Here is a 121896-nt window from a genome sequence, read left to right as displayed (position 1 = left end):
TCAGACAACAGTCAACTGGTTCACATGCAGTGAAGGCAAAGCACCTTGATGACATTATATAAAACACACATGTTTTGTGAAATTTTATTTTTTTATCCTTTTTGTTACATAACAGTGAGAGAAGAAAGTCGGATGCTTCAAAGTTAGACTGAAATTGCAATGAACAGAATATAAAATGTAGAAAATGTTTTATACTTTATAAAATACTGTATGAGCAATGAGGTCGTAAATAACCAAAGATGGCTGCAAGTGAATTATTTCTCGCGTAGGGGAAAGCAAGTCGAAATAAATCAGTGCATCTCACAGCGGGATCCAGTGTGGCATGACTAGTGACTGAATTATTATGGGATATTATTTAAGGAAAGCAATTTTTGTTACCTCATAAAACATCACCTTTCACAAGGCTTTATAAATATTTGATCATTTAAAAAAACTGCAGTAGCTCATTCAATTACTAATGGATGAACAGTTGACTTACCAGTGTGCAGTACTGGCTTGTGCCACACAGGGACATCAAAAATGCTGCTCCATCTGGATGCTGAGAATTAGCAGGGGATACAAAGTAATGATTGTACAAAACTGACATCATAAGCCTATAAAGAAAAAACGACATCACTTTCATAATCTGGTTTGTGATGGAATTTTCAATAACAATAAGTCAGTATGTAAATGTTTCAGGCAGTTATTAGAACAGAAGATAAAAAATGAAAGTGAAACCATAATTAAGATCATCTTGCTAAATGCCAAAGGGCTCGACAACCTGTATAAACAGTCCTCATTATGGAGAATACAAAATTATAGCGAGCGTTTTTATAAGTAGCGGCTAGAACACTAAAGGAATCACATAATCCTCATGTCAAAATACTAAATAAATAACAGTGCAGTGCTATCAGTCATATAAATTCAATAATGAAAGATACATATAATATATATCAAAAATCAGCGTCAGTGATAAATCAACAAGTGAGAAGATGTAAAAGTTCATATAACTCATCAAGTGTGCAGCACCAGAAAACACTTCCTCTGCTGTAATACGTATCACTAGTGAAAAAAAAGCAGAAATGCGCACTCACCGACCGCGCATAAGGAATGCGCATGTGAATAATATATCAGTGGTAGTGGATGGCACCGGATGGATAGCAGGACCCCCTCTAGGATACAGATCATCCAGCTTGGGTGAAGAGATATGCAGCAGGGCTCAGAGGTCTCCCTTAATGCCGGATGAACAGCCTGGATGGATGGATATGTCCTCTGGATGCAGATACTGCTGTAGATCTGGAACCCTCGCTATGGAGGGTTAGAACAAAGAGGGAGTGCCCATAGTGTAGTAGGTAACGTTTTATTCCAGGAAAATATAGCAGCAATTTGGGTACAAGTACAAGTGTATAAAAATACATGAATAGTGTACTAACCCTAGAGTAAAATGGCCGCCGGACCTCCTCGTGGTCTCGGCGGCATATGACGTCACACATGCTGTCGGCTCCTCCTAAATTATAGACTCACTTTTGCAAGAATAAACAGACAGTATGTAAACACTACAGCTTTACTCAATATTTTTCTTCTTGTTAATTCTATGAAACTCGCTTTTTTTTTTTTTTATTCTGGGAAAAGAGAAAAGGGAGGCTGATCATTATTAAAAACACAATAGTCTTCTAACTCCATAATGCATTCTCAGATCCTGATAGAAGGTACTTTATATAATTCTAATTGCTTCTCTCAACAACAACTTCATTACTATAGTAAATTTGTGCACCCATAATATACATCAGAAAAAAGTTATCAAAGGCCTGTTTGGAAAAATCAGTCAATATCGCCAAGTCACCTCATCATAAATGGATACCTTAATGAAATTTTTGATAATGATCTGGATATTTCTGTTAAATCTAGGAAATGCTCCTCAACCTTACCCTCATTACTTGATTAATAATATATGTCAAATTGCAAACTGATACACTTTCCCAATAATACGCCAAATTGTTTTTCGAGACTAAGTCGAATTTGTAGTGTACCACCAAGCCTCTGATGCCAACTTTTTTCTGATGTATATTATGGGTGCACAAATTTACTATAGTACCGAAGTTGTTGTTGTTGAGAGAAGCAATTAGAATGATATAAAGTACCTTCTATCAGGGTCTGAGAATGCATTATGGAGTTAGAAGACTATTGTGTTTTTAATAATGATCAGCCTCCCTTTTCACTTTTCCCAGTATAAAAAAAAGAAAGCGAGTATGGAGAATCAAATGGAGAATCAAATGGGCAGAATAATGTCAAATGCCTTAATGGCTCCTGTCCTTAGATGCAGAGAAGGCATTCAACAGGGCACACTGGGGCTACCGTAAGGAGGTCCTAACCAAATTTGGTCTTATTGGTTCCATTGAATCGGCTATTACAGCTTTCTTTACCTCTCCTGGTGCACAGGTTTGGAACCCTGGTATGCTTTCCAGCCCATTTAACATAACTAATGGAAAAAAACAATGATGCCCATTCTCCTGCTTTATACAGTATTTGCATTGTTTATCAAACCCCTGGCAGAATGTATACATTCTGATCTTTGTAGCTTGATGATGAGTGGCATAAAGCATAAAATAAGACTTTATGCCAATGACATAATAATTTCCATGACAAATCCTAGAAGCTCTCTCCCGGTCTTTCAAAATCTTCTCACAGAATTTGGGCAACTCACCCTACACAGAATTAAAAACTCTGAATCATTTATGCTTACTCAACAATTTTTATCTCAAATTAAATGAGATATTACTTGTGTATGGTCTTTTTCCTGGGCACCTTCCTTTCAACTTACCAACGTAGGTGTAAACCCTGGATGTGACCTTTTCAATGACAATTATCGTACATTAGTTGATAAAGTTTCCAAAATGTCTAAAGGTCTGTCAAAAACACTGTTCTCCTGGGCAGGGAGTATAGCCTCAGCTAATATATTTATACTATCTCATATACTAAAACTCTTTTACTCTCTTTCTGTACCAATTTTACCAATATACCTCAGGAACCTCAAGAAGACTGTCAAAAATATTATCTGGGGTAATAAAAAAGTATGTATCAGCAAACTATCTTTCTATGTCCTTACATCACAAGCCAGAATTGGGGCCCTATATATAACTAATCATTATTGAGCAGTCCTCCAGGATCACTTTAAAGACACTATCGTTCAAATCAGATCTCTGATAGTTTTAATTCACTGCTTTTAAAACAGCAAATTAATAGATCTCACTGAGATCCCCATTGCTCTGTGAGTATGCAACCCTTAACCTGGAGTTCTCTTTCAAAACAATAAGAAATTAAAACTGAATGTATCCCCCCAGCATCTGTGTATCTCACACTTGGACCTAAAACCTTGGGGAATAGCCAGAATCTACTCAACTAGACAGGTTTACTCGACCACGGTCATCAGAAGAATTGACCACCTACAACAGCTCCCTCCTAAAAATTCTTTTATCCTCCTATAACAATACCAGTCCTGGTCAACAGCCCATGAAAAAATCCAGATGGCAATCTCATTGGGAGTCAGTGCAAAAAATACTTCACAAGTGGTAGTAATGTACCTAATAGACTGGAAGCATGTTTCCTCCAACATTAATCTTTGCACTTCTAGAATTCTAGATTCGGTGGAGCTGTAAAAATCTTTTCCCCTTTTGGACAACATCTTCCATCTGCTTAAATTACCCATATTCCCTGCATCTCAGATCCAACCTTGACATTTTTTGGCATAGGAATCGATACATGGCTTCCAGACACATGGCATTTTGTCAAACAACGCAAATGGAGGCAAGATTAGTATTGGCAAGATCTTGAAAACAAAAAGACACTATTACTGTACATTACCTTGATTCTAAAAATCCTGAATGTCTGAACCAACCGACTGTACTCTATATGGTCTAAATGTTAAATGATTGAGCCTGTTGGCTATCTGATAATAGATGACACTGCTTCAAATGCACAATAATGTTTACTATTTCCTTTCTTTAATAATCTGATGTTGAGACCTACACTCAGATTCTTAGAACTTGTTTCCTCTACCCTGTTCTCCCCCCATAATGTCAATCTTCCCCTTTCTCCTATAACCTCAGGCATGCAGAGGTTAGCTCTGAATAGTATATACGTGTTTTCTGGTTAATTCTTTTTGTTATTATTTAAAAATAAATAAAAGATACTGTGCTGATACATCATGCTTGCGCCTTTGTGCTACCTGACTATGTTGTCTTTTTGTTCATACATTTGTGTACTGGACTGCAATAACGAACAGAAGTTAAAAAAATTAAAGCTTGTCCTAGTAGCCCCACAAAGGAAAACTACATTCTCATTTTAGTTGCTGCTTTTGTCTCTAGGAACTTTTTAAATCCTGAAAATTATACCATTACCACCCCTCCCCCAGCTCTTGAAGGATTTAATGCTTGTTTTGTCAAGGGGATGATCTAACATAATAAAATGACTCCACTGTCCCTTGATTCTTGAGCCACGTTGGACCTTAAAGCAAACCTGACAGCCTTTTTAAGACTAAAAGTCCTGTCACAAGACCTATATGAGCCAGACAACCATTTACAGCTTACCCTTCTTGTAGCACCCTATTGTAGCCCTTTCTGGTGACAGGGTTAGTTTCTACTTGGTACCCACTTCCTGCCCAGTTTAGAAATATTGAGCAAAGAGGGGTGGATCCAGGGGTGGACTGACAACTCATGGGGTCCCCGGGCAATAGGGGATCATGGGGCCCCTGTTTTCTTGCCCACACTCAAAAAAGCCTATGAAAAAGATACCAGGGGCATCTCATGGGGCCCCCTACTGACCCCGGGACCTCAGGCAGTGCCTGAGTTTCCAAATGGTCAGTCTGCCCCTGGGTGGATCTAGGTGGCAGAGTGTGTAGCAGAGAAGTTTGTGACAACTAGAGTGGTGATCTTAACCCCTGTGGGAGCCTTGGAACTTCTTCCTTCCTAAAATGTAGAGAACTTGTAATGGGCTTCACCTCTGGGAGAATGCCATCCTGGTAGTAACCTTTAGTAGGAATTGTGCCAAACTTTATGGAGTCAGAAAGTGATGGACTGTTGCAAGTTATGCTGCATTGAACTGCAACATACCACGTTGTACAGACTGTCATGTTTCCTGTTGCACAGAAAAAAGAAAAGTTCCATTGAGAAGCAGACTGAGTCTCATCATTATGTTGGTGAGCATGTTGGCATAAACCTGGGGAACAAGAAGAAAGTGTACAGACTGGCTTGGGATGATGGTGGTTCGGTAAAGGTAGGCCAGGTTATCTGGCAGTGGTGGCATGTCCTCTGTCTGCACCGCACGCTAGGAAACCCATTTGTGTGTCATATGTGTGTCACAGACCCTAACCTTACTGACCTGGAACCACAGGAATAAGGTCCCTTAACTTGAAGAAAAGTGTTAGCTCCCCAGAAAATCCCTAGTAGGTCATGGATTGTAAGCTGAAAAAAAGGGCAATAGTTTTTGTACCAGCTAAGCAACAATTATTTTCACAGAGGCTGTTAGAGCAAGAACTGGCTTATCAACTACCTGTATATTCTGAACCTACAGTAAATGCACACTTTTGCCCTGGGGTTGATTTATCTGGTTTTGGGGCTACACAAGTGTTCTGGAGCTAAACTGCATGTACTCACCACATCAATATCCAGAGAATGTCTTAGTGGCTAATCTGGGTATGTAAAAAATAAAAACAAATAAAAAAGTGTGCAGACCCCTGTGCTATCCAACAAATAACAAGGTGAAAATGAGATAAAATGAAATAAGATAGCTGCTGCTAACATCAAAATGTGGTCCCACAAAAATGACAAATAATGAACAAACAAGTGATGCTGCGCTGCTCACACATTGTACAAAAAAGTGTAACTAAATAAAATTCCCAAATTTAGATCATACACTGTGAGATCAAACAATCTTGATAAAATAGCAATTCTTCAATGAACCTTGTGGTTTCTTCTTATATTAATGTCACAAAGCTAATGAAAAATCACAAAATGGTTCCACCTGCGTGCTCACAGAACTCTCACCTTAGAGCACATGAAAATGCTCTTTGATAACGAATAGACAGGAAGATTTTCCATTTTCTTAATCCATAGCCATATGGTAATAATCAGACATTTTATATGTGCATTTGACTGTCAGATCAGAGCTAGGGATCGGTTCATGTATTCAAAGATAAAAACGCCTTAAAACATAAAATCATCAAATGCAGGCTGTGAATCCCATCAGCTGGTTTCAGTAATCTCGTCTGCTCAGAGCCACGCCCCTTATGTGTTACGTCACGCCCACGTGACTTCATCAGAGAGCACCGTTTTGTGATTTTGCATAATCTCAATTGATGGGCTTTGGGACTGTTAGGGCTCCGGGAATGACCAGAGGTGTGTGGACCGACACAGGGAAACACAGACTTCAGGTATAGTGTGTAAACAAGATAATTTATTAAGGACAACACAAACATAAACGTAGTGCAACAAACCAAACCCAAAACTAACACAAATATATACAACAAGGTGAAACAAACCCAAACCTAAACTGATATATATATATATATATATATATATATATATATATATGCATATATATAAGGAGCACAACGTAGTCAGGCGGGCCGGGTCGGTAGCTAACGGGCAAACAGGGTACCAGGAGCAAGCGGAAGAGTGGTCAGGAATAGCTGAGGTCAGGACAGGCGGAGTTTGTTCAGAGTCAGGTTCAGAGTCAGGATCAAAGCAGGATCAGGCAGGAAGCAGACAGGATGCAGGTACAGGGGCTCATGGGAAACATACACCAAGGCACTGATCACAGGCCTGGTCCTGCTTAAATACACCTCCTGCAATCAGCCTCAGGTGATGGCCTGATTGCAGGAGTGAGATTCTGGCTGCTGAGAGCACCCGCTGGCCAGCCTTGGTACTGCAGCCCACAAGGCAGGTGAGTCCCACCACCATTGGCGAGTCCATTCCTGACAGGGACATTAATATAAACAGAAACCACAATTGAAGAATTGTTATTTTATCAAGATTGTTTGATCAGAGTGTATGATCTAAATTTGCGAATTTTATTTAATCACGCTTTTTTTGTACAGTGTGTCAGCAGCACAGCATCACTTGTTTGTTTATAATCTGGGTATGGTCATTGGATATCTGGAACCTTTAATACACTTTACACTTTGAGCAAAACCCAAAAAGGCTTCCTGGTTTATACAAGCAAGCACCTTTTGAATTGTATTCACAGTTAGTTTTAAGAGTTCACCTGGAAGTGAAGCTGCTCTACACCCAGGAATGATCAACACTGGTAATTTGCTATGCCTGTATGAAGGCTTGTATGAAGGATAAGATGGGATAGCAATGATGGACCATTAATGTCTTTTGATATGTGATATAACCTTGGTGCAAGTAGGAAATACTGCAGTCTTTTGGTTTTTAATAAAATTAAATGGTTTTACACTATGACGGATTTCCTTTGTCTTCCATATGCCTTACCTGTGATTGCACTCCAACATTGCTGAGTTAAAAAGTGAATGTTCCAGGCTTACTGTGGATGGTGAATCGTCTGTTTAAAATCAAGCGCTATATGTCTTACCTGTAGTGGGTGGTCATATTTAGTGGTGGATCACTACAGCACTTAATTGAAGAGCACAGCTTAATTAGCACTTCTTTGCACAGTGGACTACATTGAGAACTATTTAACAGACTTTTCATTGGCATATGGACCATTTATTGGTGTTTTCAGTTATATATGCACAGTCTTACAAAATGTTTATTTAATTTATATTTATTTTTATTCACTTTAAATTTAACAGATTAACAGTGCATAGTAGAGAACATATAAAACACTGTAAAAGACTGACAGATTCACTAAATGAATTGCGGTGTTAAAAAGATATGACGTATTGCAATTTTGGTAGGAAATTTAGATATTTTGCGTGTTGTACTTTCTATATAAATGTGAATGTAAAAGTAACTTATTTTTATAAAACCCCTTCTTGCCAATTTAATATCTTTTTAAACTTGACTACATACTGAGTTATTAAAACCTAAATTACCTATTCATGTGGTAAGCTTGTCTCTATCTCTAGCCTCTGTAGCATTAGAAAAGGCTCTGCATTAGCTTATCAGTCCCCCTTTCCCTTCATTTCATCATACATAACCTAGAACAGAAGGTTAGAAATGGATCAATAAATGCTACAAATAAAGAAATTGTGTTTGTTATGACCATATTTGTGTTACATCACTGCAGCAAAGGCTTATGATAAAAATAGTTGAAGTAAATGCAAGGTCTGCTTTGAATTATATAATTTGCGATTTTAGGAAAGTACCTGCAAATGTTATCTATTCATATTTTATATATGTCCAATGCTCAGTCATAGTGGTCATTTTCATCATAGTCATTTTTTTCTGTGCAATAAAATATAATAAATATTTACATAGAAACGAAGGTATAGTACAAAGCAGTTTATTGTGTTATACGGTTATCGCCTTTCTTGTTAAAGGTGCCATATATCCTGTCTAGTCGAGGGGATCCAGTTTGCCTCTTTTACCTTTTAAAAGGATGCAGAGTGGAAACCCAGTCACTGTGAAATACACATGTAATTACAGCCCAAGCCATTTTTCATATGGCACTCTTTTCTTCCCAGGACTCTTATTCAGCTGCTTTCATCCCCTTTATTACATTTATTTATGTTTCTAAATAAAAATACACTGAGAATATGCTCAAACCTAAAATACACAAAAACAAAATAAATCAAGTTGCATAAAATGGACTTGTTTAATAAGGCAATGCGCACTGCAGATTTTGGACTGCATTGTTCCCTCGTTTGACTACTTTAGGTTGAAACCTGGCTGTTAAGTGTTACTGCATTTCACTCCTAATCATAACACTTCTATTGTTAATATTACTAATATCTTAGTATGAAGTGGTGGCGTTTTTTATTATATCACTGTATTTAATTATTTACTACAGCTGTTTCATGTACTTTCATATGTAGCTAGAAGGTGGAGCTATTTGCTCCTTTTATGTGTTTTCCAGGATTTCTTTTGCACCTCTCTTAAAAAAAAATCCCCCCCAAAAAAAAACAATAACTAATGTTAACAGAGCTCGCCAGCTCAAGATGAATTTTATACAAAAAAGTGAATCGGTGATATTAGTGGTTCATGTCCTACTTCTCTAACCTGGATGCCCAATCACAAGGCTCAATGTCTTGAGTTATATTAGTGACTTATGCCTGATAGGGGGATACAGGCCCCATTAAGTCAGCAGGGGGATCCAACAGGAGCTGTCTGTGGCTCTCTCCTCTCACCGGGGTGCAGTGTGTCCCCTCTATGTCCTGTATATCCTCACAAGTCACAAGTACTGCATGCAGAGCCCCTGGGGGCAGGCAGTTACTCTCTCAGGGTCAATAGCTTCTCCCTATGTAAGTAGAGGTGGTAAGCGAGGATGGCGGTGTGGCTGCCTCCTCCCCTCCTAACAGTGAAGGGTAGCTGCTTCACTCTGGCTTATCCAGCTGATAAAGATGGGGTGACACTCAAAAGCAGTAGAGATGGCTTCATATCAAGTCTCTAATCTTCAGCCATGCAGTAAGAGACTGACAGGGAGAGGCTTTCCCCTGCAGGAATTCTCTCCTTCTGACCCACACCAGGCCACGGGGCTCCTGCCTGTCTGATGCACTGCACACAAACAGATTGCCCTGACCTGCCTTTACATGTTCCTCACTGCCCTACCACTACATACCTCTCACCGCACTGCCCTGTCCTGCCATTACCACTACATATTGTTCAGTGCCTTGCCCTGTCACTCCACAGTGCTCACTGCCACTTCACACTGCTCAGCAATACCGATCCACACTGCATTATCTTCCATACACCAAGTGGCGGGAATGACACGGCCAAAATATCATACTCCTGTTGCATCAATGGGCACTCAGTTCTATGCATATTTCCCGCAGATAAAATAAAACGGAGTGGAACAAGCTTTCTTAACCTCCCTAGCGGTATGATTATTTCAGATTTTTGGTGCTGAAAGCGGTACCATTATTTTGCATGGAAATATGTAGTTTTTTTATTGTAGGCTGTAATTTTTAGGAATAACTCACTGAAATCTGTCCGAACAAGAGTCTATTAAACATCCCGGGTATGATAAAATTTGAAACACAAAATCATAAATTATAATTTAAGAAATAACCATAAAAAATAATAATATAATAATAATACATTTAATTCAATAATATAATCAAACCAAAAACACTGAAATTTGAAATATAGCGCCAAGTTTGCACATCACTGAGCAAAGTCGCAAAATCGTTTTCAGTGTCTGATGACAAATTTCCCCACGAATCATAATCACTCAATTCTGCAAGTGGTTCTGATTTACTATAGCTGTTCTCTAGCTGATCTAAACCCGCTTTTGACCTAAAGGGACGCCTTTTGGACGCCATGGACATTTCTCAGTTTCCAGGCAGAAAGAACAGACAAAATGCAGGCAGGGCACAGGATAAAGCACTAGGGACATTATGTATATGAAATGGGTTGAAACAGCAATGTTTTACTATGAAAAATGTGTTTTGAAAAAAATGACATTTTTTAAAATTTTCAAATTTCCCGTCGCCGGCGGCGCCTGTACGTCCCAACGTCACTGGGACCGGAACACTGAAGCCGGATGCCGGCATCGGCCGGAGGAGATGACCGGGGACGCTGCAGGGGACACATCCCGGGAGTGAAGGACAAGGTAAGCTCTGCAGGGACTCCCTATGCAGCGCCGCATGGTAAGCCCGAGTGTAGCTCGAGGTTACCGCTTTTGGTACTGACATTTTACCCCGAGCTACACTCAGGAATACCGCTAGGGAGGTTAAAGTTGTAACCAAGCCTGTAACTGAAAATGATTTAACTTGGAATTATTCTTGCTAGTTAAGTTATACAATTCCTCATATGTGTCGTTGTTCCACAGCAGCTTGTTTTGTTGAAACAGGTATCTCACACTCTGAATGACCTATAAACCTAGTGCAATTCCCATATACTGAGTTTGGTGGATGTGTGTGGGAAGTTAACATATACTACAGGTGGTTGCAGAGGTACACTAGAATAAAGTAGGAAGGACACTGACTTTTTCTTGTTGGATCGACTAACATTACTAAAATCTGCTTGCTGCTCAATTTTCCTTCAGTGTGACAGGTACCCCTAACATTGGCAGTGTTTTGTGTGATGCAGGTGAATGGATACAAATCCAACACTTGGAAATATTCAAATTCTTGGCAGCTTGGAGGTGCATTGAAACAAAAGCATTTTGAAACGGTTCAATAATATGAGTTTCAATCTCTCTTTTATCCTTCTCTTTGTCCACAGCTTGGAAGGCAATGTTCATGAATATGAAAGAAAACTACTGTTCTCCTACTTAAAAAAGCAGCAATATTCTATGATTCTATCTTGTAAAATAGGATTTTGCGGTCACAGGGGGTTCCACCAAAAGGTGCAACTGAATATTCAGCTTGCAGAACCACTTATTGGTAAAATCTTGTATCACAGCCTGCTGAATGTATAGGCCAGTGACCAACAGCCTGTGAGTAGGTCCATATTAGATAACCTTTCTTAAACTCATTCTGTAAAAATGTGTGTGGGGTCACTTTACAAGTCAAACAACCACCAAACCCCTCCTAGATTGTATAGATTGTTATAGATTCTGCATATTATGAGTAAGATCAAACTACAACTTTATAGGTCATTACTGCTGATTACGTTGTATCTATCCAATCATTAATGCATTACATCAATGTCCATGTTCATCAGATGTATCTTCCAAGATAAGAATAGGTAGGATGTTCATCCCTCTAATTTCTGATGTCTAGTGATGTCCTTGGCATTTTGCCTCTATGTCTCAATGCTGATCGCCTTTTGTATCCTTATTCATCCTTATCAGCTTGGCATAACACACATGAAATGATGCACAAGATGGTACACATCCCCGTCTCCTCTGAATGTCTATTACTTTGACTCAGCTTGTAGAAACACAGAGGGTATAGTGCACTGATTTTTAGCATCTTAGTTGCTGATACTCTTGGCAGGTGTAGTGCCCTTCATTTGATGCCATTCCTCTGTTTGTAGTGGGTAGAGTCTGTGCCCATTTTAGTACTCTGTGGGTGAGGCTTGGCAGTTGGAGTAAGAGAGAAGGTCACCCATGACCAACACCACATAGGTCTGTGGTCTGTGCACAAGTGAGAGAGAGCACCCCCTCCCTCTTTCACTGGTCTGAACTGCCAGGAGGACTAGAAATAGACACATATTGAAAAGTTGGAGGAACCTTGCCACTCTGACCTTTGCTTAGTGGGCCCATGGCTTGGTTCAGACTTTGTGGTTAAGGTTGAGAAAAACCCAATGTCTGCTGCCACCTGTGGGGACTGACTGGTAAAATCTGGGAAGTTGGCTGGCTGCAATAATACTGTGTATTATACTGAGTGTTCTGCACTATGACTGTGAACCATGTGGACCTGGGCCAGCTCGATGCAAGCAGATGCACAAACAATGGTCCCTTACTAACTTACATATTAAAAGAGAGTGTCCATTCCTTTTCCTTTGTTGGGACCCATAGGCAACATAAGCTCATTTTTGGATCTACAGCCAGGAGAAGGAATCAACAGGACAAAGTCACCAAGCAATAACTTTATTTTTGCAAACACATGAAAACTCACACTTCAGCAACATACAGGGTTAGAAAAACCAGTGCTTTCCCAGCCTTGGACAACTGGTGGAGTCTAGCCCCAAGCAGGTTTTTACAAGGAGACAAACATCCATTTAGGTTCCTCCTTCAAGAAGTCAGAGTCTATTTCTCAGCCAGAACAGCCTTAGCACAATTGTATAAACACAAGAATGCTCCAAGAATCACTCCAATGATTTTAAGCATTTCTATTAAAAATGTATTGAAAACGTCTCTAATACCTTAAAACCAAGACAATGGATTTAACCATGAGAGCAGATCACCTCCCCATTATGAGAGATCCAAGTTATGATTAGTGATATGCTTTCAGATGTTCATCCAAATATTAAGTGACATCTCCTATATAAGTGCAGCATGTTGTGTTCAATTACCTTGCACAGACCTTTTGCAGCAAACAGGATATCTAACTCCAAGGGATTTGCAATTGTCTGTTTTCAAATTACCTTTAAATCCTCTGCATCATCTTTTATTGCCCCATATACAGGCCCTAGCATTATTATTGGTTATATTTGCATAATCATTTACTCTATTCATTAGCTCATGGTCTCATTATAACAGATGATGTATAAGTCCAGGATTTGAATGTATCTGGATAAAGAATACATTTTACCTTTTTTATTAATCTTTCTGGGCAGCCAAATAGAGTACACCTTACTCTCAGCTGATCTCTTTTGTCCTTCCAGATAGTATAACTCAGAAAATTCTGTAGTGTTAGCAGTTGTAGTTTGCATATATTAATAGAGCAATAACACATATGCTATTATCCTTTATACATAGGCAGCTACTTGTAGGCCTTCGTCCTATTCACAAAGTAATACCCAAGAATAAGTATTAAGGCCAAGAATTCTCAGGCTTCAGGACTCCTTAATTCAAAGCCCATCAATTCTGATAAAGGCTAATTGTACAGGTTCAGTTCTATGAATCATCCGTACAATTGACTTCTAAATTTAGTACTTTAAGTGATTGTTTGGCAGTTTTATTTAGGTAATTAGAGCAGTCCTTAAGGCATTGGCACATAGTTTGATTGTCAATATCAAAGCATCAATTCAAAACAACTTGTGTCCTCTGCTTCAGTTTAATCCTCATTTCCCTTTTTAGCATCCCCTTGATTAATATAAAACCTGCATTCTCAGCTTTCTTTGCTAGTGTATTATTTACTGCTTTATGAACTAATAGTGTTTAAAATAAATTTTGTTAAATACTAATCATGTCACATAGCTGGATCATCCGATTTAGAAAGTTTTGACTTTGTACAGGCACAGTTCAGCACATTCTTGCCAACAGGATAACCCTTACAGTTTCATAATGCTGGTCATTTATCAAGGCACTCCCCACTGAAATGATTGAATTACTTCTTTAAAACGGGACCCCCTATCTGATCCATTATACTGTACAATCTGCAAATTACTTGTATAGGTTTCTTGTAAGTATGAGGTGCAGCGCTAGAACATATTATGCAGCATATCAAGCAATAAAACTTATAAAATCCAAAATACTGTGCAAAGTCATATGTCACCTAGTGGTGAACAAAGTGGATATAATGTGAATAAAATGTCCCAATTGAACACAGCCCACATGAGGATCTAATATGATCCCAATGATGTTGCGTGGAGAACTAATCCGGGGTGGCAGATGATAAATAAATAAATTGCGCACTCACCAGAAGTGCGTAAATACACGCATATGAGATTAGCCTGTCTCATCAGGTATAACACAGTTCATCTGCTTCCAAATAGGGTCAGGATCTTATACACCTTCTGGTCACGTCTGGATAGAGTGCTCAGAAAACCTTGATGCGCATCACCGTCAGGGGTCCCATATAAAATTCAGGATGGCCACCAGCGGTGGCTAGATGTCCAGTAACTGTAGCCCCCCTACACACAAGTAGTGACACAATCATATAGGCCTATTTTGGACAATCTTAGTTCTGTAGTTCTCTTGCATCCATTGAAAAGGGAATAATGCCCTTGGAATATGGCCTGAAGGAGTTTTTACTCTTTTTCCTATGTTAAGCTGTGCACAGAGTAGACATGCTTGGCAGTATTGCCTTGCTGTTGTCCTTATGCTTGGTGCATACCACAGTTTTAAAATTAAATCCACCAACCTCCCCCTTTGGCTACATGAGAGGGAAGGTGTGCCATCACACAAAACAAGAAGTACTTTGAAGATGGTCTTCCATATAAATGTTGCATCATCAATATTTTTCCTTATTACATTTTCCTATGACCTTTTAAGGTGTCATCAGAATATTTTTCTGCAAGAAGATATAACTTAGATTCATTCTCATCAACGGAGGCTGCTTTTGCTGCTAGATCCAACGTTACAGTTACCTATAGCAACAGGATCAGTATCTTTAGTATCTTAACCACAACCACCTCTGAAGGTAGTGTGATAGTCTTTAGCAGAGCTTACACTTGAATGAAATTTTTAATTGGCTGTCCACTAGATGTCAAAAAATTCTGTGCCCCAAAGTCATGTACTACCCTGTAGGCATAATGACAGTTAGTGAAAATATTTACTGATTGTTTCTCTGCCAACTGGCATGCTCTGATTAAAGCCTTCAGTTCAGCAGTTTAGGTGGGACAGCTGGAGGGAAGGAAGTGACAACTGCCAGGTCCAGGACAAATGGTGGGCAGGAGGGGCGGCTTCCCTGGGTGCAATGGTATCATGTGAGGTGGGGGCACTACGTAGAGAGTCTCTACCGACTAACTGGCAGTAGTAGTGACAGCAGTTTCAGAGTAACAAATATTTGTGCTGGGGATGAGAGTATTTGTACTAGGAGGGGGAGGGAGATGAGTATTAGTGCTAGGAAAGGGGTTTGAGGGGGATATGTGTAAGGAGGGGGTTGGGGTGGAGGATTTGTACTGGGAAGAGGAAATTCAGGGGTAGCAGTGGTTAAGGGGAGGCAAAATCTGGGGGGTGGAGAGGATTTGAACTGGGGGCAATTTTTGAGGGTTGTGTAATAGGAGGAGAGAGTTGGGGGGATTTGGGCTGTGGGGGAGAGATGGGGGAAAGGATTTGTGCTAGGATGGGGGATTTGTACTAGGAGGGGGGATTTGTGTTAGAAAGAGGGATCTGGGGGGGGGGGGGGGATTTGTGCTAGGAGGGGAAATTTGGGGGGGGAAAGATTTGTTTTTGGAGGGGGATTTGGAGGGGGAAAGGATTTATGCTCAGAAGGGGATATTTGCTGACACATAATGCTCATACATTTTGTGGGTGCCGTTTGGCATCTTCGCCCTGAGCACTATATGACATTGTCCCAGCACTGACCATTGCCAATCCAGTGACAGGTATAATTGTCACTGTGCTATAAAATAAAACAATTACTACAAAGGGACACCATCCCAAAATGTGTATATGAAAAAGGAAAAGCAGCTCTATATAGTGTAAATACACTCAATACCAAAATCAGTGAAAAATAAAGGCGCTAATCCCACTATTAAAACGAATACCCACAATATTCTGTGAACAATTATAACCAAAACATTTTTGTTCAATTCAAAGTCTCAATAAATGTCCATTCTTTCAAATTATCCATACAATGCTTTAGGTGATTTTCTCAATATTATAGTGCTTTTATTTCATTAATGTGCCCAAAACCAGTGATGTATCCAATCGATCACCTACATGTGGTGAAATAGGTGATCGATTGGATATATCACTGGTTTTGGAGGTGCACATTCTGCATAGAAAAATGCTCTCTTGCACAGGATGTGTGACAGGATAGCTACATTGGAATGGCACTTCTTCAAAGTATAAACTGCAAGTCAGATGCAAGGAGCCCCCTCTAACTGTCTCTTCAAATCTTTATATACCAAATGACTACAAAGTTGACAGTGAAGCAATTAATAATGTGTCAGTCAGAACTTCCAATTTTCTCCCAGCTGTTGTAAACCACAAGTGGATGACACAAGTCAATTTCTTTGTCTGGGTACATAAGCAAGAGTTACATGTTCCCCAGCACCTTGCAGACTTGTGTTATCAATTACCCCGGCTTGTCTGCTCGGTATCAGTTGATTGAGAAAAACTATTGCCAATACCACCCAGATAACAGTAGCTAAAATGACTGGGAATTTCTGAGTTATGAGAAGGGAAGCTGTACAATAGAGCCAGGTGATGGTGTTGTCCATTGAGTACAGACAATTGCTCCTTATGTTATGTGCCAAACATGTTATTATTATTAGAACTAAATAAACCAACCTATTGATTACTGCCTGCATTACTTTGTACATTTATCCCCTATATTGCCATACCTCAACGTCCGATATGCCCTAACTTTTATTGCACTATGCCAGTACCACAATCTATGACACCAAGCCAAGTCTTGGGAGAAGGGATTATAGATTATTGATAACAGCTTTTTAGAGTCTCCCACTTATGTGTAGTTTATGGATACTGCCATGGGGAAAAAGAAAAGACAGTTTGAAAATAGACTTATCTTCTGCAATTGACAGAGTTTCCGAGCAGTACTATGCAGCTTCTACATAGTCCATTGCCCTTAGCAATAGACCAGAGCCTCACCATTCTCAGTGCCATATCTATCAAATCTTATTGTCACCTGAGTCAGTAATGAACAATAGGTAGTTTAGAAAATAAAAACAGCTACAAGCTCCCAACTTGGCATACCGCCACACCACACAAATGAAGCTGTAATGTGCTGATAACAAAAGTAGTATTATATAACAAACAGGTTACTTTTGTTTTCGATGTGGCTCACTGACCACACGCTCAGCACCCACACTCAGTTCCACTGTCACTGGATATATGTTCCTTGTTGGGATAGCAAAATGACTTTTCTTTTTGAGGCTGATGCCTTAAAGCAAGTAGATCTATTAGGTATCGCTTTTGGAACCCGCTCAAACATTTCTAAGGCTCGATTATTTTTTTTTCTTTGAAATAATAAACACATCATGCTTACCTGCTCTGTGCAATGGTTTTGGACAGAGCAGCCCTGATGCTCCATTGCTTAGGTCCCCCACCAGTGCTTCTGGACCCTCCCCCTTGCCAAGTGCCCCATAGCAAGCTGTTTGCTCTGGGGGCACTCGTGCGTGCTCACCCCTGAGCCAGCTCTTTGTGCCTATGGGACACACAGAGTGTGCATCAGTCTTGCCCCCTTCTCCCTCCTCACTTGCTGTGATGGACAGCAGCGGGAGTCAATGGCCCCCACTTCTGTGTCTCAGCCAATGAGGAGAGATGACACTGCTGTGAATAAAGGGGGGTGATGCAAATGGGTGTTCAGAACATTATTGTGAAGTGAGCGGAGGGAGGGATAATTTGAAGGGGGTCTGAGAACACTACAGTGATGAGGGGCTGAAGACACTGCTGTGAAGGGGAACTGTGATGTGAAGTGGGGGACTGTGATGTAAATTGGGGGACTGTGATGTGAAGCGGGGGACTGTGATGTAAAGGGGGGGATTGTGATATGCAGAGGGAACTGAGGATACTGATGTAAGAACAGGATTGTGATACACGTAAGAGGAGGGGGGGTTTTGATGTGAAGGATGTGAGTCATTATACAAACATGCCATTCAGACATCTGCTGGAAGAAATTTTTATTGATCGGACCTCCGTGAATTTTAATTCAATACCACTGCTCTAGTAGCTTCTGATGTCTGGTGATGTCCATGGCATTTTGCTTCGATGCCTGTATGAATTTTCCCTCATAAACATATTTTCTAGGTTTTCAGACTTGTTCAGACATGTTCTCTATCTGGGCTTAAATTCATAAATTGCCTTAAAATGGAAACGATCCTAAAATGGCTGACAATGTTACAAAATGGTATGTGACCAGGTGATCATCTGAAATTCCCCATCACACATAAAAAGTAGTAAAATAAATCTGTTATGGTTATTCAATAAAGCAGAGCATTATACAATAATCAGTTTGTAAGATATTGTAACTAAAATGGGTGTGTATTTGTTTTTTTTTCCTCTCTGTATTTGCTCTCTTTGGTTATATTTCTAACCTGGTAAGTCTACAGCTTTAATATGTTGGCTGAAGCACATGTACGTCAACCAAATATAGATCAGTATAAATAGAACATGGATCATCATCATGACGAGACTTGCAAAACAACTGCTAGACTTCTGAACTGTAACCTAAGGTATGTGTTTGTAAATTACAATTCTAAGAGCTATCAACCGAGCAAAGAAAAGGGCATGTTATACTTGTGAAGTTATTGTTATATGTAGTCATCTTTATCAGCTTTATTTATAAATGTTTTCACACAGCTTTCACCCAAGAGTCACACATTTTTATGATAGAATCTGATTAGAAAAAAAAGTGTAAATCTTGGGTGAAAATACATAGACCCCTATTTGTTATTGTAATACATCAAGTTTGTACTTATTTGATTTTTAGATGTACTGCACCTTTTTATTTTTATTTGATTACTATTATTACATAGAAACAGCATTATTGTAGTAGTGCATTGCCACATTTTAAGTCGGTGTCAATTGCTTTGGACTTTAGAACCATTTCTCCCTCCATATACTGTAAGTCTATTGGAATGCAAAAGCAGCTTGAAACAGGTGAACTTAGGTCAAATACACCTGCCATGAATTCTGACTTATCTCAGAAGCACCTCAAATAGAAGTCAAAAGCACACTGCATTTGCCCATCCTCACAGACCCTTTTTCAACATGTCTTGAATATCACTGTTTTTGGAAACAATTCGATGGGTCTAAATTCTCAAAGTGTAACTAAGTCCATTGAGTTAATAGTTTCCCAAAACAGTTAATTGCGGATAAGGTGGGGATATAATTGGGCTCTTCTTGGCTATGCTAGGAACAGTGAGCAGGGTCAATCACCCTGCAAATGTGGTCCCTTTGCTGTGTCGTGCTCATCAATGAATTAGATGGAGCCCGCTTTATGGAAAAAGTCAATCTGGGATCTGCTCCCTTTGTTGTGGAAGACGGCCCCCAAATAAACACAGTTTACTAGGCTTCAGTTATGAATGAACATAGTGAGTGATTTCTACGGATCACCATTGTGTTCATTCAGGAAAGGAAGGGGCTGGCAAATGTGACATATTTACAGACCCTTCCTCCCACTCTCAATGCTATGGATCCTATTGTGTGCTTTCAGCTGCTGGTGGGAAGGAGAGGAAAACACTGGGGGGGTGGGGGCACACAGGGGGCCTAGGCAGCATGGGGAAATGTATGGTGCATCAGGAGGGTGCTACAGAGAGCCATACAGGGCATAAGTTCCAGTAATTGCACCCCCCCCCCCCCCCCGCTGTGCTGTTCACCCTCCCTGTCCACATCCGAAACACCTTGATGCCTGGGCCCCCCTGCTGGTCTGAGCCCCATACAGGGAGACCATTGGTACCCCCTTATCCGCAGCCCTGATTCCACCCCTTCAATCAGTAGCTCTTCAGCAAATGGTGACAACATTCCTTAGCCTTCAATGCATTCTAGAAGAAACCTGACTAGAACTGAAATAATAACTATTTCCATATCCAAAAACGGTAATCTCTCCTATAGAAGAATACAGCACAGTTTCACGACAGCTACGCTACCCTAATAAATTAGTTCAAAGTAACAATGTTACTTTTACATATTATGAGCATATCATTTATTTTGTGTTGCTGTTTGTGTTGCAGTTGCAGTTGCAGTTTTCTCTACCAGCTGTTTCCTTCTCATTTCCTGCCCTAGTGACATGACATCTAATTAATGGATACACCTTTGTTAGTAGAAACTGTGTCATGTTCAGATTGCTGTCTATGTCCCTATTGAAGGTATTTACCCTTGCTTTACGTCCTAGGTATGTCATACTTCGTGTCAGGATGTGACACATTTAAATAATTTATCACCAGTACAACAGGGATCTTCAGAATTACTTCCAAAAATGTATTAAAATTATTGCAATAAATTGAACAGCAATAAATTGCAACGTTTCGGGGCCATGATACCTGATGAAGGGGTCCTGTGTAGCCCTGAAAGGTCACAATTTAATGCAGTGATATGATAATTTTAATACATTTTTAGACATTATTTTGAAGATCAGTGGAGTGCTGGTAATAAATGCTTTGACTTCCCAGCTGGTAGTTGCCACAACATCCACTTACTTCAAGTTGCTCCAGGAATGTGTGATGGGAATATTCTACAGGATGTGAGAAAGGTCACTGGGTGATTGTTTCAGAATAGGCTTAGTGGAAGTCAAGACTGAATAAAGTTATAGCTTGCAAAATAAACCCTCCAGTACATGAATTTACTATACTTTTATTAACAAAAAAGTGAAAGTGCCAAAAAGTTGTCTCAGGTCACATGATACTGCTACCATGCATTCTATAGTAAAAATGCAGCCAAGAAGGAGGAATTGTTTTCCGTAGCTTGAGGAAGTATCATTTGATGTACTGTATTCATATTGCTCTGCTAAACACTCAACAGTCAAAAAACTAATGATGTGGGCAGAGGTAAAGGAGAAGAGCGGCTGATGGTTTCACTGAAGTATTCCTGCCACAGAAGTCCACAGGGATCATCACCCTTATCCTTCAGAAGATGGTATATGCATAGTTACTTTGGTTCACGCTGGACCAATGTTACTATATACATTCACCAGCCACTTTATTAGGTACACCTGTTCAATTGCTTGGTAAAGCAAATTGCTAATCAGCCAATCACATGGCAACAACGCACTGCATTTAGGCATCTAGAAGTGGTGATGATGTCTTGCTGAAGTTCAAACCAAGCATCAGAATGAGGAAGAAAGGGGCTTTAAGTGACTTTGAACGTGACATGGTTGTTGGTGCCAGATGGGCTGGTCTAAGTATTTCAAAAACTGATGATCTACTGGGATTTTCATGCACAACCATCTCTAGTGTTTACAGAGAATGGCCTGAAAAAGAGAAAATATCCAGAGAGCTGCAGTTGTGTGCATGAAAATGCCTTGTTGATGTCAAAGGAGAATGGGCAGACTGGTTCGAGATGATAGAAAGGCAACAGTAACTCACATCAATATGGACCAAAATCTCTGAGGAATATTTCCAATACCTCATTCAATCTATGCCATGAAGAATTATTGAAGTTCTGAAGGCAAAAGGAGTCCAACCCAATACTAGCAAGGTACACCTTATAAAGTGGCTGTGAATTTTTAAAATACCTGAAATTCTTTGAAAATATAGTACTTTATCTAGTTTGCATATAGCTGTTTCAAGCTTGTTAGACCATATCTGTACATGATAAGGAAATGATGGATTTATTGAATAAGCCTTGTAGATCAATGAGGTTTAAAATTGAATCTGTAGGTTGCCCATGCAGGGCAAAGCAACAAGTTTGCTTTAGAACCTGTTCTCCTAGAAGCACATACAGTACTTACCTCTTTTCACTCCTCTGCTGGTCCACTCAGTCACTTGGAATAAAGGATATAAGCACTGTGTGTGCTGTTGTCAGATCTCTGGTCAAAGCATAGGGTTGACTGTCCCATGTGACAGTGCTGCAATGTATAGCCAATCACTGATTACCAATCACTGATTACCAATGCTGTCACATGACAGTATAGGAGTAACTGCTATACTCCTCCATCCCCTGGAGTAATAGATATAATACTCTTGGTTTTTGAACAGAGTGGCAGAAAAGTGAAGAAAATGTGAGTATGTGTTGTTGGAGAAGAAGAGTTAAATAAAACCAGTTCCTTTGCCTGTAAGAACAAAGCACATATTTGCTTTAGGTATGCAATGCTGTACCTAATTGTCATTGTCTTTCCTAGTAAATCATCTGCCACGCACCTAAATAAAGCCCAATCTTCCCTAACTCCGAATACGACTATCCTACTGTACGTTTTTAAGTCCCAGTCTTTTCACAATCCAGCTATTCTGGTGAACTGAGTGATCAAAGTTGAAAATATTCTGCCTGACAGCTCTTTTGCAAGTCTTCGTTGTGTTGCATGATGCATGACAGAGCTAGTTACTTGCGTATGCTATGGTACCTGTGCTATAAATATTGCATCAGTGTGCTATGGTTGGTGACTGCTACATTTTTTATTTAATATGATAGGTACTCGGGTGTTTTACTGTACTGCTTTAAGCAAAAGATAGGCATATTTAGTTAGCAAGTTAGCTTCTACATTCTTATAAACTGTACGCATTTTAATTTAAACATTTTATTCAGATATAGGTTCATTGGTACAACATAAGAAGGTAATTTACATAGAAAGCAGTTCTGTTACATAAAGTACAGCATATGGGGGCACATTTGAATGCACAAGAAAGTGGAATCCAAAACACTGGTATCACAAAGCATTATGGGTTTTATTTTTAAAGCCCATTTCCAGGCAAAAAAAAAAGTTTTCCCATGCAGTGGGGCTGTGCCCACATTACAAAGGTCAGCTGTTCATTTTTGTCTAGGGATGAGGATAAAGCTTTCCCTCTGCATTGGAAAACTTTTTTTTTTGCCCAGAGATGAGCTTTACTCACCAAACACACTGCTGTGATTTAAAATTGTGTGATTTCTGAAGACTTCATTGTGACTTGTGAAGATTTTCAATGATTTTATGCAATTTGCTTTGTGATTTCCATTATATTCTCTTATAATCACAATAAACTGCAGAAAAAGTAATGCAAGAACTACTTTAGAAATCGCTCTACAGCAAATTGCACGTTAAGACTGACATTCACATTCATTCACATTCATTAGGTGAGATTTCAATTCACAAATTGCACAGGTATGACCAGCACTTAACCTCCCTGGAGGTATTCCCGAGTGTAGCTCGGGGTAAAGTTTCAGTACCGCAAGCGGTAACACTCGGGATTACCATGCAGCATTGTTCCGGAAACCCTCGATCACTTACCTTGTCCTTCGCTCCCGCGATGTCCCCCCTGCAGCGTCCCCAGACATCTCCTCCGGCCGATGCTGGCATCTGTCTTCCGGGTTCAGTTCCCTGCGACGTCAGGACGTACGGGGACGTAACCGGCGGGACATTTAAAAATTTTAAAAAGTGACATTCACTAATACACTAAAATCACATAGTAAAACGTTACTGTATCAAACCATTTCACATACATTTTGTCCCTAGTGCATTGTCCTGTGCCCTGCCTGCATATTTACCGTTCTTTCTGCCTGGAAACTGAGAAATGTCCATGGCGTCCAAAAAGCGTCCCTTTAGGTCAAAAGCGGTTTTAGACCAGCTAAAGAACAGCGATAGTAAATCAGAACCACTTGCAGAATTGAGTGATAATGATTCTTGGGGGAAATTCGTCATCAGACACTGAAAACGATTTTGCGACTTTGCTCAGTGATGTGCGAACTTGGCGCTATATTTCAAATTTCAGTGTTTTTGGTTTGATTACATTATTGAATTAAATTTATAACTATTGTATTAATATTTTTTATGGTTATTTCTTAAATTATAATTTATGATTTTGTGTTTCAAATTTTATCATATCCGGAATGTTTACTAGACCCTTGTTCGGACAAATTTCAGTGAGTTATTCCTAAGAATTACAGGCCTACAATAAAAAAACGACATATTTCCATGCAAAAAAATTTACCGCTTTGAGCACAGAAATACTAATGTAATCATACCGCTAGGGAGGTTAATAAAAGAGAACAGCAGTACAGTACATAGCTAATTGCTTTCAGATTGTCTGCTCAAATTGAAAGTCTGTATAGCATTGGGGGATGAGTTACTACTTTGATTCATCCAGCTGTGTGTTTAATTTGACCTTCAACTATTCGGTTCTGTAACCATGAAGCCTTCTTTAGCAATACAGGTTAAGTTAGCCTGGTAAAGCAGTGAAAATGTGCCTAGGCTATATTATCATTTAAAACATATTATTCATTCTGTTGACAGAGCCTCTGAGTAAGTCTGAGCCTCACACAGCAACTGCAGCTGCTCCTTCTCAGTGAACTGATATCCTTCATCCGTCGTACTGTATGATATGATATCATATCCTGTATATGTAGATGTATAAGCACTCTGCGATTCCAGTTCATGCTATTGCATGTAAAATGAGACCTTTGTAATGCAAATTGTAACAATTAATCTGCTAGATGATGCTCAATACTGCATACTTACCGTATTTCCTTCACTGTATACGGTCAATAATTTATCATTTTAACATTAAAACACAACTGACTAACACTGGTCATTAAATGAAGAGCTGAAAATGCAAATATTGTATGAAGAAAGCATATTGAAAGTTAAAGTGGTATTAAACCAAAAACAAAATTGCAGTATATTGCAGCTCACCAATTCTTAGATGTGGTGGCTGCATTTGTTTTCAGTTTTTTTTTTAAATATTTCCCTTGATTTTCACCTGGTAATCTGGCCAGTAGGTCTGTTATTTTTCAACTTCCTTTAACAGACTAAGTTGTGCAAACCCTAATCACAAATGGAAAAACAACTGTTGCTCTAACCGCTTATAAAGTGTTGGTGGTGGTTCGGCTTTGATTTGTTAGCCGCGTTTACCTAAATCTGATGATAATCGGCTAACACTACCCTTTCCCTAATTGACAATGCTGCTGTTCAAAAGTGTCTCTGTTGCGTCTCCAGTGGAATGGAGACACCTTAAGTCAGGAAGTTACTGGCCAAATTACCAGTTAAAAATATAAAACCCAATCTTGATCCACCGCTGTGCACTTGAACAGAATCTCTCTCTGCTCTCTCTCTCTCCTCATTGGCTCAGAGACAGCAGCGAGAGCCATTGCTTCCTGCTGCTGTCAATCACAGCCAGTGAGGAGGAGGCAGGGATGAGGCCGAGCCATGCTCTGCATGTCTATGGACACACAGAGCTGGCTCGGGAGCTAGCCTACATGAGTACCCCCATGGCAAACTGCTTCCTGAGAAGGCACTCAGCAGAGGGGAGGAGCCAGGAGCTCCAGTGGAGGACCTGAGAAGAGGAGGATCAGGGCTGCTGTGTGCAAAACCATTGCATAGAGCAGGTAAGTATAAGAAGGTATGTTATTTTTAATAATAAAAAGTGTGCCTTTACAATCACTATACATTACTTTACACTGTTTCCATCATAGATGTTTATTATTTCAGAGAGAACCAAACAAGAGACATCCATGGAGCAGTTTGAGTGTGATTTCTACCAAACAGACTACAGTTTTGAAGACGGTGCTCAAGGTCTTTCAAAAACTGGGGCAAGTAGCCAGTATGATGAGAATAAGTGAGTATCCCCTTCTAGAAATATGACTGTTAATGCATCAAACACTAACAACATATCTGTAATTCTCTATGCTGACTGTCATTTGTTTTTTTAGTACATACAGTACTTTTAGGATTTTCTATTCTAACATATAAAACAATATGTAAGCTTACTGAAAAACATAAGATAATAAGGCCTATTTCACCTGGATTGCTAAATCTGGCCTTTATTAGGGCTGTTGGTAAAGTGAAGGTGTTTTATTCTGTAGCACTACCCCCTCAGGGGCCACGGAGTAATTTTCAGTTTCCCTGTCTTTCTTCACCTCATTCTGGAAGCCCAACCCTGCTGACTCCACCTGGCCAGAAGAATCCTCTGGCTGCAACCATAAAATAGACTTATACACAGTTTAGAGTGAACTGATATTTCGCTTGTTTAGAGATCAAATGTAAGCACAGTAAAGCAACAGGAAAATAGGTGCATAAGATAACAGCTGTCACTCTAGGAACTTCAAATAAGGGTCACAACACAGCACAATCTTAATCAGTTCTAGAGGTCTTGCAATTCAGAATTTAAACAATAGTCCCAGTTATGAGATGTTTCTTCCCCAGTAAGACAAAAAAACTTCCAAAGAGACTAACTCACTTTGGACTCTCAGTGGCTAATTGCTGAGTCTAATTCTAAGGATCAGAAGAGCTCTTCAATTACCGTATTTTTCGCTCCATAAGACACACCTGACCATAAGACGCACCTAGGTTTTAGAGGAGAAAAACAAGAAAAAAAATATTCTGAACCAATGGACTGCAGACACTGTACAGGGGATGACCAGAGACTGCGGACACAGTACAGGAGATGACCAGAGACTGCGGACACAGTACAGGAGATGACCAGAGACTGCGGACACAGTACAGGAGATGACCAGAGACTGCGGACACAGTACAGGAGATGACCAGAGACTGCGGACACAGTACAGGAGATGACCAGAGACTGCGGACACAGTACAGGAGATTACCAGAGACTGCGGACACAGTACAGGAGATGACCAGAAACTGCAGACATAGTAAAGGAGATGACCAGAGACTGCAGACATAGTACAGGAGATGACCAGAGACTGCGGACACAGTACAGGAGATGACCAGAGACTGCGGACACAGTACAGGAGATTACCAGAGACTGCGGACACAGTACAGGGAATGACCAGAGACTGTGGACACAGTACGGGGAATGACCAGAGACTGTGGACATAGTCCAGAAGACCAGAGACTGCAGACAGTGCAGGGGATGACCAGAGACTGCAGACAGTAAAAGAGATTACCAGAGACTGCGGACCTTTGGGGAGGGAGGAGGAACGGGTACCTGAATTTGATAGGTACCCGCTCCCACTTCTGCGGAGTTGTCCTTCCTTCTTCCCGCGGCGGCTTCTGTGACAGCGGGGTGCCCACTGCACATGTGCGAGAAGCGCTGCGCTTTGTGAATGGCCTGGTGCCTTCTGGGACCTGTCGTGTCCCAGAAGACACTGGACCATTCACAAAGTGTGGCGCTTCTCGCGCATGCGCAGTGGGCACCCGGCTGTCACAGAAGCCGGCGCGGGAAGACTGCAGCGCTGGAGCGAGGAACTGGTAAGGTCATGCAGGAGAGAAGAGCTGAGCGGCCGGCCCGATATTCTGACATGGTGGCGGCAGAAATACCGGACCAGCCGCTTTACATTCACTCCATAAGATGCACTGACATTTTCCCCCCTTTTTTGGGGGGAAAAAAGTGCGTCTTATGGAGCGAAAAATACGGTAAATAGGCCAATCTCCCTTTAGTTGCATTGTCTGGTCTTCTGTCGATGGGGCCTACAAAGAAGGAAGCTACCCCTTTAAGTGATATTGAATTCGAAAAACAGAGTGTGGTGCAAAATTTGGCATATATTAAAAATAGGCCAAGCACACTTCTATAGAAATCGATTCTTCCTTGAGCCCCAGTAGCAAATTGCAGCAGTGGAGGAGCACTTTGGTGAATGAGCAGACTGTAATGGGGGGCAATAATACAGCTGGGACTGCGGAGTCCAGATAGTGCAGTAGACCCTTGTGCAGTAGACTTCCTTGTGGTTCCTCCTTCAGAAATCACTTTGGACAGCAGCACTCTAGCTCGCCTGCTCTCAGGGCTGTCCTCCAGACTTGTGAGTGGTGTCAGCAGTCAAAGCGGTCAGCAATTCCTCCTCTCTCCTCCACTCTTTGTGGTCTGGCCCAGCTTGGACCTCCAGTATTCTCCTTACACCTGCTCTCTAGCTATCTATGTACACTTTCTGTCCTTCAGTTCCTGGACTTCTGTACTCTTTTTATCTGCTCCCGCCCATCTGCCAGCTCCTTTGGGAAATGTAGTTTGTTAACTCCATGTTAGATAGTGAAGTCCTGCATTCAGCCTACAAATCCCGCAAAGCTTTTCAGCAGAGTCTGTACAACTGGGCTGCAGGACACCGCCATCTTGTGTACATTTAACATCCTGCAAACAGTATTATGGCAGGGTGTTACAATTCTATATGAAGGTACCAGTGGCAATGTTCAGATCAATGGTTGAGTGCATGGTATTTGATTACAGTAAAGGGTGCCTTCACTTAACAGGTCATCCTAACACAAGTACTTGTGCCTGCAATTCACTGATTGTTTTCATGCTGAAACTTTAACCAGGACTAACAGCTGTGACTGGCAGCCTTATAGACCAATGTGAGGTGCGGGAGGTGGGCTGCCTGGCTAAACCTCAGGAATTCTTCAACTGGCACTTTATGAAGGTTTTTAGAGTCTTTAAACTCTAACTATAATTACCTTTAGTATATATTTTAAAAAATACAATGAAAACTACTTGAAAGCTTGATTATTAAGGTTTTAAATAGTGTAGACTTTTATTTTTAGGGCTGGTTCCTGCCATAGAAACGCAGTCTGGATGCGCTTCTGTATGTGCATTTTTTTTATGTGTTTTTTATGCGTTCCAATGCGTTTTTGATGTTTTCTGATTCATTTTTCCCCCTCTCTTTTTCTGCAACTTAAATAAGGACATGTGCATTCCAGTGCTTTCTGGTGCATTTTGGTGCATTCCAGTGCGTTTTTGAAGCGTTTTACTGTGTTCCAGTACAGTTCAGTGTAATAAAAATGCAGTATGTTCTGCTTTTTTTCTGGAACTGGAACGTACTGGAACTGACTGCACTGGTGTGAACTATGCCATTGGAAAGCATGTGGCCTACTATCAATACATTTTTGATGCAGAAAAAAACACACTGGACTGAGTGTGGTGTGAACTGGTCCTTAAACTTTTACATAACCTTCAGTCAGTACATTGTGCTGGTCAGTTATTGAACTTTTTGAAAACATCAGCTGCTGCTTAGTGAAATGGATACTAGGGTAGCTCCAATACCGACTATTGTCTTGAGTACTTGTACTCATGAAAATGGTCCCGATACCTGAAACCGATACCTTGCGTTGCAACACAAAATGTATGGATTCAAATTGCACCGCAAAGAATAGCATGTGATTTGAACAGGAATGCGACTCCTGTCCAAATTGCATGCTGTTTCCCCACTGCTCCTGTGTGAACCCAGGCTTGTCATAGCCACAGGAGTTCACATAGGAGCTGTGCGAGAAACCTCCTTGCACCAAACCCATGCTGTCACAAAAGGAAAAGCTGGGGATTTGAATTCCCTGTAACTTTCTCTCCTCTCAGTGCAGGGATGACAGTACAGGCAAGACGGCTTTTGATTGGTTAGCAAATTCATGGTGCTGACCAATCAGAAGCTGTCTAGCCCATACTGTCATCCCTGCAAAAAGAGGAGAGAAAGCTGCGGGGATTTCAAATACCCAGACCTGTGAAGTGGTTTTCTCTCCTTTCCTTGTATTGATGACAGTTAGAGATGAGCGAAGAAATGAAAAATTCGATTCGACTGATTCGGCGAATTCGTGGACAATATTCGATTCGAGTCGAATAAATTCTCTGTGAATTTAACTTAAAAAAGGGTGTTTCTAGGCTTCAGAGAGACTTAATATTAGTGCAGAACACTGTACCTTTAATTTAAATGCCCTTGGAGTCTGCTGGGGAAGAGAAATAATACTGTCTGTCAGTATGACATGCAGATGAGTGCCGTCGATCTTAGAATCACTGCACACTTCACTCCTTTGGCCAGTCACGGGGCCAAAACCAGTGTTTGGAGCCACAGTGTGGCGGTGGAGGCAGCAGCAATGGGAGGCCATACAGCAACCTATGACAAAATGGAAACCAGCAGGAGCGTGAGGAGACCTGAAAGTGGCACATGGCAGAGTGGGAGCAATGGGAGGCGGTACAGGGACCCAGGTCACACTGTGGGCCCAGCAGCAGCGTGACCAGGCGGTACGGGGGCCCATGGCCGATATGGGGCCTGGCGGCACCTATGGGAGGCCGCTAATCTGCCAGCAACCTATGACAAAATGGACAACCGCAGGAGTGTGAGGAGATTTCAAAGAGGTACATGGCAGAGTGGAAGCAATGGGAGGCCGTACAGGGACCCAGGTCACACTGTGGGACCAGCATCAGCGTGAACAGGCGGTACGGGGGCCCATGGCCGATTTGACCTCATTCATCCCATAGTCCTGCCGACTCACGAATAGCGTGGCCTCCTCAAAGGGCCTGAGCAAGCGCAGGTGTCACACATGAGCTGACAATGGCTGACATCTAAGTTACACAGGGAGTACCTTTATCCGCTTTTAACATCAGGAAATCGGTGATGGCCTTTAGCTGTTCGTAAAGGCGGTCTAACATATGTAGGGTTGAATTACACCTTGTTGCAACGTCACAGCATGAGGAGTCGGTACGGGGGCCCATGGCAGATTACATGTCTGGCAGCAGCAATGGGAGGCCCGTAATCTGCCAGCACCCTATGTCAAAAAATTCAACACACCAGCAGTGTGAGGAGACCTGAAAGTGGCACATGGCAGAGTGTGGCGATGGAGACAGCAGCAATGGGAGGCCGTACAGGGACCCATGAGAGACTCTGGACCTAGCAGCAGCATGAGGAGGCGGTATATAGGGGCCTATGGCAGATTAGGGGCCTGGCAGCAGCTATGGGAGGCCCGTAATCTGCCAGCACCCTATGTCAAAAAATTAAACACACCAGCAGTGTGAGGAGACCTGAAAGTGGCACATGGCAGAGTGTGGCGATGAAGACAGCAGCAATGGGAGGCCGTACAGGGACCCATGAGAGACTCTGGACCTAGCAGCAGCATGAGGAGGCGGTATATAGGGGCCTATGGCAGATTAGGGGCCTGGCAGCAGCTATGGGAGGCCCGTAATCTGCCTGCACCCTATGTCAAAAAATTTAACACACCAGCAGTGTGAAGAGACCTGAAAGTGGCACATGGCAGCAGAGTGTGGCGATGGAGACAGCAGCAATGGGAGGCCGTACAGGGACCCATGAGAGACTCTGGACTTGGCAGCAGCATGAGGAGGCGGTATATAGGGGCCTATGGCAGATTAGGGGCCTGGCAGCAGCTATGGGAGGCCCGTAATCTGCCTGCACCCTATGTCAAAAAATTTAACACACCAGCAGTGTGAAGAGACCTGAAAGTGGCACATGGCAGCAGAGTGTGGCGATGGAGACAGCAGCAATGGGAGGCCGTACAGGGACCCATGAGAGACTCTGGACTTGGCAGCAGCATGAGGAGGCGGTATATAGGGGCCCATGGCAGATTAGGGGCCTGGCAGCAGCTATGTGAGGCCCGTTATCTTGCAGCACCCTATGTCAAAAAATTAAACACACCAGCAGTGTGAAGAGACCTGAAAGTGGCACATGGCAGCAGAGTGTGGCGATGGAGACAGCAGCAATGGGAGGCCGTACAGGGACCCATGAGAGACTCTAGACTTGGCAGCAGCATGAGGAGGCGGTATATAGGGGCCCATGGCAGATTAGGGGCCTGGCAGCAGCTATGTGAGGCCCGTAATCTGCCTGCACCCTATGTCAAAAAATTTAACACACCAGCAGTGTGAAGAGACCTGAAAGTGGCACATGGCAGCAGAGTGTGGCGATGGAGACAGCAGCAATGGGAGGCCGTACAGGGACCCATGAGAGACTCTGGACTTGGCAGCAGCATGAGGAGGCGGTATATAGGGGCCCATGGCAGATTAGGGGCCTGGCAGCAGCTATGTGAGGCCCGTAATCTGCCTGCACCCTATGTCAAAAAATTAAACACACCAGCAGTGTGAAGAGACCTGAAAGTGGCACATGGCAGCAGAGTGTGGCGATGGAGACAGCAGCAATGGGAGGCCGTACAGGGACCCATGAGAGACTCTGGACTTGGCAGCAGCATGAGGAGGCGGTATATAGGGGCCTATGGCAGATTAGGGGCCTGGCAGCAGCTATGTGAGGCCCGTTATCTTGCAGCACCCTATGTCAAAAAATTAAACACACCAGCAGTGTGAAGAGACCTGAAAGTGGCACATGGCAGCAGAGTGTGGCGATGGAGACAGCAGCAATGGGAGGCCGTACAGGGACCCATGAGAGACTCTAGACTTGGCAGCAGCATGAGGAGGCGGTATATAGGGGCCCATGGCAGATTAGGGGCCTGGCAGCAGCTATGTGAGGCCCGTAATCTGCCTGCACCCTATGTCAAAAAATTTAACACACCAGCAGTGTGAAGAGACCTGAAAGTGGCACATGGCAGCAGAGTGTGGCGATGGAGACAGCAGCAATGGGAGGCCGTACAGGGACCCATGAGAGACTCTGGACTTGGCAGCAGCATGAGGAGGCGGTATATAGGGGCCCATGGCAGATTAGGGGCCTGGCAGCAGCTATGTGAGGCCCGTAATCTGCCTGCACCCTATGTCAAAAAATTAAACACACCAGCAGTGTGAAGAGACCTGAAAGTGGCACATGGCAGCAGAGTGTGGCGATGGAGACAGCAGCAATGGGAGGCCGTACAGGGACCCATGAGAGACTCTGGACTTGGCAGCAGCATGAGGAGGCGGTATATAGGGGCCTATGGCAGATTAGGGGCCTGGCAGCAGCTATGTGAGGCCCGTAATCTGCCTGCACCCTATGTCAAAAAATTTAACACACCAGCAGTGTGAAGAGACCTGAAAGTGGCACATGGCAGCAGAGTGTGGCGATGGAGACAGCAGCAATGGGAGGCCGTACAGGGACCCATGAGAGACTCTAGACTTGGCAGCAGCATGAGGAGGCGGTATATAGGGGCCCATGGCAGATTAGGGGCCTGGCAGCAGCTATGTGAGGCCCGTAATCTGCCTGCACCCTATGTCAAAAAATTAAACACACCAGCAGTGTGAAGAGACCTGAAAGTGGCACATGGCAGCAGAGTGTGGCGATGGAGACAGCAGCAATGGGAGGCCGTACAGGGACCCATGAGAGACTCTAGACTTGGCAGCAGCATGAGGAGGCGGTATATAGGGGCCCATGGCAGATTAGGGGCCTGGCAGCAGCTATGTGAGGCCCGTAATCTGCCTGCACCCTATGTCAAAAAATTAAACACACCAGCAGTGTGAGGAGACCTGAAAGTGGCACATGTTTGAGGCATGATTCATGGCGGATTTAGTCAGTTGTGTCAGGAACTGGTGGTTTGAAATCCAGACTAATCCACGCCTGATTCATTTTCACAAACGTGAGTCTCTCCACACTTTGGGTGGACAGTCGTGTCCTCCGCGGAGTTACAATACCTCCTGCCGCACTAAACACGCGCTCCGATGCCACGCTACTGGCCGGGCATGACAGCCTTTCAAGGGCAAATTCAGCTAGTTGGGGCCAAAGGTCAAGTTTCGTTGCCCAGTAGTCAAGGGGATTGTCTACCTCGGTTGGCAGGGTGCTGTCCAAGTAGGCCCAAGCCTGTTGTTTGAGCTCCTGCTCCAGGTCCACCTGATGCTGCTGCTGCTGCTGCGGCTGGTTAGTAGTTTCCTCACTGCGCTGGTGAAGAAAGCTACTCATCATCGACTGCAGACTGAGGCAGCCGCTGCTGGTGGAGCTGCCACTGCTCCTACCACCCCACCCCTCCCCTGCTGCCATGCCAGCGGAACGCGAGCGCACAGGGCCCACAGTGTCTGAGGATGGACGTTGGCGCACAAAGGCAGAGACCAACTGACTACATAGGTGGTTTTTATAGTACGTAATTTTGGCCTCCCTCTCAGCAGGTGTGAAAAAGGCCACCATTTTGGACCGGTAGCGAGGGTCCAACAAGGTGGACAGCCAAAAGTCATCCCTCTGTCTGATGGTTATTATTCGGCTGTCGCTACGCAAGCAACCGAGCATGCTATGGGCCATTTGTGCCAAGGAATGCGAGGGACTCCCTGCCTCCATCTCCACAGCATACTGCCACGGTGCGTCTGGGTCCTCTGTCTCCTCCTCCTCCTCCTCTACCAGATGCTCCTGCTCCTCCACTCCTGTCCGCTGAGTGGAAAAACCACCCATTTCACTCAATAATTCCTGAGCACAAATGTCCTCCTCTACCTCCTCCTCTTCTTCCTGTCCTGCCCCCACAGGGGTCATGTGGCGTTGAGATCTGTGCGCCACGTCTACCGCACCCTGACCAGCCATTGTTAACAGCATTTGTTCCAGGACGTGCAACAGAGGAATGACGTCGTTCATCCCATAGTCCTGCCGACTCACGAATAGCGTGGCCTCCTCAAAGGGCCTGAGCAAGCGGCAGGTGTCACGCATGAGCTGCCAATGGCTGACATCTAAGTTACACAGGGGAGTACCTTTATCCGCTTGTAACATCAGGAAATCGGTGATGGCCTTTCGCTGCTCGTAAAGGCGGTCTAACATGTGTAGGGTTGAATTCCACCTTGTTGCAACGTCGCAGATCAGGCGATGCTGTGGAATTCCGTTCTGCCGCTGCAGCTCAATGAGGGTGTTCTTTGCGGTGTAGGAATGGCTGAAATGCATGCACAGTTTACGTGACATTTTAAGGATGTCTTGCAGTGGGATGGTGGATTTTAGGAACCGCTTGACAACCAGATTGAACACGTGAGCCATGCATGGCGCATGGCACAACCTTCCTTGACGCAGAGCAGACACCATGTTCTTTCCGTTGTCAGTCAACATGGTTCCGATTTTTAGTTTGCGCGGAGACAGCCATCTGTCGATTTCTCTGTTCATTACACTCAGCAGTTCCTCCCCTGTGTGACTACGTTCGCCAAGGCATACCAGGTGCAGCACAGCGTGACACCGTTGCGCCCTGCACATGTGATATGCCGGTCGGGTAATGGGACTTGGCACGGGGGTGGCGGCTGAGGACACGGCGGAAAAAGAGGTGGTAGAGGCGGACATGCTTGCTGGACCAAGGACGTGCAAACGTGGAGGCAAAAGCGTCGTGACCTGTCCAAGTTGCTGGTGCGGCTGTGCCGGCACCACGTTCACCCAGTGGGCCGTAAATGACATGTACTGTCCCTGACCGTAGTTACAGCTCCACACGTCGGCGCTGCCGTGCACTTTGGCAGAGACCGACATGCTCAAAGACTGGCCCACCATCTCTTCTACATGTGAATGCAGGGCTGGCACTGCCTTTTGGGCAAAGAAATGACGGCTTGGCACTCTCCACCGCGGCGCGGCACAAGCCATCATTTCTCGGAAAGGTGCTGAGTCCACCAGTTGGAAAGGGAGGGACTGCAGCACCAGCAACTTGGACAGGAGGACGTTCAGCTTTTGCACCGTCGGGTGCGTGCTCGCAAACTGTTGTCTCTTGGATACGGATTCCAAGAAAGACTGTTGACGGAATCCGAGAAGAGGAGTAGCAGGAGAAGGAGCATCTGAACGAGCGGAAGATGCCAACGAGCGACAACTCCCCTCAGCAGAGGTGTTGGAGCCTTGACTGGCTGATAGAGGGCGATTGACGACGTCGGGTGACGGAGCAAGTAACGGAGCGGGTGATGGAGCGGGGGCTGGGGCAGGCAGAACCGCCGTACGTTTATCACGGTTTTCCCAGGCCACCGAATGGTGACGCTGCATATGCTGACGCAACGCTGTAGTCCCAACATGGGCCCCCTGGCCACGCTTGCATTTCTGGCCACATAGTCGACATACGGCTACGTTTACTTCCTCGGGCGGCTTGAGGAAAAATTGCCACACCACCGAGTAGGAAACTTTGCCCCCGCTACTCTTCACTGGCTGACTGCTACTTCCTCCGTGCGCACCGGCACCACTACTGGCCGTGGTGGTAGGCTGCAGTGGAGCTGGTGCTCTACTCCGTGGACGTTTGGCTCCACTGACACTGATGCGACCCTGCTGCTGTCTCCTGGGCAACCCACCGACTGTTTTGCTCGCTGCCAAGCTGCCACCCTCTTCTCCTGATGATGCGGAAGAAATTGCCTGATGACGACGAGGCTGCCAAGTGCGATCAACCTCCTCATCATCAAGTAGGGTCTCCGCCTCACTACTAGCCCCCTCGGCTGCGTCTGGGTCAGGAGACAGACCTGTCTCTAGACCGGCTACCGAGCCACTCTCCTCGCCAGTACTTGTTCGCTTGGCTGCTGAAAAGGCCGATGTCTCCCCCTGTTCCTGACCGCCCTCTGTTAGCTCTTCCTCACTGTACAGTGGGGCTGAGCCCACAGCATGCGATACTTCGCTTGGTGAGGGAACAGCAAAGGACAGGGGCAGGTAGAGGACACGTGATTTCAGTGGGCTTGCTCCCGGGCCATGCCAACTAACGGTTGTGTCTGACGTACCCACCGACCGTTGGCTGTAGGTGTCAGAGGTGACCTGGGAAGAGGAAGACGACCGAGCCAACCAATCAATGACGGCAGGGTTGTCGGTGGAGACACGACCGCTGGATGACACCGGGAGCACTGGCCTCTGGCTGCGAATACTGCTGCCTCGACCCCTTCCTCTGCTGCCACGTCTGCTCGCTCCTAAAACATTGCCTCCTCTGCCACTCCTCTGCATGTTGTCTGACATACTATTTAATTCAACGATTAGGTGTCCCTGAGTAACAATTCTCTGGCACTCAGTAACAATTCTGTCTGTCCCTGAGTATGAATTCTGTGGCCCTGAGTAACAATTCTGTGTCTGTGCGAGTAACAATTCTGTGTCTGTGCGAGTAACAATTCTGTGTCTGTGCAAGTAACAATTCTCTGGCACTCAGTAACAATTCTGTCTGTCCCTGAGTAACAATTCTCTGGCACTCAGTAACAATTCTGTCTGTCCCTGAGTAACAATTCTCTGGCACTCAGTAACAATTCTGTCTGTCCCTGAGTATGAATTCTGTGGCCCTGAGTAACAATTCTGTGTCTGTGCGAGTAACAATTCTGTGTCTGTGCAAGTAACAATTTTGTGTCTGTGCGAGTAACAATTCTCTGGCACTCAGTAACAATTCTGTCTGTCCCTGAGTAACAATTCTCTGGCACTCAGTAACAATTCTGTCTGTCCCTGAGTATGAATTCTGTGGCCCTGAGTAACAATTCTGTGTCTGTGCGAGTAACAATTCTGTGTCTGTGCAAGTAACAATTTTGTGTCTGTGCGAGTAACAATTCTCTGGCACTCAGTAACAATTCTGTCTGTCCCTGAGTAACAATTCTCTGGCACTCAGTAACAATTCTGTCTGTCCCTGAGTAACAATTCTCTGGCACTCAGTAACAATTCTGTCTGTCCCTGAGTAACAATTCTCTGGCACTCAGTAACAATTCTGTGTCTGTGCGAGTAACAATTCTGTGTCTGTGCAAGTAACAATTTTGTGTCTGTGCGAGTAACAATTCTCTGGCACTCAGTAACAATTCTGTCTGTCCCTGAGTAACAATTCTCTGGCACTCAGTAACAATTCTGTCTGTCCCTGAGTAACAATTCTCTGGCACTCAGTAACAATTCTGTCTGTCCCTGAGTATGAATTCTGTGGCCCTGAGTAACAATTCTGTGTCTGTGCGAGTAACAATTCTGTGTCTGTGCAAGTAACAATTTTGTGTCTGTGCGAGTAACAATTCTCTGGCACTCAGTAACAATTCTGTCTGTCCCTGAGTAACAATTCTCTGGCACTCAGTAACAATTCTGTCTGTCCCTGAGTAACAATTCTCTGGCACTCAGTAACAATTCTGTCTGTCCCTGAGTATGAATTCTGTGGCCCTGAGTAACAATTCTGTGTCTGTGCGAGTAACAATTCTGTGTCTGTGCAAGTAACAATTTTGTGTCTGTGCGAGTAACAATTCTCTGGCACTCAGTAACAATTCTGTCTGTCCCTGAGTAACAATTCTCTGGCACTCAGTAACAATTCTGTCTGTCCCTGAGTAACAATTCTCTGGCACTCAGTAACAATTCTGTCTGTCCCTGAGTAACAATTCTCTGGCACTCAGTAACAATTCTGTCTGTCCCTGAGTAACAATTCTCTGGCACTCAGTAACAATTCTGTCTGTCCCTGAGTATGAATTCTGTGGCCCTGAGTAACAATTCTGTGTCTGTGCGAGTAACAATTCTGTGTCTGTGCAAGTAACAATTTTGTGTCTGTGCGAGTAACAATTCTCTGGCACTCAGTAACAATTCTGTCTGTCCCTGAGTAACAATTCTCTGGCACTCAGTAACAATTCTGTCTGTCCCTAAGTAACAATTCTCTGGCACTCAGTAACAATTCTGTCTGTCCCTGAGTATGAATTCTGTGGCCCTGAGTAACAATTCTGTGTCTGTGCGAGTAACAATTCTGTGTCTGTGCAAGTAACAATTTTGTGTCTGTGCGAGTAACAATTCTCTGGCACTCAGTAACAATTCTGTCTGTCCCTGAGTAACAATTCTCTGGCACTCAGTAACAATTCTGTCTGTCCCTGAGTAACAATTCTCTGGCACTCAGTAACAATTCTGTCTGTCCCTGAGTATGAATTCTGTGGCCCTGAGTAACAATTCTGTGTCTGTGCGAGTAACAATTCTGTGTCTGTGCAAGTAACAATTTTGTGTCTGTGCGAGTAACAATTCTCTGGCACTCAGTAACAATTCTGTCTGTCCCTGAGTAACAATTCTCTGGCACTCAGTAACAATTCTGTCTGTCCCTGAGTAACAATTCTCTGGCACTCAGTAACAATTCTGTCTGTCCCTGAGTAACAATTCTCTGGCACTCAGTAACAATTCTGTGTCTGTGCGAGTAACAATTCTGTGTCTGTGCAAGTAACAATTTTGTGTCTGTGCGAGTAACAATTCTCTGGCACTCAGTAACAATTCTGTCTGTCCCTGAGTAACAATTCTCTGGCACTCAGTAACAATTCTGTCTGTCCCTGAGAAACAATTCTCTGGCACTCAGTAACAATTCTGTCTGTCCCTGAGTATGAATTCTGTGGCCCTGAGTAACAATTCTGTGTCTGTGCGAGTAACAATTCTGTGTCTGTGCAAGTAACAATTTTGTGTCTGTGCAAGTAACAATTCTCTGGCACTCAGTAACAATTCTGTCTGTCCCTGAGTAACAATTCTCTGGCACTCAGTAACAATTCTGTCTGTCCCTGAGTAACAATTCTCTGGCACTCAGTAACAATTCTGTCTGTCCCTGAGTAACAATTCTCTGGCACTCAGTAACAATTCTGTCTGTCCCTGAGTATGAATTCTGTGGCCCTGAGTAACAATTCTGTCTGTGCGAGTAACAATTCTGTGTCTGTGCAAGTAACAATTTTGTGTCTGTGCGAGTAACAATTCTCTGGCACTCAGTAACAATTCTGTCTGTCCCTGAGTAACAATTCTCTGGCACTCAGTAACAATTCTGTCTGTCCCTGAGTAACAATTCTCTGGCACTCAGTAACAATTCTGTCTGTCCCTGAGTAACAATTCTCTGGCACTCAGTAACAATTCTGTCTGTCCCTGAGTAACAATTCTGTCTGTCCCTGAGTATGAATTCTGTGGCCCTGAGTAAGAATTCTCTGGCACTCAGTAACAATTCTGTCTGTCCCTGAGTAACAATTCTCTGGCACTCAGTAACAATTCTGTCTGTCCCTGAGTAAAAATTCTGTGGCCCTAATAACGTTTCTGTGGCCCTAAGTAACAATTCTCTGGCACTGAGTGAAAATTCTGTCTGTCCCTGAGTATGAATTCTGTGGCCCTAACTAGCGTTTCTTTGTCCCTAAATAACGATTCTGTGGCCCTCATTAACAAGTCTGTGTCCCTGAGTAATGGTTCTCTGTCCCTAAGTAACTTCTCTCTGTCCCCAATTCTCGTTTCTGTGGCCCTAACTCTGTCCCTGTCCCTAGTACAGAGCGGTCTGCCTCTGTTCAATGACTGCAGGCAAATGAAGATTTCCAAAATGGCCGCTATATATACCTCGACCATTACACAGTGCTGGCTGGCTGGCTGCTGATTGGCTGATGCGATCACATGTCGTTGAGGAATGCATTATGGGGCAGCGCGCCTTGTCTGCGCGCCTTCCCCGACATCCCCGCTCCGTCGCCGCACATGTCAGCCGCCATTTTCGGAAAAATTTCGATTCGCGCGTCCGAATTAGGCTGTTTTTCGGATTCGGCACGAATCGAAATTTTTCCGATATTCGACTCGAATTCCACTTCGGATACTTCGATTCGCTCATCTCTAATGACAGTACAGGCTAGATGGATTTTGATTGGTCAGCACAGTCACAGTGATGACCAATCAAAAGCTGTCTAGTCCATACTGTCATCTCTGTACTGAGAGGAAAGAAAGTCATGGGGATTTCAAATCCACAGCTTTTCCTTCTGTGACAGCATGGGTTTGGTGCAAGGAGGTTTCACGCATCGCTCCTGTATGACAAGTCTGGGTTCACACAGGAGCAGAGAGGAAATCACATTCAATTTGGACAGGAATCACATTCCTGTTAAAATTGCATGCTATTCTTTGCAATGCAATTTGCGTACATACATTTTGTATTGACACAAATGGTACCGCAAAGCATCGGTACTCAGCAAGTACTGGACTGAAAGTATCAGTACTTGTACTCACTGATCCAAAGAAAAAGGTATTGATGCATCCCTATTGGATACGATGGATTGTATTTATAATCCTAGCCCTAAGGTCATTATAGGAATAGGTTTTTTGCTTATGCAACACTTTCAACATGACCTCACAAAAAAAAGACTAATGTTGCTAAATTAGGTGATGAAGGCTGCTAAAGAAGTCATCCTCTACCAATCCAATGGTCTTAGAAAGTGGCATCTACAAACTGCCAGGCACACAGGGCATAATGACGGTGTGCCATCTTTTTCAAAGACGGTATTAGAAGACATGACTGGTTGTCGAGGAATGGAATAATCATGTTACCAAACTTCCTGAGGCTTTTCATGCCCTAAATGTAGGAAATTGTGATGATTGACATTGACACTTATGGTAGAAAGCTGCCAGAAAAGGCCATATTGTCAAGAATATAATTAGAATTGGCAGTTTTTGATATGACATACATTGACAGTTCGTAGGGTCAAAAAAAAAAGTAATTCCAAATGCACAATCATTTAAAACAATTCCCTTGTTTCTTTGGATCTCCATTGTTAATCCTAGTAAGTAACTTACTAAAAGCCACTTACAGTTATGTATACAGCGCTGTCAATTTACGCAGTGATTTACAGATATATATATTGTACATTCATATCAGTCCCTAACCCTCAAGGGGCGTACAATCTAAAGTCCCCAACTTATATTCATACATACATACAAATACTAGGGCTAATTTAGACAGGATCCGAATAACCTGCCAGCATGTCTTTGGAGTGTGGGAGAAAACCGGAGTACCCAGAGAAAACCCACACAGGCACAAGGAGAACATGCAAATTCCAGGCAGGTGGTGCCATGGTTGGAATTCGAACCAATGATCCTAGTACTGCCAGGCAGAAGTGCTAACCATTTGACTTGAGTTCTGGTCCAGTAGTGCAAGCTCTTTGTAGGCCTTTCCAGACCCATAGTGTACAGCACAGCATCCTATGTGAGAGGAGTAGTATTTCACAGTGCTGTTTTCTGCTGTCCACTCTAACAGCCAATCAGATGCCACCATTGCCTAATACCCCGATGCTGGCAATGATTCCCTGTCAGTCTGGTGGCAGAAACTCAAGAGGTGGACTCCAATACGATTAGCAGGGGATCTTTCCACTGACCCCTTTTTGATCTGAGCAGAGCAAGCTGATGACAGGTCCGTGTCCACTTAGTTTATGTAGAGCAGACATGGATAGAGCCCACTGTTCTCTATGGACTGCCATTTGTTTGTACTGTTCGTGAATTGGGTGCACTGGATACCTTTGCTGCCGTTGTGCTATTGCTTGGTGTCCAGCGCATCCCTATACCTTTAGGCAAGGGTTGGGCTCCCTCCAGGCATACCTGCCCTTAATCTATCCATTATTATATACAGTATGTGCTCCAACTTTGGAGACTCTCACAATTTATAGATTTATAAATCTATAAATTGTGGTCACGTCACAGCACTGGGGTGCTGTGACGTGGCCTCTGCAGCTTGCGCATATACTGTATTTGCAAATGTGTGCAAACTAAACCCCTTGTTTTAACATGGACTGTTAGACAGGGTAATTCACTTTGTTGCAGGCTGGCTGTTAAGTGAGCTCGGAATTTATGTTTGTTGATTTTTTACATGAATTGCCCTTTCATGTGCTCCTTGCTACAAAATGCTGTTATAAGTTGGGGTGGTTGCCATTTGTTTGTACAATTTCTCCACAATGCCTATATCTAAAAAGGCTAATGAGAATGTGTTTTAAAGATTTTAAATGCTTGTTCAGAATATGTAAATAGTTTATTGTGGATAGTCTTGGCACAGGTTTATATTAAGCACCAGCATGGCACAGAGAAACAATTATGTATGGTGCATTTTAGCACAGAAATCATCAAAGCAATTGCTACAAATTTTAAAATAATATTAAGGTGTTACTAAACCCACAACAGTAAAATCTGTCAGTATATGCAGTAAAGCATGCTTGTTATACTCACTGTGGAACCTAAGGGGATATTCCTCCGCATTGTGTAAAAAAATCTGTTTGATCCTGTCTTCTCTGATCCTCCCCTTCTTCTACAGTTCCCAATCCATCTGCTGATAGAACAGAGCCTTGGGGGAAGCTGCACATGCTCAGTTTGGTGTGTATTACTAGAGAGGTTTTTTTTCCTGGGAGAGTGCATGTGATCAGCACAGGGTCAATCAGCGCTGTCCAGATAGAGGATTAGGGGTTATGCAGCCTCATAGGACAATCAGGGGAGAATGAACACTCCTCCTACAAGCATTAACCAGTGCTCTGCAGGTGATTGATAGAAGTCACAAGACTGCTCTAACTGCTGATTAAAAATAGTATTTAGCGGTTTATATTTACTAAAATAATTGCATTTCTATGTTATGTGTACTGTGGGAGACCAGATATAGTAGATGCAGGGTCCTGGGTTTAGTAACACTTTAAAGCTGAATGGGGAAAATTCTAAACCTCTCATGCAGTTCACATATATGCAAAACTGGATGCGTTTTGAACCATACCGATTCGCATGACATGTGAACCAAGAAGCTTTTCTGTGGAGCCCATTCACATAAGTGTGGGCTGACCGCAGTGCGATTTGAAAAAGAGTCTTGTGCGATTCTCAGTCCGGTTCAGGTGCAATTTCTAATGTTACACACTTTAACAATTTGCATTGGAATCGCACCTGAACCACTGAACAAATTCGCACAGGACTGTGCTTTTAAATTGCACTTCAAACCGGCCTGCACATATGTGAACCCAGTCTAAAGGCGCAGTTGACCACTCTATCATTTGAGGGTGAACAGTAAGTAGATTTATTTCCACAACTGTGGTGCTGTGTAGGATCATATTCTATTCACTGAAGTTCATGTTGGGACTCTCCTTTGAATTTGGAATATATATATATATATATATATATTTATTTGCTTTTTATGGACACTTTATGTATATTTTTTTGGACAGTTATGAAAGTTCCCCAGAGTTCAGCTGTACTCAAAAGTTTATTTTTGTATTGTAGCTAATCGAGCTTTGTAATATAAAGATGACCACTAGAGGGTACTTTTGCAATTTGTATATGTTTCTATTAACAAAACATGCATTACCAAGCAAGTATAATGTGCAAGTCACATCAAAAAATTACCTTTAGCTAATTACTTTCGGTCATTTGAACCACTTTAGATCTCACATCTGCTGAATCATATGGACCAAAACAATTTTCACATGCTGCAGACCTTGATTTGGCTATAACTGTAATTACTTATAATAGCAAAGCAATGAATACAGACATACATATACAGTATACATAGGGGCAATGATTTTTTTTTGGTGGTTTTGTCATTTTTAAAAAGGAATTGAAAAGAGAGACTTTCAGATGTCAAGATTCATCCCGAGAAAAAGGTAAGTACACTGTGGATCAACTGTGGGTGTAGGATTATAACTTTTTTTTTTAAATAGTTGAGCTGGATGGACTTTTGTTTATTTTCAGCCAGACTATGTAACTATGTAACCTTCATAAAATCAGAAATTTGTTTTACAAATACCAATTGATTAAAAATATGCATCATAAAAACATTGATGAATACAGAGTGCTGGGATCACTATATCTATGGTCATTCAGAAGAGCGCCTAGCCTGTATTGCCAAACCTTCAACACATATAATACTCATACAGATATACAAATAACAACAATACGAGGACAACAATACAGGATGTAGTCATGGGTATTGACACGTTTCGCTGTCAATTAGCTTCATAAGGAGACCAAATCCATAACATATATAACATGTATAGCACTGCATCTGATCAACCAGAGTACTCCAAATAACCCAGAGAGTGGGGAGGCCCAGCTGGATGTACACAGCAATAAGGAGCTCTTGAGAAGCGCCCCAAGTCTAAAACTCAATGTGTGTGCAAGATCCTGTCATAGCAAAGGTACCCTGTCTGGATGATGCTCTTGTAAGTGACCATAGATAATGTGATCCCGGCACTTTGCATTCATCAATATTTTATGATACATATTTTTAATCATTGGTATTTGTTATACAAATTTCAGATTTTATCAAGGTTGTATACTTACCTTTTTTTGGGATGACTGTTGACACCTGAAAGTCCCTTTGTTTCAATTCATTTCATTTTTTTCTATGTTCATTTTGGACGTGCTGTCAATATATACAAACTATATCCCTGTACGTTCTATAGACTTTATATTTTAAAATTATTAACCGATAATAATTATGGTGCTACAACCCAGATGTCTGGGTTGATCTAAGTGCTTGATAGAGGGGTGAGTTACTATTTTCAATTCCCTATTGACCTTCATTAGACAACTGTATCATTCATTCACTCGGTTGGACCACTGAAGGGTCTGTTTGCATAGACAATGCCTGAAATTAACAAGCAAAGGATCCTTTGAATTTCTGTTTTTATGAATGGCGATAATACTGTTTATGGCATCTCACCTTTCCCCCTGAAGAAGATTCAAATTATAAATTCAATGAATTGAAACACGTTAGAGTTTTTCTCTTTGGTGATATATAGCCTAATCATCGCCATCCACATCAAAATGATGTTTTATGTATTTTGTCTATGTTTTTTTCATTGATCTACTATGTTCAATAAATTCGTATTTTTTATATAAGATCTGTTTTTCTTTTGTAGGTTTGGTGCTTAAAAAGTCCCTTTTTCTTCTCTGTATGTTTTATATGGCTCTAAGAGACAGTGTCTCTTAAAATTGTGTCATGACAGAAAATAAACTATAGGTATAGTATTTATAAAAAAAAATGCTTTATGACTCTGATAAGCTGTTCTAATGATACAATATAATCCTTTGAAGGGTCAAAATAACACACCATTCCCCAAAAGCCCCAACACATTCCAAATTAAGATCTTCCTCAGGGTGCGTGAAGCAAAGGGGATCTAAAACATCAATTAAACAGCAAATATTGTATAGTGAAGTGAGTAGTATGGTGGTGCACAGGTGGCCAAGTGGACATCTCAAAATAATGGCAGCAAAGGGAGAGACAAGCCCACCCTCATATATAATTTGTGCATGGGGTAAAACAGGGAAACCCAGATATTCCTCTTCCATGTTGGTAGGGGAAGGGATGGTATAATCTATAATCAGTTAGGGATACTCTCAACAGCTTTATCACTATCTCAGGAGGTATTCCAAGGATTCCTACCTCTATCAAAGCATTGGTTTGCGTTGATGGAGGTGGGAATTTTCTGATATTTGCCCAGGGGTTTGGGTTTGTGTTTTTCCCACCTCCTAAGATAGTGATGAAATGATTGAGGGTATCCCTAACTGATTGGAGATTATACCATCCCTTTTTAGATCCCCTTTGCTTCATGCATCGGGGCTTTTGGGGAATGGTGTGTTATTTCAACCCTTCAAGGGATTATGTAATTAGAACAGGTTATCAGAGTCCTCATATGATTTTAGTATGTAATTCATTTTTTTTAATGTATTTTTGTAGAATAAAGCATATCAATTTTTTTTATAAAAACTTGTGTGATGTTACATCAGCTGCATGAAGGTCCCAAGGGGTAATTTGCTCTTGAATTTAATATTGGGGACGGGCAGCCAGAAACTCCACCTTTCTCTATAGATTCCTCCTTAAAGTGTTACTAAACCCACAACAGTAAAATCAGTCTGTATGTGCAGTGAAGAGAAAAAGAGAGGAAGGCGCCTCTAAGTGCAGTATTAACAATTTATTAGTAGACAATGGAAAATTTGCACTTACAAGATAAACGGTTAAAAAGACTCATGGTGTGGTAATTGGATCCAGGTGGGACATCCAGCCGTCCAGCAGCAAGCTATGCCTATAGGATCAGAAAGTAGAGTCCAGGATGTGCCTGTGCATCAAAAATGAAGCTTGAAGAGCAGAGTCAGATGTAGCAGGTGAAAGGGGCGGTAATGCATTTCAGAGCATGCTCAATAGGCTCCTTCTTCAGACCTGAGCCCCAGTAGAACCCTGACATTTTTATAGTGTGGAGGAAATGGGAGGGAGGCAAGTAATTCTTGGGTCCTAAGGACCTACATGTTTTCCTGCATCGTGCAAGAATTAATACAATTATAAAAACAGAAATAAAAATAGAAATAAAAATAAAAACACAAGAGTATTTCTGTAAGTGCAAATTTTCCATTGCCTACTAATAAATTGTTAATACTGCACTTAGAGGCGCCTTCCTCTCTTTTTCTTGTTACTGCATTAGAGCCTTGCTTCCACTCTAAGAAGAGCTGCCTTAGTGTTACTGCTTCCATCCATCCATCCCTGATATCCATCTGGCACCTTTATCTTACAGCTACAGAGGTTGGGCTCCAACAAGAGCGCCCTATATAATATACATTTTCTGTATGTGCAGTGAAGCATGCTTGTTATACTCACTGTGGAACCTAAGGGGTTAATCCTCTGCATTGTGTAAAAACGCTGTTTGATCTTGACCACTCTGATCCTCCCCTTCTTCTAGTGTCCCCCTCTTATCTCCTGATAAGACATATTGTGTGGACTTACTCTGCACATGCTCAATTTGGTGTGTATTGCTAGAGAGGTTTTTTGTTTTCTTGGGAGAGTGCATGCACTTCCATGTTCTGTGTACTGTGGGAGACCAGATATAGTGAATGCAAGGTCCTGGTTTAGTAACACTTTAAATCTCTGTACATCATTTTAGAAACAAAGTCAAATTACATTTTTATGTAAATTAAATATGAACTCTGGGATAAGCAATTGTCATCTAAATCAGAGGTCCCAAACTTTCTAAACAAAGGGCCAGTTTATTGTCTTTCAGATTTTAGGGGGGCCAGACTGTGGCCATTTGGAGTAGAAAAGGTCCTAACGTCAATCGGAAAAAACATTGTCCAATCATTGGTGTCATTGGAAGGAATTGTTCCCCATCATTGGTGTCACTTGGAGGAATTGTGTCCTATCATTGGTGTCACTGGGGGAAATTATGCCCCATATTCTGTATCAGTGGATGAACTAGTGCCCCAATGGCCAGATAAAAGCAAGTGTAGCACCCTCTTAAGTAGCTAGGGGGAGCTAGATGATTATTTTTTTAGTTAGAGGCTGAGTGGCAGCCTGGAGGAATAGTCAGAAGGGGTAAAATTTCAGTCAGGGCTGAGAGTGTAAGGGACCACCAGGCAGTACCACTAGCACTCCACTGGCCAGGCGTCCCCAGCGCACGGTATCTAAGCCCCAGGGTACGTGTTCACCAGAGCCCCTGATGGTGGGGATGGACTTGAAGTACCCCGAGACCAGGTCGTGGCTACTGAGCACGCCTCTCAGTGGTAGCGGTATTCGCCAGGGGCTCCCGCAGGGAAGAGCCTGATGTGAGGAGGTCGGGTGATCCTGTCGGGATGGATGGATGGATGGCTGAGCAAGTGCAGGGTCAAACGGGCCGGGTCGGTAACAGTGGGGACGGAGCAGTACAAGGCAGCGGGCAGAGAGTAGTCGGGTCACACGCCAGGTCAGCAACGGAAGGTCAGATCCAAACGGGGGCATTCAGGAAAGAGGTCAGGCAAAGCAAGGGTCTGGGCAGGTACAATCCGGGTCAATAACTTACTTAGAACAGGTTCACAGATACAGGATACAAGGAAAGACCAGAAGGCACTGAATGACAGCTCAGGGCCGTTTAAATATCCCGCCCTGCGCTGCCATTGGTGCCATGCGCGCGCCCGCGGTCCCTACTGCGCATGCGCGAACTCCCTCGCCGCGGACGGCCAGGTCTCAGTGCCCACATTCTGACACGGGGCGGTGCACTGCGCCTGCGCCGAGCCCGTCGCAGCGGGGATTCCTGACATTGCCCCCCCCTACGGGCAACCTCTGGGTGCCCACCCGATCTCTCCACCACGGGTGATCACGAAGGAACCTCCGGACAAGTCGGGGTGCATGGACATTATGGGCTGGTTCCCATGAATTATCCTCAGGGCCATAGCCCTTCCATTTAATAAAAAATTGGGTTTGACCCCCCCTCCTTCGGCACTTCAGGATTGTTTCCACCTCAAATTCTTCTTCCCCTTCGACCGTTATGGCCTCCGGATTTCGAGATTCTCGTTCTGGGAAGGCATCGGGGATTGCTGGTTTCAGCAAAGACACATGGAAGACCGGGTGTATCTTGAGTGTGTCAGAGAGGACAAGTTCGTATGCCACCTCATTGACCGCCCGCTTTATGCAAAAGGGGCCTATGAACTTTGGTCCTAATTTCTTCGATGGACATAGCATTTTCAAGTTCGTTGTTGCCAACCACACTTTATCCCCGGGCTGCAGCACCAGGTCCCCTCTTCGTCTTTTGTTAAACGCCTTCTTGTAGTCCTCCTGGGCCCGAGCAATAGCCTCCTGTAGTATCTTATTGTTGGAGGAGAAGAAAGCTAGCGTGTCCTGTGTCGCCGGAACTGGGCATTCAGGAACCAAGTCAGGGAGAAAGACAGGGTGAAATCCGTAGTTTGAAAAAAACGGTGATTGCCATGTTGCGGAATGGTTGGCGTTGTTGTACGCGAACTCCGCCAGGGGTAAGAGTGGTAGCCAATTATCCTGTAGGAAGGATGTGTAGCAACGCAGGTACTGTTCTAGGGTCTGGTTGGTCCTCTCGGTCTGTCCATTGGTCTGGGGGTGGAACGCAGAGGAGAGGGATAATTTGATATCCAAGGCCTTGCACAGTGCCCTCCAAAATTTAGACGTGAATTGGACCCCTCGATCCGAGACGATGTCCTCCGGGATTCCATGTAGTCTTACAACTTCCTGGATAAAAATTTGCGCAGTCTCGGCTGCTGACGGAGTCTTTTGTAATGGTAAAAAGTGAGCCATTTTCGATAATCGATCAATGACTACAAGGATTGCGGTGTGGTCTTGAGACGGGGGGAGCTCGACTATAAAGTCCATTGCGATCCTTTGCCAAGGTCGTTCGGGGATCGGCAAGGGCCGCAGCAGCCCCCAGGCCTTGTTCCTCGATGGCTTGTTCTTCTGACAGATGGTGCAAGATTTTACGTAGAGCCTGCAATCCTTGGCCATGTTTGGCCACCAAAAGGAACGTTGGAGAAGTTCCAGGGTCTTCGCTGGGCCAAAGTGTCCCGCCATTGGGTGGTCATGACACTGTCCCAAGACAAGGGTTCGGACCTCTTTGGGTACCATGACCAATCCTTCCTTCCAGAGGAGTCCCCCCTTGTTTTGGAGGGGTACCCCAGCTGGGGTCACTGTGGTCGTGGATGCATCCATTAGTTTGGACCGAAGGTCAGTTTGGAGAGCCAAGAAATTCCCTGAGGACAGAATAGTATCAGGTACCGGTTCTTCTTTGGAGTCTTCGAACATGCGTGATAGCGCATCGGGTTTTGTATTTTTGGACCCAGGCCTGTAAGTGATATGGAATATGAATCTGGAGAAAAACAGTGCCCATCTTGCTTGCCGCGGACGTAACCGTTTGGCAGTCCTCAGGTACTCGAGATTTTTGTGATCAGTGAAGATCAAGATGGGGTGTGAGGCCCCTTCCAGCAAGTACCTCCATTCTTCCAGTGCAGTTTTGATGGCTAACAACTCCCGATCGCCAATATCGTAGTTCTTCTTGGCTGGGGTGAGCTTCCTTGAGAAGAACGCTATGGGGTGGAGTAATTCTTTGGTGCCTTTTCTCTGGGACAGGATGGAACCCACCGCATTCTCAGATGCGTCTACCTCCAGTACGTAGGGCAGGGAAGCGTCTGGATGGCCCAAAATGGGTGCCGTGGTAAATAGTTTTTTCAAGGCCTCAAAGGCTTCCTGAGCCTCCGGCGTCCATCTGAAGCGGGTTCCAAGTTTGGTTAGCTGAGTTATGGGGGAGACCAGACCCGAGAAGTTCCTAATGAATTTCCGATAGAAATTTGCAAAGCCTATAAAGCGCTGGATGCCCTTTTTGTCTGTGGGCACCGGCCAATCCAAAATTGCAGAGACCTTCTGAGGGTCCATTGCGATTCCCGTGGTGGAGATAATCAACCCCAGAAACGCAATGCTGGACTGCTCGAAACTGCACTTATCTGCTTTGGCGTATAACCCATGCTGGCGCAAACGACCCAATACCTTTGTCACGTGTATTCTGTGATCCTCCAGAGAGGATGAGAAGATCAGTATATCGTCTAGGTAAACAATTACAAAAACGTCAAGGTAATCCCGGAAAATGTTGTTTACAAAATGTTGGAATGTGGCTGGGGCATTGCACAGTCCAAATGGCATTACCAGATATTCGAAATGCCCAAACCGGGTACGAAATGCTGTCTTCCACTCATCCCCCTCCCTTATGCGAACCAAGTTGTAGGCCCCCCTGAGATCAAGTTTAGTAAATATTGCCGCAGCCTTCAGGCTCTGAAATAATTCGGGTACCAATGGCAGTGGGTAACGATTTTTAATCGTGACTCTGTTCAGTTCACGATAGTCAATGCAGGGTCGCAGAGATTTGTCTTTTTTCTCTACAAAGAAGATCCCCGCTCTGGCTGGTGAAGTAGAGGCATGGATGAACCCCTTCTGGAGACTGTCCTCTATGTATTCCTTCAGGGCGCCCAATTCTAGCTCAGACAGGGGAAAAATCCGTCCAAAAGGGATCTCGCAGCCGGGCAACAGATCAATTGGACAGTCATACGGGCGGTGGGGGGGCAAGGTGTCTGCCCCCCGCTTACTGAATACATCTAAGAAATCGTGGTATGCTGCGGGAATAACCTGTTTCAGGTCGGAGTCTCCCTCGGAGCACAGGAGGACCTGGGGGGCTGCTGAGCCCGCAGTGTGACAGTGTTCCTGACAATACGGGGACGGAAACAAGATAGACCCAGTTTCCCAGTCAATTTGGGGGTTATGGGCCCGCAACCAAGGGAGTCCCAAAATGACTGGAAAAAGAGGTGACGTAATGGCATCTAGGCGGAGGAATTCCTGATGCTGGTTAGCAATGGTAGTGGCGATAGGGGGAGTTTCCTGGTTAACTACTCCTGACTTTATCTGGGAGCCATCTGCCGGAAATATGTTAAAGCCCCGTTTTCTGGGCTGGAGGGGAATCCCCTGCTGATGAGCAAAATCTAAATCCAGGAAACAACTGCATGCCCCTGAATCAACTATGGCCGTCACCTCCACGGTCCTTTCTGGAAACTGAAAGGAGAGGGGCACCACTAAGTATTGGGACGGACTAACCTTGCCAATAGCCAGAGAAGAAAAAGAGGTGCACTTACTCATTTTCTGAGGGCAGGATCGTACCATATGATCGGCTTCACCGCAGTAGAAGCAGAGGTTCAGAGAGCGTCTCCGCTGGCGTTCTTCTGGCGATAATTTAGGCCGAGCCAGGCCTAGTTGCATTGGTTCCTGCGCATCTCCTGGAAGTGGGTTCTGGATATTTGTTATGGTTCGTTGGCTGGGGCCTGGAATTGGACCCCATGCATTTCCGTGACCCTGACCGGACCTCTCCAACCTGCGTTCCCGCAGTCTACGGTCTATTTGAATCGTCAGGGCTATTAGGTCTTCTAGTGACTCGGGAACCCCCACTCGGGCCAGCTCATCCTTCAAGGGCTCTGACAGACCCATACGGAACTGGTGTCGCAACGCGAACTCGTTCCAGCGTGTGTCCCCCATCCAACACCTAAATTCAGAGGCATATTCCTCTGCCGCCCGGCGGCCCTGTCGAAGCATGGATAACGTTGCTTCAGCAGAGGTTGCCCGCTGTGGATCATCATAAAGGATGGCCATAGCTTCAAAAAAATCGCTGACCGTTCCCAGGTGAGGGTCATGGTTTGCCCTTAACCGATGGGCCCAATCTTGGGGTTCACCCTGCAATAGTGAAATTAAAAATCCCACTTTCACTGATTCCGTTAGGAAGGTGCGGGGTTGCAATTCAAAAAACAGGAGGCAGGAATCCCGAAAAGACCTGAAGCGTGTTCGGTCCCCGTGAAAACGCTCAGGTAATGGTACTCGGGGTTCAACCCTTGGTAGAGGAGCAGAGGCCCCTGAAGCTGGCCCCAGAGCTTCTTCCACCGGGGGAGCGGAAACAGGGGCCTGTGGAGCAGGGCCAGATGCAGAGCGGGTCTGGAAACGGTTTTCCAGGTGCGTGCATTTGTCCTGCAAGGTTGCCACAGCCTGTGTCAGGGCTGATAGGTGCCTGCAAATATCTCCCAGCGGGGCTGACCCTCCTCCAGGCTCAGTCATGGCCTTCTGGTACTGTAAGGGACCACCAGGCGGTACCACTAGCACTCCACTGGCCAGGCGTCCCCAGCGCACGGTATCTAAGCCCCAGGGTACGTGTTCACCAGAGCCCCTGATGGTGGGGATGGACTTGAAGTACCCCGAGACCAGGTCGTGGCTACTGAGCACGCCTGTCAGTGGTAGCGGTATTCGCCAGAGGCTCCCGCAGGGAAGAGCCTGATGTGAGGAGGTCGGGTGATCCCGTCGGGATGGATGGCTGAGCAAGTGCAGGGTCAAACGGGCCGGGTCGGTAACAGTGGGGACGGAGCAGTACAAGGCAGTGGGCAGAGAGTAGTCGGGTCACACGCCAGGTCAGCAACGGAAGGTCAGATCCAAACGGGGGCATTCAGGAGAGAGGTCAGGCAAAGCAAGGGTCTGGGCAGGAGAAGGCAACAAGGTCAGGTACAATCCGGGTCAATAACTTACTTAGAACAGGTTCGCAGATACAGGATACAAGGAAAGACCAGAAGGCACTGAATGACAGTTCAGGGCCGTTTAAATATCCCACCCTGCGCTGCCATTGGTGCCACGCACGCGCCCGCGGTCCCTACTGCGCATGCGCGAACTCCCTCGCCGCGGACGGCCAGGTCTCAGTGCCCACATTCTGACAAGGGGCGGTGCACTGCGCCTGCGCCGAGCCCGTCGCAGTGGGGATTCCTGACAGAGAGGCTCTGCAGACCAGCTCTCTGGAACTTCCCCCTGACCTAGCGATTTGAAGAAGTCTCTATAATTCAGTGGGCAGGGGTGAGGAGTGGCTGGTCTGCACTCTCAAGGGATCCTGACCAAGCCCCAAGCAGAAGGCCTGGCATTGGGTCAGGACAGCCCTTAAGAGTGATCGAGCCTGCTCAGCAGCAGGAGAGTTCAGGTGGAAGATGGACTGAGCAGGATGGTGTGTGTGGAGCCTGGGAGGGTGTCCAGGATAGGGTCCTACCTGCAGGCAGAGAAGCTGGAAGGGAGGATTTCTCAGCCTTGCCATCTCCTGAGAGAGGGCAACCTGGAAAGCAGGGAATGAGCTATCCCAGCATAAGGCCTGAAGGCAGCCACCAACCCACAAGCTTGCAGGAGAGACTGAGTGAGTAATTACACCCCCCCGGGCAGGATAAGGGGAAAGGGCATTCGGGTGGGAAACCTGACTAGCCCCCAGCTGGGACTGCTTTATGGGTTGCAGCTTCTGGGACCTCTTGGCCAGGGATTCCCTTGGGCAGCTGGGTGAATGGGAAATTTCATCTGAGGTCTGAGGAGGTACACAAGGAGAGGCTGGCTAGCTCTCCAAGAAGAGAAGAGAAAAACCCTTCTGACTACTTGTACATAGTTCCGGGAAGTTGTCCTCAGTTTTGCAGTTCCTTGAGCATCCTATGTATCCCTCATCCCCATCCAGGTTATCATACCCAAATAAAATCCCCCCAAAAAACAAATTCAAGGACAGTTTACTGTCTCTGGAATGCAAGTCTGGAAGGAAATGCGTGTTGCCTGGATGTGCAAAACTATAGGGGGACCCACATCTCTAGTGACTTCCAAGGGGGTAGTGCTACACAAGTAAAGGGCTGTATCTGGCTACAGTTTGGAGACCACTGATCTAAATACACAAGGCATGTTTATTCTTTCTTGAATGTCAGTGTGATTTGTGTATTTTTTTTTTCAGAAACATACAATAATCCAGTGTGAAACTTTACCTCTGTGCAGGAGCTTCCTGAAATAAAGGCCAGTCACTGCTGCTCTCTGCTCTTGTAGAGTGACTGGTCCTATATCTGCCCCCTCCTGTAGTTTTCTGCAGGCAGCCTGTAGTGGGTGTGGCCTTCTGGGTCCCTCCCACTGCTCTGCTCCCTGCACAGCCTATGAACAGCACAGTGATAATGTCACTGATAGTTTTACAATTCCATGCACACAAAGTGGTTTTATATTATTGAGGCATACCGTATATTTAAAGAGAGATTTTGTGTATGGGGTTCAGCTTTATTGTGAAAGCCACTACCAGTCTATATACCCTGATCATTTTATTGCAGTTACAGAATGACAAAGCAAGAATATCTTCAGTCGGGAATGATGTCTTCTTCTTTCGATCAGCCAGGTTATGAAGAACCATCATATTCTGCATCAGAATCACCATATGGTCCACCATATATTTTTCAGCCTAGTGGCAACTTTGAAGATGAACCTCCTTTGTTAGAAGGTAATGGGAACGTGTCAATGAAAGGCAAAGTTATGCTCTTGCTAAGAAATTACCCCTGTATGGGTGTGAGATAATTTAGCCTGCAATTTCAAATAATACGTAATGTGACTGATTTACTAAATGAGTTAAGGTTGTTCACTTTACAAATTTTCACTTACCTTAGTGAATGTAGTGAAAATTCACTTTGCTAAACATGACTCAGTCATGTTCTAGGAAAGCTGAAAAATAGGATTTTTATTTGTACATGATTGGATGATTTAAGTCAATACATCTCCTCATAGACTAATCTAACTGCAAATTCTCTCATATGAACACAGGCTTTTACTAAACAATTTATATAGTGGGGGCATTTTTAGAAACAGTTAAATAAGAAGGCCCATCTTTCCCCACACCTGAGGCAGGAGTTTTTCAAGTCTGAATCTAATCATCGTACTTAAGATTTTGGACCGATTCTCATTCACTGATTAATTTATATTTACTCTGCAGATTGTATTGAGAGAGAGAGAGAGAGAGAGAGAGAGAGAGAGAGAGAGAGAGAGAGATTCACATAGCATGGAGCTACAACACTGACCCTGAAGAGCCTCCCAGGGCCAGGTGTGGGGGCAGACAAGTAGATTTGACTGATTGATGGAGGTCTACAATAGGGTTATATCCCCATCCAAACCAAGGAGGTCATTTAACACAAATATAGTAAAGAGGTACAGACATGGTAGCAGCAGTACAGACATGGTATATCTCATTTGTTGCATTATGGGTCAGTATCCAGACCTAAACATAGTAGCTCTTTCCTACTTTTTGTCTGTTTGCCCCATATTGGCATTGTGTCCACAGTAGCATTTGCATTGACATAGCAGACTAGGACTGGTCAAAAGGGATTACTTTGATGCAGCTGGCCAGCTTAAACGTGTATTGCAATATGTGTGAACTAAAAATCGCTATTTTTTATTGCAAGGTTTGCTGGAAAGGGTATATACTGTAGCATTGTGCAGAGGGGTCCTTCAGAATCTCTAGATAGGTCTGGAATATAGGATTGGATCACGGCAAATGAGCAGCATGAATTTATTTCTGTCAAAGCCAATCCCTGTGGGAAGATTGCACAGATGGTTGCTGGAAAAGTGTATAGTTTGAGACATGGAACACAATTGTCTTGTCCTTGAGGAGGAGATCACAGCCTGGGGGGTCTGTTATGCCCCCTAGGACCACCTGCCATGTGTTTTCTGATCATCTTGGTCCCAGCTGGGTGAGCTGGGGGGCCGGGTTTGCTTGAAGTTGCTGGAGCTGTTATCTGTGGATCTAATCTGATATGACAATGAGCAACTGTCTGGAAGGCATTGGAAGGAGGCAGCCAATCAACTGAAGATATATGTGAGTAGAGACAGTTGTGAGGGATCCTAGAGACTGTGTGCTGTTGCCACCCTCTTGGTGTTAGGGAGTCAGCTGTTTGTTTAAAGGGGACAAAGTGTCCAGTGTCCTGAAGAGCTCAGTCTATTAATTTCTTAGTGAAATTACTATGCTTGGACTGTACAGAGAAGAGGATGAATCTCGTCAAGTTTCTTAGTCCATCTCTTTACCTGTGAAAGGACTTGGTTCATAGAAGAGAAAGTGTCCACCTATTATAGTATGTATAGTTTTAGAGTATCCCACTCAATTCCCTAACCCCATCCAAGTTAACCAAAAATAAAAGCACCAAAAAGAATACCCCTGGACTGTTCATTGAGCCAATTAGTGACTTTGACCGTGTGCCTATCTGTGGGGCAGTTACTGGGAAAAGAACCTTGGGCATCTTTCTAGCGGCTCCTACAGGGGTAGCGCTACACTTCCATAGATCTGTGCTCCCTACACGGCATGTTTGCATTAGGGTGTGTGCAGGGGTGAGGGGGGTGCTTTTTAATTATTTAATTTATTTATTGTAACAATTTTTGACTTTTTTTTCATTTAACTTTATTGCTATCACAGAGTGGCTAACAAGCCCAACAAGGTGATTACATGGACAGGTGTCACCCCTAATGTCTCCCATGCCCTCCACTGCAACTAATGTAGCACACATCATGCTTGATTAGCTGCATCCTTGGCTACAGTAGCTGAGAAATGACAGCTGTGAACCCAGAAGTGATACATTAAATATCTTGCTTTCTTAGTTTTCCCCATTTACTTTGTTTCCAGTGGAAGGGGGTGCTCTTGGAGCCCTGTAAAAGTGACTGGGGGACTCTAGAGCTGCCTGGATCACTTTTGCTTAAAGTAGAAAGGCAAACTTTTTTTTCCATTTTGGATAGATTAAGGGAGGGTTATAACCCCTGTCAGTTTTTTTGCCATCTGTGTCCCATTGGGGAGATTTTCCTTTACTTCCTGTCTCATAGCCAAAACAGGAAGTGAGAGGAGATTCCTTCAAAGTCAGGGAATCCTGGGGTTTCACCCGTGTCACCAGAACTAGTGTCCCCATGCAAAGATTTCCACTCTATTACTGTTCGGGAACAATCCAAAATTTGGGATTTTATTTTACTTTCACTTTTGATCATAATGGTGAACAGGACAAATAGAGAGGTTGAATCTTCCTAGCAAGGACACAGACGACAATAATTGTGACAGGTGTTCTGACCCCTCTCCACTCTTTGCAAAACTAAAAAAAAAAATGTTTTCCTGTAGTTACACTTTAAAGCCCCTTGCTGACTGTAATGATCCATACCAAACTCACAACTGCAATAGCATGCCATGGCATTTATAAACTTACCTTGGTAAACAAGAGTTTTGCGGCATAGTTTCAAATGTTTTCAACATGCAGCCATGTAGTCTAGTGATGTCAGTGCTGAAAAAAAGGTGGCAACTCTGGGAGACTGAAAGGGCAAAATACAGTGTTGTCACCCCATACCAGGAAGTGGGTTCTAGAACTGCCAGGAATCAGCAGCTATGTTTGAGAGGAAAATAAGGTGAAGGTAGAGAATACTTGCTTTTAACTTTACGTAGTTCATATTTTGCCTTATCATAGCTTTTAAAAAAAGCTGTAATAAAATCCAAAGTCCAATTATTTATTTGCAAAAAAAATAAAATAAATGTAATTAAAAAGTAATTAACAGATATGTCTGAAAATAAACAGTAACAAGATAATTTTTTTTCACACAAATAGTGCTTAATATTTAAAATCTCTTTTTCCTGCAGAGCTGGGAATCAACTTTAATCACATTTGGCAGAAAACTTTAACAGTTCTCAACCCATGGAAGCCAGCAGATGGCAGCATAATGAATGAAACAGACCTGACAGGACCCTTGATGTTTTGTTTTGCGCTTGGCTCCACGCTTCTGTTGGTATAATTTTGAATTTATTATGGATAATTACTCTATACATCTACTAAAGCTGTTTATCATAGATAATAATTTCATGTTTGTCTAAGCATATTGTGATGCATTGTTTAAAATAATGTAACAGTATGTAACAGTAACAGTAGCAGCATACATCTTAAGATTCTACTCCTGTAAAACCATCATGCAACATGAAAATATTAAAAGGTCTTATGTTCTTTTGGAAAACACTTCAGGAGGCAAATAATTCACAAAACAATCTCAACTAAGAGAAAAAAATAGAATTATTAACCAATTTATTATGCAAGGATTTTACAAAGGCACATTTCTTGGGCTCTTGAGCAAATAAATATTTTCTAATTAGGAACAGCAAATTGTAATTAAAGATGATAGATGGCATTAGTCACCGTGAGCCTTAGACCTTGTTTGACATGACAAAGTGTAATAGAACTCATTCACGGGTCCTTATCTTGCAGACTTTTTCTTTCACAAACTGGCGGCTCATTGTGATAACAGTAATAATGCCATTGCTCAAGGTGGGCTTGTTTGTAAAAGTGATGCTAATTATATGAAACTGCAGCTCAGAATAAATAAGACTTGCATGGTGGGGAACACTTTATAGAGAAATAATGCGTGAACAGATAAGTGATGATCCAGGCATTAAGTACCAAATACAACTACACACTTCATTACATGTTGAATGGTTGAACCATAGGCTGTAAATGCGATGCCAAGATTAGATTTTTTTCTGCACACAAAGTGGAAGCTGGAGCAATCAAGCTGATCAAGCTAATAACATAGATGGGACTTGCCTCCATCAACATCTTCTAACCATTCTCTGCTAGAACAATTTTTGTGTATTTTTGCAAACATGTTAAAAAATTATTTTAGGCCTAAAAACCTTCAACCAATATATTTTCTAAAAAGCAGAGACACTGGAGAATAAAATATTGGTAACTCTATTTTTTATGTTATACAATATTAGTACCAAGGTTTAGCAATTGCAAATTTTCTGTAAAAAATATATTGAAGTTAATTTTATTGCACGCAAATGCAACATATTATCCAATTTTTTAGTAACAAAGATAAGGTTGTGCCAAATAAATAGATACCCAACATGTCAAGTTTTAAATTTGTGAAGTGCAGACAAACTTTGGTAACCAAACTTTTCTATAGTAAGCACTTCAAATTTCTTACACATCATCAGTTTAGAGTTACCCATGAACCACAGCACTAGAATTATTGCTCTGGTGTGTGTGGCAATATATGTAACATGTGTAGTGTAACATTTTTGTATGTGTGTGCCCCCAAATTGTGCTTTTTTTTGCTATCACATTAGGAACCAATAGTGATAGCTTATTTTTTTTATTCCAGATTCTCTTTAATGAAATGCTAGGGGTGTATTAGACCCCTGATGTCTCCCCTACACTCCACGGAAGTGTAGAAACTGAAAGTGACAAAACCTTTGCCGGTTCTGGGTTCTTGCTAGCTAGGGTAGAGAGTCAGCTTGTCAGATTTACATGCACTCCCAGCTGCTGTAGCATCCAGGAGTGTGTGTAAAATCCCCTGTTGCTGCTGATGTATACCATACCTCAGTGGCAGTAAAAGGGTTAATGCCTATGGCTTCTTGCAGTACCAAACAGACTTTAAGTAAACCTGACTTAGCCTGTTGATAGTAGAAGTGAAGACGCCATGTGCTGCTTGCATGTGTATGCTTCACATCAATCCCATAAAACCTTTTGACTAATTCTTCTCTGTATTGAACAATTCAAAGAACAGTTTGTCCATATACTTCCTCCTTTGTACATTTCTGAGCGTAGCACACACCAGACTCCATCAGCTCAGCTACCCATCAACTTGTCCCAGTGACACCAACACACATGTTTAACTCTTTGTCTCCATTCTCAGATTTTTTATAAAAGGAAGATTTATACAATTCTTTATTTGTGCCCTAATACTCCTAATCCTCACTACATCTTCTGTGACCCTGAGGCTGGGTTCCTAGGTGGCCTAGTATCGCAATCGGTCCCAAATTGGTGTACCAATTGCTAGGGAAGGAACCAAGCACACAGGCTCCTTCAATATCAGGGACCTCCATTATCTATGCCATGTCACCTTAGCTTCCCGAGTGGCTGACTGCTATAGTGCACCTAGACACTAGTACTGTGATCACAGGTAACAACAGCCCAACCCTCAAAGAGTTAGCTTGACTGCTTTGTAGAACACTAGTATTGCATCTTCTCTCTACACTGTCTTGGCCCCTGTGATGTGAAACACCATGCATGTACCCCTTTTCCTAGGTATTAGAAAAATGTCAGACCAAGCAGTTCTTATTGGTAATTAAACTTGTCTTTACTGTAGGAACCTTATCCATTACAGCTCACAGTACAAAACATCTTTTCAAGACCTGATTCAGCTCTTAGTAAGTTCCCTCAGCTTTTGGTGCATCTTGGTAATCCTTGCTCAAAGTATGTCATACCTCGTTAATGCACAGAATCCATAAAGTCCATGGTGTCCATATCCTGGAAACCCTAACCAGATTCCCGTCATGGGGAGAATGATTAGGCCCAAATCAATCACATAGCAGTATACTCTCCTCTCTAGTTCCCATACATGGTGTGGCCAATTGCATGAAGCTGCTCTTCTCTTGTATGTATCTGCCACTGATAGGGGGTGGCACCATGAAGACCCCAGAAAGGGGTAGCACAACTTAACCCTTCCTTCCCTGGAAGCAACAGTTAAAGACAAAGTATAGCAGTCAGTGCAGAATAAAGCATCGGAAGAATCAAGTACACGTAATGTAGTACAACAATTACAGAACTACAAACAGGCAATTGACAGCCTCAGCAGTGCATATTCCTTGTGAGACTGTGTAGAGAGGTGTGTGCCCTTTTACTCCTCTCAGTTCTCAGATTACACTCAGCGCACTGCTTTATCCACTGCCTGGAGCTCCGAAATACCCTTTGATCTGTGTGTTTTAGAAGACTGTAGAGGACAGAGTGCTACAGATAAACATGTACAGCTTTTGTAGGAGGATTTGTTTAATCTATGTGTATCACCTGAGGCTTGTCACTTCAATAGGTATATGTAAGGGTTTACAACCACTTTAAGGTTTTCAGCACTTCCAGTTCCTTCACCCAAAACTCATTAAACCTTGGGGTTGATTTACTAAAACTGGAGAGTGCAACATCTGGTATAAGTGTGCATGGTAGCCAATCAGCTTGTTCAGTTAAAGGATAAGTTAAAGGATAAATGCACATTTTTTTGCAGGTAAAAAATGTGCATTTACTATTTTTTGTTTTAGGAGCCTGGAAAGCATTGCATCAGCAATCAGCAGAGCACTGGTGCCATGCAGGTCCCCTGCAGACTGTCAGTGTAAGCTGCCTGCTCGTACCTCATACAGGCAGACAGTTTTACACTGACAGGAAGAATCAATAAGTGCCACAGCTCTCAACAGCGCCTTGGTAGTTCACAGAGAACTACAAGCTGACAGTCACAAAGACTGTTGGGACTTGTAGTTTCCCATTCACAGAACCCTGTGAATGAATGACGCAGCCAGGCGGGTGAGCCCAATGCTTTTTTAAAATTGTGACAGTTAGCGGGAGGGAGAAGATCCCCTGCTAGCTGTCACAATGGGGGATCGGGGGGGGGGGGTTGCCGGGGTCCAATCCTACAGAAACATGTTACATGTTACCACCTGAATATCGGTGTAACATGTAACTTTTTTTCGACAAAAAAAAAACTGGAAGCTGGTTTCTATTCAGAGCTGCACCAGATTTTGCACTCTCCCTCTTATTTCTTTATAGACCTTCCTGTTTGCACAATGATGCAGTCCTTCTGGAAAAAGAAACTGTTGTAAAAAGCAGTCTAAGATGGCTTTGTGTGCTGTATGTCACAAATCTGAGTACTGGAGACAAGATGTGAAGTATCACCTTCTGTCTGTTGTTGTTGGAAATGGGCCACCATGCTGGCAAATATCATACAAACGCAAAGTTTCCCAATGTGGACACAGGATGCAACTTAAAACAAAATGCACACACAAATATCCAAGCTGCCACCATTGACAACATACAGACTTGTGGGAAACCTTTCTCTTGACACCTCCGGCTGGTGTTCTCAGATTGGCACACAGACTTTCAATGACCACATGATCCAGACCTCCTCACTCTTGGATGGACCATGACACTATAACATTTATATAAGCCTTCACTGGAAGAACCCAAACTCACTTACTGAGAGGGTTGCTCACATACTTTTAGCCATATAATGTATGTTTATTCAAAAAGGCCCATAACTTTTGAATCGGTATAAATATGCTTTTTCAGAGAATATATTGGGATAGAAAAATGAAAGGATTCAGTGAACCAGTTCTGTTTTCTTGTCAAATACCTCTTTTCACACTCCCAGGAAATGAATGTTGAAGAGCTGTGCTGGAGATGGGAAAATAATATGAGATAACAGTGCTGTGAAGCTGTTATATGTCCCAAAGAAATCAATTATTCAATGGTCAGAATGCTGATAGAAATTCAGTATTCAGGTTAAGTAGTTGTTTCTTCAGTTAAGTTAAACTGACTTTTGCTTTGTATGTAAATAAAAAAATGTAGCTGACAAAAAAGGAAAAAGACCGCAGATGTTTTTCCTACAGTGTCTGAAAATGAAGGTTATTTGGAAATCCATGGTGCTGAATAACAGACCCTCCACACAGTGCATGCTATTAGAAATGTGCTCTTATTTTATTTGTCTTCCAGATCCTGCATAACCTCAGATGCAAAAGACAGTTTCATCTTATGGTGGAACTTTATTAAAGGAAACCTGTACAGAGAAATCTCAGCCTTCACTCTGACTTTCTAACCTGCATGATTGTTCTGTATCAGAGACTAAACCTAGAAACACCTGAGGAACAAGTAATAGTAGAAAGAAATCAGCAAAAGAAGAGTCTATCTTTTCTTTAGTACAGTTAACCTTACGTGGTTGTAAACCCTTACATATACCCCATGTAGTAACTGGCCTTAGGTGATGCACAGAGATGAAACAAATCCTCCTACATAAGTTGTACCTGTCTATTTGCAGTCTGCTCTTCTTTGCATTCATTCAAAGTACTGAATTTTTAAATATTGTCTGAGCTCAGAAAAATGGGGTGGAAAGCTGAGGTAACACTCTGCAGAGTTCAGTGACAAGTGCTCTGAGAGCTGATTGGAGCTTGGAAAACTTTTTAGAAATGATTCATGCTAGTAGCAGAGGAATGAAGCAGTAAACAGAAATGACACAAAGTGCTCTTAATTGAGACAAGTACACACTGTAGAGCGATGCGTTCTGTTCCTAATTCTTGTCTGAGATTTACAACCACTTTAAAGCATATATATGGTAGAAATGGAAATTCATATATTCATTTCCACATCGGATTTCAATTATTCCTATCCTACTCATCTTGAAATTTGTAAACTTACTATGTGAAGATTGCACACATTTATTTCTATGGATTCTGTGATACATATTCTATTCACTATGTCCTGTGGGTAGGCACTGCTGTGTCACAGAATTCACAGAGCCTGCCTTGTCAACTACAGAGGTGCTCAGAGGAGGAGCTTCATATGCCGTGACCATAGAACTCCTTTAAATCAGTAGTAAAGTCATTAAAAAAAAAGTCCCCTAGGAAGGTAATGGCACAATGTGGTAGTATGGTTCACATACTAGCACATAATGTGAAATGGATCCTGCTAGCTGTGCGAATTTACCACTCACAGGCTCCCACCTTCATCCGGTCTTCCTTCCAGATTTGCGGGCTCAAGCAGCTTGAATGGCGGAGCCGTGATGATGTCACTTCCGTGCATATGCATGGGAGTCACGGCTGTGACACAGTGCTCTGAATGGACTGAACCCTTGAGAGTCCCGTCCATTCAGAGCACAGTGAACATACGCCCTGTAACGCCACCAGGTTCTACAGATGTGAATATCTCCTAAATGGTGAACATTTAGAAGATATTCACTTATTTTAGGATTACCTGTAGGTACAACTGCAAATGCGGCAAATATAAAAACACCAATTATACAGCTATTTATTATTTTTTAAAAAGTCAATTTTAAGAACAACTGAATGTGTCTTGGCATGAGCCTTTTGTAGTCTTCTGTAAAGGAGCATTTAGACTGGGAATAAGAGGAACAGCAATAGTAGCCGGTCAGGCTCTGCTGTATGTACATGTGTTGACAAGGAACACACTAACAGGAGGAGAGAAATTATTCCATCTTTTTCCTCCACCATGCAATCACAGGTTGGGGGCAGGAAGGAGACCAAGTTATACTACTTAACTGCAGAAGAAAAACTTGAGGTCACCTACCTGGATGTGCTGTCTCACAGAGCTGTATAAATGGACAGGACTAGCTAGGCAGAAGGTAGGTAAAAGACTTGCCACACATGTGTTTTAACTTGATGAATCTTTTAAATTGTGTTAATGTTTTTTAATAGGGGTAAGCTATACAATTTTTCCTAATCACACAGGATTCCACTGTAGTTTTTCCAGAGAGACCTCTCTAATTTGAAACAATAGACTTCTTTGGAATCTCACCATCTAAAACACAAAAATACTCCTTCTAGCCAAATAAAATGGGATTTTACCTGGGTGTAAAGTCACAATAAATAGCATGAAGCAGTAATTGTTTTCTTTATTCACAGAAAGATAAAGGTTCTCTCTTAAGCCCCGAACACATTGGCTGAATATTGTCTGAAATCAGCCATTACAGTAGATACCGACCGACATTTGGCCTGTGTTTACAGGTCCTTGTTTAACAGAAGCCAATCTCACGTCCAGCTTCTTTCAAACAGTAATGCTGGAAAACCCCAGTCAGCTTTTACCGTGTGTACCAGGCTTTACTTGAAGTTGCAATTTAATAATAGGTGTACAGCTAAGATAGGGATTACATTGTGCCTATTGCCGTATAAAAAAAGAGAAAAATCTACATAGCAAGCATTGTAGACTCCAGCTTCATTTATACAGTAGATAAAAAGCTTAGGTCACAAAATGTACTTTTTTTTTACAGAACAAAATAAAATCATTTTAGGTTCACTTTTAATATTTAGGGAGGTTAGGAAAGAGAATTATAATATCACGACTCGACTACTGCAACTCCCTTCTCACTGGCCTGCCTCGCCGCTGGCTATCCCCGCTTCAGTCGATCCTGAATACGGCTACCAGACTCATTCACCTTTTCAACCGCTCCATCTCTGCCACCCCCCTCTGCCAATCCCTCCACTGGCTTCCAATTGCGCAACGGATCAAATTCAAAATCCTAATACTGACGTACAAAGCCGTCCACCATACTGACTGAACTACATCACTGACCTAATATCCAAGTACCGCCCAGCACGCACACTCCGCTCCTCACAAGACCTCCTTCTCTCTAGTTCCCTGGTCTCCTCCTCCCATGCCCGCCTCCAGGACTTCTCCAGGGTGTCACCCATCCTCTGGAACTCCCTGCCCCAACCCATCAGATTATCACCTACTCTCCTCTCCTTTAGGCGCACTCTGAAAACCCATCTCTTCAGGGAAGCCTACCCCACCCCCTGCTAACCTGCCGACCTCCTCCACTCTTCCTACCACTCCATCCCCCACAGCTATCTCCTCCTGTGCCACCATCCCCTCCCTCCTAGATTGTAAGCTTGAAAGAGCAGGGCCCTCAATCCCCTCATGTTTCGCATTGTATTGGTATTGTTCTGTCACATGTTCTGTCCCCCTTTGTAATGTACAGCGCTGAGGGAACCATTGGCGCTTTATAAATACTGTATAATAATAATAATAATAATAATATGCATAAATTGGTAGTGTTTTGGTTCTGGATCACATGGCCCAGTGCCTCTACAGCCTTTTGCTTTGACTTATGACTCTGCTGATATGGATATGAGAACCTATAATGCAGAGCTGCTGCAGGCCAAAGGGCCTAATACTGTTTTAAGTTACAGTGCCCAGAACCTAAGCACAGCAAAGTCTCTTTTTTACAACAGCCAGGGAAGTTCCTTTTAATACAGTGATGGCTAAAATTATTGGCACCCCTGTATTTTTTGTCAGATAATGAACCACTTCGCCCAGAAAAGTGTTGCAACTACAAATGTTTAGGCATTCTCATGGTATATGACACAAAAAAAGTGAAGAGACAAAAAGCCAAATCCAACACATTCCAAGAAAAATCCCAAATATGGACTGGACAAAATTATTGGCACCCTCAAATTAGTATCTGGCAGCACACCCCTTGGAAAAAATAACTGAAATCAATCACTTCCTGTAACCATCAATCAGTTTCTTACACCTCTCTAGTGGCAGTTTTGACCACTCTTCTTTCACCAACTCCTCCAGGCCTCTTAGATTGAAAAGGTTCCTTTTCCCAACTGCTCTTTTGAGATCTCTCCCCAGGTGTTTTATGGGATTGAGATCTGGACTCATTGCAGGCCAGTTCAGTACTCACCAGCATTTTGTCTGAAACCATTTCTGGATGCTTTTTGATGGATGCTTTGGGTCATTGTCCTGCTGTAAGACCCATGACCTCTGATGGAGACCCAACTTTCTGACACTGAACCCTACATTGCACCCCAGAATACACAACAATGAACTTAACATGAATGAATCATAAACCCATTGCCTTTTAAATAGGGAGCTTTCACCTGTGATATCACCATTCTCTGAGCTTATATACCTGCTGCAGATGCGCTAATTGTATACCTCATATTTGCTTTCCTTAAGTAACCTGTTAATCAAATATACCATGCTTGGACAGCATTCATTTTAAAGATAGTTGAAAATGGCAATATGCTACACTTAAGAAAAGCATATACAGTAAATGAAATGTATACTGTTTTGGTACAGGTTCAGAACTATTTTTTGTATGGCTTCAGAAATGTTTCATTCTTTTACTCTGGTAAACATGGCATATAAATAATTGAATGATTCATACCTACATTTACAGCCAGCACATGATGCTCCTTTTCACGTTTTGTTCTGTTGAATAAAACTGTTGTTTACAGAGCTCAAGTGTATACTCACACACACATTTAAAGCCCAACTCCAGGATATTAGCAAGCTCCCAACCCCCTCTAACTAACTGCTGGTATGGAAAGGAAAAAATATTATGCAAATGCCCATGCAGAGGGGTCCCCTTTAATAAGCTACAGAAACAGGAGAACTCAAGGCAGCGATGAGGGGAAGATAACAATTGGGGAAAAACGCCTGTTCCCCAGGGCAGGAAATTAGCTCGGCTAACAGAGGAAGCTGTGACTTCGATCCATTACACTGCAGGATAACTTAAAAAGAGGTATCTGAAACAAGACAGATGCGTAAAGTAATTGATGTACAATGCACTATATCAATTTGATTTTCATCTGGAGTTTAAAAAAATGTAATCAAATTGATTCAAATCCATTCTGGTTTCCTTTTAAAGTGAAATTAAAGACTTTTTTTTCCTTAAAATAAAAAAGATATTATACTTACCGGCTCTGTTCAGCCATTTTTTACCTCATCTTTGGCATTCCCCCTCCAATGCTGTCCACTTTCCCTCCTCTGAGTGCTTCTTCAGGAAGCTGGGTGCTAAGGGGGCACCCATGTGTATGCACTCCTAGGCTGGGCTGTGTCCTTATACACACACAGCACCAGCAAACCATGCCCCTGCTCCCTCCTCACAGGAGTTTGACTGACAGCAGCAAGAGCCTATGGGACAGGTGTTTAAAGCGGAGCTCCATCCAAAAGGGGAAGTTCTACTTTAAGCACTTGTTCCCCGCCATTAAGGATTGGAACCTTTGGGGAGTGGGTACCCAAATTTGACAAGTCCCCGCTCCCACTTTCACTGCAATCGCCTAGGTGATCGGACGTGGACGTTGTCCTCCCCCCTCCCAGTAGTCTTCTGGGACACGTGACAGGTTCCAGAAGACTACGGGGCCATTCACAAAGCGCAGCACTTTTCACGCATGCGCAGTGGGCACCCCGGCTGTGAAGCCGCAAACTGTCACAGCCAGGTGCCCACAATGAAGATGCTGGTGCCAGGGAGAAAAGACGGCCGGTGAAACCAGTAATGGTGATGACACCGGTGGATAGAGGGACAGGTAAGTGTCTGTATTTTAAAAGTCAGCAGCTACAGTTTTTTTAGCTGGTGACTTTAATTTTATTTTTTTTCAGGTGGAACTCCGCTTTAAGGACAGGAGTAGAACAGATAGTGGGGCATTTTTTATTTTAATGCATGGAATGCATTAAGATAAAAAACATTATGGGTTTAGAACCACTTTAACCCTTTGCCTGACACCGATGTATAGCACATGTCAGCAGCAGTGGATGACTGTACAGCCACCCAATGGCTTCCATGCACTGCTGATACATTCACATCCCCCTGGAGACCTGGGATCAGCATGATGGGTACCACCGAGTAGAGGGGAGGGAGACCAGTGAACTCCTCTACTAAAAAAAAGAAAATGGAAGTGGCGTGTATTACATAACTTCCGAGTTCAGCTGTCACTTGCCCAAGCCAGTGTGGCCGGGAAAGAAGCTAACAGAAGCATTAGCCTCAAAGAAGGAACCCATGATGTTTCAAGAGAACCTGTCACAACAAAATAATAAATAACAAAAATAAAGTTAACTGAAAAAATTGTAAAAAAAATAAAGTTACACCAAACCTCCATAAAACACTTGTGGGCCCCCTCCCCACAATCACACACATGCACATATGAGCATAAACACGCATTGGGGCACCTATGTATGAAAACTTTGATTGCGTTGAACATGCTACATGTTGTCATGCACATCAGATGGAGAGCAATGATTCTAGGGAAATTTGTCATAGTTTACTGTAAACTGATGACTTCTAGAGGCTTTTAAAGCATTGTCTACAGAAAATTTCGGGTACCAAAATCACTATTTTATGGGTGCTTGCAATTTTTAGACTTGACATGTTGGGTATCAATTTACTCAAGGCAGCCTTATTTATATTTTACAAAAAAATGGTTAATGCATTGTATTGTGTGCTCTACAAATATAATTGTATATTGAAATTTTGCATTTGATAAATCTTTTTGTTCTCCAGGGTCTCTGCTTTCATAAAATATATGATTTTTTTTGATGGGGAGGGGGGGGGGGTTAAGTAATCGTCAGCCCTAAAATTTTTTGAATGTGCAAAAAATATACCTTACCATCTCATCTTTTATGAAACAAGGTGATTTTATTTTAGTAATGATGTAGAACCATTTGCTAGCAGATGTGTTGGTAAAATCTATTACAATTAGATTTAAATATACCTGGGACAAAACTAATATTTATTTTTATATGTGCCATTTACACTAGCAGTGCTAGGAGGTCATGTCCGTATAGTGCAGTTCTAGCTAAGATTCATTTCTCAGATCAGGGTAGAGTGGGACAGAGTTTGGATGCCCATGACCTCTTCTGTTGTAGTGAAATCTTTCTACAATTCCATATTACCTGTGAGGGGTTCATCCTTGCAGCCAAGCTACTGTTCCAACTGACTTGAGGCCTCTATGTTTTCCTATGGCAATTTCTCCAAAGGAGCAGGACACAGAAATCTTGTCTCAGAAACCTCTATAGGATTCTCCACATGCAATTATAGAAAAGAAGCTGAAAGGATGAGCTCAACCTGTTAATTGCAGGGATTGATGGAAGGCATAGAAGACGATTCAGGTGTAGGTCCAGCCATTTTTTTTTTCTTATGGATTGGGTAGGGGAGGATCACAGTTGTTTTTTACTGGTATTCAGGGCTCTTTTCACAAGAACTTCCATCACTTGCTGTCCTGGTGAGAACCCTTTTAGCCCAAGTGGACATTCAGTTTAAATAAGCTGACTACATTTCATATGCATCAAAACAAACCTTGTTTGGTATTTTACAGTTCATTATCTTTCTAAAGCAGCCACGATCTGAGTAGAAAAAAAAACTGTCCACTTACAGCATGCTACAGAGAATGTCCACACCTCTCTGTCTGGAAGCAATGGTCTCTCTGCAGAGGTCCAACACACTCCCTACTGAGTCAGACGTATAGCGCTGCATTCCTCAAGGCTCATGTTCCATGCTGATTGGAAAGCTCTGACTCTGACTTAGCAGGGGCTATGTCAGAGCCTCAGTAATGAGACCACTGCTTCCCCAAAGAGGCAAAAATAAAATTAAATGTTTTGCTAAACATATTGTACATTTAAATCCTACTCCAGATGACCCAACATAAAGAAATCTGTTTTGTAGACACCCTATCATTCAATCATTTTGGGTTTCTTATTTATTGAACACCAGAAGAAAAACTCTCTTTAATCACATTACAGTTATAAATACAGAATGATTGTGAAAAAATCATGTAAACATCAAACAAATTACAGTTTCTTTCATCTTGTTTTATGAAATTCACTGTGATCTTTCTCTGTTTGCAGGCAGGAAAGATTCATTTTGGCTACATGTACACAATGAGTATATTTGGTTGCCTGGGAATTCATGCTTTATTAAACCTGATGAGTTTCACAGGTGTCTCACACGGATGTGTTGCCAGTGTCTTGGGTTATTGCCTTCTGCCTATGGTAATACTGTCTTGCTTTGCCATCATATTTTCTCTCCAGTAAGTACCAAGAATCTTAAAAATGTTAGTTTTTGAGTCTTTTGCTTTTATTTTGAATGACAACATTGCTGAGTTGGAAGTATCTTAACAATACTTTGAAAGATCTGGGGATGCTTTTCTGAATTGGATGAAATGCCTGGGAGGAGCTGATTTAAAGTAGAGTTCTGGCCCTCCCGCCATAAAAAATTAAAAGTCAGCAGCTACAAATACTTTAGCTGCTGACTTTTAATATTAGGGGACTTACCTGTCCAGGGATCCAGCGGTGTCCTCACCCTGAGTCGATTCTTTGATCAGCTGTCGGGTGCTGGCACCGTCATCTTGACTAAGGGAAACTGGCAGTGAAGCCTTATGGCTTCATAGCTGGTTTCCTACTGTACATGTGCGAGGCATGCTGAGCTTTGTGAATGGGCCGCAGTCCTCTGGAACCTGTGAAGTGACTCAGAGGGCTATGAGGGGAGCGAGAACTTCCTGCTCAGTTTGCCGTGGTGAACTGAGCCGGAAGTGGGAGCGGGTACCTGTCAAAACCAGGCCCTCCCCCCCAAAAAATGCCAAATGTGGCAGTGGAGTGGGGGGCAGATAAATGGAGCTTCCACTTTTGGGTGGAACTCCACTTTAACTTTTCCAAAGCAAAAAATATATTGTGATTGTTAACAAAGGAGTGGTTGATTTAGGAGGTGGATCTGGAAAATCTGCTGGGTTACAAATGGTTAAATCTATGGAGGTGTATGCCTTCTCCAAGGTGGATGCCTGTTATTCAGAATGTAATCTTCTACTAACTTAACTTAGAATACTATCCTTCTTTTAGAAGGTATGGGGCTCTTCTCACTTTAGCTTCCCCACAAGGAAAAAACAACCAAGGTGATTGGTTTTGTATCACCCCTTTGTCCAGTGCACTAGAAAAGGATTCCTTAAAGTGATAGTAAAGCTAAAAATGCTTTTTTATCTTAATGCATTCCTGCATTAAGGTACATTTTTTTTATATATTTCTGTCCTCCCTCTTCCCTGTGTGAGGAGGAAGAAAGGGGAGAAGAGATCCAGCAGTGTGCACAGCTTCACACAGGATCTTGAACAGCTGCAAGAGCCATTGGCTCCTGCTGAAGTCAATCAAGTGCAGTGAGGAGGAAGTGGGGCAGGGCTAAGCCCTGCTGTGCGTGTCTATAAAGTGCAACTCCATAGACACGCAGCTTGTGAACAAGCAAACACCACATGCCCCCATAGCAAGTGGCTTGCTATGGGGACAATCAAAGAAGAGAAGGAGCCAAGACCACCAGCAGAGGATGAGAGAAGAGGAGAATCGGGGCTACTCTGTGCAGTACCATTGCACAGAGCAGGTTAGTATAACATATTTATTATTTTAATAAAAAAAAAAACATTATTAACGCTTTAGGAATGTGTGTATTTCACTCATGTAAAAACAAAGCCACCCCCGTCTCAGCCACATCCATAAAGTATTTTCTTTTAAAACATCTTGCTGCATCTATTCCACGATGGGTCTGGGAATTCTGAAACATCCCCATTGTCCAGTTTCCAAGTGGCCAATTCTGATTCCTAAAATAATTCAATAGAGAATATAGCAATGGAGCTATATTGCAACAAGGATACTATGAAGTATTTCCATCCATGAGTCAGTGGATCAGCTTATCCATTTGTACACCAAACATATAAATCGATGAAGCTGTAAATGTACACTTTCAGTCAGCTTTAAATATGCATACCTTCTTATACAAAGCAATTTTTTTTCTTTTTAAATTATAATTTGAACCGTTTTCTAGAGTTGCTGTCACAGACTTTTGTTGGTACTATGTATAAAAGGTCATGGCAGTGCAAAAAAGTGATGAGTGACCATAATGTTGAGGAATAATCAAAGACAACAGCTGCAATCAGAAGTAGATTATCCATTAAAGTGCAGGGAAGATCAAAACCAGCAGCCTTAGCAGGGAGCACCATCTGTCCTGCTCAACTATGTTTGTGGATAAAATATTTCCTAAGTCCAAGGCAACAAGAAGCTGTGCAATTCCAAACCAACTTAGGAGATGCCAGTATTATATCTTATCTCCAGCTACACAGTAAATAAAACCACTGTGCCAGCTGATCAAACTTTAATAGACTGACGGTAAAAGAAGCCAGGATATGTAGTTTTGTATGTCAAGACTGACTTGCTTCACGTAAACAAATAAAAGACATTACCAAATCATTTTGTAAAATAGTTGCTACACTAATGAAAATATGTATATGCATGAAATATCTTTTCATGTCCAAAAAATGACATAAAGATTATCTGACCAAGGCTGCCAGCTGTGCTGATTCTGCCTACTGTGTGCCTAGCACAATAATATGGTATCTTCATTTTTTTTGTAAGACATACATTTTTACATATGAAAATATTAAAGTAGAATATCAGTATTGTTTTCTTTTCTAATTTCTGGGGCCCTCCCAACTTACCCCTCATTTTCCTGTAACATAAAATGTGTCCAAGGTCTGCCTACTCTCTCCATGCTTCAGTCTTGTAGCCAGCCTTTTCCTCCATTCAGCATCATTGGCCCTCTTCTTAGGTGAACAACAGTTAGTGCTTTAAACCCATTTGCTGTGAGCCTAGCCTATTGTTGATACCCCCCATTTCCAGAGGGTACATTATCAGGCAGCCTAGGCTCACAGTGCTCCAGGACTGAGTGGTGCTCACACAGCATGACATGAAGATGGCTTAGTCCAGGAGGAAAGCCCCCACTGCAGCTGCGAAGGAAGAGGAAAGACCTATACCACTACTTGACTGACTATAAGACTGCAGGAAAAGGGTGGAAATGTTTTTTTTTTTTTTAAGAGATGGGGCTTTAGGACATGAGTGGGTCATGTGTATGAATATATGGGTGGAGTTCCACCTTAAGTTGTAGAGTGTAGTATGACCTGCTGTTTCTTGTTCTCCTCATCTTCCTACTGGCTGTGCAGTAGGCCAATAGGCAGCGAGAAGTGCGGGAAGGGAAAGTGACCATAAGATATCTGAATGTATTGCTATACATTTATCATATTAGGTGATGTACAGTACATATCATGATATTCCAGTCAGTGGTATCTGCAGGTACTCTACAGAAACCACTCTCCATACATGGGTGTGAGGGACATCTCGTTATACCAGTCTTCTTTAAACTACACTGGCCTGTAATAATTAAGTTAAAATAAAATGTATTTTAAAAACAATTCATACAAATATATCCTTGCTGCATCCAATCCCAGTGGGGAAGAAAAGTACCTCTGGGTATGGGGTGGTGGATGTGTCTCTCTCCTACAATGCAGTGCTGAGTGCTTGAGCAACCAATTGCCATGCTCCAGTGTCCTTTGTAAGCTCCCCAGCAGAACAACTTAGAGCTTATTCAGAGTTTCTTGTCCTCATTCCTCCAGGTAAAAAGAACATCGGGGGAGGAAAAGAAATGAAAGTATATGCAAATGCATGGGCAAAGTTAACTTTAAAAACATATTTATAGAAGCAGGAAATAAACTGAATCCACAATCCTTTCTCAACCGCCATCATTTACATAACCCGCATGCATTCCCATGTGATAGAAAACATGAGAAGGCCAGACTGAAACACTTTTTTTTTTTTAAATACTTCCTTTATACTGTTCCCCCGCTGCATCCATGTGTAACCATTTCAATTAGAGGATAAAGATCTACTTTCACTTCACAGATTGAGTTCACATGATGCTTGATAGATTTTAAATAAAGCAAATGGACCAAAAGAGATTATTTAATGAGATTTCATGTCGGAGGGCTGTAGTTATAGATCCGCATTTTCAGATAGAAGGATTAAGCTGCATCTTAAAGGGAAGAAATGTCATTTATACTAGGGCAAAACAGATTATGTAGGTATTAAGCTGTATGCCGCTAGTATCACCAAGGCATTTATTATCACATATGCTTTCAGCTTTGCAATGACACCGAGTTAATGCTTACATTAAAAAAAAAAAAAAGCACAATGCCTCTAAAATCAAAACACATATCATATATAAGGATTTAATAAAGATGTATCCTATAACAGCACTTAATTTCAAATTTTCATGTGGAATTTATGAAATTCTGCAGTGAAAATTTAACCTACAAGCAAGGGTTCCAGATGTCCTAAAATATGAATTTCCAGTGTCAGACATTGTTTGATTTATGGTGTTTTCACTCTTCATATCTGATTATTATTTTGAGTTATGCCACAAAAGCTGTGTAAAATGAAGGAAAAGAAACTGTTGCTAAATACACTCTTTTCTGATTGTCTAATGTTTTTAATCTGCTAAATAAGAATGGTATTAATCTGCTTGTTACCCCAGCCATATTGGCCAGTAAGTATTTCACGGTATGTGGTCGATCCTTTATATTAGACAGCACTAAATGCAGTACAAGCACACAAAACAGGAATGTAATCAGATGAGCTGAATATTATTAAAGATGGCCAGAAAGCACTTTAAAGACTCCTGAGTGAGGACAGGTGTGCAGTTGCAGTATTAAGCATCATCCAGCAGATGAATTGTTACAATTTGGATCACAAAAGTCTCACTTTTACATGCAACAGCATGAACTGGAATCACAGTGTACTTATACATGTACATATACAGGACATGATATCATATCATAAACATAAGATAGTGGTCAAAAGAAAGGAGAAATGTTAAGATAAATGTTTGCCTATTAACAGCTGGTATTTTTCATTCATTTTCTGTCAAACAAATGTTTTGCCTGCCTTTTTCTCATTATTCCCTTAACTGAACTTAACTGAATATTCGAAAATGAGTGAGCCATTAGATAGTATTCACTTCTGTTTATAAAAAGGTTTCTCTCTCAAAATTATGCCAAGCTCATTCTTATGTCTACGAGTCTACAAGTAGCCTTAGGCCCCTATCACAGGGGGCAGATTCTGTCCCGATCAGCAGGGGACAGCCCACAGTTCCCCTGCTTATAGGAGCAGAGTGGGTGAATGACACCACTCAGTTTCTGCAAAACATACAAGGACAGAGCCCGATCTGCTCCATGGATGACCAGGAGTAAACTCCTCTATCTGTTTACACCTGACTACCCTCTGATCTGCTTTGCCTAAATAGAAGAGGACCAGGTCGGATCTGGAGGTAGGCGGGTGTAAACGGACACAAGTCTGTTTCCATCCACTTGTCCATTGGGATGAATGGACCTTCCATTCAGGTCTACCTGCAAAACTGGCAGGCAAACCTGATCAGAAAGGCTGTGTGTAAGGGAATGTAAGCCAGTCACAGATGGAGTGAATTTTTTTTCCTGCAACCATGGGTCACATCAACAATCAGTGTTGCTGGGGGAATCCCTCCCATCAAGCCTTTGTGGTAATAATTGCATGTAAAAGTCAACAGGCTGGTTGTACCCCAGTTGATCGATTGATCAGTTTGGGTACATTTAGCCTGCCCATACATGGTTCAAATTTCGTCTGGTCCCTGCTGAACCTGACAAGATTTGAACCGTCTATGGCTGGCTTTAGACTGGCTTTACATACAAAAATATCACAGGTCTGCAAAAACATTTTTTTCAAGAGCTGTTTTGGTTATTCCACATAATCTTTATGTTGTTTGGTGCGCTGAATCCGAAAAAATGACCTCCATTTTGTCATAGGACATCACGTTTCCTGACAATTTAGGTAACTATGTTAAATAAGGCAATACCTCAAAATAAATGGAAATAGACTTATAACATTAAAGTTACAATTTTGTTCATGAAAATCCTTTTTTGAACTGAAATGAACTCACCTACACACACTATACTCGATTCTTCTTCCCTGTGAGGCTCCTCTTGGTGCATTTACGCTTGTGAGTAGCATCTGGAATGTCTCTCTGAAGCATCCAACAGTAGTCTGCCATCATTGTAATGCTCCATTTTCCCTGGTATCTCCTTTCCATCTCTTTAATGTCTTGGTGGAATCGTTCACCTTGTTCCCCACTCACAGCTCCCAAATTTGCAGGAAAGTAGTCAAGGTGGGACTGGAGGAAATGCACTGTCAAACTCATCAGGCAACCTAAAGCTTGAAATGCTTTCAGCATTCGTCCGATGATCTTTTTGTAGTGAGGATCTTTGTTATTGCCTAAAAATTTCTGTATGACTTCTTTAAATGCAATCCACCCTTCTTTTTGAGGATCCGTCATGGTATTGACAAACTCTTGATCAACTATAAGCCTTCTAATGTCTGGTCCGACGAACACACCTTCCTTCAATTTTGCCTCTGACAGGCCTGGAAACTTGGTGATCAAGTATTTGAAGCATTCTCCATCTCTTGGAAGTGATTTTACGAATTGCTTCATCAATCCCAATTTTATGTGGAGAGGTGGTAGAAGAACTTTTTGGGAAGTTACCGAAGTTTCTCGGAGGACATTTTTTTCACCGACTGCTAGCACCCTTGGCTGCCAACTCTTCTTGGTCCAGTGATTTTGTCGGTCTCGACTGTCCCATAGACACAGAAAACAAGTGTATTTGGTATACCCAGCTTGTTGCCCGAGCAGCATGCACAAGACCTTCAAGTCCCCACACACTTGCCAACCATGGTCTTCATATTTAAGTTTACGAAGAACCAATTCCAAGTTCTCGTAGGTTTCCTTCAAGTGTACGGAATGACCTACAGGTATGGAAGTGTAAAAACCACCGTTGTGGAGTAAAACTGCTTTGAGACTTCTTTTTGAAGAATCTATAAAAAGACGCCATTGCTCTGAATCATATTGGATTTTAAATTGACCCATCAGACCTTCGACATCGATGCAATAAACCAACTTGTCTTCCTGGGCGAAGTAAGGAACGAACTCCTTTTCACAATGTCTGAACCATGAAGTTGACACTCCTGGCAACAATAAATTCCCGCTTTTCAGCCTTGATCTGAGTAACTCAGCGGCATCTTTGGGAAGATTCAAGTCTCTTACCAAATCATTCATCTCCTCCTGAGAAAACAATTTTGGTCTTGTATCATCTTCAAAGTCAGAACTTGATTCGTCATCTGGTTCAGGTATGACTTCACCTTCATCGGAGCTAGGTATCTCTTCCAAGGTAGCAGGGGGCTTGAGTACTGGAATATCTGTGCCATGGGGGATGGGACGAATTGCTGAGTGAAGATTGGGGTATGAAATGGAATGCTTCCATTTGGAATTAAACCCTTTCACATGGCATGAACAAAAGTAACAGTCGTTACTATGGTTCTTTTGCTCTCGTCATACCATAGGAATCCCATAACGGACAGATTTTTTCTTACCCTTGAACCAGTTTCAGAGGTCCTCAACACACCGTTTGCAGACTTTATGAGGCACCCAAACTTTATCTTGATCTCCAATTTTTAGTCCAAAGTATGCAAAGTATACTTTTTTCACAAAGTCTGTAATATTCTGCTGTTGCTTCAACACTGTATATTCACAGATGAAACAGAAACTGTCTGGCGAATTAATACACTTTTGCGGAGCCATAACATAACGGTTGAAGAATGACGAGCAAACACGAACCGCGATGAAAAAGTGTGAACAGCCTAGAACCAAGAACCCGATGATGATTTGTGCACAAGTGTGGACTGCAGGAGAGAGCAGCTATGTGTCTGTACACGAGACATCACAGTGCTGGCCACGTCCCCCTGCACTGACCGGAGCTGCTGCTATCTGCCCTGTGTCTCCCTCCCACTGGATTCTTCAGGAAAGATTAACTCCTTCTACCATTAGAAGCACAGACTCAGGGCTGAGGCTTACACATACAGCGTGCTGCTGAGTATCCCAGTAGTCAGACATGTCACTCAGAGCAGCACTTGTATTCACCTCCTTTGCAGGGGGGGAGGGGCAGAGATTGTTTACCTGCATTTAACAACAAAGGGCCAGAAGAGAACTAGGGAAATGAGGAAATAGAATTTTTTCTCCCTAAAACTTGCTTAGCTTGTGTACAGTGGGGATCGAAAGTTTGGGCACCCCAGCTAAAAATTTGTATTAATGTGCATAAAGAAGCCAAGGAAAGATGGAAAAATCTCCAAAAGGCATCAAATTACAGATTAGACATTCTTATAATATGTCAACAAAAGTTAGATTTTATTTCCATCATTTACACTTTCAAAATAACAGAAAACAAAAAAATGGCATCTGCAAAAGTTTGGGCACCGTGCCAAATTTATAGCATGCACTGCCCCCTTTGCAAAGCTGAGACCTGCCAGTGTCATGGATTGTTCTCAATCATCGTCTGGGAAGACCAGGTGATGTCAATCTCAAAGGTTTTAAATGCCCAGACTCATCTGACCTTGCCCCAACAATCAGCACCATGGGTTCTTCTAAGCAGTTGTCTAGAAAACTGAAACTGAAAATAGTTGACGCTCACAAAGCTGGAGAAGGCTATAAGAAGATAGCAAAGCGTTTTCAGATGTCAATATCCTCTATTTGGAATGTAATTAAGAAATGGCAGTCAGCAGGAACAGTGGAAGTTAAAGCAAGATCTGGAAGACCAAGAAAAATATCAGACAGAACAGCTCGCAGGATTGTGAGAAAAGCAATTCAAAACCCACGTTTGACTGCACGATCCCTCCAGAAAGATCTGGCAGACACTGGAGTTGTGGTACACTATTCCACTATAAAGAGATACTTGTACAAATATGGTCTTCATGGAAGAGTCATCAGAAGAAAACCTCTTCTACGTCCTCACCACAAAAATCATCGTTTGAACTTTGCAAATGAACATATAGACAAGCCTGATGCATTTTGGAAACAAGTTTTGTGGACCGATGAGGTTAAAATTGAACTTTTTGGCCGGAATGAGCAAAGGTACGTTTGGAGAAGAAGGGGCACAGAATTTAATGAAAAGAACCTCTGTCCAACTGTTAAGCATGGGGTTGGATCAATCATGCTTTGGGGTTGTGTTGCAGCCAGTGGCACAGGGAACATCTCGTGAGTAGAAGGAAAAATGGATTCAATAAAATTTCAGCAAATTTTGGATGGTAATTTGATGTCATCTGTGAAAGAGCTGAAGTTAAAGAGAGGATGGCTTCTACAAATGGATAATGATCCTAAACACACCTCGAAATCCACGGGGGATTACATCAAGAGGCATAAACTGAAGGTTTACACAATCTCCTGACCTCAACATAATTGAAAATCTATGGATAGACCTTAAAAGAGCAGTGCATGACAGACAGCCCAGAAATCTCAAAGAACTGGAAGACTTTTGTAAGGTAAAATGTGCAAAGATACCTCAAACAAGAATTGAAAGACTCTTGGCTGGCTACAAAAAGCGTTTACAAGCTGTGATACTTGCCAAAGGGGGCAGTACAAGATATTAACTCTGCAGGGTGCCCAAACTTTTGCAGACGCCATTTTTTTGTTTTCTGTTATTTTGAAAGTGTAAATGATGGAAATAAAATCTAACTTTTGTTGACATATTATAAGAATGTCTAATCTGTAATTTGATGCCTTTTGGAGATTTTTCCATCTTTCCTTGGCTTCTTTATGCACATTAATGCAAATTTTTAGCTGGGGTGCCAAAACGTTCGATCCCCACTGTATATGTTGCTGACCATCAGATTTACAGTGCTATATTTTTTTTTACATAACTCGCACAACCCCTTTAAGGTTTTTATGGCATTTTATATCTTAAATGCACTTATGTGAATTAAATAACAGTAATTTGGACTTTACATTTGGTTAAAAACCCATAATATAAAAAAATACCAAAAATTAAAAAAATTTGATAGATTTGAAGAAAATTTAGCATTTTGTGGCAAATCATGACATCTAAGAGTTTTTTCAATATCTTATTTGTTTTCAGCACACCAAAATACATGGAAATTAGATGAAAATAATCAAACAGCTTTTTAGTCGCAGACCTGTGTATTTTTAGAAGATAATGTAAATATAACCTTATGTTACTGTATGTCACAAGTTAGCCAGCAGCCTCTTGTGTGTTTATTCTCACCTCCTTGCTGCTCTTGATTCCTTCACATGTGTGTTTGTCTGTGCTCACCTGTGGGCGTTGTCTGCTATCTTCTGGGTTTTATGTCCTTCCCTTCTATCACTTCCTGGTCCGCCTCCTAGCTGGCTTGTCTATTTAAAGACATGCTCAGTCTCTCCCACTTTGCCTGCGCAACGTCTTGTTGTTGGAGCTCCCTTGTGTTACTACTGTGAATCCTATATAGCCTATATGTGTACCGACCCCAGCTTCGTCCCTGACCTTGCTTGTTTTCCACCTGTCCTGACCTCGGCTTGCCTACTGGATTCCCTGTGTCTTCTCCCATTGTACCCTGCTCCCTCTAGCGGTCTCCTCTACCTCAGCTGGGTGTACCTGGGGGCCGCGACCTGGTCCCAGCCTGCTGCAAGTCCATCCCCACCATCAGGGGCCCTGGTGAACAAGCAGGCTGGGGCTTAGACTCCGCACCCTGGGGAACCCCAAGTTGTGGATCAAGAGCTCACTACCACAGGTGCTGATACTGTAACCATTATGAAGAAAGATAATAGCCAGTAGTAAGGACTGGGTTGGGAGAGAGGGAGAGGGAGTTTTGCCCTCTGAGCAAGAACAAATAATATATGTTGGGTTAATACTTCCACATTCAGACCTCTATCAGAGCAAGACACTCAGTCAGTCAGCCTCAGTTGCTGGGCATTTTATAGCTACCTGTTTCTTGGTCAATCACAAGGTCTAACAGAGGGAAGTCTACCAGCAACGGTTTTGGGGCTCTGAGATGTCATGCGACTGAAAGTAGACATGTAAAGGAAGTCAGTGCTGGAAGAATGCACATCTGTGAAATATGTTGTGCTCATTTGTTAAAGAAAGTTCAATAAGAATTTATTATGATGATGGCATTGCATTTTATTCATTATTGTATTTAGATAATATACTGTATACAGTATATACAAAATATTTGAAATGTGTAGTGCCATATTCCAGGTTCTCCAAGAAAACACTTACCGTTCACCACCATTCACTGCAGCACTGCAGTGTACTTTGTGTGGTGCACTATCCTTACCCAACAAAAAACTGCTTCTTCCATAAAAGGGCCAGTTGGTCATTGCTACCACCAAGGCTAAAGGTTCCCAGTCTTTACTCACAGAAGCTCATAATTTTGGGTTGTTTTATTTTATTGTCATTGCTATGCACATGAAAGGATGCCTTGCATCGATAATGATTGTGAAAGCTGAGAAAGGACCTTCTTGTATCATACACTATCCTTATACCTCCAGGTGAACATCAGTGTGTAGCAATTTACTGCAACAGACATCTCTTCTGTCTGCAATTGGCTTTATAGCATGTTCTTTTCAGAGACAAGAAGCTTATTTAATAGAGAAGAGAGCAATGTGCAAGCAACCAAAATCAATCAATCACCAAAAAGTCTTCAGTAAACTGTAATCTGGTTGGTTGCTAGCAATCATTGCACCTGAGACATCATGACACCATTCTCTGGTTTGTATAATCCTTGCAGTAATTGTATTTATGTAGATCTTCATAAGTGGACCTATCACCTAGAAATCTCTGTAGTGCAGTTCTGTACATTCATCACTTTTTGTATATTATTGCCGCATGTAATGCTTTGTGATAAATTATTCGTTAGATCACCAACATCCAAAGGACGGACAGTTTTTTTTTTTGTTTTACACATTGCAAATTTTCATAGGTAACCAAGGTCTTTTAATAATTCCAAAGAAAAAATAAGAATTAATTTTGAGCTTAAAATTAGTAATGGATTAAAAAGGGTAATGATATATCGCAAAGTACAAGAAGCCAAACAAAGCCATGTTTTGAGTTTATTGTTCAGATTTCACATTACTTTCAGGTCTGTGAAGGATAAATTGTGAATGGCTGCTATGGACTACTGCCCTTTAAACTGGGAGAAAAAAAAAAAAAACACAGATCTCTGCATCCACACAACTGGTGTGAATGCAGGGATCTCGTCCTGCTGTTATTGTATTCTATTTTTTTTTTTTTATTGGTGTGCAACATATTACACTAAATAATTTACATCATACAGCTTATACAATGGTTGTGCCAGGTACACACAATGTAGTTTTAAGCAACAGCAGATAGGAAATACTGCAATACACACATAAGAGAGGTCTGCCGATGTGAACTCGTGCATGTCTATGCTGGTGCTCCATAATGGGAGCAAAAGGAAGAACTAACCAGTTATTGCAGAGTAGCAAGTTCCCAACTGGTAGTGGAGTTACTTAACGGACTGAGGGTCACCAAAAGAGGCGTACTACAGACAAAGTATTTATGTTGGATGAGAAGGGTCCTGGTGGAATCTGTACTCACCAGGATTTTCAGGGAGGTGGTATAGCTGGGGGAATAGTTATATTCTGACAGCATCTCTCCCCACCCCTTCTCCCCGTTAGAATACACGGATCAGTGCTGCAGCCATTGGCTGCATGCACTGATCAAATGCTGGTTTTCCAGCCAGACTGTCCAACAGAAGCCAGTCATTAGACCGGCTTATGTTGAACAGACAGCGGTACAAAATTTGTCCGGTTCCTGCTGAACTGGACGATTTTCGGTCCGTGTACACCAGCCTTTACATGCTGACTTTACTTTATTAACGTGAACCAGTACTGAGGACAATACAAAGGCTTCCATTGCTTCTTTCTGTATACTGGTAGTTACAAATTGGAGCCCATTTATTATGGTAATTACAGCTTAAAATGAATGAAAACATAGTTGATAAAATCTCATATAAGTTTTAATATATTAATGTAATTTCACAAGTCATTTTCAAATGTTTAAATATGCAGTTTTCATTAAAATTATACCTGGTCACCCTGCCATGAAGGACCTTATTCAGTCACTCCATGTTACAGGATGACAATGTCCCAGTCTCATAAGTGTACTTCTGCATTATCACCCTGTCACGAACTCTCCAGATAGAGTCTACAAGTCACCATTTCAATACACATTATGCAAGCATAGTTGACTGTTGTCATGAAAACTTGAATTTTATTTTTAAAATATGTGGTACTTTAGCAAACTAAATGTCATTCAGTTGGGGATTACATATATTTTAAAGTGTATCTAGAGGGATTGATGACAATCTTTACTAACATAAACTGAAGATTGTACCATAGATGTTTTTTCACAATTCTACAGTGCTGGGACATAAAATCATTGGATGATAACAATAATAATAATAATAATTTAGAAAGGTTATATATATTTATCTTATGCAAAAACAAAAATGTTATTCTATACTCAATCTAATAAAAAACAGAATGTGGTTTAATATTGTGGAGTTTAAATCTCTAAGCAGCAATTAACACTTACACTTAACATTAATATGCAGTTCCCTTTTTGACATCTTGAAAATGCTTAATTGCTAGCAAAGAGTAGTGAGAACAAAGTGGAGTAAGTGCCTGTATCTGAGGGGGAGCAGTTTTTTTTCTCATTTATACCTGCTCAGCTGTGACATCTTTAAGACCAAGCATTGATCTTAATTTGAGTTTTAGTTCTGCCTCTTACTAATTGTTAGAGGCCTTGCAGTAGGGACATCTTGGCACTGCAAGGGTTAAAAGTTCATTTTGTCTGAGGAATGATGAATACAAATAATTACTTACCTTATTTCTTGCACCCCTAGCATCTGGTGCTTTCCTTCAATCTTTGCCACTCCCAGAATGTGAGTGGACCCTCTGCACCCTCACATACAATGCAGAACCATGGATAACGTTGGGGACCTGTGACTGGTTAAGCAGCAAAGATGAGTAGCTTTGGAGAACTAGTCTTATGGAGAGGAGGAAGTCTGTATGAGCGAGGAATAGGATAAATATTTTGCCTTATTCCTATCCCCCTAGAAAAATAGCATTTAACCCATGCAGGAGGAAAAGTCCCTTTTATCAGTGCGGAGTTTGGTTTTAAATGCTTTTGTTACCCTCATTAAAAAGTTGATGTTTTTCTGAAATTACACTGAGATTACATTTTGTGATCTATCTAGATACTGTACATGTAGCATTATTGGAACTTTATAATTACAATTTTTTTCATTTCCAGAGGAATTGCCGGGACAATCTTGGCAGCAGCTATAATAGTGTGGTGCAGTTTTTCAGCCTCAAAAATCTTCATCTCTACGCTGGCAATGGAAGGACAGCAACTACTTGTAGCCTATCCCTGTGCACTGTTTTATGGATTATTTGCATTATTAACTGTGTTCTGAAATACCATTGTATTAATTTATGAAAACAAATGGAAAAAGCCATGAACATTCTGTTTTTCTGATTAATAGCAAAGCAATATAATTTTATGTTTTACTGATAATATATGACCTTTTTAGGTATGCATAGGTTTTAATGTCTCATTGTATCATTTAAGCAATAGAATATTGCAGAGAATGACAGCTCCAAGCCCTCTGTTACAATCCTTGTCCATTGAGATATGTTATAAAAATATGTGCCCATTACCATTTAAACCCAATTTAAAAATAAATAAATAAAATAGATAGCCCTGCAAGAAGCAAAGAAAAAAAAAGCACTTCCTACAGATTCACTGTTCTACATTTCTATTCCATAACTCATCTAGGTTGAATGAAACACAACCCCATTTAGTTATTTTAGTCATGTGATGTGGCAGCCTGAAGATATTATAGTTACATAGGTAGTCTGGATGAAAAAAGACAAGTTCATCCAGTTCAGTAAAAAAAAGAGTTATAATCCTACATCCACAGTTGATCCAGAGGAAGGCAAAAAAAAACATCAAAGCATGATCCAATTTGTTCCTGCAGGGAAACAATTCCTTCCTGATCCCCGAGAGGCAATCAGATATTTCCTGGATCAACTTTACCTGTAAATGTTAGTATCCAGTTATATTCTGTGTATCTAGGAAAGAATCCAGGACTTTTTTAAAGCAATCCACTGAGCTGGCCAGAACCAACTCTTGAAGGAGTCTATAAGTATCCAAATAAGTATACAAAAATAAACACATGCAGGGGAAGCTTTGATGCAATGTGTTAACTCTTTCACTGTGTAGTACTGATATGAATGAAAAATTAAAAAAAAAAAATATCAAAATTCAAATTAGAATTTTGAATCTGCCTGAAAAACATCTGAATACAAGACATAAAAAGTATTACTAATTACTAAGTATTGCTGTGCTGCCCTTTAAGAACCTTTATACATAAAAGTGCTAAACATAATACATCCCATCAGGTATTGTCATTAATAATCCAGTGAGATATTATCACACCAAGGTGCAACTACATAGTAAAAGTCCAAACAAGTCCAAAGGATTGTAAAGATCCTCATGTGTGTCAAAATCCAGTGAACTTTCAATCCTCCTTCATGACAGGATTACAAGCCTCTTATCAGAATGATATGACCCCTAATCATCTGAGTTCTTATGCACTCATGTAACACATGTGTCATCTCGTAGGCACTGTGGAGCAAAATCAGCAGCGATCCCCCGAAAACTGGTAAGGTACCCCAGCAAACTTGTACCAGCACGGACCATAAAGAGAAAGAAAAAACACTCCACAATGTGTGAACCAGTAAAAATAGTGCAGGTTTATTATGGTTAAAATCTACTCAGACTGAATTCAAGCAGTAAAATCCCCACCACTCATTCTGGCAGGCATGATGATGTCAGCGTGCTATGCTCTGTCTGGAGCATCTTATCACATATCACGTCATCAGGGGTGGGAAAGTCAGGAACAAAACATTCCTTGTGAATTGTCAAAAAATGTCTATTCACATTATCAAATTGCATTGTTTGTTCCCTAAAACAAGACAGAAAGTGATATGTTGACTAAAAAGGGCTACTGTGTGCACCAGAAGCACAGGATTTTGCATGCCCGTGCATTCCACAGGTTGTAAATAGCATCACTGTCACTGAAAGTGGCAAAAATGTTGGTGTAGTCTTCCTAGTAACAAAATGAAACAAAACTTTACTCCATGCCCATTAGGAAAAAAAAGTAAAAAGGGGGGAAAAAATAAAAAGTACTAATGAACATTGCCCACAAGGACTTGTCACATATCTGACCGGGGGCTGCAATAGAGAGAGGGCTCCCCTTACGGTTAAGTGCAGTGCGCCCCTGGAGGTGTAAACAGGAGGTGCAGTACTCAAAGAAGCACAGGTGTTGCTGATTGGAGATGTCTGATGAGATGGAACCCGTGGGTGCTCCAGTTGCAGGATGAGTTTCTCCAGAAAACATGTGGATCCCGGAGGAAGGGTGGAGTAGTCAGTAGCCAGAGCCAGGATCAATATGGAACAGCAGACAAGAGCAATGTCAGGATCAAGCTGGGGTCATACACAGAGCAGCAGCAGACAGGAGCAAGGTCAGGATCAAGCCAGGATCATACACAGAGCAGCAGCAGACAGGAGCAAGGTCCAGAGAAATCCGGGGTCATACACAGAGCAGCAGACAGGAGCAAGGTCAGGATCAAGCCAGGATCATACACAGAGCAGCAGCAGACAGGAGCAAGGTCCAGAGCAAGCCGGGGTCATACACAGAGCAGCAGCAGACAGGAGCAATGTCCACAGCAAGCCGGGGTCATACAGAGAGCAGCAGCAGACAGGAGCAATGTCCACAGCAAGCCGGGGTCATACACAGAGCAGCAGACAGAAACAAGGTCAGGATCAAGTCGGGTCGGTAATGGGTAATCAGCAGTAAACTCAGGAACACAGGAACGAGAGGGGCTGACCATAATCCAGCAATCACTGAGCAGAGCTGTAGTCCTTATAAAGGCAACTGAGTGTCAGCAAATAGTGCACCCTGCGTGTGCTGGTGCGTTTTTGTGCACAGGAACTCACAATTACGTGTATACCACCTATGCACATGCACACTTCTTTGCACAAATTGGCGTGGCCATATTGCACATTGGTGCATTTGCCCAGGCTCTCTTGTCTTTTCCCCTGACAGGACTAGAGTAGTCCTATCTTATAACATCCAAAAAGGGACCTTTTATTGTATATGAGCTTTGGTTGTGTTACACCTTATTCACACTAGTATGGGCTGTGTTCATGTATGGCAGCCCATTAATTTTAATGGGCTTCTGTGCCCCGTGTCCCACAACCAGAACATACAATGTGGCTAATGTGAACCTAGCCTTAAAGCAGACCTCTACCACCCACACATATATTATAAAAAGAAAGAAATGGGGAACATACAGAATAAAAAAATACAATAATAAACATAATAAAAAAATGTAAAAAGGCAGAAAAAAGTAGTCAAAAATTACAAATAAAGGTAAAAAATGAGAAATGGGCACAAAGTTTGGGGGTATGAAAGTGGGAGAGTAAGTTGGACCATGTTTGGAAAACTACTATACTGTACTAGATTGTCACCATGAACCTTTTGACATATTAACCATCAGGAAAAAACAAATAACTACAAGTTCATTAAAAGAACACTCTTCTTAGTGTCTCTGGAAAAAAAAACAGGAGTGACATTATGATATTAGGGCATCTCAGGTCCTACAAAGAATGGACTCAAAATGACTCTCTTTGGAGAAGAATGCAGTTTCCATCACCTGACCCCAATTAGAGCTGGAGAGCCAGTCTTACAATCTCTTGGAATCAATTAATCTAGTGTTGGACTTGTACAAAATGTACCACAATCAGTTTGTCACGATTAATTGTTTTTTACAGATGACAGCACTCAAACGCCAACCAGGTGTCACTCCTGTGCTTTTAAAAACAACATTTAAATGGTCCAGTGGTCTTAACGACATAGACCAGTGAGCAAGGACATTTTGTTGTTTGTTTCCCTGTTGCAGACTTCTTGTCTGGTTGTCCTCAGAACAGAAAATTTGTATAAAATCTGACATGGATTGTAACCCTTACCTACTCTATCCAACATTAAACTAAACAAGTCATAACTTTTCAGTAGATACACTTTGAGGATACTCTAATGAATTGGTGTTATCTTCATGTGCACACAGATTTTCTATGTTTAAATAGCCTCAGCAGTCTGCCTAATTGGACTTCTCCCTCCCAAAGGCCTGTATAGCAGCCATGTGAGCTACTATAGCTATAGTTATGTCACTGCTGAAAATAGATCATTACAAATAATTCATATTGTTACCTTTTTGTGGAGTATGAATCATTTCTATTATACAAACAAAGAAATAAGATAAAAAACATACTGATGCCACTATGGATGGAGGACCGATACACCCTAAAATATTACTGCAGATGCCTTGAGAGAATACAGCCCCCATTGTGATGGTTGCCAAATGGAATTCTAGAATGGTAATAAAGCTAATCATGGAGCCACTTCGTTGGGCAGCAATGGTCCTTGAATTCAAACTACACCATAAATATGACCGATATTGTAATCTGAAAGTCTCTTTTTAGTCTTGGAAAACATAATATATCATTGTTTATGATAAAACAGTTTGTGCTGACTAAAAAAGAAATGAACTATTCAGTGACCTATTAAAGTATTTCTAGACCAGTTAAACTCAGTAAACTTTTAATGAAATCCAGGAGATATCCTATCTGGTATACATGGGGTGTAAGGACAGGGCAAAAGCAAATTAAAAAAGGGTGGTCCTTGAAATAGTTAAAGCAGAATAAATGATGTCTCTAAAATAGATATACAGTCATATAGATTTTGTACTAACACCCTCCTTTTCCATTGTCTTGAGTCCAATAGGCAACAGAATTAGACTCTGTTCACAGCAATGCTGGAGATCTGGTCAGACAGGCCCCATGCCTTTCTCTGCAAACCAAGAGCAGCAAGGTACCAGACTATTATGGAGTAAGACAAAGACTTTGCTTCAAAAGCATTTATCTGCTGCCCTTTATTTATTTATTTTTTTGCTGAAGTTATTATACTGTTGCTTCATTCTCCTCTGACCAGTAGGGCAAGTGTCAAGTTACTCCATGCTTATAGACTTTGCTACAGAACGCGTAGGATTCTGGGAGTTCGAGACATCAGCCATGTTAATGAAATGACTGTCATTCTAACCTACAAATCCCTATGGCCTGTGACAAATCCCTATGGCATGTGGAGCCAAGAGGGCTATATATCCATTGCACAGGAAAAGCCTGCTCTCTTGGTGTTGCAGGAATCCGTGCAGACCCAAGCTGTGGGAGCAAGCTGCTAGAGAGGGCCTGGGAGTAGGCCTGAAGTCAGTGGGGTCGGGTTTGTTACCCGTACAGTTCACAGAGTAAGACTTCTGCTGAGATCTTGAGGTATTTGCTGGACTCATCACTTTGTTCCTAGCCGAGAGACCTGGTTATTCTTCAAACTTGTTGAATTATCGATTAATTCAACACCACTTTGAGACCAGCTATAAAGGTGGGCCCCCTTCCATTTTAAGTCTCTAAGTCCTCACAGGCAGTTGGTGAGAGGGCTGCCGGCCCACCTGTATTTTTATTACCAGATATACCATTGAAGGTAGTACACCATTAGCTCATCTCTTATACTCAGTTCCCACCAGTTGAGAGTGATACCTTTGACTAAACGTCACATTGCTGTGATCACTGGGTGCAGCCATATTACCTCTACCACGCATCCCCTGTCTAACGAGTGTTACTTTCCATCTTGTTAAAATGACGTCTTGTATATTTACTGCCTGCAGGATACAAGGACACCCCTAGTGCACCAACAATCGTCTAAAGGTCCCCAATGCTAGCTGGCAGAAGATCCACCTTAGGGGCTGCCCCTCTTGCTAGTTCATAGTCACCTTCTTCTTCTATGTTGATGTTTAACCACTTGCCCTCCAGAGGATTTACCCCCCTTCCTGACCAGGCCATTTTTTGCATTATGGCTCTGCGTTCCTTTAACTGACAATTGTGCAGTCATGCAACGCTGAACCCAAATTAAATTGACTTCTTTTTTTCCCACAAATTGAGCTTTCTTTTGGTGGTATTTGATCGCCAGTGCATTTTTTATTTTTTGCACTAACAAAAAAAAGACCAACAATTGTGAGAAAAAAAACAATATTTTTGGTTTTTGCTATTAAACATGTCCAGGAAAAAAATTAAAAAATCAAATTTCATCATAAATTTAGGCCAAAATGTATTCTGCTACATGTCTTTGCTAAAAAAAAAATCTTAATGCGTGTAAATTAATTGGTTTACGTGAATGTTATAGTGTTTACAAATGGAGGTACTGTATAGAGATGAGCGAAGAAATGAAAAATTCGATTCGACTGATTCGGCGAATTCGTGGACAATATTCGATTCGAGTCGAATAAATTCGCTGTGAATTTAACTTAAAAAAGGGTGTTTCTAGGCTTCAGAGAGACTTAATATTAGTGCAGAACACTGTACCTTTAATTTAAATGCCCTTGGAGTCTGCTGGGGAAGAGAAATAATACTGTCTGTCAGTATGACATGCAGATGAGTGCCGTCGATCTTAGAATCACTGCACACTTCACTCCTTTGGCCAGTCACGGGGCCAAAACCAGTGTTTGGAGCCACAGTGTGGCGGTGGAGGCAGCAGCAATGGGAGGCCATACAGCAACCTATGACAAAATGGAAACCAGCAGGAGCGTGAGGAGACCTGAAAGTGGCACATGGCAGAGTGGGAGCAATGGGAGGCGGTACAGGGACCCAGGTCACACTGTGGGCCCAGCAGCAGCGTGACCAGGCGGTACGGGGGCCCATGGCCGATATGGGGCTTGGTGGCACCTATGGAAGGCCTGTAATCTGCCAGCAACCTATGACAAAATGGACAACCGCAGGAGTGTGAGGAGATTTCAAAGTGGCACATGGCAGAGTGGAAGCAATGGGAGGCCGTACAGGGACCCAGGTCACACTGTGGGCTCAGCAGCAGCGTGACCAGGAGGTACGGGGGCCCATGGTCGATATGGGGCCTGGCGGCACCTATGGAAGGCCGCTAATCTGCCAGCAACCTATGACAAAATGGACAACCGCAGGAGTGTGAGGAGATTTCAAAGAGGTACATGGCAGAGTGGAAGCAATGGGAGGCCGTACAGGGACCCAGGTCACACTGTGGGACCAGCATCAGCGTGAACAGGCGGTACGGGGGCCCATGGCCGATTTGACCTCATTCATCCCATAGTCCTGCCGACTCACGAATAGCGTGGCCTCCTCAAAGGGCCTGAGCAAGCGCAGGTGTCACACATGAGCTGACAATGGCTGACATCTAAGTTACACAGGGAGTACCTTTATCCGCTTTTAACATCAGGAAATCTGTGATGGCCTTTAGCTGTTCGTAAAGGCGGTCTAACATATGTAGGGTTGAATTACACCTTGTTGCAACGTCACAGCATGAGGAGTCGGTACGGGGGCCCATGGCAGATTACATGTCTGGCAGCAGCAATGGGAGGCCCGTAATCTGCCAGCACCCTATGTCAAAAAATTTAACACACCAGCAGTGTGAAGAGACCTGAAAGTGGCACATGGCAGCAGAGTGTGGCGATGGAGACAGCAGCAATGGGAGGCCGTACAGGGACCCATGAGAGACTCTGGACTTGGCAGCAGCATGAGGAGGCGGTATATAGGGGCCCATGGCAGATTAGGGGCCTGGCAGCAGCTATGTGAGGCCCGTAATCTGCCTGCACCCTATGTCAAAAAATTAAACACACCAGCAGTGTGAAGAGACCTGAAAGTGGCACATGGCAGCAGAGTGTGGCGATGGAGACAGCAGCAATGGGAGGCCATACAGGGACCCATGAGAGACTCTGGACTTGGCAGCAGCATGAGGAGGTGGTATATAGGGGCCCATGGCAGATTAGGGGCCTGGCAGCAGCTATGTGAGGCCCGTAATCTGCCTGCACCCTATGTCAAAAAATTAAACACACCAGCAGTGTGAAGAGACCTGAAAGTGGCACATGGCAGCAGAGTGTGGCGATGGAGACAGCAGCAATGGGAGGCCGTACAGGGACCCATGAGAGACTCTAGACTTGGCAGCAGCATGAGGAGGCGGTATATAGGGGCCCATGGCAGATTAGGGGCCTGGCAGCAGCTATGTGAGGCCCGTAATCTGCCTGCACCCTATGTCAAAAAATTAAACACACCAGCAGTGTGAAGAGACCTGAAAGTGGCACATGGCAGCAGAGTGTGGCGATGGAGACAGCAGCAATGGGAGGCCGTACAGGGACCCATGAGAGACTCTGGACTTGGCAGCAGCATGAGGAGGCGGTATATAGGGGCCCATGGCAGATTAGGGGCCTGGCAGCAGCTATGTGAGGCCCGTAATCTGCCTGCACCCTATGTCAAAAAATTAAACACACCAGCAGTGTGAAGAGACCTGAAAGTGGCACATGGCAGAGTGTGGCGATGGAGACAGCAGCAATGGGAGGCCGTACAGGGACCCATGACAGACTCTAGACTTGGCAGCAGCATGAGGAGGCGGTTTATAGGGGCCCATGGCAGATTAGGGGCCTGGCAGCAGCTATGTGAGGCCCGTAATCTGCCTGCACCCTATGTCAAAAAATTTAACACACCAGCAGTGTGAAGAGACCTGAAAGTGGCACATGGCAGCAGAGTGTGGCGATGGAGACAGCAGCAATGGGAGGCCGTACAGGGACCCATGAGAGACTCTAGACTTGGCAGCAGCATGAGGAGGCGGTATATAGGGGCCCATGGCAGATTAGGGGCCTGGCAGCAGCTATGTGAGGCCCGTTATCTTGCAGCACCCTATGTCAAAAAATTAAACACACCAGCAGTGTGAAGAGACCTGAAAGTGGCACATGGCAGCAGAGTGTGGCGATGGAGACAGCAGCAATGGGAGGCCGTACAGGGACCCATGAGAGACTCTAGACTTGGCAGCAGCATGAGGAGGTGGTATATAGGGGCCCATGGCAGATTAGGGGCCTGGCAGCAGCTATGTGAGGCCCGTAATCTGCCTGCACCCTATGTCAAAAAATTAAACACACCAGCAGTGTGAAGAGACCTGAAAGTGGCACATGGCAGCAGAGTGTGGCGATGGAGACAGCAGCAATGGGAGGCCGTACAGGGACCCATGAGAGACTCTAGACTTGGCAGCAGCATGAGGAGGCGGTATATAGGGGCCCATGGCAGATTAGGGGCCTGGCAGCAGCTATGTGAGGCCCGTAATCTGCCTGCACCCTATGTCAAAAAATTAAACACACCAGCAGTGTGAAGAGACCTGAAAGTGGCACATGGCAGCAGAGTGTGGCGATGGAGACAGCAGCAATGGGAGGCCGTACAGGGACCCATGAGAGACTCTGGACTTGGCAGCAGCATGAGGAGGCGGTATATAGGGGCCCATGGCAGATTAGGGGCCTGGCAGCAGCTATGTGAGGCCCGTAATCTGCCTGCACCCTATGTCAAAAAATTAAACACACCAGCAGTGTGAAGAGACCTGAAAGTGGCACATGGCAGAGTGTGGCGATGGAGACAGCAGCAATGGGAGGCCGTACAGGGACCCATGACAGACTCTAGACTTGGCAGCAGCATGAGGAGGCGGTTTATAGGGGCCCATGGCAGATTAGGGGCCTGGCAGCAGCTATGTGAGGCCCGTAATCTGCCTGCACCCTATGTCAAAAAATTTAACACACCAGCAGTGTGAAGAGACCTGAAAGTGGCACATGGCAGCAGAGTGTGGCGATGGAGACAGCAGCAATGGGAGGCCGTACAGGGACCCATGAGAGACTCTAGACTTGGCAGCAGCATGAGGAGGCGGTATATAGGGGCCCATGGCAGATTAGGGGCCTGGCAGCAGCTATGTGAGGCCCGTTATCTTGCAGCACCCTATGTCAAAAAATTAAACACACCAGCAGTGTGAAGAGACCTGAAAGTGGCACATGGCAGCAGAGTGTGGCGATGGAGACAGCAGCAATGGGAGGCCGTACAGGGACCCATGAGAGACTCTAGACTTGGCAGCAGCATGAGGAGGCGGTTTATAGGGGCCCATGGCAGATTAGGGGCCTGGCAGCAGCTATGTGAGGCCCGTAATCTGCCTGCACCCTATGTCAAAAAATTTAACACACCAGCAGTGTGAAGAGACCTGAAAGTGGCACATGGCAGCAGAGTGTGGCGATGGAGACAGCAGCAATGGGAGGCCGTACAGGGACCCATGAGAGACTCTGGACTTGGCAGCAGCATGAGGAGGCGGTATATAGGGGCCCATGGCAGATTAGGGGCCTGGCAGCAGCTATGTGAGGCCCGTAATCTGCCTGCACCCTATGTCAAAAAATTAAACACACCAGCAGTGTGAAGAGACCTGAAAGTGGCACATGGCAGCAGAGTGTGGCGATGGAGACAGCAACAATGGGAGGCCGTACAGGGACCCATGAGAGACTCTGGACTTGGCAGCAGCATGAGGAGGCGGTATATAGGGGCCCATGGCAGATTAGGGGCCTGGCAGCAGCTATGTGAGGCCCGTAATCTGCCTGCACCCTATGTCAAAAAATTAAACACACCAGCAGTGTGAAGAGACCTGAAAGTGGCACATGGCAGAGTGTGGCGATGGAGACAGCAGCAATGGGAGGCCGTACAGGGACCCATGAGAGACTCTGGACTTGGCAGCAGCATGAGGAGGCGGTATATAGGGGCCCATGGCAGATTAGGGGCCTGGCAGCAGCTATGTGAGGCCCGTTATCTTGCAGCACCCTATGTCAAAAAATTAAACACACCAGCAGTGTGAAGAGACCTGAAAGTGGCACATGGCAGCAGAGTGTGGCGATGGAGACAGCAGCAATGGGAGGCCGTACAGGGACCCATGAGAGACTCTAGACTTGGCAGCAGCATGAGGAGGCGGTATATAGGGGCCCATGGCAGATTAGGGGCCTGGCAGCAGCTATGTGAGGCCCGTAATCTGCCTGCACCCTATGTCAAAAAATTAAACACACCAGCAGTGTGAAGAGACCTGAAAGTGGCACATGGCAGCAGAGTGTGGCGATGGAGACAGCAGCAATGGGAGGCCGTACAGGGACCCATGAGAGACTCTGGACATGGCAGCAGCATGAGGAGGCGGTATATAGGGGCCCATGGCAGATTAGGGGCCTGGCAGCAGCTATGTGAGGCCCGTAATCTGCCTGCACCCTATGTCAAAAAATTTAACACACCAGCAGTGTGAAGAGACCTGAAAGTGGCACATGGCAGCAGAGTGTGGCGATGGAGACAGCAGCAATGGGAGGCCGTACAGGGACCCATGAGAGACTCTGGACTTGGCAGCAGCATGAGGAGGCGGTATATAGGGGCCCATGGCAGATTAGGGGCCTGGCAGCAGCTATGTGAGGCCCGTAATCTGCCTGCACCCTATGTCAAAAAATTTAACACACCAGCAGTGTGAAGAGACCTGAAAGTGGCACATGGCAGCAGAGTGTGGCGATGGAGACAGCAACAATGGGAGGCCGTACAGGGACCCATGAGAGACTCTGGACTTGGCAGCAGCATGAGGAGGCGGTATATAGGGGCCCATGGCAGATTAGGGGCCTGGCAGCAGCTATGTGAGGCCCGTAATCTGCCTGCACCCTATGTCAAAAAATTAAACACACCAGCAGTGTGAAGAGACCTGAAAGTGGCACATGGCAGAGTGTGGCGATGGAGACAGCAGCAATGGGAGGCCGTACAGGGACCCATGACAGACTCTAGACTTGGCAGCAGCATGAGGAGGCGGTATATAGGGGCCCATGGCAGATTAGGGGCCTGGCAGCAGCTATGTGAGGCCCGTAATCTGCCTGCACCCTATGTCAAAAAATTTAACACACCAGCAGTGTGAAGAGACCTGAAAGTGGCACATGGCAGCAGAGTGTGGCGATGGAGACAGCAGCAATGGGAGGCCGTACAGGGACCCATGAGAGACTCTGGACTTGGCAGCAGCATGAGGAGGCGGTATATAGGGGCCCATGGCAGATTAGGGGCCTGGCAGCAGCTATGTGAGGCCCGTTATCTTGCAGCACCCTATGTCAAAAAATTAAACACACCAGCAGTGTGAAGAGACCTGAAAGTGGCACATGGCAGCAGAGTGTGGCGATGGAGACAGCAGCAATGGGAGGCCGTACAGGGACCCATGAGAGACTCTGGACATGGCAGCAGCATGAGGAGGCGGTATATAGGGGCCCATGGCAGATTAGGGGCCTGGCAGCAGCTATGTGAGGCCCGTAATCTGCCTGCACCCTATGTCAAAAAATTTAACACACCAGCAGTGTGAAGAGACCTGAAAGTGGCACATGGCAGCAGAGTGTGGCGATGGAGACAGCAGCAATGGGAGGCCGTACAGGGACCCATGAGAGACTCTGGACTTGGCAGCAGCATGAGGAGGCGGTATATAGGGGCCCATGGCAGATTAGGGGCCTGGCAGCAGCTATGTGAGGCCCGTAATCTGCCTGCACCCTATGTCAAAAAATTTAACACACCAGCAGTGTGAAGAGACCTGAAAGTGGCACATGGCAGCAGAGTGTGGCGATGGAGACAGCAACAATGGGAGGCCGTACAGGGACCCATGAGAGACTCTGGACTTGGCAGCAGCATGAGGAGGCGGTATATAGGGGCCCATGGCAGATTAGGGGCCTGGCAGCAGCTATGTGAGGCCCGTAATCTGCCTGCATCAAAAAATTAAACACACCAGCAGTGTGAAGAGACCTGAAAGTGGCACATGGCAGAGTGTGGCGATGGAGACAGCAGCAATGGGAGGCCGTACAGGGACCCATGACAGACTCTAGACTTGGCAGCAGCATGAGGAGGCGGTATATAGGGGCCCATGGCAGATTAGGGGCCTGGCAGCAGCTATGTGAGGCCCGTAATCTGCCTGCACCCTATGTCAAAAAATTTAACACACCAGCAGTGTGAAGAGACCTGAAAGTGGCACATGGCAGCAGAGTGTGGCGATGGAGACAGCAGCAATGGGAGGCCGTACAGGGACCCATGAGAGACTCTGGACTTGGCAGCAGCATGAGGAGGCGGTATATAGGGGCCCATGGCAGATTAGGGGCCTGGCAGCAGCTATGTGAGGCCCGTTATCTTGCAGCACCCTATGTCAAAAAATTAAACACACCAGCAGTGTGAAGAGACCTGAAAGTGGCACATGGCAGCAGAGTGTGGCGATGGAGACAGCAGCAATGGGAGGCCGTACAGGGACCCATGAGAGACTCTAGACTTGGCAGCAGCATGAGGAGGCGGTATATAGGGGCCCATGGCAGATTAGGGGCCTGGCAGCAGCTATGTGAGGCCCGTAATCTGCCTGCATCAAAAAATTAAACACACCAGCAGTGTGAAGAGACCTGAAAGTGGCACATGGCAGAGTGTGGCGATGGAGACAGCAGCAATGGGAGGCCGTACAGGGACCCATGACAGACTCTAGACTTGGCAGCAGCATGAGGAGGCGGTATATAGGGGCCCATGGCAGATTAGGGGCCTGGCAGCAGCTATGTGAGGCCCGTAATCTGCCTGCACCCTATGTCAAAAAATTTAACACACCAGCAGTGTGAAGAGACCTGAAAGTGGCACATGGCAGCAGAGTGTGGCGATGGAGACAGCAGCAATGGGAGGCCGTACAGGGACCCATGAGAGACTCTGGACTTGGCAGCAGCATGAGGAGGCGGTATATAGGGGCCCATGGCAGATTAGGGGCCTGGCAGCAGCTATGTGAGGCCCGTTATCTTGCAGCACCCTATGTCAAAAAATTAAACACACCAGCAGTGTGAAGAGACCTGAAAGTGGCACATGGCAGCAGAGTGTGGCGATGGAGACAGCAGCAATGGGAGGCCGTACAGGGACCCATGAGAGACTCTAGACTTGGCAGCAGCATGAGGAGGCGGTATATAGGGGCCCATGGCAGATTAGGGGCCTGGCAGCAGCTATGTGAGGCCCGTAATCTGCCTGCACCCTATGTCAAAAAATTAAACACACCAGCAGTGTGAAGAGACCTGAAAGTGGCACATGGCAGCAGAGTGTGGCGATGGAGACAGCAGCAATGGGAGGCCGTACAGGGACCCATGAGAGACTCTGGACTTGGCAGCAGCATGAGGAGGCGGTATATAGGGGCCCATGGCAGATTAGGGGCCTGGCAGCAGCTATGTGAGGCCCGTTATCTTGCAGCACCCTATGTCAAAAAATTAAACACACCAGCAGTGTGAAGAGACCTGAAAGTGGCACATGGCAGCAGAGTGTGGCGATGGAGACAGCAGCAATGGGAGGCCGTACAGGGACCCATGAGAGACTCTAGACTTGGCAGCAGCATGAGGAGGCGGTATATAGGGGCCCATGGCAGATTAGGGGCCTGGCAGCAGCTATGTGAGGCCCGTAATCTGCCTGCACCCTATGTCAAAAAATTAAACACACCAGCAGTGTGAAGAGACCTGAAAGTGGCACATGGCAGCAGAGTGTGGCGATGGAGACAGCAGCAATGGGAGGCCGTACAAGGACCCATGAGAGACTCTGGACTTGGCAGCAGCATGAGGAGGCGGTATATAGGGGCCCATGGCAGATTAGGGGCCTGGCAGCAGCTATGTGAGGCCCGTTATCTTGCAGCACCCTATGTCAAAAAATTAAACACACCAGCAGTGTGAAGAGACCTGAAAGTGGCACATGGCAGCAGAGTGTGGCGATGGAGACAGCAGCAATGGGAGGCCGTACAGGGACCCATGAGAGACTCTAGACTTGGCAGCAGCATGAGGAGGCGGTATATAGGGGCCCATGGCAGATTAGGGGCCTGGCAGCAGCTATGTGAGGCCCGTAATCTGCCTGCACCCTATGTCAAAAAATTAAACACACCAGCAGTGTGAAGAGACCTGAAAGTGGCACATGGCAGCAGAGTGTGGCGATGGAGACAGCAGCAATGGGAGGCCGTACAGGGACCCATGAGAGACTCTGGACTTGGCAGCAGCATGAGGAGGCGGTATATAGGGGCCCATGGCAGATTAGGGGCCTGGCAGCAGCTATGTGAGGCCCGTTATCTTGCAGCACCCTATGTCAAAAAATTAAACACACCAGCAGTGTGAAGAGACCTGAAAGTGGCACATGGCAGCAGAGTGTGGCGATGGAGACAGCAGCAATGGGAGGCCGTACAGGGACCCATGAGAGACTCTAGACTTGGCAGCAGCATGAGGAGGCGGTATATAGGGGCCCATGGCAGATTAGGGGCCTGGCAGCAGCTATGTGAGGCCCGTAATCTGCCTGCACCCTATGTCAAAAAATTAAACACACCAGCAGTGTGAAGAGACCTGAAAGTGGCACATGGCAGCAGAGTGTGGCGATGGAGACAGCAGCAATGGGAGGCCGTACAGGGACCCATGAGAGACTCTAGACTTGGCAGCAGCATGAGGAGGCGGTATATAGGGGCCCATGGCAGATTAGGGGCCTGGCAGCAGCTATGTGAGGCCCGTAATCTGCCTGCACCCTATGTCAAAAAATTTAACACACCAGCAGTGTGAAGAGACCTGAAAGTGGCACATGGCAGCAGAGTGTGGCGATGGAGACAGCAGCAATGGGAGGCCGTACAGGGACCCATGAGAGACTCTAGACTTGGCAGCAGCATGAGGAGGCGGTTTATAGGGGCCCATGGCAGATTAGGGGCCTGGCAGCAGCTATGTGAGGCCCGTAATCTGCCTGCACCCTATGTCAAAAAATTTAACACACCAGCAGTGTGAAGAGACCTGAAAGTGGCACATGGCAGCAGAGTGTGGCGATGGAGACAGCAGCAATGGGAGGCCGTACAGGGACCCATGAGAGACTCTGGACTTGGCAGCAGCATGAGGAGGCGGTATATAGGGGCCCATGGCAGATTAGGGGCCTGGCAGCAGCTATGTGAGGCCCGTAATCTGCCTGCACCCTATGTCAAAAAATTAAACACACCAGCAGTGTGAAGAGACCTGAAAGTGGCACATGGCAGCAGAGTGTGGCGATGGAGACAGCAGCAATGGGAGGCCGTACAGGGACCCATGAGAGACTCTGGACCTAGCAGCAGCATGAGGAGGCGGTATATAGGGGCCTATGGCAGATTAGGGGCCTGGCAGCAGCTATAGGAGGCCCGTAATCTGCCGGCACCCTATGTCAAAAAATTAAACACACCAGCAGTGTGAGGAGACCTGAAAGTGGCACATGTTTGAGGCATGATTCATGGCGGATTTAGTCAGTTGTGTCAGGAACTGGTGGTTTGAAATCCAGACTAATCCACGCCTGATTCATTTTCACAAACGTGAGTCTCTCCACACTTTGGGTGGACAGTCGTGTCCTCCGCGGAGTTACAATACCTCCTGCCGCACTAAACACGCGCTCCGATGCCACGCTACTGGCCGGGCATGACAGCCTTTCAAGGGCAAATTCAGCTAGTTGGGGCCAAAGGTCAAGTTTCGTTGCCCAGTAGTCAAGGGGATTGTCTACCTCGGTTGGCAGGGTGCTGTCCAAGTAGGCCCAAGCCTGTTGTTTGAGCTCCTGCTCCAGGTCCACCTGATGCTGCTGCTGCTGCTGCGGCTGGTTAGTAGTTTCCTCACTGCGCTGGTGAAGAAAGCTACTCATCATCGACTGCAGACTGAGGCAGCCACTGCTGGTGGAGCTGCCACTGCTCCTACCACCCCACCCCTCCCCTGCTGCCATGCCAGCGGAACGCGAGCGCACAGGGCCCACAGTGTCTGAGGATGGACGTTGGCGCACAAAGGCAGAGACCAACTGACTACATAGGTGGTTTTTATAGTACGTAATTTTGGCCTCCCTCTCAGCAGGTGTGAAAAAGGCCACCATTTTGGACCGGTAGCGAGGGTCCAACAAGGTGGACAGCCAAAAGTCATCCCTCTGTCTGATGGTTATTATTCGGCTGTCGCTACGCAAGCAACCGAGCATGCTATGGGCCATTTGTGCCAAGGAATGCGAGGGACTCCCTGCCTCCATCTCCACAGCATACTGCCACGGTGCGTCTGGGTCCTCTGTCTCCTCCTCCTCCTCCTCTACCAGATGCTCCTGCTCCTCCACTCCTGTCCGCTGAGTGGAAAAACCACCCATTTCACTCAATAATTCCTGAGCACAAATGTCCTCCTCTACCTCCTCCTCTTCTTCCTGTCCTGCCCCCACAGGGGTCATGTGGCGTTGAGATCTGTGCGCCACGTCTACCGCACCCTGACCAGCCATTGTTAACAGCATTTGTTCCAGGACGTGCAACAGAGGAATGACGTCGTTCATCCCATAGTCCTGCCGACTCACGAATAGCGTGGCCTCCTCAAAGGGCCTGAGCAAGCGGCAGGTGTCACGCATGAGCTGCCAATGGCTGACATCTAAGTTACACAGGGGAGTACCTTTATCCGCTTGTAACATCAGGAAATCGGTGATGGCCTTTCGCTGCTCGTAAAGGCGGTCTAACATGTGTAGGGTTGAATTCCACCTTGTTGCAACGTCGCAGATCAGGCGATGCTGTGGAATTCCGTTCTGCCGCTGCAGCTCAATGAGGGTGTTCTTTGCGGTGTAGGAATGGCTGAAATGCATGCACAGTTTACATGACATTTTAAGGATGTCTTGCAGTGGGATGGTGGATTTTAGGAACCGCTTGACAACCAGATTGAACACGTGAGCCATGCATGGCGCATGGCACAACCTTCCTTGACGCAGAGCAGACACCATGTTCTTTCCGTTGTCAGTCAACATGGTTCCGATTTTTAGTTTGCGCGGAGACAGCCATCTGTCGATTTCTCTGTTCATTACACTCAGCAGTTCCTCCCCTGTGTGACTACGTTCGCCAAGGCATACCAGGTGCAGCACAGCGTGACACCGTTGCGCCCTGCACATGTGATATGCCGGTCGGGTAATGGGACTTGGCACGGGGGTGGCGGCTGAGGACACGGCGGAAAAAGAGGTGGTAGAGGCGGACATGCTTGCTGGACCAAGGACGTGCAAACGTGGAGGCAAAAGCGTCGTGACCTGTCCAAGTTGCTGGTGCGGCTGTGCCGGCACCACGTTCACCCAGTGGGCCGTAAATGACATGTACTGTCCCTGACCGTAGTTACAGCTCCACACGTCGGCGCTGCCGTGCACTTTGGCAGAGACCGACATGCTCAAAGACTGGCCCACCATCTCTTCTACATGTGAATGCAGGGCTGGCACTGCCTTTTGGGCAAAGAAATGACGGCTTGGCACTCTCCACCGCGGCGCGGCACAAGCCATCATTTCTCGGAAAGGTGCTGAGTCCACCAGTTGGAAAGGGAGGGACTGCAGCACCAGCAACTTGGACAGGAGGACGTTCAGCTTTTGCACCGTCGGGTGCGTGCTCGCAAACTGTTGTCTCTTGGATACGGATTCCAAGAAAGACTGTTGACGGAATCCGAGAAGAGGAGTAGCAGGAGAAGGAGCATCTGAACGAGCGGAAGATGCCAACGAGCGACAACTCCCCTCAGCAGAGGTGTTGGAGCCTTGACTGGCTGATAGAGGGCGATTGACGACGTCGGGTGACGGAGCAAGTAACGGAGCGGGTGATGGAGCGGGGGCTGGGGCAGGCAGAACCGCCGTATGTTTATCACGGTTTTCCCAGGCCACCGAATGGTGACGCTGCATATGCTGACGCAACGCTGTAGTCCCAACATGGGCCCCCTGGCCACGCTTGCATTTCTGGCCACATAGTCGACATACGGCTACGTTTACTTCCTCGGGCGGCTTGAGGAAAAATTGCCACACCACCGAGTAGGAAACTTTGCCCCCGCTACTCTTCACTGGCTGACTGCTACTTCCTCCGTGCGCACCGGCACCACTACTGGCCGTGGTGGTAGGCTGCAGTGGAGCTGGTGCTCTACTCCGTGGACGTTTGGCTCCACTGACACTGATGCGACCCTGCTGCTGTCTCCTGGGCAACCCACCGACTGTTTTGCTCGCTGCCAAGCTGCCACCCTCTTCTCCTGATGATGCGGAAGAAATTGCCTGATGACGACGAGGCTGCCAAGTGCGATCAACCTCCTCATCATCAAGTAGGGTCTCCGCCTCACTACTAGCCCCCTCGGCTGCGTCTGGGTCAGGAGACAGACCTGTCTCTAGACCGGCTACCGAGCCACTCTCCTCGCCAGTACTTGTTCGCTTGGCTGCTGAAAAGGCCGATGTCTCCCCCCGTTCCTGACCGCCCTCTGTTAGCTCTTCCTCACTGTACAGTGGGGCTGAGCCCACAGCATGCGATACTTCGCTTGGTGAGGGAACAGCAAAGGACAGGGGCAGGTAGAGGACACGTGATTTCAGTGGGCTTGCTCCCGGGCCATGCCAACTAACGGTTGTGTCTGACGTACCCACCGACCGTTGGCTGTAGGTGTCAGAGGTGACCTGGGAAGAGGAAGACGACCGAGCCAACCAATCAATGACGGCAGGGTTGTCGGTGGAGACACGACCGCTGGATGACACTGGGAGCACTGGCCTCTGGCTGCGAATACTGCTGCCTCGACCCCTTCCTCTGCTGCCACGTCTGCTCGCTCCTAAAACATTGCCTCCTCTGCCACTCCTCTGCATGTTGTCTGACATACTATTTAATTCAACGATTAGGTGTCCCTGAGTAACAATTCTCTGGCACTCAGTAACAATTCTGTCTGTCCCTGAGTATGAATTCTGTGGCCCTGAGTAACAATTCTGTGTCTGTGCGAGTAACAATTCTGTGTCTGTGCGAGTAACAATTCTGTGTCTGTGCAAGTAACAATTTTGTGTCTGTGCGAGTAACAATTCTCTGGCACTCAGTAACAATTCTGTCTGTCCCTGAGTAACAATTCTCTGGCACTCAGTAACAATTCTGTCTGTCCCTGAGTAACAATTCTCTGGCACTCAGTAACAATTCTGTCTGTCCCTGAGTATGAATTCTGTGGCCCTGAGTAACAATTCTGTGTCTGTGCGAGTAACAATTCTGTGTCTGTGCAAGTAACAATTTTGTGTCTGTGCGAGTAACAATTCTCTGGCACTCAGTAACAATTCTGTCTGTCCCTGAGTAACAATTCTCTGGCACTCAGTAACAATTCTGTCTGTCCCTGAGTATGAATTCTGTGGCCCTGAGTAACAATTCTGTGTCTGTGCGAGTAACAATTCTGTGTCTGTGCAAGTAACAATTTTGTGTCTGTGCGAGTAACAATTCTCTGGCACTCAGTAACAATTCTGTCTGTCCCTGAGTAACAATTCTCTGGCACTCAGTAACAATTCTGTCTGTCCCTGAGTAACAATTCTCTGGCACTCAGTAACAATTCTGTCTGTCCCTGAGTAACAATTCTCTGGCACTCAGTAACAATTCTGTGTCTGTGCGAGTAACAATTCTGTGTCTGTGCAAGTAACAATTTTGTGTCTGTGCGAGTAACAATTCTCTGGCACTCAGTAACAATTCTGTCTGTCCCTGAGTAACAATTCTCTGGCACTCAGTAACAATTCTGTCTGTCCCTGAGTAACAATTCTCTGGCACTCAGTAACAATTCTGTCTGTCCCTGAGTATGAATTCTGTGGCCCTGAGTAACAATTCTGTGTCTGTGCGAGTAACAATTCTGTGTCTGTGCAAGTAACAATTTTGTGTCTGTGCGAGTAACAATTCTCTGGCACTCAGTAACAATTCTGTCTGTCCCTGAGTAACAATTCTCTGGCACTCAGTAACAATTCTGTCTGTCCCTGAGTAACAATTCTCTGGCACTCAGTAACAATTCTGTCTGTCCCTGAGTAACAATTCTCTGGCACTCAGTAACAATTCTGTCTGTCCCTGAGTAACAATTCTCTGGCACTCAGTAACAATTCTGTCTGTCCCTGAGTATGAATTCTGTGGCCCTGAGTAACAATTCTGTGTCTGTGCGAGTAACAATTCTGTGTCTGTGCAAGTAACAATTTTGTGTCTGTGCGAGTAACAATTCTCTGGCACTCAGTAACAATTCTGTCTGTCCCTGAGTAACAATTCTCTGGCACTCAGTAACAATTCTGTCTGTCCCTAAGTAACAATTCTCTGGCACTCAGTAACAATTCTGTCTGTCCCTGAGTATGAATTCTGTGGCCCTGAGTAACAATTCTGTGTCTGTGCGAGTAACAATTCTGTGTCTGTGCAAGTAACAATTTTGTGTCTGTGCGAGTAACAATTCTCTGGCACTCAGTAACAATTCTGTCTGTCCCTGAGTAACAATTCTCTGGCACTCAGTAACAATTCTGTCTGTCCCTGAGTAACAATTCTCTGGCACTCAGTAACAATTCTGTCTGTCCCTGAGTATGAATTCTGTGGCCCTGAGTAACAATTCTGTGTCTGTGCGAGTAACAATTCTGTGTCTGTGCAAGTAACAATTTTGTGTCTGTGCGAGTAACAATTCTCTGGCACTCAGTAACAATTCTGTCTGTCCCTGAGTAACAATTCTCTGGCACTCAGTAACAATTCTGTCTGTCCCTGAGTAACAATTCTCTGGCACTCAGTAACAATTCTGTCTGTCCCTGAGTAACAATTCTCTGGCACTCAGTAACAATTCTGTGTCTGTGCGAGTAACAATTCTGTGTCTGTGCAAGTAACAATTTTGTGTCTGTGCGAGTAACAATTCTCTGGCACTCAGTAACAATTCTGTCTGTCCATGAGTAACAATTCTCTGGCACTCAGTAACAATTCTGTCTGTCCCTGAGTAACAATTCTCTGGCACTCAGTAACAATTCTGTCTGTCCCTGAGTATGAATTCTGTGGCCCTGAGTAATAATTCTGTGTCTGTGCGAGTAACAATTCTGTGTCTGTGCAAGTAACAATTTTGTGTCTGTGCGAGTAACAATTCTCTGGCACTCAGTAACAATTCTGTCTGTCCCTGAGTAACAATTCTCTGGCACTCAGTAACAATTCTGTCTGTCCCTGAGTAACAATTCTCTGGCACTCAGTAACAATTCTGTCTGTCCCTGAGTATGAATTCTGTGGCCCTGAGTAACAATTCTGTGTCTGTGCGAGTAACAATTCTGTGTCTGTGCAAGTAACAATTTTGTGTCTGTGCGAGTAACAATTCTCTGGCACTCAGTAACAATTCTGTCTGTCCCTGAGTAACAATTCTCTGGCACTCAGTAACAATTCTGTCTGTCCCTGAGTAACAATTCTCTGGCACTCAGTAACAATTCTGTCTGTCCCTGAGTAACAATTCTCTGGCACTCAGTAACAATTCTGTCTGTCCCTGAGTATGAATTCTGTGGCCCTGAGTAACAATTCTGTCTGTGCGAGTAACAATTCTGTGTCTGTGCAATAACAATTTTGTGTCTGTGCGAGTAACAATTCTCTGGCACTCAGTAACAATTCTGTCTGTCCCTGAGTAACAATTCTCTGGCACTCAGTAACAATTCTGTCTGTCCCTGAGTAACAATTCTCTGGCACTCAGTAACAATTCTGTCTGTTCCTGAGTAACAATTCTCTGGCACTCAGTAACAATTCTGTCTGTCCCTGAGTAACAATTCTGTCTGTCCCTGAGAATTAATTCTGTGGCCCTGAGTAAGAATTCTCTGGCACTCAGTAACAATTCTGTCTGTCCCTGAGTAACAATTCTCTGGCACTCAGTAACAATTCTGTCTGTCCCTGAGTAAAAATTCTGTGGCCCTAATAACGTTTCTGTGGCCCTAAGTAACAATTCTCTGGCACTGAGTGAAAATTCTGTCTGTCCCTGAGTATGAATTCTGTGGCCCTAACTAGCGTTTCTTTGTCCCTAAATAACGATTCTGTGGCCCTCATTAACAAGACTGTGTCCCTGAGTAATGGTTCTCTGTCCCTAAGTAACTTCTCTCTGTCCCCAATTCTCGTTTCTGTGGCCCTAACTCTGTCCCTGTCCCTAGTACAGAGCGGTCTGCCTCTGTTCAATGACTGCAGGCAAATGAAGATTTCCAAAATGGCCGCTATATATACCTCGACCATTACACAGTGCTGGCTGGCTGGCTGCTGATTGGCTGATGCGATCACATGTCGTTGAGGAATGCATTATGGGGCAGCGCGCCTTGTCTGCGCGCCTTCCCCGACATCCCCGCTCCGTCGCCGCACATGTCAGCCGCCATTTTCGGAAAAATTTCGATTCGCGCGTCCGAATTAGGCTGTTTTTCGGATTCGGCACGAATCGAAATTTTTCCGATATTCGACTCGAATTCCACTTCGGATACTTCGATTCGCTCATCTCTAGTACTGTATATATGCTGAGATTTTATTTATTTAATTTTTTACTAGTAATGGCAGCGATCAGCAACTTATAGTGGGACTGCAAGACTGCGGTGGGCATTCTGACACTGGAACTGACTTGGTGTCACTGACATCCCCAGTGACACCAATACAGTGATCAGTGCTAAAAAAAAGCACTGACACTCTACTAATGGCACTGGGCAGGAAGGGGTTAACATGAGGGGCGATCAAAGGGTTAACTGTGTGCTGTTTTACTATGTGCTGTGTCTGTGAGCTTCACTGTAAGCACACTGCTTTGCATGGCTGTGCTGTGCACAGTCATGTAAAGCAGTGTGCACGAGCTGACAGGGACTGACAGGAACTGTTTACAAACAGTTCTCCTCCTCATTGGAGATGCTCGGCAGTCACCGGGCGCTGGCGAGTAATCACCAGCCAGGACCCAGTGATTGACAGTGGCGGCCGTAAATGCAAAATCATGCATATATATGTGATTTTGCGCACCTGTGCAGTTGTGTGGTTGGGAAGTGGTTAAGCTGTTTAACGCTGACTGTGCTCACTCAAACAATCTAGGCCTAGCACAGCCGCCATTAGGACCCCTGGGCAATCTAGTTCTATCATTGCTAAATAAGTTTCACTATTGTTTATGCTGATTTGTGGCTAGTATGCCATTTATCTCCACCTTCATTCTATTGGTTGCTAATAATCCAGTGTGCTGAATGTGTAACTGTTGCTGGCTTGCGTTTGCATATTAATCATCTTTCTAAATAATAACTTACACGTTCAATTTTGCCCATGATCTTGTTGCCTTACTCAAAATTACCAAAGTTTTGGTGATAAAGTATTTCTGTGAGTGTTTACTCCTTTATTTAATAGCCTGCTGTGTTCGAAGTCCACATAAAAAGAATTCACCGTGCTCAACCTGATTGTACTCGATAACTGTGTGCAGTGAGTAGAGGGTTCCTGTGTGCCCTATGTATTGAACTAAAAAGTAAATACTCGTCCTTGAGCTTGTAAATCTTCTTTATTAGACACCCAGGTAAAAGTCACAGATACAACAGTGCTGATATGTTTCAGCCTTACTCATAGCAAGTACTGTATTTACTTTGTAGTTGGTGTGACAGGAGGGCTGAGGCCATTAAAAGGTTGTGGGAGAGAACTGAGGACCCATCTTAACCAGCGGCTCCTTCAGGGGTAGTACTACACAAGTTAGTGCGAGGACATTTGTTCTGAGCAGTGTGGCTGTTATGCAGCTATGCCAGCACAGATAGGGACAGTTTTAACAAACATCTAGGGTATGTGAATCTCCTCTTCTAAAAAACTAATGGTTTAATATAACTATAGTCTGTTTAATGCTTCTAACTGATTATAAATCATAACATGATGAGGGGCAAGGTACATCATCATAAGTGAATAAAAAGGTGTGAGACTTCAACTGGGCTTTAAAACACAGACAGGGCCATTCAGAAGATAGGGATAGACTACTATAGCAGGAAAGCAAGGTGCAAAGAATAAATGGCAGGATAGTGCTATTCAATATTGACTGTTTTAAGTCAGGTTAATTCAAAATGTGTTCCCGTGGTATACTTTGAAAGTGGACCTTACACCTGAAATACAAGAGTCACTTTTTAAGTGGCTCCTTCCCCACTTGCTGAAGAGTCGCATAAATATTTTTAAAATTGTATGGCGGGAGAATACATGCTGATAGTATACCTAACTTCCCCAGCTTCTGCCCCCCTTGTCTAGTCCAAGGTGACACCAACCTCCTTTAGGCAAGCTCTAGGGAATGTAGTGTACTGCAAATCCCTCTGAAAAGACACTGTCTTCATTTGCAGCGCAAGGTCCACTCTATGAGAACATACATGACAACAATTGCTGATTATTCCAGACCCATGCTTGAGGCTTTTATCTTAGAGTTGGCATAGTAATAGTATTTGCTGGGTGTGCTAGAACAAAATTTTGGCAAATAGGAATAGAGCCATGTTTGTCTATGGATTAGTCTGAAATATGGGCAAGAATGTGTAGACATATTAAAAATATAATTAGATGTAATAAAACTTGCAAAATACAATAGGAAATCCTTATCACATAGCAGACATACAGATATAATACTGGAATGGAGCAAAGAGTCACCTTTCCATAAATGAAAAAGAACAATGGGTCTGTGCAGTGACTACTGGAAAAGTCTAGTTTTATTGATATAAATCCATTAAAACTTCAACCAGATTTCACAAAAAGCCTAAGTAAAACAGTAAAGATCTTATGCAGTCAGCTGAAAAGGTCAATAGTTAGAACCTAAATTGAAAGTAAAATCGGATTTTAACTGCCGGTATGAACTAAAGAGCAGCAGAAATATGTGTTATGCTTCCGACACATAAAGGTACGATTCAGACAGCCTTGACCTTTCTTTCCTGTCTACATGATGTATTGGTGAACAAGACACTACTATTAAAGAGTGGGATAAAAGATACAAACCCACCAAAATGTAACAGAAGCCTTGATTTCCCCATGAGACAGTCTATGGTGAGGAGGAGCTAAGGCCTCATTTACATTGGAAGAGGGCAACAGTACAATCAGGCTTTTGCCCAATTCTGTTGCTTACCTTACTGCCAAAAGGGGCAGTTCAGACTAGCATGTTTGAAGCACTTTGCAGCACGGTAGGTCAGTATTGACTCAACATATCATATTTGGTGGCTTTCAGGGCTTTTTTTCTCACAGAAGAGGTGCAGGAACTTCCCCCTTCTTAATCACTTCTTGTCTCCGCACTCTACCCACCTCCGAGCACAGTCCCTTGGTTCCTACCCACCTCCCAGCAACAATAGGCCACCATACAAAATTAGATCCCCTTCATTGACAATAGATCCCTCCAGCAGCCAGCATCAGTACACCCTCCAGCACACCCCAGCAATCATTTCCATTACATACATTCAGTGCTGGAGGTGACGGAACTACAATCCCCCCTGCGTTCCTGCTGAAAAAAAGCCCTGGTGGCATTACACCAAATCTGCCCATCAAACTCAACAACGCTGTACATCAAACAAAGCTGTTTGTGCCCAATGCACCTATGGACGTTTCATTGGTTTTTCAATGTATAATCCCCCTTAGGCTTTTTAAAATTTCAGTCAATGCATAACTTTTTTTTCAGATATAGGTGGGTGCTAGGGCGTGTATAAACCACTGACTTTATACAACCTTGCAGTGGTGTCATTTCAACTCCAGAATTTGAGGCTGCAAGATAGAATTGCTTTGATATCTCACTGTACCAGCAGAACTGCATGTCAGGACCATGAAAAATAAAATCCAACAGGAATGTTGAACTCTCTTATAGCAGGTAGTGGGTCAACAGCTGAAAAAAACTAAACACTAGAGTTTTCAATATGCATAAAAGATGCCTGCATTCTTCAAATGGCCTCAGATGCATTAATTCTAGAAACCCTCAGATGGCCTTAGATGCGTGCATTATACCAACATAATCATCAGGAAAATTTGCATATTTATACATATGGCATGTGGACAGAGAGAACGGATTTCGTGGGAAAAGACATTGGAAATTTGCTGGGAAATTCTTCATAAACAGTCAATTCTTATCTTCAGCAGGCCCAGCCAGGGAACCTTGGTCAGGGTTGTGGAGAACCTAAAAAAGTAAGATTGTTCTCCAATTCAATTATAACCAGTCTGATTAGGTGAATGCAGGGCCAGTGCTAACCTATTTTGCGCCCTAGGCAAGACCAACTACTTGCACCCCCCACAAAAAAAAAACAGTAGAAAATATTAAATAAATAAAAAAAAAACCAAGAAACGGCTAAGTTTCTTTTCATTTGCAAAAATAAGTGCCATAAGGCGCCACCAGCACCAATATTAAAGACAAAATCAGTGTTACAAACAGACTGTATCTGTGGCTGGCATTGGTAGGGTGACATTTGCAGTGAGTGGAGGATGATGGATCCACACTCTGACAGATCCCAGGCTGGAATTTCCCAGGCAATAGGGGGAAGATAAAACGCTGTGACAGCAAGCAGCCCAGCTCACACACAGAGAACACCCGAACTGAGCAATCCCACACAGTGACAGATCTGACACAACACACCAACACTGACACAGATCAGCAGGCCTAACAGGCACTAGAAGAGCAGGCTTTGGGATTGTGATGATGTCATCACTCACTGGCACATTGCACATGTGATGGATGGTTGGCCCAGTCACACTCACACAAACACAAGACATCAGAGTCAGACATTAGCTTCCTCTGCAGGTGCAGCTCCGCCTTCACTGATGAATGATAAGAGAAGGGCTAGAATGTCACAGTGATCAGCAACCACCAGCTAGCTTGCAATAAGGGACTGAGTCTGAGAGGAACACAGCGCAGCTGCTACATTGTCCCCAGACACCAGGCATCTATCTCTGTCCTTCTCTGTACTCTCCTCCTCTCTGCCGCCCCTCTCCTCAGCTGGAGGATCATTCATGACAAGGTGGCATCCCACACTGCTCCCAGGCATCCCTAGTTGGCAGTGCACCCTAGGCGGCTGCCTAGTTTGCCCAATGGAAGTGGCCCTGGGTGAACGTTATGAAAGCATGATGATGTTTGGAGGATGGAGGCTGATTCAAGCTCATTATACGCTGTGGTTGGTCCTGGACCAGGCTGTATGTTTTTATTTTAATGTAGTAAATGATAGTAAATGACACATTTAGTTCTGAGGTAACATTAGCGCATTGTTATCACAAAAATATTATTTGCATTCTAATATAAACACTGCTAGATGTGTTTACAACAATTACATTGTTTAAATCCTTTATTTAAAAATACCTTAACCCCTTCACGCCTAAGGGTAAAACAAATCTTACCGCCTAAGTGCAATCTTGCAACTTTGACATGTGTTAGTAAAACTGTACATATCATCACAACTACTTTGTACATCCAGCTGGATTATACCTTGTTTTTTTTTTCAGATCAAATTGGGATTTCATTTGGTGGTAACTGGTAATGGATATCTCCTGATTTTTTTATTATCAAAGGAAAACTGGCCCAAAATAGTAAAAAAATATATATATTTTTTAAATTTAGCTATGTGTTTCTTGTTACTGCCATAACCTACCACCAAAGAACAACCCAAAATAAATTTTCCATCTCTTGACGATCGCAGCGATACCATATATGTGTATGTTATTTGTTGTTTGTACCCACAGTATAGCCCAGAAACAATAGTGCACATTTTGTTTTTTTTGTTTTTTTTTTACCTAAAACACACTGATACCAATTAAAGAAAAAAAAAATCCTGACCTTTGACCCTCACCATTGACCTTGATCTTTGACCCTGATCTTGACCCAAACACTTAACCTGGCACCGAACTAGATCAAACCTTGATCTAGTTATTTTTTCTTTATTTTTTATTTTATTTTTTTTAATATTTATTTTTTTTAATTTTTTTTAAGAAAGTTTTGTTTTTTTTCCCTCTATGCAAGCAGAGAGAGAGACATGATGTATCTCTCTCATCCATTCATAGAGAAAAAAAAACAAGGGAGGCGTGCTGTACAGTGACTGATCACTGTGATAGCCAATCAGAGGCTATCACAGTGATCATGTGACCCGGAAACGGGCGTCCCGGGTCCCAATCGTTAGAACAGGACCCGGGCCTCTCAGTGATACCTTGGTCTTTGTGCTGGGAGCGCACTGTGCGGCACGCTCCCAGCACAAAGACAGGTACGCAAACACGTGGCCCCACGGAAAAAAGCCCAGTTCTGTGAGGTCACATATTTGTGTTTTGTCGGCGTGAAGGGGTTAAAGCAGCTGCCAAAGACGTTCAGACATTATAAGGCCCCCAAACCATCCATGTCACACAAGCACAAACAATGCCTACAGGCCACTTTACCTCACTACCTGGACCAACAATATGCCACTGTCTCACTGGTCTTTTGCCACTGGGTAGGATTCTGCAGGGTTCACACCGGAGAGAGGCAGCATGTTCATTATAGTGAGTTTGCTGCTTGCAATGTGTCACCAGCAGTAAAATTATCAATGTGACATGGGCCATAAAGTTTGTCTCAGCCCTGTCACTATCAAGCTTTCTAGACAGTATAGTCTGCATGTAAATGTAGAAAAAAAAGTAAACAAAGGCAGTTATAAAAGAAAAAAATACTTAATATAACACTATCTTCACATACACTCACTGGGCACTTTATTAGGTACACCTTGCTAGTGCCAGGAAAATATTCCTCACACCATTCCACCACCACCAGCCTGAACTGTTGATACAAGGCAGGATGGATACATGCTTTCATGTTGTTTATGCCAAATTCTGACTCTACTGTTGCTTTTCTATCTTCTCGAACCAGTCTACCCATTCTCCTCTGACCTCTGACATCAACAAGGCATTTTCTCTCTCTACTTCTCTCTGGATATTTTCTCTTTTTCGGCCCATTCTCTGTAAACCCTAGAGATGGTTGTGTGTGAAAGTCTCAGTAGAACAGCAGTTTTTGAAATACTCAGACCATCCCGACACCAACAACCATACCATGTTCAAAGTCATTGAAATCCCCTTTCCTTTCCTTCCTTCCTTCAGTCTGGTGATTAAGAGGAGGGGTTAATTGGTCACAGGTGCTCCAGGTACTATATAATGTTTTGTAAAGCTCACTCTGAGCTTGCTCATTCTTGAGCTTGCCTGTATTTGGCTTGCTGAACCCTTGATCAAGTGGACATTTGATTAAGTGGAGTTAAAACACCAGAGCTGAATACAGGAGATTATAACAGGAGTCTACTAACCTGTGACAACTGATATTTCCTGTTAGTAATATTAATATTTTAACTGGAATAATGAGTGCTAGCAAGGTTGAAGGTTTTGTGCAGTGCACAGTGTGCCGCATTTATGCATCAATGGAGCAATAGCAATAGTAGAAAACTGGCTAAAAGATCGTATTCAGAGAGTAGTGGTTAATGATTCATACTCTGAATGGTCTAGGGTTGTTAGTGGTGTACCACAAGGTTCAATGTTGGGACCCTTACTTTTAATATATTTATAAACAAAATGAATCTGGAATTAAAAATACTGTTTCATTCTTTGCAGATGACACCAAGCTGTGCCGTGGAATAACGTCCTTACAGGATGTCTCCAACTTGCAAGCCGACCTCAATGCACTGTGTAATTGGGCAACTATGTGGAAAATGAGGTTTAATGTTGATAAATGTAAGGTGATGCACTTGGGGGCTAAGAATATGCATGCACCACACATACTAGGGGGAGTACAACTGGGGGAATCAATGGTGGAGAAGGATCTGGGGGTTCTGGTAGATCACAAGCTTAATAATGGCATGCAATGCCAAGCTGCGGTTTCTAAAGAGAGAAAAATCCTCTCTTGTATTAAAGAGTTATAAACTTCAGAGAGAGAGAGATATCATATTACCCGGTACAAATAATTAGTAAGACCTCATCTGGAATATGCAGTTCAGTTTTGGGTACCAATTCACAAATAGAACATTGGGGAACTGGAGAAAGTGCAAAGAAGGAAAAGATTAAAGGAACTGAATTTATTCTCTCTTGAGAAGAGGAGATTAAGGGGGGATATTATCAACATGTATAAATACATCACTGGTTCATATAGTGAACTCAGTCACCACAGAGGACAATGGGACACTCTTTATGTCTGGGGGAAAAGAGATTTAATCTCCAAATACGGAAAGGTTTCTTCACAGTAAAAGCTGTGAAAATGTGGAATAGACTGCCTCAAGAGTTGGTCCTGGCCAGCTCAGTGGATTGCTTTCATAAAGGCCTGGATTCTTTTCTAGATACACATAATAAAATTGGATACTAAAATTTATAGGTAAAGTTGATCCAGGGAATATCTGATTGCCTCTCAATGAATCAGGGAGGATTTTTTTCCCCTGCAGGAGCAAATTGGGTTGTGCTTAGCTCAATTTTTTTGCCTTCTTCTGGATCAACTGTGGGTACAAGATTATAACTTTTTTTTTTTGATTGAACTGGATGGACTTTTGTCTTTTTTCAGCCAGACTAACTATGTAACTATGTATTTTAAGGCCATTCTTAAGAATAAGACAATGGGAAAGACTATAATGGTTTCTGTCAGAGTAAACAACAAATTCTTACTCGACTGCTTTTACACATTTAGTTACAGTTTATTGGTTCTTTAAGAAAACACAGAAAAGCTGTTTGGGCACCCAACTCATATTTCCTCAGCAGTACTTTGCACATTGCTATAGTCAGTTAATAGTCCTCTATTAAATTTTGGCCATATGCCCTTGTCATCAGAGCAACAAGAATTGTCATCTGTATCCCCAGTAGAGCCTCTGTAAATAAAGTATTTTGTTTGCTGCCCTCAAAGCTAATGCTCATTCCATCACAGTTATTCAACTGAACAGTAATGAGTTCCTTACATGATGCGCTGGCTCTTCACCCATCTGTTCTCTTTTGTCCCTTTTCAATGTTGCAGTTCTAAATATTGCATTTATTCCACATAGTTTATTCACTGTGACATTTTAATCTTTATTGACAAAGGCTTTCCTAATGTCAGCGCATAGTTTGTTCTTATAGACAAGTTCATGCTGTTTCCTGCTAGTTAGTGGAGACATTTATTGACCTCTTTGCTTCTGACAGTTTATTTTCAGTTGCATTTGAGAAGTAGCTTTATTATTTGGCCATATAGTGGAATCTTTAAAGAAAAAAAAGGTTCAGGTAGAAACAGGAAATTATTACAAGCAGAGTGATTTTACCTACAGTAAGGAATTGCTTTGGAATTCAGATCTCTACTGCATCAGGAGATGGCCAAACGTTAGCCAACATCTTATCCCTTTATTTTAGCATGCTCTGTTTAGGTCAATAGCAAGTTGCCCACTAGCCAAAATAGAGAATCTAGTAGAGACACACTAATGCAGGCCATAGATGGGGAGAAAAACGGCCGATTTTTCGTCCGAAAATAAAACCGGCCGATTATCTTATCGTTAGTGGACGATTTTGTCGGCCGTTTTTCGTGTATTTTGAACTTTCAGATTATCGGTGATGTTGGAAAATTTTCGAAAAACGCCCGACTTTATCCTCATTGATGGTCAAAAACGAACGATCGTTTTCCGAAAAAGGATCACAAAGGCCATAAAATGACATCATTTCCCGTTATAGGTTACTCATTAATCGGCCGGTTTTCGTAATAATTGGTGGTCAGGTAAGTTTTTTAGACCGACCGATAGTTCGTTAATCGGCCGAAAATCTGCCGTTTTTCTCCCCATCTATGGCCTGCATAAGAGTGTCATTCTAAATCAGAAAGCTTTAACCTTGCCTTCTTGTTTGTCATCCACAAGTCTCAGATTCTGTGAGGGAGATTTACTAAAATTGGTGCACTCAGAATCTGGTGCAGCTGTGCATGGTTGCCAATCAGCTTCTTTAATTAAAGCCTTGGCAATAAAACCTGGAAGCTGATTGGTTTCTATGCAGAGGTGCACCAGGTTTTGCACTCTTCAGTTTTAGTAAATCTGCCCATCTTTTAAATGCCACTTGCCCCAACAACTCCTTGCATTATGCGCCATTTGCATTCATTGGTGGACATTAACTAAAACTGGAGAGTGCAAAATCTGGTGCAGCTCTGTATAGAAACCAAAATCAACTTCCAGTTTTTTTTGTCAACGCTTAATTGAAGAAGCTGAAGTTAGAAGCTGATTGGCTACCACGCACCAGATTCTGAGTGCACCAGTTTTAGTAAATCACCCTTATTATGTCCACCTTTCAACCTGATACTTTGTTCACCTGAACTGAATATCAACTATTTGCAGTAAGGCAAATCACATGTGATCACCATAAATGTGATACATACATCTACTGTAACATAACCCATTTCCAAGGTTCCCAGTAATGGTAATTTTTTTTAACAGAAAGGGTAATCAGTCAAATGATCAAGCAGAAAGTAACTGTAATTTGCAGTTTACTAAATAGGTGCTACGTTAGAAGTAATAATGCAAAACAGGTTTAGTATGGCAAAAAACCATGCAGAATAATGAAAGATGCACAGAAATAGACTGATCATAGCAATGTCTCGGAATCAGGATAATGTGGTTGCATGGTATACTCTCTTTAAAACTATGACAACAGAGATTTAAGCTAAAAATAACTAATTTAGTAAAACAGCACAGAACACAGGGACTTGCGATTATCCTCCTAGTCCTCACAGACATTGACTGATCATAACAAAGAGAAATCCACAGCAGCTCTGGTTACACAGGTGAACAGCTAAAGGGATCCAATGTCCAAGCACAAAGTGCCACCCCACTGGAAATAGAGTACACTGGTAGCAATCAGAGAGGGGCCCCAGTATCTGGGTTTGTTGGAGAGGCTATATGCTATAAGTTTTGTGGCCTGACATGATAGTTCTGACAGTGGAGGGCCTCTCAAGTGGCTGCAGATTTCTTGCCTTGCTGCCTTTGGCTTGTCAAGTATGGCCTTTCTGAGCTGCTCAGGGAGGGAACCAGAAAAACACTTCCCAGAACCCAGAAAGTTGGTCACAGGCCCATCCTCCCTCTATCCCATTTTTACCTCCCCTTAACCCCACCCTCCTCTAATTCCTCAGCCTTCCCCATTCCAACTATTGGCTTGAAGAACATCTATCCCTAAATCCCCCCCCCCCCCACATCCATTCCCTTCTCCCATAAAGAAAATTGTCCTAGCCTCAACCATGTGGAACTTAATGGCAAGCTGTATTCCATAGTGCCATTCTCACTTCTGCTTCAAATTCTTTTGCGCTGATGTTAGAAGACCACTACTGATGGTAATTCCCTCTTCTTTTAAACAATCAGTTATTTATATTTTATAATCTGGAAAAATGCTAAATAGTCATGTACATGGTGATACTGCTTTGTGACATGGTATCAACCATGATAATATTTTATTAATCTTTTTTCTGTAAGCAAACTTCCAAGCTCTCTAAAAAAATACAAAATATAGGCACTTGCATCTGACCATGGCAATAAATGTGTATTCCATTATATTAGAACTCCACTTTACTTCGGCATTTCAGAGCTAAAAACAAATTACATATGAACAGCACATACAGCTTATTGTCCAGGAGATTGCCATACCACTAATGCCTATGGGTGGTGCACACTTAGCCTTACCCTACTCAGCATGTACTGTGCGTCTGGCAAGTGTCCTTCTTTCTAATCAGTGGTGCATATGCTCTGTGTTGTCCTAGGAAGGAGATTTTACAAAGTGGAGATGTATATATGTGTTGCTTGTTTGTTTTGGTGCTATCTGTCATTTGGACATGGGATGGTAAGAAGCTACAAATGAGCTTTGTGATGCAGGCTGGTAATGCATGTTAGGCATGTGTGTGGTGTAGCTAGTGACACCACACTGGGCAGTTATTGTAGTTATGTCATTGAAAGAAAAAACAGTGTCTGTTCTTTCTGTCTTGTAGTATATAGTTACCAAGGTGTTGTGTCCTGTAGTCAGAGAGTGCCTTATTAGCTAGTCCATGCATCCATAATAATAATGTGCAGGATTGTGCAGGAGTATGTCATTACAGGAACAGGGACTGGAACTAACTTGTACAGAGTATAGAAAGTAGTATGCATGTGTAACATGCAGACAGTGACATCTACAGGCCAGAGGTATGAACACTACATAGTCCCCCTCTTTGTACTCAGTATTGAAAAGTATATAGAATTTAGTCCTCGTTCACACCAATATTGTCAAAGCTGCATGTATATGCATTAAGAGAACATTTCTAAATGCATATAAATGCATGCAATGATTTTTCAATGGCGGAAGGGGAGAGTTGAAGGCACACTACGCAAAACACACTGTAAAACAAGGCCCATAACAATGTACAGCAGACAGAGACAACCCAAAGCCACTCTTGCTGTCAGCTGACCACCCAGCCCTGTCTCACTGCAAGGCATGTTACCTTCAGGACTAGGTACTAGCGTGGAGCTCTACAGTGACCCCAAATGATTAATTGACCAAAATCAGCCTTCCATCATTTATTGACCACCTGTTGACCCCCAGACATTTCCTTACCACCTTCTAACCTACAGCCATTTATCAGCCTCTTATTCAGTCCAATCCAGCCTTAGGGGTCAATACTGACCACTTTGGAAAACACTGATCTATAATCATAAATAAGCTTTAAAAAGTGTGTTGTATGACAGTTTCACTCTGTTACACAATGAAGGAGTTTAGAAAATTGCCATTTAAATGTCCCTTTACTCATTTCTACCTAAAGTACAACTTGAAGAAGGTCCAGAGTTTGAGTTCAGACTTATATGCCAACACTGTATACAGTATTCTGCTGTTTGACATCCTTACGCATTTGTATATTCACACACCTGGCCAGCCCTAAGTGGCCTCAGCACCACTCCAACTGACATGACATCAGAAGGCTTCTAGAGCATTAGTGAAATAGTTTCCCCAAAGCTGAACTCCAGCCTTAACTTTAATATTGTACTATTGCATAGGCTTCTTTTCTGTACTGTAATGGTTTACTCTAATTTCACAGCACCCTGCTGACCCTCCAACCAGCCATGATCTGCCTGCAATGCATGGAGAAGCACACAGACCAAGTGATGATGTCAAACATAAGGTATTGTACAAGACGCCAGAGATGGGTCCTGGATAGGAGATATGGTTCCCCATTATTTGGGTTATGGCCTCTTCAAGGGGTATTCAGGTGTTCTCATCCAGGTGTTCTTACCCATTCAGGTGTTCTCACCCATGCAAGGTGAGGGGTTCCTGGGTAGTCTGGTTGGAGAACAGGGGACTGAGAGCACTCTCAGGACTGGTAAGTTCTCATGTGGGCCCAGAATTCTGGGGCTTGGAGAGACTTTGAGTAGGAAAGAACCTCCAAACCCTGATTACAAGGACTTTTATTTTGAAGGGGTTAACCGACCTGTAAGAGAGGCCTAGAGAGGAACAGGAAGCCGTCAGTAGGTGTCTATGAAGTGGAGTGTGTAGCAGGACTCAATGAGGAGGCAGAGTAGTGGACTGCTTATGACTGAGACTAGCAGACTGTCCTGTTAAGGGGCAAATATTGCTAGCAGTGGGCCAAACAATACATTTTTGTACCAGGAGTATGGGCTGTTTTGCTTTGTGCTACATTCAAGCTGTTTTGTTTTCCTTTTGACTAATAAAAGACTGCTTTGCTTTTATCATACTGGCTGGCTGATGACCCCAGGCTCTCCAATATTTTAATGTGTAATGAAAATGGAAGATTTATTTAAAATTTTGGATAAGGGGGTAACGGAGGAACCAATGAAAGCAAAATATAAGTAGATTTAACTTTAAAGCTGCACATCACCAAATTGTAAGATGAATTCCAATCACCTTGTTATAGAGATTTGTTTCATATCCACTATTGTGGCTGGCACAAAAAGTAGGATAATAGAATGTCTGTTGCTGTTAACTAATCTATACATGCATTCTATTTTGTTTCACAATTAGTTCAACAGCTGAGACCAGTAGGCTGTAGTTCTTTATTGTTATTATCCTTCCTCATCAACACTAAGTTTAAATGATAAAACTAAACCTGACCTAATTTACCTGTCCCACTTTTTTGAATTATATTTCTCTTTGCTACAATACTGTCATCTGCATTTGCAAATAGGTGCTGCCCTAATTACATCAAGATTAGCGTATAAGACCGGCACAGTATTGACTTGGGGTTTCATGTGCAGCACAGGAATGCATCATTCATGGACTAGTAACTCAGTGGTAGAGAAGGATTTGGCAGCTAAGAAGCAGTAATTTAGCTATCCAGGGGCCTGGAATTTAATAAGCAGCTGATCATATTTGCTATAAAATAAAAATAGATTTGTTAAAAAGATGTAATACACAGAGGTTATGAAAACATTCATGTCTTGGCTAATTGCTGATTCATTTTTGCCTACCTTTGCTGGCTCCTAGGGATGGACCTACCTCCCTCACGCTAAACACCTTTGTACAGAGGAGAACAAGACAAGTACTTAAAGAAGATTAATTTATAGGATAAAAACCTCTGTCAGATTTTTTTTTTTGGGAGGGGGGAGAGAGGGGATTGTACAGAATTGCCTTTAACGCAACAGGAAGTGAAATTTTTCTTAGGTAAATCTTATCTTAGTTAGGAAATCCTATTTTAAACAGTTATTACCAAAGCAAGTGAACCATTGGAAGACTTCCTCACTATTCAAGTGACAA

General features: G+C 43.6%; 1 protein-coding gene and 1 long non-coding RNA gene across 4 annotated transcripts; both read left to right on the top strand.

Moving 5' to 3' along the window:
* The first annotated feature begins 18720 nt into the window (after nucleotides 1–18720).
* YIPF7 (Yip1 domain family member 7) lies at nucleotides 18721–85119 on the top strand. Of its 3 annotated transcripts, none has more exons than XM_089657290.1 (7): nucleotides 18721–18794; nucleotides 25676–25802; nucleotides 43997–44045; nucleotides 54829–54995; nucleotides 58149–58294; nucleotides 70684–70865; nucleotides 84828–85119. In XM_089657290.1, exons 2-7 carry the CDS (start codon nucleotides 25790–25792, stop codon nucleotides 84988–84990), a joined length of 720 nt encoding a protein of 239 aa, XP_089513416.1. In that variant the 5' UTR covers nucleotides 18721–18794; nucleotides 25676–25789; the 3' UTR covers nucleotides 84991–85119. The 3 variants fall into 3 exon arrangements, with proteins under 3 accessions (XP_089513416.1, XP_089513415.1, XP_089513417.1); XM_089657291.1 differs by lacking the exon at nucleotides 43997–44045 and adding an exon at nucleotides 24425–24431 and having other exon boundaries at nucleotides 18733–18800; nucleotides 25678–25802; XM_089657289.1 differs by lacking the exon at nucleotides 43997–44045.
* Nucleotides 58301–69339, top strand: LOC149441474 (uncharacterized). The gene is made up of 2 exons (XR_016307367.1): nucleotides 58301–60710; nucleotides 64558–69339. It is a non-coding gene; the product is annotated as an uncharacterized LOC149441474 (long non-coding RNA).
* Nucleotides 85120–121896: the final 36777 nt, after the last annotated feature.

The sequence above is a fragment of the Staurois parvus genome, unplaced genomic scaffold, assembly GCF_062004578.1.
Source record: "Staurois parvus isolate SC_StPar_1 unplaced genomic scaffold, SC_StPar_1.0 ptg000980l, whole genome shotgun sequence".
In the NCBI taxonomy this organism is placed as follows: domain Eukaryota; kingdom Metazoa; phylum Chordata; class Amphibia; order Anura; family Ranidae; genus Staurois; species Staurois parvus.
Note: the sequence above shows the minus strand (reverse complement) of the source record. Positions and strands in the feature narration are given on the sequence as shown.

Bases quoted from the DNA above. Each gene is read 5' to 3' on its own strand.
- YIPF7 (XM_089657291.1), top strand. From the start codon at position 18,733: ATGGATCATCATCATGACGAGACTTGCAAAACAACTGCTAGACTTCTG. The intron at 58,295-70,683 runs GTATAATTTTGA...CTCTGTTTGCAG, and splicing joins TTGGCTCCACGCTTCTGTTG to GCAGGAAAGATTCATTTTGG. The intron at 70,866-84,827 runs GTAAGTACCAAG...TTTCATTTCCAG, and splicing joins GCCATCATATTTTCTCTCCA to AGGAATTGCCGGGACAATCT.